Here is a 122,119-nt window from a genome sequence, read left to right on the forward strand (position 1 = left end):
TTTGGATAACCGAAATTCTTCGGCAAGCAAACGACACCGCACCACGCTAGTCCTAGAGGCGCCCTTCCTCGCACTTTCTTCTCCCTTTCGTCTCCCTTTCTTTTGTCTTCTTCTTCAAAATCATTTGTCACAGACAAACACTCCACCAGACTCTCACCCACGCACCTCCATTCCTCCTTTCGCTTTTAAGATCCTCTCATCTGCACAAGCTTGAATGGAGTTTTAGGGATTTGGTTGGTTGTCATTCATGCTCCTAGTAATGCCCTCTTCAATCGATGGAGGTACTGTTTGTTTATGTTTCTGTATATACGCTTATATTTCTCTTTGGATAGATATTTTGAAACCGAATCTGCAATTCCTCTTCTTTCGACTATCATACAATCGGAGCTCACATATGCCAAGTGTAAATTTTTCTTACAATTTCTGAGGGGAGTGGAGAAATTAGTTTTCAGCTGAAATTTTAATTGTATTTGTAGAAGATTTTCTTCTGAAACAAGCATAACTAAGTTATACATATGATGATTTTCGTGGTTGATAATTTTCGTGGATTTGATTAGGTGAGAGAGACTTAGAGAGCGGAGTGATGACTCCTAACTGGATTCAAAACCCTCTGGCGGAGCTCTCACCAACACCATCTCCATCAACTCCAACTGCTCCAGCTCTAGTACTCTCAAATTCAGGCAAGCGAATAGACCAGGCAGGGAAGAAGAGGTACCTGAAGCAGGTCACTGGGCGCCACAATGACACGGAGATGCACTTGGCGGCGCAGAAGGGTGATCTGGCTGCTGTGAGGCAGATTCTCGATAACATCAACTTGCAGATGAAGGAGACTTTCAGTGGGGAGGAATTGGATACAGAGGTTGCGGAGATTCGGGCATCGGTGGTCAATGAGGTGAACGAGTTGGGGGATACTGCTTTGTTCACTGCTGCAGAGAAAGGGCATCTAGATGTGGTCAAGGAGTTGTTGAAATATTCAAGTAAGGAGTGTGTTTCGAAGAAAAATAGGTCGTGTTTTGATCCTTTGCATATAGCTGCAGTGCAAGGGCACCATGGTAAGTGTATTGAGATATTGGTTTTGTGTCTGGATATCATGATTTGGTTTCTAGTGTTCATTTCCTTAAAAAAATCAGTTCCTAAATGGCTAAAACATCAAGCTTTAGTATTTATTTTCTTAAATGGGAAGAAACCATTAACCATATAAGCTGAAGTTATCATTTTTGGAATAAGAATGGAATATGTAAGTCTAAGTAACACCTGACATAACATTCTCAGAAATCAGTACTGCTCTTCCTTCTGGTTCTTATAAAGGAACTTTTGGCTTACTACAGTTTGCTTGTAGTGGGAGATTAAGTGGCAAAATTAAGATGGTTTAAGAAAGTTAAGAAAGGAGATAAGGAGTCTTTCTTACCTTATGTAGTGTCAGCTTGTTTGGGGAAAGCAAAGTTCCAGTCCAGTCCAGTGATTATGTGTATCGAAATCTTGTGGAGAATTGTTTATCAAGTTCATGGAAAGAGTTACAAAAATGGGCTGTAGTGCCTTCGCATGATTCTAATCGAGTTAGGGTATTTTACTCTTGCTTAGAATGATGTGTGGATTATTCTACCTTTTGTTGAATTCGTAAATGAATAATGTTCTATGCGGAAACTTATTTTATTCATAGCCATATCAGTGAACTCGAGATAATTCTTTTTGCAGCCATTGTCCAAGTGCTACTGGATCATGACCCTGGGCTAAGTCAAACCTTTGGCCCATCAAACACAACCCCTCTTATATCTGCAGCTACCAGAGGGCACACAGCAGTAGTCAATGAACTCTTGTCAAAGGATGGTAGCTTGTTGGAGATTTCAAGATCCAATGGGAAGAACGCATTGCATTTAGCTGTCCGACAGGGGCACGTAGACATTGTCAAAGCACTGTTGGACAAAGATCCACAGCTGGCAAGGAGGACCGACAAGAAAGGTCAGACTGCGTTGCATATGGCTGTTAAAGGGCAGAGTTGTGAGGTCGTGAAATTGCTTCTCGAGGCAGATGCTGCTATTGTGATGCTTCCAGACAAGTTTGGCAACACAGCATTACATGTAGCCACTAGGAAAAAAAGAGCAGCGGTATGACCTATTGTTTTCTTTATCCTAGAATTAGAAGTGCCATATTTTAGTTGTGCTGGTCTTTTGCTTTTACATGTTAATTTTCTAAGTGGTTGACGTTTTTTTCCCTCGATAATATGTGTCTTTCAGTGGCCAACAACTACCATGATTTAGTGTCAGCAAGACATTAAATAAATCCATTGCCTGATATATTAACTTTTTTTTTGTTGCCTGAATAATAAATTCGATTAATCTGCCCTAAATCCACTTTTGGCAGGTTTAGTTTGTAATACAGGGGATACATTATTCTTCATGTAGCATACATGGGGGTTAGTTTTATACTAAATGTCATAATCTTATCTCTGATGTATTGACGTGGGCTTTTGCTTCTTAATTTTTTTTCCTCTTTTCATAGGTTACTTCTCAGGTGGTAAGAGGATGTAAATGGAGTATACCATACCTTGGTAGAAAAACTCATTAATTCATTTGTTGTTAGTTGCTGATACTCGGTGTTATACTATTAGTTTCAATCTCTTGGTTAACATACGAAGAAATTTTGAAATATTCTGATGGCATCACACACTGTTTCCTTGCAGATAGTGAACGAGCTGTTATTACTTCCTGACACAAATGTTAATGCACTGACTAGAGACCACAAGACTGCTCTTGACATAGCTGAAGGACTTCCCCTCTCTGAAGAATCCTCAGAAATAAGGGACTGTCTTTCGCGTTATGGTGCTGTGAGGGCCAATGAACTGAACCAACCAAGGGATGAGTTAAGGAAAACCGTGACTCAGATTAAGAACGACGTGCATACCCAACTTGAACAAACCAGAAGAACTAACAAGAATGTTCACAATATCTCTAAAGGGCTCAGGAAACTCCATAGAGAAGGGATCAATAACGCGACCAACTCAGTGACTGTGGTGGCTGTGTTAATTGCAACGGTCGCCTTTGCAGCTATATTCACTGTACCTGGTGGGGATTTTGATAGTGGAATGGCTGTGGTAGTGGGTCATCTGTCCTTCAAAATCTTTTTCATCTTCAATGCTATTGCACTCTTTACATCTTTGGCTGTTGTCGTTGTACAAATTACCCTGGTTAGAGGTGAGACTAAAGCAGAAAAACGGGTGGTGGAGGTCATCAACAAATTGATGTGGCTGGCCTCTGTTTGCACTTCAGTGGCTTTCATCGCCTCCTCTTACATTGTGGTTGGCAGGAAGCATGAATGGGCTGCGATTTTGGTTACAGTGGTTGGGGGAGTGATAATGGGTGGCGTTCTTGGCACCATGACTTACTATGTCGTGAAGTCCAAGCGGGGTCGATCAGGGAGGAAGGAGAAGAGCGCAAGGAGGAGTGGGTCCACCTCATGGCATCAATCCGATTTCTCAGATCCAGAAGTGAATCGGATTTATGCCTTATAATGAAGCTTATGACTCTTTACTTGGTTATGATTATTAATGTTTGTCTTCATAGTTAATCCTTGAGACAGTCTTTGTTTATTCCTTGTAATCTTCTCTGATACAGTTAGTGAATCTGGATCTCTGCTGCCCGTAAACTATTGCTATGGCCTAGATAGAGGTCCCAGACAACTTTCTAACAGGGACAAGGAAATTGTGTGAGACATTTATCACATTTAAATTGAAAGACTCAAAACTCAGAATATTTATGCATAAATTTAATCATGAAAGTTAGTTAGATTGATGCTTACAATGATTGTGACTTGTTGTTTAACTTTTCTGATTATCCTGGAGCCATGGAGTTTTAAACAGAGAATTCCAATTGTAACAGCTCGCCCCTCTTTGGACCTAATGAATACTAGCTCACCGAACACTACCAAGTTAGTTTAACACTGCAGAGATTTGTGATTCCGGCCACTCGAGCTAGTGCTACACCAACAATTATACAACTTAGGTATTACCAGGAAATTTGAAGGCTAGTGTTTGTGGGTGGAGATTACAAAGGAAAGGCCATATCTCTATGTATACAGCAAACCCCCTCTGTTTTTGTCGCCTTGAATTACCAAGTTAAACAAGAGTTAACCCATTTCTGCCTAAACTCCCACACTCAGCCCTCCAGACTTTCTACTCTCTCTCTATGAAGAAACTAGGATGGATGCTCCAATTGCTGGTTTTCCTGGTCTTGCAGATGAATAAAGCTTCTTCTCAGAGTAATTATTAAATCTTTTCATCTTCTGAACTATGATACGTTTATCAGTTCCTATAAGAAAGTTTTCATATATCCTTTAGAAAATTTTTTTTCCTTGTACCTTGTCTATGTCTTCAGATGTTTATGTTTCTAGTCTTTGATCCTTAATCAAGTAAATGGAAGAGAAGATTGTGTTTGTTAATCATTCCTTGTGCCCTTCTTTTGTTTCTTCTGCCAAGTCGCAGATTGTCAACCTAATTTATGAGTTATGATGTAAAAATCAATCCAAACACATTAAAATGATATTTTCCGCTCTAGGCTAAAGTTTTGTATAGATTTATTTTCCTAGACTGTCTCGGAAATATTAAGACCTAGAAAACACGTGATTTGTGTGAGAGTAGTTGAGACATTTGTTTATATACCACTCAGCTTGGTTATGTCAATTCCATATGAAATTACAAGTCCTCATACTATCTTCTGTCTATGGCCGTAAAAATTGACCGACAAAATCTTGTTGAATGGTCGGCTTTTGATAATTTTTTTTACATATTTTTTTAAAAAATAGATCGAAAATCAAAAAAAAATTGACAATAACCGACCAACCGATAAATTAAATTTATGTAAAAAAATCTATGGACATCGACCGTTTTCATGTGACCTGATTATCCTTTTGTTATTTCCAGTCGCATGGTTGAACGTGGACTGTGGCATGGAAACTCCTCGGACTGGGACCAACTTCCTATTCTGGTCCACAGACAAGGATTTCACAAAATCTGGCATCAACATGCGGGTCCCAGGTAATCCATCACTAGAAGAGATGTCAACCCTCCGATTCTTCCCAAACAATCAAGCGGAAAAGAGTTGCTACACACTACCCGCATACAAACAAACCCTCAGGTACATCATCCGGGCTGGGTTCTACTACAATAACTATGATAATTCCTCTAGACCTCCATCGTTCGATCTTCATCTTGACGGTCAAAAATTGTCCACAGTCAACTTTGGTGTATAAACAAAAGTTAAGCACCTCTCGCACACAACAAAAGCGTTTTCTAGGCCTAATAAGTACTATTAAAACAACCTAGAAAAAAGTTAATTCGTTAGGAGCCATGTCCTAAGCGGATAATATTTATTTATGTATTTGAGCTTGTATTTCTAACATGGTTATTGGAGCAAAAACTCGATCAATTTAGACATAACCTCTACTCGTATCCACTTGTTGGGTCTCGAATAACCGAACTCACAAGTGTTGGGAAGTGTCAAGACTTGTAATATCATATCGGATTGACATAACATAATTGAGTGACATATAAGTAAAAGTTAAGCATCTCTCACACAACGAACGCATTTTCTGAGCTTAAATACTAAGGAGAGGGTTCACGAAAACAAATTTGCGCTGGCCCGTGATTCAACAGACAATATTTATTGATGTGTTTGGGTTGAATTTATAATAAGCCTGATTTTGAGATTTGAACTAGTTCACTAAATAAGCATAGCCTAAATTCAATAAAATTTTGATCATGTTATATTCATTATTATCAGATACACAGGGATATTATTCCCAGAGGAAAAGTACAACCGGATATGGACACGTGGATTCACCCCATCAAATTCTGTTCTAGTCACGACCGTACCAGATTCCAGTGGCTCAGTAATAGAAAACGACCCTCCAATTTCAGTGATGCGCACCTCCATCATGTCCAACACCTCTGATCCAATATTCTTGTCCGTCGATCTTCGCGATCGGGCCCAACAATCAGGTTATTTCGTTTTTTATTTCACAGAGACGGGATTCAGACCTAATTCAAGTGTTACAAGGATCGTTGATATTTACATCAACGGTGTGATGAAGTATACTGTGGGGATAGAGTTGAACAAATGCAGAGTAGTCACTGTGTATCCGGTCATCATTGCAGGCCCTACGGTGAACATCACACTAGCCCAATCTAAATTATCGACTTTGCCACCGATTATTAGTGCAATGGAGGTATTTTCAAAGGTCAACACTAATCAAGCCAATGGTTCCCTTAATGGTGTAAATTTCCTTTTAAAGTACTTGTCTTTCTTCATTTTCTATGTTTGGATGCTCTTCTTTTAGGGATTGGGGTTTCGATACGGGTTTTCTGAGACGGGTCAAAAAGCGTTTTATAGTTTGTTTGGTTTGTTTTCTGTTTTTTACTTTTATTTTTCAGAAAACGAAAAACAGATCACGTCTATTTTTTTTTTCAAGTAATTTCATGCAACTATTTTTCCTGTTTTTAAAATGGATAATCAAACGTGTTTTTAAAGTCATTTTTTATTTTCCAAAAAATATGAAAACAAAAAATGTACTAACAACAACCTTACCAAACATGAATTTTTTCCTCTTTTTTATTTTCCTGTAATTGGAGATAGGAATTGTTGTTTTTCTTTCCATTATGCATATTATTCGACATGATCTCTCTTGTCTCTTATGTGTGTCATATATTTTTTTTATATACAATATTGGAATCCTTCCTTAAACGTTCACCAAAAAAAGGTCTTAGGAGCTCATAATGGACAGTGGTCACAATATGGATAATATTGGAATCCTAAAGCGTAATAGCATATCATGGCATAAAAACCAACTATTTGGAATGACCAAAACTCACATGTCAAATTTTTTTTTGTTGGTAATTGAGAACAATATTATACAAGTTTATCCTTTAAAAATCCGATATGGATATAAATTCGGAATGTCAAACCTGCATGCACAGAAGTTTTTCATCCGACAACAGAATTAATTGGGTCAAACCTCAGCGCGTGACCATAAAAATAATGCTCCCAGAGAGAATCACACTTAGGACCTCTCGAGTCCATACAGTTTGACACCAAAGAGATACGCCAACTAGGCTGTATATAACCCAAGTGATTTTCACATATGACACTAACATGTCATAGCAACCGAATATTGAAAATGTCCATCCTCTTTAGAGCACAAAGTGGTATATCTATGGGGTGGAAAATGCACCATACATACATATCATTCTACGTCAGTGAGAATACCTCAACTGCTCATTCAACGTGGTCAAGGAACAGAAATAGTCAAATACTGAAGATATGCATATGTAGATTTTTATGCGTTGGCACAGTTGAGAAATAATGAGATCCATGACCATGCACATGCACCTTGTGATTTACACATCTTCTGTTTTTGACTTCCAAGAAATTTCATTTCTTAGCCACCTTTGTAGGTGTAAAGTAGTTCCCAAGTCGGTGTGCCTATGGTGGCTTATCTACATCAACTACCAAAAATAGCTCCCTTTCTTGTATTTGTTTTTTCAAACTCTCCATTCTACTGCCCTTTTTGAGATGGTAGTAGACCCGTCCAAACTAGACCACCCATTTCTTTTTTCTTCTTAAGTACTATATAGTGTATCAAATACTATATGACTATTCAAATGGGATCTCAATTCTGTATATTTTTCTTTTCCTACAGTTCTTTAAGCTAGAATTGGTTATAATTACCCCTAAAACCATGTTAAATCATAGCTTAAAATGTGTTATTGAGTATTTGTGCTCATAATGTTAGAATATAGTAGATTTTAAAGAAAAAAATTCCTAAAACCTAAGAACGACTCAACAGGCGTACCTAATTAGAACGACTCAACAGACGTGTTTTTTGGACAACCCACTAAATCCAAACTCGGAGAGGACTAGGCAAGCGCAAACTCGCCCCACAAGTTAGTTGGGCTAAGACCCAACCAAATCACTTGAAAATAATGGTGTCACCTTAGAATTGAACTCTCGACCTTAAACGAGATTCTTTTACGCCCTAAGTCTTAAGAGATAATCAGTTAGACTATCTCTAGATGGTTCTTAAACCTTAAAATCTAAAACCTAATCTCTAAATCTTAACTTCTAAGCCTAATAACGGGTTACCGAAAAAAAATCATTATTTAACATGATTTTGAGAGCTAATTATAGCCAATTCTACCTAAAGGAAATGTAGCCCTTCTCAGCGTGTGAAACATGAAGAAGTTTATATATTTATTCGGTGCATATATGATATATGTGGGTCCATAATTCATCCTTTTATTTAAAAAAAAAATAGTCAAAACAAACCAGAAACCCTTGCCCACACTTTATGCATGTGTTGATTTTCACAACCATAACTTTGCAATAATCATGGAAATTGCCAGGTAACATAATCCCAATTTTCAAAAAACTACATTCTAAGCCCCTAATATACATAGTCGTCAGCCACAAGACTATATATATATATACACAACACACACACACTAGCTTCTTACTATTTCAAGACAACCCAGCTAGAAGACTATAGATATATATACACTTCTTACTATTGCAAGACAACCCAGCTAGAAGACTATAGATATATGTACACTTCCTACTATTGCAAGACAACCCACCGATTTCATTATAACTTTCAAATTTATGGTTGATGAGTGCTTGTGCTGGTATTTAATGAATGATGTAACATGCATTATTACATATCACTGTTTGAAGGTACCATTTAGGTTGGACAGGTATGGAAGATTCAATAACACCCTATTATGCATAAACACCAAATTTATAGGGTTCTTGCTTGAATTGACAAAATTTTCCTTGGTCACTAAGTATGAGACTTGCAAGATACCAAACAACTCTACATTTAGTAAACAATATTAAATGCATGATTGCACCAAAATACTAATATATATCATTTTCAAATTAAGTTAGAGATTAAGAAAGGATTACATAGCTAGGTAGAAGAATATCTATGTAGAACCACGTAGCAATTAATACCTCAATTCCTAATATCTTTGGGCTTAGGATGGATGCATATAAGGTCGGGAGTTTGAACCAACTGAAAGTATTTTCCTAGTCTCGTGTGTTTTTGGCCCACTTCCGAGGAGAAGTTAAGAGCTCCATTTTCACCCGCATGGGTTTCAACCTAGCCGTACCTCTTACCATCTTGGTACAAGTTATTCTGACAGTCCGAGATTTACGTCCACTCAGCTGTAGAAGGACATGTTGAACCAAGTGATTCATCGGTTAGCAAGAGAGAGAATATCTATGTAGATCCAATTTAACTGCAAATTAATTGTTTTATTTCCATTTCTTTCACAACTACCTCTTGATCATGCTCCATCCAGACTTGCTCCCACCTTCGTCCTGAAACCGTCAACTGTACGTATATACTTATATTGTCATAGACCGTACAACAAGAAAGCTTCAAACAAATCAAGCATTTGATCAGCATGTTACACAATATTTAACTATGGAAACTAACCACTGCGAACCTTTCTCTTGGGTTTAGACTAACTCTGTAAACTACAGAATTTCCGACTTGCCAAGATACTTGGAAAAAAATACGACAACATGAGGATGGGTTTTTTTTTTTTCAATGATATAGAAACCCGCAATTATTGTACCCTGGATGAACTCATACCCGCACAATAACATGCAAACCATAATATCATGAAAGTACATGAGCCAAAAACCCATGATTCCTCGTCATCAAGTTAATCAAAATAAGTAACGAGAATATCTTAAAATTCAAGCCATGAAACTAGTCAATGCCACCACATTATTATACAGTGATCCAGAAGCTTTGCAGCTAGCCAACTTAATGTGTCTACACATTGCTGCTGTGCTATAGTATGCCCAAATACAAGAAAACAATAATATATATTTTAAAAAAAATGTTTTTAGCCCACATAGAATGCCTGTGGCGTTCGTTTAACTTGATTACCGCCATCGCTTACGCATGCAACAGTAGATCAACGGCCAAACCTACTTTTCCCAGTAAACCCTACAACCAACAAAAAAGACCCATTGTGCCACGTGTCAACACTCCATTGTTTTTCAACCCATGAGTACCTGTATGCGCATGAGTTTAGTACCTGTATGCAGGTCCTCGTCGACAAAAGCAAGACGTATGGAAAACAGATTAGGAGGGTTTAGGTAACCATTCTCACACCATCACCACACTTGAAATGACATTCATACCCTTCCACATATATTTGTTTCACATTCAAACTCAAACTTAAAACTCCGTCTATATATATATATATATATATATATATATATATGGAAACCAAATCCCAAATCCCATACTAAATCATACCTCATTTCCTCTTCCTCTTCTTCTTTTATCTACACTTCTCTTCCATACCTACTGTGCTGATTTAACGGCGTCAAATGCTCACGATTATCTCCGCGATGTCAGCGTAACGGACGCAACCCTTTTGACGCCGTCAACGTTGCTTCTGCTGTTGTCTTTCTTTCTACTCTGAAGTCTATAAGTATTATCGCTTGTGATTATCCCACTCATGTCTCGTGTTATGGCGGAGAATAACGTTTTACCATTTAATGATCCGGCACCGTTTTATACGCGCTCCATGGAGCTTGAAGCTCGTCCGCGGACCACCTCCAACGCAATCGGCGTGTCGCCAACTCTTGGACAGCTTTTGAAGCGGGTGGGAGATGTTCGTAAAGAGGCTACCGGTGATGAGACGCCGGTACACCAGGTTCTCGTCGATGTTGAGGAGCCACGATCGTTGCCGTTCGTTCTTAACTTCAATAATCTCACTTACAGTGTGAAGGTTCGAAGGAAGATGAAGCTGCCAGGATTTTTACGTCATCGGAGTCATCACAACGGTCTCGGAGCCGCCACTGCAGCTGACCCGGTTGCGGGGGAGAGCTTGTTTAGTAGAAGCAAGACTCTGCTCAACGACGTTTCGGGCGAAGCCAGGGATGGAGAGATCCTCGCCGTACTTGGCGCGAGCGGGTCTGGTAAATCGACTCTCATTGACGCGTTGGCGAATCGGATCGCGAAAGGAAGTTTGAAAGGAACAGTGAATCTGAACGGAGAAGTTTTGGAGTCACGGATGCTGAAAGTGATCTCCGCATACGTAATGCAAGACGACCTGTTGTTCCCCATGCTCACCGTCGAGGAAACCTTGATGTTCTCTGCAGAATTTCGTCTTCCTCGCACTCTATCCAAGTCCAAGAAGAAGGCCCGAGTCCAAGCCTTAATCGACCAATTAGGGCTCCGTAACGCCGCCAAGACTATAATAGGCGACGAAGGCCATCGCGGAGTCTCCGGCGGAGAACGAAGACGAGTATCGATCGGAATCGACATCATTCACGATCCGATTCTCTTGTTCCTCGACGAACCGACCTCCGGACTCGACTCCACCAGTGCTTTCATGGTAGTCAAAGTTCTCCAACGCATCGCTCAGAGTGGCAGTATCGTAATAATGAGTGTTCACCAGCCCAGTTATCGGATCCTCGGCTTACTTGATCGCTTGATATTCCTCTCCCGTGGACAGACCGTTTACAGCGGTCCACCGACTGGCCTCCCTTCATTTTTCGCCGAATTCGGGCACCCGATACCAGAAAATGAGAACCGAACCGAATTCGCCCTGGATCTTATCCGCGAACTGGAAGGCTCACCCGGTGGAACCAAAAGCCTCGTAGAGTTCAACAAATCATGGCAGAGCAAAAAACATACAACCCCCGAACCTGACCGGCACGGATTGTCCCTAAAAGAAGCCATAAGCGCGAGCATTTCCAGAGGCAAACTAGTCTCCGGCGCAACCAACGACGCTAGCCCAACCTCCATGGTCCCAACATTTGCGAACCCGTTCTGGATCGAGATGGCAGTTCTCTCAAAAAGATCAGTGAAAAACTCCCACAGACAGCCAGAACTCTTCGGGATTCGATTAGGTGCAGTGATGGTCACTGGATTCATCTTAGCTACAATGTTCTGGCGACTCGATAATTCACCGAAAGGCGTACAAGAGAGGCTCGGATTCTTCGCCTTCGCCATGTCCACTACCTTCTACACTTGCGCGGACGCTCTCCCGGTTTTCCTCCAAGAGCGGTATATCTTCATGAGAGAAACAGCTTACAACGCATACCGTCGATCTTCATACGTGCTGGCCCACTCCCTCGTCGCATTACCACCGTTGATTTTCCTCTCATTGGGCTTCGCGGCCTTAACGTTCTGGGCCGTGGGCCTACACGGTGGGCTATCGGGCTTCTTATTTTACCTCCTTATCATATTCGCCTCCTTTTGGGCCGGAAGCTCGTTTGTCACATTCTTATCAGGCGTGGTCCCGCACGTGATGCTTGGATACACTATCGTAGTAGCAATCTTGGCTTATTTTCTTCTGTTCAGTGGATTCTTCATCACCAGAGACAGAATTCCTCCATACTGGATATGGTTTCACTACATGTCTCTTGTTAAGTACCCGTTCGAAGGGGTTTTACGGAACGAATTCGACGACCCGATCAAGTGTTTCGTTCGGGGTGTTCAGATTTTCGATGGGACTCCCCTCGGGGTCGTGCCTGATTCAATGAAAGTGAAGCTGTTGGGGACATTGAGTGAGACATTGGGGATGAGGATTACGAGCTCGAGTTGTGTGACAACGGGTCCGGACATTTTGGTGCAACAAGGGGTAACGCAATTAACCAAGTGGAATTGCTTGATAATTACTGTGGCTTGGGGGTTCTTGTTTAGGATACTGTTCTACTTGTCTCTCTTGATAGGCAGCAAGAACAAGAGAAGATAAACAAACACAACAAAATCAGTGCAGAGAGGCAAAGACTGTTGCGATGGTTTTCTTTTTCTTTTTTGTTATTGCTTTTTTTTTTTTTGATTTTTTTAATTATGTAAAAGTGTGATACTACAAATATGATGATATGATATAATAATTGTTCAGCAGCTCATGTGAAACAGTGAAAGTATTTTATCATAAATTTTGATTGAATAATGACGCATCCGCCCAAAATGTGATTCTACATATGTGTTGTCTATAACCTGCCAGGTTGACTAACCGAAATTAAGCCACCTCAACAGATTGACTGATCGAAATTACCCAATTCTACCCAGATGGCTTAATTGGAACAAATTAAACTATCGGTGATCAATTTAGAACAATTGAAAATTCGGTGACCAAATTGGAACACGGACTATCTTTCAGTGGCCACAAGTTGTATTAACCCATTTGGGGTATGATGAGAGTCTTATTTTGGGTGGACGTAACATTACTCATTTTGATTTTCGGTTAAAGAAAGCCATGCATTTCCTTAACGACATGCATGTTGTTAATGCTTTTGCATGCATGCATTTTGTGATTTGGTTTGATTATAATAGATATTTTGTTCCATCATCTTCTCCTGAAAGAAAACTGTGGTATTAATTTTCTCACGTGGGATCGGATACTGTATAAGACTGACTGGGTCGTCCCAGAATGAGCTGATAAAGAAAGTATGGAGTTTCCTTAACATGCAAGTATATGCCAGTTTATATACGGTCTTATTGTAGCAATCCGTGATTTAATGCCCGTCCAAAGTCGTCTAATTAATTCGGGTCGGTGACCTAACAGGTCTAAATGCCATTAAGCCTTAAAATATGTATTGTCACACGCCAACAATAAATATGGGAGAATTGTATAGAATTAGAGGTTACCCTTTATTTTGGTTTTTGACTTGTGAATAGCTCATTTTCTACTCTTCCTCCCATTCTAGGATTTCTATACATATGACTACCGACAACTCATAAGGAATGAGACCGATGAGCAATTGAGTCATTGGTGGAGTGGCAATGAATTTGCATGTCCTTGACTTCAGGTCATGGGTTCTAGTCTCACCTCCTACTAAATATTTATAAGGAGGTGTGTGGGTTTAGTCTGTCCCTACATGAGCTTGGTTCGTCTCTCCTACATGCATGAGACTTGTTGACATCTGTACTTTCCTAGGCAAGAGATGTGTGAGCTTAGTCTGTCCTTGCGTGGGTTTGATTTGTGTCTCTTGCGTGGAGCCTGTTAACACCTGTACTTTCCTAAGCTTGATCTGATAGTGTGTCGTATATTATATTTATACTTGTACTCAAAAAAAAATGAATGAGACCCTTGAACTTGTACTCAAAAAAAAAATGAATGAGACCCTTGAACCCATCAGTACGTGATACATGGATGTGGTAACTGAGAATTCGACAAAGTCTAGGATTCCTATCAAATCAGAATTATTGTGTCATACACTTTTCAAACCATTGAATAATAATTTCAAATACCGGAGAATTGCGGAACCACACACCGTACCATATATATGTAAATGGAATAATTCTACTATATGTATTTAAAATGTGAATTGGTCAACTTGAAACATATGAAATCCAAAGTGATGAACCCCATTTATCATTTAACTCATCCACACTCTTAAAAAGTGATTCGCATTTAGAGAATCCCTCTGGCATAATCAATATATAGGTGACCACATATTGGAAGAAAGTTTCCTTTCACAACTAAAGTAGAACATACTGAGGCGGTTTAATTAATTATGAATAGCTAGCTAGGTTTGTTCAAGCGGGCATTTCACGTGTTAAGGCGTGTGAAAGGGAAAGTAAACCAAAACAAAACTTGCATGAGATATAATAGTACATATCCCAACTCTAGATGCTAAAAAGGGTAAATATATATCTCTGAATATCTTATTAATTAGTGTTGCTTAAATAAAGCAACAAATCACAATAAATAAATAATAATAATAATAAAAGAAACATCTGAAGTGATGATGAAACTATAGATTTAATATACATACAACAATTACATGGTACTTATATTTCTAATTCTCAAGACTAATTAAAATGTTCTCTTCAACCAGAAAGAATCAGCCACTGCCCAATATATTATGTTGAGAAAGAAAACCCTAATCAAAACACTAAAATGCTACTTCTATCCCCTTCTGCCATCATCTTGTTAAAACGGTTTCTAAGGGGAAAATGAATTCCTTTTCAATTCCTATTCATTTTATACAATCTCTGATTTGCCTTCTCCAAAGTTACAAGCAAACCCATATTTCCTTTTCAACCTCCAAAGTCTCCAGTAAAAACTCCTCTTTAATCTAGGTAGTGCCCTGAGGGTAGCATACTTTCCACCCTAACATACTAGTGCTTCCAAATATAGTTCAACTACATTCACCTGGCTATAAAGAAGTCCGTGCCAGAAAATCATTAACAGCTAAACTGGCATCTCCATGAGCCACAGCATCATCAGGCTCTGGCATGTAGAGACTAGAAGATGATGTCTGCAAGTAAAATATATATCATGTTGTCACACAAAGTTGCAAATAAAGCAGAGGATAGATGGGTTGAAACATTAGTTGACATCCTACAGCATATGCTGTTCAGTAAAATATAGCAGCACCATAGGTAAAAGCATCCAAATTCCATGGAACCTCAAGAGAAAAACAAAATATGTATAGTGCCATCATCATCTTTTAAATTAGATTTATTTGCTCTCAAGAATTTCAGATTCAACGAGTTTTATTGAGCATGCTATGCAAGACAGAGTAGGATGTTGAAATGCGCGTGCCATACTGAAAGATAGAGAACTTCAATCTACATTAGATAATTTAATTTTCATATCCCCTCTCTTGAAATCAAACTCGAGCTTCAAAATAAGTATTTTCACCAATTGTTTTGCGACAGGTACAGAAAACTGATTTTGAACTAAACTTATTTTGGAGCTATAACTGAGAATACTGAAAATACCTTTGTATCAAGCTGCAACTCTCCAATATTATCAGTAGTAAGGCATGCACCATGTGCCTTCAACCATTCCAAACACTCCTCTAGCCCATCTGAAACCTCTCGACTGACTTCATTTATAGGCAAGACTCTGGTGAAGCCAAGAACATTTGCTATGTATGAAACTGGTACCGTAGGGCGATAGGACCGAGACATGCAACTCACAGCCTTATATCGCATCTTTTCAACGTAAAGATCTGCAGAAAGCAACCAAAAGGAAAGAGGGTGAAAACATCACCCGATCCATTCCTCAAACAGGTAAATTGAAGTCCAAGATTTCGTATATAGAATGATTCAATACAGTAATATACCCACCCATATGGCAAGCATTCAAGTTCGGAGCGCTCTTGTATAGTTTGAAGAACATAACATAATTCCCTGACGTGACAGCTCTACGAACAGCAAGAGCATGTTTGACAGCTTCATCTTGCTTTGCCTTATCTGATAATCTGGAAATTTCGAGAAATGACATTGCATATAAGCTTTAAGATTATTTCAAGGACTCGATGACAGAAAAGAAGTTCTCTCTCAAAGCAATTTGAAGTTTTGAACCCAGAATCTGATGAGAGTACTATGATTCATTCTTATAATGAGAACCGGGCACGAAAACCATGGTGCAAGTTAGTTATAACTGACAGGCATTAAAGGGAAGCATGAATAGAGTAATTCTAATGTTCAAATCGTAACAATACTTAATTTAAACTGGTTGTCAAGTTTGGAGCCGAGCACAAAGGGATACAAGATATTCAATTGATTAGTGTGTAGTAACCAACCAGGGAATACTTTTGATAAAAATTTTAAAAACACAGTTTATTTATATTAATGACAAACAATGCTAGGTCACAAGTTCAATGCCTAGAATCAGTTTCACCACATATTATGTGGGGTAAGGTATGCGTACATCTTGCCTATCCCTGACCACGCGCGGGAACGCTCACTACGGAAGCCTTGTGTATGGGAGTTGTTTACCTTTCTTGTAGTTAATTCATATCAAGTTCTCTTCTGGATTCATGTAGCCAACCCCAAATTGTTTGGGACAAAGGTTTTGAGGATGATAATTATGACCAACACAGAAACCAATGAGCTTCCCAGCCTCTCTTCCACTGGTACACAAAAGATTATTCATTCTTTAAGGAATCCTATATGTGGTTTTAGCTTCTTGGGGCATTAGCAGGTCCGACAAGCTGAAGGACAACCAGGTTAGGAACTCTCAACCCCGTCCTAAGCAGATCAGATGTGGCTTGTGTGATTCTGATCACTAAACTAAAACTACCAAGAGTAGACCTCCAAATTGTGAGAAAAGGTATTATAGCTTCTCGAAGTACAAACTTGTTATTCTTAAGGTCCTAACCTTGACATTGATGATAAGACATCTCTGTTGTTATTAGAGTGCAAAATAACACATAGTAAGTTGTATGCTGCAAACTCCATATGGCATCCCGCAATTCCTTCAGCATAAAGAGTCATCAGCTGTGATTGGCACTGCAGTCAAATAATCAAAAGGAAAAATGTCCATCAATACTTATATTTGCACAAAACCGCAAACAGCTCTAAAATTACATTTAGCATACCAGTATCTGTCATAAAACTTAAGTGATGATTGATAGTAACAAACATCATTTTTTAACATCAATCCATACTTATCAAGAAAGATTTCAGTATACTATGATCAAGCTATAATCGGCGTCACTAAATATGATCACATAAAAAACACCAGCCAAGTATTAGCCTGGTACCAACTTAAACATGCGTATGAAAAAAATGCACCGTCAGTGTTGACCCCATCAGTTGAGCCAAATATAGAAAATAAAACTAGCAGTTCAATAACATTGTAGATGACAAAAGATTGAAAGAACACAACAGCAACATTTTCAAGAAGTGGTCAAAGTTAGATGACCATATAGTTTATTTAGTTGGTATAGTGGTATTGTTATATGTATTTCTTGGCATAATTGACTTAATGTCATCTACATGACATAAAAAAATGTGTATAGAGCACCCAATTGTTGTCCTTAATAATATAGTTTCCACACAGTTTTTGCTGCCTAAAAAACATTTCCTAGTACTAAACAATTTACCAAAAAACATTTCTTAGTGGTGGTGTATAACCATTTGAGGCCCAAACAATAGGCTCAATTTTTCAGTATGAGACGTGATAATACCAAAAGCTCAAGTGGTTTCTGAGAGCCTTGTGGTCCTAAGGAAGATATAAAATAAATCATTTTCAACCACACCAATAAAGCTACCAACCTGATTGTACTCGGGCAAGTCACCAACTTCCAGTGCTAATCGAGCATGAGTCTCATACACCTGTACACACAAGTCAAGCATGACCATTAAAGTACAAAGCGCATAAGAAGGTATGCCCAAGTAAAGAAGATAATATTTTGATGCTTTGGTATTTTAAGAAAAGAAAAGCTTCATGAACTTCTATAAAGGTGACAATGGAACTCTATGATCCTTCCTTTTCTTTTTTCATTCTCTAAAAGTTTTATCCTCAAATTAATTATGAATATATGGGAAGCCCATTTGGCCTGGTGGCCAAGGTAACTCATCACCATGACTTAGGTTAAGGATTCAAGCTCCCTGCCTCGAAAAGCTTACCTATAAAAAACATTAATTTTAGGAAAAAAAATTAAAAGGAAAAGACTGTATAAAGCATACCTTAACGGTTAGTTGATTGTGTATTCTTTGTACAGTTAAATCTTGGCGAATAGACTTCAATTGGTCACATTTGTAAAGATAGTTCTTATGAGAATTTTGAACCATAAGAAGAGCTTTTTGAAGCACTTCTCCAGGTCTTACCTGTGGACGTTAAAGAAATCAGAGTAAATTAATTACGAATCCAAGGATCCATAAATTGTTTTCTAAATTTAGTATCAAGGAAGAATGCCAAAGAACACAATGGAATGAAAATGGGAACTTTACAGTGGTTGGATCAGGTGCAGAAGTAAGGCGCAAATAGCGTTTCTCAATGTCCTGGCAGGTCCCCTTAACAGTCAGCGCATCCCAGTCAATGTCTTCAACAGCCTTGCTAGCACCATCATCGAAGTTTTGGCTAAGCACCAAGGCACTAGCCCTTCTATTGTATAAGTTTTCATTTCCAACTTTTTTTGCTTTGGAGTAATTAATCTCTGCTTGATTTCCCTGTCCCTTCTCAAATCGCTTAAAGCGGTTTTCACGTCTCTTTCTTTCATCTGGTGAATTTGCAAGTGCTATTGCACCTGAATAATATGCTGTTAAAGTCTGTTTCTTATCACTGTCACTTGATGCATCACCATTATCAGCAGCATTACAAGCATCAGCTAAACGCTGCTTCTTCACTCGTCTCTGGGCATTTTTGCTTGAGAATTTCTTGTTGTTTAGAGAAAATTTGGCACTAGTTAAACCATCCTCCTTACTGTTGGAATTGACACTTAATGGCTGCATAAATTTTTTCAGCATTAGACCAATTCACTGAATATCTAAAGCAGAAATGATGTTCTCAACTATCAGAGGATGTTAAAAGGGCAATGGCATGAAAGAGATAAAGTCTCCAAACCCAACATATCGAAATGAACCAAACAAAGTGCCTAATATAGATGGAACTAGGGATGACAAAAAAAACCAATCCGAGCACTATCCGTAGGGTACCCGATCCGTTTAAAACCCAAAAACCAATCCTATAGGTTTTGAAAACGGTTTTGGTTTTGGTTTTCAAACCCGTCACGGTTTAGGGTCGGGTTTGGTTTTTGATGTCGGGTTTAGAGTACCCGAACCGTTTAATAAAAAGATCCATTATAGTAACAATATTATAAATAATCTATAAAGGTGTACTACTAGGATGCTAAATTATAACACGATAAAGCATATTAAAACGTATATATTTATAGAAGCATACTAATAAAACTATAAATTAGACTAATTTAAATGATAATATCATAATTAATATAAATCACACTCAATAATTTATATTAATATAATCATCAAAGAAAAAAATAAAAATATTAAAAGTTAAATGGTAAACAGATACCCGATGGTAAACGGTTACGGAACGGTTCCGGGTTTGGAAATTTAAATGGTTTTGGTATAGAGTATCTTAAATGGAAACGGTTTTCACATTTATTAATTGGAAGGGTACCCGACCCGTTACTATCCCTAGATGGAACTGGCCATTGTTATGCAATACATCAAGTCTGGAAAATTTTAAAAAGATGGGCATGCCTAAAATAAAAAATGAGGTATACCTTTCTGTCCCAACCACCATATTTTACAGTATCATTACTGACAGAAACTGGTTTGTCAATTGATTTCTCCTCAGGTAACGGCTCCCACCTACTTTTTGATCGCCTACTTGGACTCCTTTTAAACTTGGGTAAGGAAGAAACAGGAGCTGCATAATGTAAATTGCTGCAGAGCAAAATAACGAAAGATATTATATGGGAAACTAGATTTTTTTTCCTTTTTTAAAATTTTTTTGGTTGCTAACAACATAAGGTAAGCCCTTCCAAGACTGCACCAACCCATTCATTACATGAGCTGAAGCCCAATGACCAATAAAATTAGAAATCTAGCCACAACGTAAGTTAATAGAGAGAGACTGAGGGAGGGAGTACATACTCTTTATTGGCTATATTTGGGCTTGGTAATGGAAAAAGAGGCTCAGTATCCCAGTCACGAGTATGAAGTGTACCATCAGCAGTCGCCTTTGTTATAATCTGGAATGGAGAAGTAAAGAGAATAGAATGACAAATGACAAGAAAATTCATTAATGTAAGTTGTACCAAAAATATTCAGACTAATAACCACCAAGCAGAAAACAATGAAAAGCATGCTGCATCGGCAACACATCCTAAAAAAGAGCTCAGCAGAAAAGATTTAAAAGACATGACTGTCGGATGCAGATTTCAGATAGAAGTCTCCAAATAATTACCATGGCATCATAATAGATTCCCTTTGAACTTGTATAAAACACAAGGACCTAAGTAACCAACTAAAAAACACAAGCAAATGAGGAATTGACAAAAATACTAACGTCACAGTTAATGGTTGATGATGCTCAACCCTGAAGTCAGTCTTTGGAGACTTTCAAACGGCATCAAAAACCTTGGTAGAATTGCCCAAGTCAAAAAGTAAAAAAACATGCAATGCACGCAAGCACAAAACTTTCCAATCTTAAATGACTGCAGTTTTATTAAATGCATATCTCCACAATCTTAAGGAAGCATATCATATACAAAATTCTGTTAACTTTCCTGTTCTTCACAAGCATATTTACCCAACTTTAAACTATACCAAGGATCAGCAAGTGTGTATCAGATTTCAGGTCATGCCACCTTGTCCACATTACGTTAACTTTCTCTTTTGTTGCCTTGCTAGGGTTCAGTGGAGAAGGTGTGCATATATAGTTCCCTTGATAATTAAACTCTACCAGCCCAAGGTTGAAACTACATAACTCACCTCCTTCATTGCAGCCTGACAAGCAGCAAGTTGTGCATCATCTTTACAGCGAGCTAAAGCTCTTTCAACATAACCACGTAGTGACTTGGGAAACGAATCAGGCTGCAAACAACCAAAACGTCATAAAAAAAACCAAGATATAACTAAAAGTACTTGAATTTAAAGAAAAAATAGCCAAAAAAAATCATTGCAGAGAAAAATCTTCATCCCTAAAAGCCCTAATAAGCTCCATGTACCATAAAGAATGCATTTAGGACAGTACGTGGCAGATCTTTGGTGCCATCTAATAAATTTTTCCATCCCCTCCTCCACACACACACACAGAAGAGAGGGGAAAAGACGGATGGCCTATAATTCATAAGACAAGAAAACCGGGTGAGAATATGCTCATGTTCATAAGTTTGGCAAAGTCCTTAAATTTTTATCTCCTCGCATCCTCAAGTCCTTGAAACTTGAAAGTTATTGAAATTGCAACCCAAACTAGATTCGAGGTCATGCAAAGAATAGAAAATCTAGCATACCAAGGCTTTATAAAAAATAAATAAGCATATAAGGACAAGCCTACATAAATATACTAATATAGTATAGCCAAAGATGCAAAAATATAGGTACATATTGCACACACATTAAAAATACAAGCCAGTGGAAGCAGCATCTGGAAACTGCTAAGCAAACCACATTCTAGTAACAGATTCCAGTTTAGGTATGATGTAATTCCAAAGAAACATGTTTCCTGTCGTAGACTGGAATGGAACTTTTTGGCCCATAAGTCCGGTAAGAATATATTTCAGATAGGCAGAGCAGACATAAGTTACTAGGTCTGGCCATGCATCACCTACAAAATTTACCATCCACCCAAATTCTTTCAACATAATAAGATTCATACCTCCAACCAAGTTAAGCAAGAATCAAAAATTTTAAAAATCAAAAGTATTTTCAGCCTGTAACACTATAAATGCCATCACAAACGGGACTTCAATTTAGTGTCAAATTTCAAGTTAATTAGGGATGAATGAATCCACGCAATTGAAATGTCATACTTATGGAGTAATATGAGACTCATTAAATTCTCCTACAACTAATAATTCAGGAAATATATAGTAAAGAATAAATTGCAATGCATATCAAGGCCACTTGACACAGACTTATGCCAGAATTCTTCAGTATAACTTTAAGAAAACAAAGAAATTTTGAAGCACCAAAAACAAAGAGAAGCTAAGCATGAGAATAAAAGGTTTTCCAGGAGAAAGGAGGAAGAGGATATGTTCTGGCAACAGTTGCTCAAAAGAATGTTCTCCAAACAGAAGAATACATCCCAGAGTGTTCAAAACTTTTAAGATTCAAACACAATCTGAACATTCAATATCACAAGCAACAAGTAATAAGTATTGAAAAAGTAAGCCAAATAACCAAAATGGTAGTCTCACCTTAATGACGCCATTAACAGCATCATTAGACGACACACTGTCATTTGGCTTTGGCAGCGACACACTAATATAAGCAGGTTTCACTGTCGCACTGGCTGTATAGCTATCCTTATCACTTTTTGGTAAACCCAAAGCCAAATTTGAAGCGATTCTAGGATTTGTTGGGATCTGCACTTTGGTTCCCCTTCGCAAATCTAAAGAAGGAACACTTTGTTGAGGCGATTGGCAATTCTGGGGCTGCGGTGACTGATAAGTCTGGGGCACCAGATGAGATGGTTGATAAGTCTGGGGCACCAGATGAGGAGGTTGATAAGTCTGGGGCACCAGATGAGGAGGTTGATAAGTCTGGGGCACCCGATGGGGAGATTGAAAACTTTGGAGCACCTGATGAGGAGCAGGATTTTGTGAATTAGGTACCTGAGGATAGGCACTCTTCTGTTGATCCTGAAAATTATTATAAGAATTTTGTGAATCCAAAGGTTTTTGGAAGTGTGTTTGCACAGGACTAGCATGGTGATTTTGAAAGCTTGGAACCCTCTGTTTCCAGTAACTATCATGTGCACCACTAGCTGCTGCATTGGGCTGAAAAGAAAACCAGAAAAACACAACTGTTTATCAACTATTAATCACTCTTGCCAAATAACTTACTATGACGAAAAGGGCTCACAATGCCAGCAAGAATAATCAGAAAAAAGAATACGCATCAAATAATCCACCTACAAGAATTCTTTCATTTATTTACGGTTTTTTTGTGGCTATAAGGAAATGAATCTCACACAATAATTGATGAACGCTTCCACCAACCCATCCTTACTGAAAAAAAAACAAGTGAAATACATGACATCCCCAAACTCCAAAAGCATAGTATATCAGCAACTGACCTTCCAATAACAGGAAACCTAAATGTTGAGTTAAACAGTTAAAATTTTCCTTCATCCAATATTTAAAACCAAGCAAGAAGGAATGAAATAACATACATCCTCATAGCTATAGGCAATTTGCTCACACTTAAATATGGAAGCATCTTAATCCCCTCATATTTTATGTGAAAGGGTAACTCAAACCTGCAAGGAAGGCAACTCAGATAAACCAGAGTCCGGTCTCCAAGATGGATTAGAAGATGGAGGTGGCTGACTGTTTGAAGTTGGATACACAATACTGGTGCTAGGAGCTGAAAGTCCCTGGTTAGATGTACTAGCAACAGACAAATTTTCAGTACCAGGAGCACAAATAACTTCCGTCTGACTGGAGTAGTCTGCCCATTGCTGGTAATGCTGTTGATATTGTTGAGTAGTAGCAGCTACAGTACCAGAACTATATGTACCCGTTGTGTCCGAAATATAGTTCGAGTACTGATGAGGGGCATAGTTTGCATAATTTCCTTCATTCCACACAGTAGTCTGATTACTATAACCGCCACTTGGGTAAGCTCCAGCTGTCTGATAAGTACCAGGATTGTAGTAAGTGCCTGAATAACTTGCAGGCCCAGCATAAGACCCTGTATTCTTAAATGAGGAAATAGGCTGATGAGGAGCACCTGTGTTTTGATATGCTTCTGCAGGCTGAGCATATGAATGATTGGTTTGTTGATGTTGATGATAACCGCTATAGTAACCTGGGTATCCTGCGTTTCCATAACCGTATGGATCTGAAGAATTCGGGTATGATGCATAGCCATTGTATGCTTGTGAAGCATTTGTTGTCCCTAAACTTGATGAACTGGCAGCGGATGTTGCATTTGACCCATCTTGTATGATTCTCATGGGCTGCTGCTCATATGGATAATCAGAACTTGGAGTTCCATTCTCCACAGAAGGATTATCCGCCCTAGGCAAGGTCCACAATACAGCTTCAGACCTAGTCGTGGAAGGAAAATATGAAGCTGTCTCTCCTTGGCTCGCATCAGTAACATGTCTAGTCTGAAAAGGGAAACATAATGAGATGATGTTAGTTGAGATCAACTTTCCATACAACCATGAATCTCAAAATAATAACCAACGTAACGGCAATCGGCCAAAATGGAGAAAACAATCACTAGCAGCCAACTCTCTGCCACCTAGACAAAACTAAAAATGTAAAATAGGTGTCATCTATACCAAAGAATAAGATAGTTCATACTTTGTAGTCCAACGTCATAACAAAACTAGTTTCCATGCTGCCCGACATCTAACACACACATGAATTTAAGATGTCTAAAACAAGCTCAATAACCCCGTGGATTAGACAATGGGAAAAATGACTACTTGCCTGAGCTTGGACATGGTTATTATTTGGAGGCTTCAAGATGTTACCTCGTAATATCTCCCCTAACTCTCAATGCCTCCCTTACTCCCCCATGTATTTTTGTGTGTATCTGTGTGTGAATCCAGCTACAATCCTAGTCCATTACTAAAGAAGAAATTAAAGCCGGCATTTGGTTCACAAGGTGAATGGAACCCACTTTAATCTAAAATGAGCAAGAACAGGAATGGTTATGCATGTTGGCACAAGTGCTGTAAAAAACGAAAATATTGTTTGGACGACAAAATCGTATCTCTTTTCATAAGGAAAGTCTTTATAGAATTAGGGTTACCAAAGAAGTCTGTAAACCTTATAAATAATTTCATAAGACTCCTAGTAATGCAGCTGCTTTTTATCAATGATATAGAAGTTTCAGTTTTTCAAACCCCATAGACTCATCAAGTCCACTTTCATCGTCCATCTTCAAATCTATACCTTCTAATCCCTATATTTCACTATTTTTCTGCATCAATGACCCTTCAATGTATTAAATTCTTCTTATACCCTTGAAATTAATGAGTTAAAAAATCCACTCATGTATGGCAGACAGAAATTGTCTTATGCTCTGGTGATTCATTTGTTGAAATTGTCACACAAAGTGCACTAGCATGGATTTTGCAGTTCTTAATGTCTCGTCATACAACCAATGTAGATAGGGCAAAAAAGCAAAGTTTAGGATCTTTCAAGTTGAATAAGTGTGAAACTAGTTATCCTTTGAAGCCACTGATTTCATGCAAAGCCTAAGATCATATTCAATACAGACATAGCTTATAAGTTATAATTAATCCAGCCAGATTGGTCACTCCACCCTCAACAACTAGACCAAACTGAACAACACTTGGTGGCCTGGTCCCTTTGACCACACCCAGCCAAACTGGTTCTGGGCTCTATGACCAATCATAATTCCGATAACACAACTTGAGTTTTATAATCCAATAACATCATTAATCCAAGCAACAACAAATATCCTATTCAGTGCTTTGCAAATATAAAGTTCAATTAGCTCCCGCTGCACAAAAGACACTTAAAAACATCAACTGAGCTTGTATTCAACTAGATTAACATGTCAAACACAAATCAAGTTGTTACAACTTACAACTAGTGCCATTTAGTTGCAATACAATTCCATTCAATACAAAACCAAATCAAGGGCTTTTGTCATCAATTAATTTGTTACTACCAGATAATTAATATAGAAAACTGAATAACTGATGCTTAGGATATTACCTCAAGCGAATTTGGACCCGCCGGAGCTACAGTCTGCGTATTGCTTCCTTGATTCATCATATCATCAGCATCCTATTTCACCACATCCAAACATCATTAACAAACATTACACGAACTAAATCCAGCCAATACATCCAAGTTACTCTCAACATAGATAAAGAAAAAAAACAAAAAAAAAATGAAACCCTAATTGACTAAGCAGTAAATTGACAATAACGAACCTCAAAACATAAACTTCGACGTCGGAGCAAAGGGAACTTGTCACTGCTTATGCGGAATAGATCGCGAGCCGAATTGAAAAAATCACAAAGCCAAAAAACGAGAAAAGATAAAAGAAAGAAGAGGAGAAAAAAACAACTATACAAAAGAATATCAATGAATGATTTGTTTGAGCATATGTGAGCAGTAACTGATACAAAGGAGAAGTAACGATTGAACAAATTCCACAGAAATCGACAGAAAGCCAAGGAGACCGACAATTTAGAGGGAGAGCGTCTGCGAGGGGTCTTCGTTGGGCCGTGTTTGGAGGTGTTGAAGACTTGGAACGTTGTCCCGCCGGTAGAGAAAGGAAGGAAGATGGCATTTAATCTGGTACGTAATTTTTTTTTTTAAACCTTATTGTTCAACTTCGAGTTTAGACCCAATATTAATAAGTGTACTATAATCCAAACAAAGCAAAAAATTACTGTTTTTGGATAACTTGATAATGGGCCATGGGCCAAGAGGCCCAAAAATCCGCTTCTGCCTAACCCACTTAACGTTGGCTCAGGCAACATTGCTGTGTGACTGTGTCCTTGGGTTACGCCCAGTAACAATTTCAGGCCCAACTTTCGGATGGGCCCAGCTTTGGGACCTCAGTTTAAACCCAGCCCGATCGTTATTGTTTGGTTTCTAGAAGCTTCCTGACTTTTTTTTTTTTAAATATTGTTGAGAAATATGATTCACATTATAATTGAATCTTAAACATACATATGTCTAACTCAGTCGATTGCCAACCAAATCACTTCTCGTTAGTAATGGATAAAAAATATAATAAATACATTGGTATATCGTCAATACCTTCTTATTGTTTAGGCTTCTTCATGATAAAATATTTAATTGCTAAACCGTACTTTATATCCTCAAATAGTCAAATTACATGGCATTCACATTTATGTGTTTATTTCTAACGTCTTGAGTCTTTTTTTTATACTTTAGTTTCGTTTGGTAAAACTTAATTGCAATCAAAATAAATTAATTTATAAGTTGTGACATAAATTTCGATTTGTTTCATGTAGTGGTAGCCACTTCGTCACTTGTTAGCCAACCTGGCTAACCCAAAACAAGCAAGAGAATCCAATCAATCTCCCCAAAGAACACAATCAATCAGGCGGCCATCTTTACCACTCAACGTGGGAAAGGATACTAAATGGTTGCAACTTACAATGTGAGGTTGGGCAAGTTACTAGCACAAAACCCACCAAGTGAGAAGGCAACCACACAGTTCTTAACCTGTCTATTTTCAAATCCAATCAAGTTAAGCGATCAAAATCAGTTTCACCAATATCTATTCACCAGAAGAAACCCAGCTTAATTTTTACTACAAACATAATCCATGGAATTAGCTTCAAATCCAATCAAGCAAGAGGATCAAAATAAGTTCTTGTAGTGCTCGAAAGGGACTCTCAATAGATGATGCTCCAATTTTATAGACTCCTTTAACTGCGTCGTTTTGGAGGACGGTGGGAGTTGTTGGAGGCGGCAGTGGCTGCTGCGGCGGCGTTGTTGCCTTCCAGAAGTCCATCATGGAGAGAGACGGAAAAGCGAAATTTATTTGGGGATTTCAAGGTGATAGAGAATGAGGACGCCTCGCTCTTCAAGGGGAGGAGAGTGGAGAGGATGGATTCTGCAACTTTCTTTTGTTGGCTCCGATGGAACAGAAAAAAACGATTCCCGATTCCACGAGTTGGCGATTTTACGAAACAAACACGACAGCGTTTCGTCATGACTCATGAACACGGATCAATGATTGGATGGTGTAGCAATACGTGGCACGGTCTTAGTACTTTAATAAATGGATAATTAAGCCTAGCCCGTGGGCCAGGAAGCGATCAAGCCCAGCCCCAAAATGCTGTTGTCTCGTTTGTGAAATTTGCTTATCGACGTGTTTTAGCCTTTGGAGGAGAATGGCCCCATACATAACACCAAGTCACCGATCAAAGTAAGGGTGCAAAGGGTTGGTTTGAGCAATCACAATGGTGATTTTTTTGTTGAGGCATGAGTAATGTATGGGGTTTTATGTTTTGCTGGCTCTATTGAGGGATGTATTTAGTTAATGTGGTTAAGTCAATAAATTATATTGATACAATGATATAAATTTGCTGGCTTTATTTTTGATGTAATAAAAATGAGACTCGGTATTGATTTTTGTGTTATTGTAAGTGTAACATATGTGGGGCCCATATGCTGGAACCAACATAAAGGTCATCCATAGTCCCTTCCCCAATGTTGTTTCCAACAAAATTGGGACAACAAAATTACATTGTTGTATACATATTTCATATTTGTATTCATGCCCCTCAAAACCGGACCATTGCAATTGCTCTTACAGTCAGTATTTTAGCATGAATTTAATCGAATTGATGGTTGATTGTTTTGTTTATTAATACATCCATCAGTTATATTAAAAATATATATTTTTTTTAAATAATCGACCATCAATTCGGTTAACGATTATTCGGTTATGTTCATAACAACCCTAAATGAAAAGTATGAAACGCATGGATTGAATATTTGACCTTTGGATATATCTCTCATATGTATCTAACAATTTACAACATTTTAGATTTTTTATGAATTTATTTTTAAAATGATAATGACAACATAGGAGCTTGTTATTTGGACATTCGATTTAATCTTGAGATGTCAAATATGCACACACGGAAATTTCTCGCCTTACAACATGATAAATTGAGACAAAACTCAGCACATCACTAAAAGTTTTGGTTCAATTTTATTATGCAACTCGCATGGAGAAAGAAAAATAAATTGACATGATTAAAAGCACTCATTGAGATGCATTATGATGTATGATAAAATAGATACACAAGGAATGTCCAAGATGACATCCTTGGGGCAATAGTCTTAATTTATGCTTCCTTTTAACTTTTCTGCCGTTTTTGTTCTCGAATTTTTCTTGTTTACTTGTTCTTCATATGATGGCAATAGCAAGATTTAATTAATTGCTTCAATAAAACTTTATTTTTTGTGTGACAAATATAAGGGCATTTTGGTTATCAAAAATATTATCTAATAATTTAGTGTCTGATTGGTTTGCTCTAGGGCGGTAAGAAATTATCTGAAAAATAAAAAATCAAATGGTTAATTGACCGAACGATCGGTTATTTTCAAAATAATTTAGTGAGAATCAAACTGTTAATCAACTGAATAATCGAAATATCCATCGATAACTGATCAGTAGGTTAAATTTTTGTAAAAACAATCAAAAAAATCCACCGAAAACGCCCATAGCTTGCTTTATGATTTCTTAGTTGATGTGTTTTCTATTTTTCCAGAAGATGTATTTTTTACTTTATGTTTTCAAGCTATTTTTAAGTGATTTCAAATTTTCCAAATTTTTTAAAATAGACAACCAAATATATTTTTCGTACTTATTTTATGTTTTCCAAAAAATAAATACATAAAATACATACAAAACAAAAGCTTCACACAAATAATGTGAAGGTTATAACAAAATAATGATTGAATAGTGTAATTCTTGTTGTAACAAATATACATGTGTCTGCCATGCTCAGGTCATATAATAATCCGTTACAATTATAGAACGGGCTGACAATTCTATGCAATGATGTTGGTATAATCAACTTATATGGATAAAAAAAGAATTCGATTAAAAATAGATAAAAATTTTGAGTGTTTTTATTGTGTTTGTGTACATTTTGAGTACTATAATTATCTCATTCGTTAGGCAATATCAATATGAGATCGAAGTTGACGTAGCAATTTTCAAGTGATTTACATCGACCCAATTAACACGTCCAATAGATTTTCGTGTGCCTAACTCGGTTCGAGTTTGAGCTTACTAGGGCACACCATTTGGTTTTAAAATTGTCAAACCAACGAATTGGACCCACGTCCCTGTTTCAGCACCCGCTCCCCTCTTCCACATCTTCCGCGGCATCAAAATATTTAAATTTTTTCATTTTCAGGACCAGTCCAGAAGAACCAAAAATTTAAAAAGTAGGGAAAAATTAGGAAAAAATGTTCCGCTTGGCTTTTTTCGCTCGTCATTATCGTCCAAATTTATTTTTAAATTCATTAATTAATTATTTCCATTCATATCCCTCCAAAGTCCAAACAGCAAACACGCTCTCCAAAACTTCCACAACGTCACTTCACTTCACGCTCTCCCTTGACGCCGGCTGTTATTAGACCTGGCAGTAATAGGATTAATATCAAGATTTGAATTTATTACCATATGTTCCATTTTTTCTTCCTTAGATTTCGGTTTCGTTTTTTTGAATTTTTGAATCCTCAGAGTGTATCAGGTCACCAATCGCAAGTCCAGTAACTCCTGTTTCTTTTTTGAAAATTCGACATCGTTGTTTCTTCAAAAACAGTTCAAATTCATTGTTGAATTTTGAAGATCTTGGTGATTAATTCGGTGAATATTTTCTTTCTCTTGATTTTCTTTAATCGGATTTCGGTTTCTACAAGCAGGTGGTAGTAGCGATTCTCTGACCGTTCGAAGAGGAGAGGAGTGTGGTAATCGGTAAGCAATGCTCATCTCTTTGTGGTCACTTATTTTCTTTCTTGTCTGTTTGGTTCCTGAGAAAATCGAAGTGATTTTAGCAATGTGATTCTCCGTACTTCTGATTTTCTGTTCTACGTTTTGTCAAAAGAAGTTCAATCTACTCTATTGGATCGAAACTATTTTTCGATTCTCTGCGATAGCTAACGAAACAGAGTGCTCGTATACGTTTGTTTCTGATTTTCTTTAATGTTCATCCTAGATTAACATAAACGTCTTAACTGATGTGATTGTTTTACTTAATTATAATCAAGTGCGGTGTAGTATTGATAGGTTTCCGGTTGATTATTGGGATCAAGGGTATAAGGAACTGAAAATGGTGAGGGTAGTCTCGTCCTCTTATGGTTTGGAATCCCAAGTTCTGACAGATTGATTTATTACTGTTTTCTTTTGCGTTTTATGATTTTCTGCAACCAACTGAAACCTGCACTGCACTGCACTTTCTTCTCACGTGCTGCGGCTTTCTATTAATAATTTTATATTTACAGGGTACATTTTATATGCGATTTTGATTTAATTGTATCCAAGAGTTTCAATGTTACTGTTGAACTGGTATCTGGAGAGGGAAGGAATTTGGGGATTAATAGTTAGGTTATTGTAGTAATCTGCAACCACCCCCTGAACTTTGTGTATTTTCATCTGTATCGTATGATCTTAGTCTGTCATGGCTTTTCTTTATCACATGTTTGGTTTTTTTCTGTGCTACTCAGTAGTGGAAGGGGGTATTAGCTGCAAAAATAAAGTGTAGGGCATTTTTCTAATCCTATGGTTGTTCAATGCTGGTTTAGGATAAAAACAACCTAGCTTTGTTGTTTGAGGATGAAGATCTGAATTCTCATTGTGTATATGCATCAGGCTTTGAGGAGATTGAGGAGGAGAAGTAAAATTAGCGAAAATAAATATATTTTCAACAGTTTTTTGTACTTGGCATAACTTTAGAAGGAAAATCAATACCTTTGTATTGACATGAATAATAATGAACTTGTAATAATCAAAAGTGAAGACAATAATGAACGATAGACAAGGCCTATTTCTTTAGTAAGTGGTGTGCTCTAAGTTGTTTTGATTTGAATGAACAGATTAAATATTCCTGAAATTTGCTGCAAACAAACATGGCCCATTGCAGCTTCTTTTTCCATTTTTCTTTTACTTATTCCCCAATTGAATTCCAAATCTTGCTAAAATGAGCAAGCTATGATGTTTTTGTCCTCTTTTAACAGCGGGATTCTCTCATTTTTGCGGGAATACTGCTGATATTTGCCTATATCTTCTTTTTTTAATAGTCGGTGTTCAATTTTTTAATTCTAGGTTCTGTGAGGTTCCACCCTTCCCTGGCTTACCTATACAAGAGATCAAGATTGAGGACTTGAATTCTACATGAGCTGCAGTTAGCAGTTCTAGTGAAAGATATACCTATGAAGAAGCTATTCTTTTTCAGATCCTCTAACAATGGAAACAACAATGAAGTTCCTCAATCATCATTGGATAAGCAAGTTCATTGGGAGAAGCCATCAGTGAGTGGGACAAACAATGAAGCTGGTGCCAAGGCTGAGCGCAGTTTCCGGAGCCCTAGGGGCCTATTTTCTAAATCCCGAAAGCAAATATATGATTCTCAAAGCACCAGTACCTCATGTTCTGGTCTTAGAAAGAGTCGTTCATTATCATCAGCAGCCTTTCTTGCTGATGGGTTGGAGCAAAATAATTCTTCTTTCACAAGTGATCAAAATATATCTCCTTTTAGTAGTGCTAGTGGTGTTTTCCATCAGCGACGCGGTCATTCATCTCGGTGAGACTTTTGATCAACTAGCATCATATTATGTGAATTTGTTAGTGAAGTCATGATATAACTTTGTGCTCTTGTTTAGTTGTTTATATGTCAATATGAATTGCTCTTTGAGTTGAAGTTAGGGAGTTTTTTGCTTGTGCAGTCGCCGTGCCCTTACTCCTGAGAGGCTTCCCAAGGCAAAACACCCTGATGTTGCAGCCATTCAAAATGCACATGGACTAGAGAGGGCTGGTTCTTCTGGTTCTTCTAGAACTAATCATGACTCGTCTTGCTCTAGCAATGTTTCAAGTAAAATTGTGGACCGCTACATTGATGGGGAGCAGCAGCAGGAAAAGAGCACCAATAGCATTTCTTTACAGAGAAATCACACTGGTAACGGAAATGTTACTGGGAGGCTCCCCCCACGAGTTCAATATACAGCTCCAACTTCACCAACTAATAGTATCAAAGATAAGCCCAAGTCTCATTCATTTAGGGAAGCTAAAGGTCCCCGTCTTCATTTCTCATCTTGGGATTGGGTGGAGAATGGATTTGGTCATGAATCTCCTCGGAGACTAGCAAAGAATGTTATTGAGAGACTCTCCCAGACTCGTGCTTTTCCCAAGTCAAGTTCAAAGGATTTTGACAATGGTATACCAATCACAATCGAAGATATCTATGGTGGATCTGGAAGCAGATGCTTTAATTCAAATTCGGATGGGCTGGCTCAAAAACCTTATTCATTGGACAAACCTTCTGAAACTGCCAATGGTTATGACGTGAATGATTTCTCAGACTTTGAGAAGCAGAACTATTTCGCCAGAGACAATGCTGGCACTTTGGACTCTGTTGAAGATGAGGATGATGTAGATGAGGAATTAAGAAGAAGATCAAAGGAAGCTCAGGAGAGGGTCATGTTTCTTTCTGAAGAAGTTGAGGAGGAAAGGTTTCTTCGAGATAGGTCTGATGCTTCAATGCTTATTCAGACAATAAGAGCTCTTGTGGATGATAGGAGAAGCTTGGCACTTGAAGTTTCGAGCCTTCTACACTCTAGAATTGCTGACAGGGCTTCTGCCAAGGTAGAACTTAGACAGACAAAGAGAGATTTTGAGTCACAAATACAAAGACTAGAGAAGGAAAGGGATGAATTGCAGTTAACATTGGAAAAGGAGTTAGACAGAAGGTCAGCTGATTGGTCCTTAAAGCTTGAGAAATATCAGTCGGAAGAGCACAGGCTTCTTGAGCGGGTCAGAGAACTTGCAGAGCAGAATGTCTCACTCCAGAAGGATGTCTATTCTTTTAATGAGAGGGAAACCGAGAGCAGAAGCTTGATAACATGCTCAGAGCAACAACTTAGGGACCTCACATCGAGAGTGGAGGAGTTAAGCAAGCAGAATATAGATCTTAGCCAAAACCTTACTGGATTACAAGAGAAATATAAAGCTGCTGAAGAAGACCTCAGTTGTGTCAAAAGAAGTTTTGAAGAGAAAGAGAAAGAGTGCAAGGAGTTGCAAAAATCCATTACACGATTACTTAGAACCTCCAGTGAACAGGAAAAGACTATTGATGGAATGAGAGAAGGATTTGGTGGGGAAATTGGGAGGAAGCAACCAGTAGAGAACTCTGATAAGCTTGTGGGAAAATTGCAAATGGAGCAAATGAGATTGACAGGAGTGGAGTTGGCTTTGAGAAGGGAAGTGGAATCTTTTAGGCTTGAAGTTGATGATCTTCGGCAGGAGAATATAAATTTACTAAATCGTTTAAAAGGCAGTGGCCAAGAGATTGATGCTTTAACATTTAAGCTTGATAAAGAAATGTGGAACCGCGTATGCTGCTTGCAGAATGAAGGGCTATCAATGCTAAAAGAAAATAGTAGACTATGCTCCAAATTACTGAAATTTATTAAGGGAAAAGGAAACCAACTTCTAGAAAGTAAACAAGATGCAGAAGGTGTCCACAACGGTTTAGATGGCCAGTTTATTGTCGAATCTGAAATGAAAATTCATGGATTTAAACGAGGAACTGAAGGCCTAACAAGAAGTCTGCAGAATATGTCTTCTTTGCTACAGGAGAAGTCCAGTCTGGTTGCATCTAAGTCTTCCTCTGTAAGCATCAATCCTGATGGATGTGCTAGACTAAATGATCAAATTTCTGAGGTAACTTGACGCTGATTTTTTCTTCCCGAGTAAGAACACTGATGTTGCCCATTAGCGCTTATAAAAATGTTCACTCACACTGATTTTTTTTTTCTTTCTATTTCACCACCATTTTCCTACTGTCTTTTTCATTGGGATGGGATTCAAAGTCAACCGTATTTAGTAATCATTGCTCTGGTGGATGTTCTCACTTCAGGAAACTGTAAGATTTGAGCTAAGAGCAGAAACTCTACTTACAAGTCTATTGAGAGAGAAGCTGTATTCTAAAGAGTTGGAAGTTGAGCAGTTCCATGCTGAACTGGCAACAGCAGTGAGAGGAAATGACATTCTCAGATGTGAAGTCCAAAATGCACTGGACAATCTTTCCTTTGTCACTCACAAGTTGAAAGATCTTGAACTTCAGGTATCTTTTAATGCCATTAGTGCGGTAGTATTCATGTCAAGTTTCATTAATTCTGGGTAATATAGACCCGATAGCTGTCTGCCTGTCTCTATTTTATGCCAATAGACATGTGTATACAAAATTAATCTATTGCTTATGTCAATAATGAATAAATACACATATATATGCATATAGATAATTAATCTAATGCTTATGTGTGTGTGTGTGTGTGTGTGTGTGTATATGTATGTATGTATGTATTTAATGCATTATCTTGGAAGCTTGAATTGATATAGATAAATTTATTGTATGTTCAAGGAGTTTGTATAGCATTGATGTTTGCGCTCTAGCCACTAGTGCTACCAGCCCGATTGAGCTATCTTTATGAAGTGTTGTTTTACTGTGGGTTGCTGACATTGATGTGTTTGAACATTTTCAAGAGTTGGTATACTTGTTAAGAAGATCTAGCACTAGCTTTTTGACCATTTCTTTTCACTTGGAGCTGTTTTTTTGCATAGATGAGCTTCAATACTAACATTTAGCATTCGTAATAGATGCTGAGGAAGGATGAGAACGTAAGTCGGCTTCAAAGCGATCTTGAAGAATCCTCGAAAGAACTTACAGTCGTGAAGGGAATCCTCTCAAAGGTTTCAGGGGAGAGGGATTTGATGTGGCAGGAAGTGAAGCAATACAATGAGAAGAACATGCTTTTGAATTCTGAAGTTCATGCATTGAAGAAGAAGATAGAAGCTCTTGACGAGGACAGACTTCTTAAGGAAGGTCAAATAACAATATTGAAGGATGCTCTTGGCAGACCCTTCGACCTCCTTGGTAGTCCTGATTCTACTCGGAATTTCCTTCTTACATAATTACTGGTTGCTAGGGCACAGTAACCAAATTGCTCATAGGCTCAAGATTGTGTTTTGAGGGTTTGCTTTCTTTTTTTCATTTACCCCTAATGATAGGGATCCTACATGCAGCTGGTATCCCAATTATCACAGCTGTTAAGTTGTATGAACAAGATTTTGTGTGCATCATGTGAATAGTTAGACTACTCGTCCCAACAACATGGATCTCAGCAACTGGGATCCTAGTTGTTGGATCCCAGTTGTTAAGGTGTATGGACCAAATTTAAAGTACATGTGGAGCCCATCACATGCTCACTGGGATCCCAGTTGTTGGATCCCAGTTGTTGAGGTGTATGAGCTAAATTTAAAGTACATGTGAAGCCCATCACATGCTTTTTAAATCTGATTTATACATCTCAACAATTGAAATCACTGGGATTTTAGTAGTTGGGACGAATATCTTTTTCGTCATGTGAAACATGTGGAGTCCACAAATTCACTTGAGTCATATGTGCCCCATTCAACATTTGAGGTAATTGGGATACAACTGATGAGATCTTTATCATTTTCAATTTGTGGACATGTCAAAATACGAATCTACAGATCCCATGGCACATCCATTGTTTTAGGAAAGGGCAGAAGTGCATACCTGATACCACAATAGCCTTGCAATGGAACAAGTATAATTATAGTAAAATTAACCATGTAGCCACGCTCAATCACAATGGTAATGTTACTTATTATGCAATTTAAAGTAAAATCCAAGTTAAAAAGTAAGATATAGGACCCTTCTTTAGATTGTACAACAAGACCAAATGCCGCCATGTACCCCTGGGCAGTTGAGAAAATCATAGAGATGCATGCTTCCAGAAATTGATTGGCTTCCGATGCTGGGAAGAAAATAACACAGATGAGACCATGTGAAAAGCTATAACACATGCAGTTCATAAATATTCTCATTTATGAATGAGATACGAAGAAATGTAATCTCTTAACCCAAAAGGTACACCACATACCACATGCCATTTTCATCACCCAAAACGTATGATTATGGCATTGATGCTTGAATTTACAAGACTTTAGGTTAAGCCAATTATGAACCCAGGACTAGAAATCATCTATTCCCCAGTTAGGCTAGATCTGCAGCTACAAGAAACTTAAATCCATGTCATGCAACCAGAGCCAGCATTGCAGTTGTGGCTGCAAATGAACTGACCCTTAATCAAGTCGTTAGAGCTCTAGGATTGGTCAGGGGGTGAGTTCAAATCTAGCGGAGATTGAATTTGAATACCATGATATTTGGCTGAAGAGCTCGCAAACCAAGTTCCTTTATATATTTGCAGTTTAATATACATAATGTTATAATAGAAAGAAGAAGAAAAAAGTGCTTTTATATTGTAAAAACTGAATGATTAGGTGTTAAATGATAACTTGAATTCAAGCTCGAGATTGAATTCACAAGCATGAGAATATAGATTAGCTTAATTTAACTGAAGTTGAGCTTCGCAAGTACGTATTTGGATTCAGCTCAAGCTCAAAAATAAAGTTTGAATTGAATTGAGCTTGAACCAATTTTAAATCGAGCCAAGTTGAGACATGCAAAAGCTTGTCCATCTCAGCTTGATTATAGCCCAAACATGGTACTACTCATGCAAAGCAACTTTGCATCCAAGTTTACTTTGCACGAGAGAAAGCCTTCCCACGGGTCACCTACTCTTGCCACAATAAGTACTAGCCCATGGCCACTCCAGAATGGATTTCTTCCACTCCAGAGTTCCAAAGTGATTGTCAGTTGACCTAATGGAAATGATTCTTGCGTAAAAGATACAGTTTACCTCGGCAATCGGCATCTTTGTCCTCACAGAATCAAGCAATGAAAAATCAATGTCAGCCACAGCAATTCCTGTAGACAATCTATCTGGAAGAGAAAAGAGCAAAATACCGGAATTAATGTTGCTGAAGATACCAGTATGAATACTAGAGTGTAGAAAAAGACATTAATTACTTAAGCAGCAGTTCAGTTTGCAAAATTTGCCAGCCCCAATTTGGATGTAGGAAAGAAAAACCCCAGATTCTAGGAACAAATAAATATTAGCGCAAGGGAAACCAGTTTTCACCGGGTAATCGGGCTACTATTGCTCCCCAGGGGTCGATGATTAATGAATCACCATAGCTTTCTCTTTTATCATTGTGCTTTCCGGCTTGTGCAGAAGCTATGACCTGATAATGCATTCACCATGTCATTTCCCGACAAAAGAGAGTAGAAGGCAAGAGATCTCGTGGGAGCTGTAGTGAACTTGATTTGCATGACAAGTATTTAATGGAAATCATCTATAAAATTGAAGATGATCATTGCCAAACTACACAGTTTGCACAAAAAGCTTGGTTTGAACTAAAATGAAAGCAAATCATACGTAGCATTGGGTCTCAATAGCACGAGCACGAAGAAGAAGCTCCCAATGCGCCTCACCAGTCACTTTTGTGAAAGCTGATGGTACTAATAGCACCTAAAAATTGTTATAAATATGCAATTATTAGTGGTAGAAAGGTTTATGTACTACTACATAAGTTAAGGATGTCACTGTTACCTGTGCTTCATGTTGGAACCTGAGCTGCTGGTAAAGCTCCGGGAACCTCAAATCATAGCAGACTGTCAAACCCAAACGCCCAACAGGACTGTCGACTGCAACAACATTCTTACCTGGAAACATGACCAATTTGGACCACTTATGAGAGTTCAATACCGCGAGTCCTTTTTGATATTAAGCAAATGCAAAAATAGAACTGAAAACGAAAGAGCTCACACCAGAGGATCTACCCTCTTGGTCAGACCCCAAAAAAATAGAGTGAAAAAAGGGCGCAAATGCCTGATTTTTCTAAATGAACAGTCCATTACTAAGACTGCCGATATGAATGTATATGTCCCATGGAATGTGAAATAGCAAAGGAGATGAACATGGATCAAAAAACAAGCAAATCATTTATGATATAAGCACAACAGTTTTACTCTTTTTTCTTTTTTTATGGCATAGACACAACAGTTTTACTTGACTTACCTTGTCTTCTCTAGATTGCTCACAAAGTAGTTATTTATGTAAGCCCAATAATGGTACAAATAATTTGGCGGAGTTATTATACAAGAAATCAAATAAATATAAGCAAAAGGCCAACAACATGCAACCACCAAAGATAACGAGCATCCAGTGGTCTGTTAGAAACATAGCAAAGAGTTTACCAGCAGTCGTGAAGTTGCTCTCCTTGTATACCATATTCCCAGGAACATCCACATCAAATCTTCAGGAACAAAGAAATATTTTATTATAGTAAGATTAAATTAGATCACAAAATCAGAAACTAAAGGAGATTTTGGAGATAAATGTTATAAAAAATGCAAGCAAATTAAATTTGAATGAACTGAATGTGCAAGGGCATTCTACTTACCTACTTGGACTGACTAAAGTATTTGTCTGAAATTTTGCTTTGCATATCATCAATAGTGTTTACATTGTTGAATATGGCGGAAAAAAATCCTCCAATAATTTTGCATCTAAAGTCTGCTATCTTAAGCTAAAAATGCAAATATTCACATAACTTCAGATTGGAAAGAACCACCAAAATCAATCCAATGGTAAAAGAGAATTGGGACAAAATTTGCTTCCTAAGACTTACAACAGTCATTCAATTTATAAGTGCCTTGATTATAATGCTCCACTGAAAACAAAGTAATGATGCCCTAAAGTAAACCATCTTACAAGTGTATTTTCCGGTAAGTGCTCTTAATTTCCCCATTATCGTCAATGATGACGTGTGTGTTGCACAAGTGTTCATCATCAGGTCCTTTCTCTTGGAAGCCTCCAAGTGACAACCAAATGCAGGATTCTCTGTGATTCAAAAAGGAAAATAAGTCACACCATAGTACCGAAGAAGTCACAAAAGGTGAATTTCACATTGAGCAGCATGTGTGAAATAAACCAGCAAAGAAAACTTAAGACAATGAACATTATGATAAATGTATTATTAAAACTGCATACACAAAAGGGTTATACTGATCATGGCATAGGATTAGCACCTCGCTAAAGAGCAGTATTGCTTCATAACTGGTCCTTCTAATGGTTCTGCAATCTTAAGACTATCTCCGTCCTTGGCAGCCACATAAGAGAAAGCTTCAGGAAAGAAGACCATTTTTGCTCCAGCAGAAGCTGCATCCTTCATTCATACAAACTCTTTTACATTGCTAAAATATTCAACAAAAAAGACGGAAAAAAAACTATCCTCCATATAACAATTAAATCCTAAAGAAGAAAGCAACTCAAATTCCAAAATACTCCATGAATTTTACAATTTCTCATTTGAGTAACAACTTTAAACAGAACATATGAACTAACAAATTTAAAAATAACATATGAAATGAAAATTCGAAAATACTTTACTTAATAACAAGTTGATTTGAACTTGAAACGTTTCACAGATGTAACTTGTGTGCGATCAGAACAATGAGACAAGGCAACGCATCGCGATTATCGATCAAACACTAGTACATCCAAGAGATGAAATATACAGCTTAAAATCTAACGCAAAACTAAAATAAATAGAAAAAAATGAACTAACAGAGAATCAAATAGGATTCATTACTTTGACGAGGCGAGAGCAGGTGTCGAGATTGGCAGCGATGTCATTGACAGAGGTCATCTGAGCGACGGCGACTCTGGCTGTGCCCGTGGCCATGGCTGACAAGCCGGCGACGGTGGCAGCTGACCTTACGGACAGTGACGTTACGTTTGGTCTTATTGGGCGCAAAAGAGGACTTTTGATTAGAAGGAATCTGAGGCCAAAATGCATCTTTTGGTTTGCTAAGACAACCCACGGTATTTGAATGTTTGCGTTAACAGTAACACCCTTCAAATTTTCTTAATTATTTTGTAACACCTTTTTATTTATACATAGGCCCCAATATTGATGAATTTCAAAGTCAGGTCCCAATATTTTATAAATCGACTGAATTTATATTATTGTAATACTTTCGAAACTCACTGTTATAATTTGAAAGAAATTAAGGAAAAATAGAAGAATGATGCGAGAGAAAGGTTTTGGCCGAAATAACTTAAGGTATCGTCCACACTTTGAGTTCAAGGCTCATGCGACTTTGCCATTCTAATAGGCGTCTTAGTGGTTATTATGTTGAGTCATGTTATAAATCACATTGTTTGGCATTCACCAAATGATGTGAAGCTTTAACACTACTCTATACTTGTAAGCTCAGTTATGCAAGGCACAATAAATAGACTATATAGGTTAAGGCAGAGGTGGAGGTATGCCCCTTAGTTTTTGGGAATATACCCTTAAAATTAGGGATAATAAGAGTAAGAAGGTGAAAGAAAAGTTTTGGCAGAAACCACATTGTTCACACTATGGACTAAAGACCATGTGGCTCATGTGATACTTTAACAAACTACCTAATGTCTTTAAAACACAATTAAAAAAATAAATTAATTATTTGCTTGTTGAATTGAATCCTCATTACAATAAAGAATGTGGAGATTTGTTGTAATTATTTTTGTCACCAGTACATAAGGAAACATTGTTCAATTACATCAATTAAAACAATTTTAACATTTTAAAAGTTATAGTAGAAACATCTAGACACAAAAAATAAGGTAATATTTTTTCTTTATAGATATAAACAAAAAATAGAAAAAAAATACCAAATCAATACAAGCTGGTGTGTCTAAATAGAAACATACACGATTACAATAGGGCTCAGGGTTACGGCTCTGCAAAAATATTTGTAGTAAATTAATCAGGATTGGAAAATATGTCCAAAAAAAACTATAGGAACTGACCCGGGAGTCGACTCGGAAATGAGGAGGGTAGTATGATTGGCGAAATTCGAAGTTCAGTTGAGGGATCACATAACATTCGAATTTTATTTCGTCCACGAAACTGTAACAAGGTATCCCATTGCATTGCTAAATTTGCTTTGAGTTGTTCAACTCCATGAGTTTGGAGTGTCTCGAATGTGTCGTTTTGATCTCTGGAAGTTGTATTGAGAGACTTGCTGCCTAATGTTACTCAATAATATACATACTTTCATTTTAAAAAAAAAAGAACTAGTAAAATTTTATATTGGTATGTTCAGCCGAGTGATTTATAAACAAAATTCATCCGTATCCGTAGACGCGTCTTATAAATCCAAATATTATTGGTGAGACAACAGGTCATGAAAAATAAATTCGTACGAAAAATATAAAAAGAGATAAAAACTCGTTTAAATTATATGTCATACACACACGCAATTAACACTCACAAATGACAAATTGGCAAACGTTTGTGAAATGGACAAAATGTAAACTCTATGGGGTCCAAACCTGGCTTTTTAATTTGAGCTTGACAGTTTGGTGTTCTTCAAGCTAAACCCACTCTCATTCAAATCCATTTCAAGCTTCTCTCTTTTTCATTCCAAGTTTGATTTCATCAACAAGACTACTTGACAAAAAGTTACGGTTATGGCCAAGAAAATCAATTCATAAGCAAGTTTTTTTTTACTATATAAGGAAGAAAACGAGCAAAAGTAGCCTAAAATGGTGGTTTGTTGCAGGTAAAAGTCAAAAACCCACACGCAGGCAATAAATTATAAAACCAAAAAACAAATGAAAACCCCAAAGCAGAACACCCACAAAGCCAAAACTAGAAAAGCCTACGGATTTCAGCACAAGCGATTTGTTGTATAATTTTCTCTTCTTCTCCTCCTCCTCCTCCTCTCTATAGAAGAAAATATATCTTATACCCACAAATCACGGCTTTGCAATCTCTCTCTAGATCTAAGTTTTCTCCAGCCTTGTCATTACAATCTTTTTTTTTTTTATTCCTTTTGTTTTGTTGTAGAAACTTCTAAATCCCCCCTCATTGATTCTGTAACTAGGCTAAATCCGACAAATATCGGACTTCTCTTTGTGCCTCGGCTATAAATGAACGGATCATCCAGTTTTGTTGTTTGGGATTGACAAGGTGTGGTCAGATATTCCCAACGAGGATTCTTGTACTTCTGTTTTGATTGTTTTTTTCGCTTTGAAAAACTTTTCTTCAGCAATTTCATCGCATACCCATTAATAAAATTTGGATGTTTTATGGATGATTTTGTTGCATTTTGATTTTGTTTTTTTATGTTGGCCGATGCTTCATGTCCTGTAGTTTTCTGGGTATGTTATGAGTTTTTATTTTTTGTTCTTGGGAAAGTGCAGTTTAATGTTGCCTACGTTTTGATTGACGGGAAAACAATCTTCCAAGTATACTAATTCATGAGGATTTACGGTTTAAATTGGTGCTATATGTGCATTTTGATTTATGCAGATGAATGCTTGTGCTTCTTGTTTTTGTTATATTCCTAATTTGCATTTCTGGCTTTAAACCTAGATAGATTGAATGCTAGCATTTATTGTTTTAGGGCAAACCCATGTCATTTCTACGATGCCCAGGGATTAGCTTGAAGGTTTTTGTATTATTATGGTATCGAAAATTTTCAATCACAGTCTTACCTGTTAATTTGTCTAACACCTCCCTGTCTACAGATTAATGGTGTCTACTTTCATCAATGCATGCTTGATTTCTGAAGTTCCTATTGGGTGCTTAAGGATTGAAGAGTGGCTAGAACATAGTTTAGGGCCTTAGGCCTTGAAATAGTTGTCAACGCTGGTTTTATGACTAGTTTGGTTGCGGGATAATTTGGTTGAGAACATATGAGTGATGGTATCAACGACATTGATGAAGTTTGTAAAGCCCTGTTGGTCTTTTGCTGAGGGTGAAACTTCTATTAGAGGTGGGGATACCTGTGGCCGGGTTGATGGCTTGTTGTGGTACAAGGATTCAGGAACCCACGTTAATGGGGAATTCTCGATGGCCGTCATTCAAGCTAACAATTTGTTGGAAGACCATAGCCAACTTGAGTCTGGGCCGATGAGCTCGGTTGAATCAGGTCCGCAGGGAACGTTTGTGGGAATATATGATGGCCATGGAGGTCCAGAAACTGCCCGATTTATAAATGATCGCCTATTCGAAAATATCAAGAGTATGTCTTTCTTCTGTTTAGTAGTTAGTATTGTTTTCATTCTTACTACATGTAATTGTTTTTGGATTAGCACATCTACGTTTGATGAGCTCATCTCTTCCCTTATCTCATTTGCCTCCAAAATGTTCAATTCTGAGCATGCCATTGCTCGAAATAATTTAGAATTGATTAATATCTTCTTGAGATTTGCTATGGTAAAGTCTCTGTTGATCATGATTTTTTGTGTGGATATTTGTGTTTTGAAAGATAAAGAAGTATAAGGTAATTTTTCTCTGGGACATTTGGGTGGCGCTAACCTCAATGCTCCCTGCCCACCCTCTCTGTCTCAATTACATATATTCCATTTGCTTCCTTTTTCAGAATGCTAATGCATATGTTACTGACTTGACAGCCATTCATGATGCAGAATTCACACTGGAGAATCATGGAATGTCTGCCAATGTTATCCACAAAGCATTTTTGGCAACGGAAGAGGAGTTTCTTTCTCTAGTGAAGAAGCAGTGGCTAAGTAAGCCCCAAATTGCTTCGGTTGGCTCATGTTGTTTGGTAGGTGTAGTTTGTAGTGGACTGCTATACATTGCAAATGCAGGAGATTCTCGAGCAGTGTTAGGAAGACTGGAAAAATCTGTTAAGGAGGTAAAAGCTATTCAGTTGTCAACTGAACACAACGCTAGTATAGAATCAGTGCGTGAGGAGTTGCATTTATTGCATCCCAATGATCCACAGATTGTGGTGTTGAAGCATAAAGTTTGGCGTGTGAAGGGTCTGATACAGGTGAACTTCTAAGCTTTCTTGCTTATATTTAAAATTTCTCTGATTGGATTATGTACTTCTTTGCCTTCTTATTCATCTTATCATTATTGATATTAATATATTGTAATCATCTCAGTCACGGTGACACTACTGTGTGACAGGGGGATGTAGAAAGTGGACAAAACAGTTAGGATCCAACTTGTATATTACCACTTGTCACTTGATCTTGTATAGGGTTACACTGTCTCTCAACCGGTTCCTTCACATTCATATTACTTGTTACAAAATCCATAAAACTTTTGCTCACTCTCCCGTTTCACTTCTTAAAGTCTAATACTTGAATTTTCTCAATTTGGAATCTCGGGCTTGGGGCATTTGTATTCTTAGCTTGTACATGTCCAAACCCATTTAGATTTTTTTTTCTTATCTTATCCTCAATTGGAATACCTGTGCCATAGATCCAACATTTTGACTGCATGTTATATGGTTTCTTATGTTATCACATGTTAGCCTCGATGTTCTCAGTTTGCCACATCCTTTTTATTAATATCTCACTTGTAAAATGATGCATAGAGCAGATTTTTAATGATCAACCAGTCGCAGAATGAGTCCAAATACCGTTTTCAATTTCATTAAAACAATTTGCAATTTTAGGATATATATTTTCCTCAATTTACCATCTTTCTGATTTATTTAGACAAAATATATGAAAAGCTCCCTTTTAGAGGTATCTCTTATAGCTCCAAGTGAACCAAAATTTCCTTTTTATTGAGTATGTGCACTGATTTTCACTGCATATGTTATGCCGTAAGTATGACTAAAGATTTCTCTTATATGCTCTAATTATGTATATGCTTAATCAAATTGACATGACAGGTCCTTCTGCCTTCTCTTAGGTGCAGCACATTACTTCTTTAGGAACCTTATGATTCTTTCTTTAATCATTCCTATGAGTATCTATGGAAGTAGAATCTACATGGTACTATTTTGGCATAATAATCAAATTGATTGTTCGAAACTTCAACTTAAAATCGATTGTAGCCTTTGTTCAATAAGTAAACTTTCGAATATTTATTTGAAAGCATTTTCCCAAAATTTCTTCCAGTTCTGTAATTTCGACAGTTATATATCTTTAAATCACTTGTTGCATTTCCAACTCAATTTGATTACCATCAAGCCATCAAATTTTATGAATCCACTATTTTTTAGTATTGTCTTTAAACTCACTTCAGTGCATTCATTTCCTTCTTTCTTCATTTAATAGTTTATAACTTTATATATTTATGGGAGATGTAGGGTCTTACTACTAAATAAGTGTGGCTTGATAAATTTTCTTGTTTCAACTTTTACGAATGTTCCCGTGGAGTTAGTTGAGGAAATGCTTGTACTTGAATTGTAGAAAGATCTTTCTATTGTGGTCTACTTAGGATGCAATTACTTTTGATGAATGTAGTATGATACTCTGATTTAAGGATAGGCCAATAACTTTTTGAGTTGATGATAAAAATTAATAATAATCAGATGGTCAAATGGCATTCGCAGCCATGCAAAATAATATTCCGCACTGATTGCCATGTTCTTAGATGTAGTTTATACATCAGAAATAAAACTGGTTGATCATAGAGAAACTTAGTGCGGCCTCTGAAGTAAAGTTGTGTGATTTGCACAAAGTGTTTCGTCCTTATTCCTTAAATAGCTTTCATTACTCTTGCAGATATCAAGATCCATTGGTGATGCCTATCTGAAGAAGGCAGAATTTAACAGGGAACCTCTTTTATCGAAGTTTAGACTGCCTGAACCCTTCCGTGATCCAATTCTTAAAGCTGAGCCGACAATTTTAGTGCAAAAAGTTTACCCTGAAGACCAGTTTCTTATATTTGCATCAGATGGTCTATGGGAGCACCTAAGCAATCAGGAAGCAGTCGACATTGTCAACAATAGTCCACGTAATGTAGGATTTCTGTTTACTGTTTCGAGTTTGGCTCTTATTTTTGTTGCCAATAGTTATTATCTATATGTTATGTTCAAACTTCAAACTTGGAGAAGGATGGCTTTTTAAGTTGTCAGCAATAATAAGTAGTTTTCTTTGAATATGCCTCTGAATATAATCTCATACATTTCTTTTTGTGCAGGGTATTGCACGGAAACTTGTGAAAGCTGCACTCTGTGAGGCAGCAAAGAAAAGAGAAATGAGATATTCGGACTTGAAAAGGATTGATCGTGGTGTGAGGAGACATTTTCACGACGATGTCACAGTTATAGTATTGTTCCTTGATTCACATTTGGTCAGTCGGAGCTCTTGGCGCGGACCTATTCTTTCAATCAAAGCGGGTAGTGGTATCTCTGGAAATGCCAACAATTAGTGCAAGAGGTTCCAAACACTTCCCACTTAATCACTATTTTATCATCTGCATTAAGTAACGGTATCTTTTTCCCCGTTGAGGAGACATTAAAGAATTATTCTGGGCAACTTGTTTCCAGAACATGATAAAAGATCTCATTAGATTGTAGAGTTGATGCCAAAGACAGATGATTGCAAAAATCACAGTCACAGTTGTCAGTTGACGGCATATGATACTTCACAAATACCACCCCCGCTGGCTTTGGCTGTACGTTGTTGCCTAAACACTATGAAGGATATTTTTTCCGCAGGCGAGATTCAAACTCATGGAATTTGACTTGTTTATAGTTTACTGCCCACATAAGTTACTTTGCAGTGTGTTTAAATTATGTAGTGTATGGTTATCGGATTATTCCACGCCTTTGTCATTTTTTAAGCTCTTTTATCCTCTCAGTCTACACTAGTTTCTGGCGTTGACCATGTTCGCGAGTTGTTCATTGATGGATAGCACTTTGAACAATGGCCTCAACGGAAGCCAACTGTACATCTTGCATGTTCTTAACTAGAAACGTCGAAGGGATTTGCGTTTTGGTCTCTACTTAATTAGGTTCACAAGTTCAGTCAGATTACGTAGTTTCCCCCCTTCCCCGCTTCTCCTGAACGCTAATCGACTTGGTGTTTTTATTCTTTTATTGGTATGGGGTTCAAAGATGATGTATATGTGCTTGTTTTAGATGATCTTTACAAGGAATGCCAAAGAAAGTATTGTATGTTGTATGCATTTTCTTTTTCTTTTGATCAACTTGAAACAGCTTCTGCCAAAATTGTCATCTATTCTTGTACCTAATTTGCATAGAGAAAGCGAGTAACCCTCAAATCAATTTTTTTTTTTTTTAGACAAGGGAAGGGGATTCAAACCTTAATTATTAAGGTGATACAAATCATACTTACCATGTCAACTAGGGGCTCGTATGTGAGAAACCCTCGTATCAGGGTGAACTAATTGCATGATTTATGACGTGTTGATAAATTTATTTGGAGTATTGCCCACGTCAAGACAAGAAGTGAGTTAATAAACTCGTCCACAGCAAACCTCTCAAAGTAGAGTGTATGAGTTAATAAACTTGTCATTTATAATAATTCTTTAATGGGAGCTTAACAAACTTCATCGGGTTATAAATGATCGGTTTCGATTAGTTTTTTTGGCTTTTTGACAAGAATTTTATCGACGATTATTTCAGTTATTCAGTCGGTTAATTGTTTGGTTCTCATTAAATATTTTTTAAAAATTTTCAAAATAACTGATCATTCAGTCTAGTAACCATTCGGTTCAGTTTTTTCGGATAATTTCTTAAAGCCCTAGCATTAACAAGGAGTGGTATCTTTTCTGGCTTAAGAAAAAAAAACTTGTTAACATGTTTCTGTTGTGAACCATTATATCTTATCTAACGACAGTTAAAGTGCCAGGGTCACATTTGCCCAAGCCACATGCACCTGGTCACAACCATACATGATGGAATTAGGGTAAATCTTCCTGCCGTAATAAACCTTCGGCAAAATTTCGAATTTTAGTCACATACATTTCGAATATGAGTGGTTGGGACTTGGGGGGCACCATTCTAGACTAGTAGCGTTTAGAAAACAATTTTTAAAATTTTGTTTTAAAAAATCATAAATATGTATTATTTCGCCTGATCAATCTAACAATATCAAAACAAAAATTAAATTTATTACGATTCAAATATCAAATATTTTGAGTTTATATTCAATGATAGATAATTGTTATGCTTTTTATATGTTAAATTTTATTTTGTTTCGAACAAAAATATATATATTCAGATTTGTTGGACCAAATACTGCATATTTATGATTTTTTTAGGCTCGAAGGATTTGCTCAATAAAAAACTATGCGAAACCCCGAACATTTGTTATCTTATTAAATTCGCCAGATTAGATAAGAAAGTAAATTCATTATTTCGATAAAAAAGTATATACTTAGATTCGTTAGACCAAATACTTGATGTTTATGATTTTTTTGGATTCGAAGGATTTGCTCAATCAAAAAGTACGACAAACCTCGGACGGGACAGGTGTTATCTTCTTAAATTCACCAAATAAGGTAAGAAATTAAATTCCTTGTTATCTCCGCCCCTTCTAATTCACTGCTTAATATTACAGTCTTGTCAATTAGGGTTTTTTCATTTTTTTTCACAGACCGCCAAAATCCAAAGAAAGCAAAAAATTCTCCCGCCATCCTTCAAGGTTTCAAATAGAAAAATCCAAATTCACCGACCCTTTTCATTTACTCACCTTCCCATATTGCTTCGGTTTGTTGCCATACTCGCATCTCTTGCCAGATAGGTTTCGGGTCTGGCGGATATAGACGTTGTAATGGGTACACCAAGTGTTGTGAATGGTGACGTAGAGGACAAAGAAGGATCGGGTGAGTTCATTGCCACTTGTGTCTTTTGAATTTGTTTTTCCTTTTTTGGATTTTTCGTAGTAATCCGTAAAATCTCAGATGGGGTGAACTAGTGTGTGTGTATGTATATATATATGGGGAGAGCCCTAGCGAGGGTCTAGCGAAGTGAAATAGTTGTGTGTTCATTGAGAGAGTGATTGATTTCTAGAGAAACGAAAGAGAAAGTGATTGATTTCGAGAGAAACGTAAGAGAGATTGAGGTTCTGCTAGAGGAAGAGAGGGTTGAAGGTATAATTTATTTTACTTTTTTTAATTTATAAATGAAAGAGAGTGACTGTCGTTTAGGGTTACTTTTTTGGTATTGATTTCAGGTTCTGTTTCTTGTGTAAATTTTGAGAACATAATTTTGACAGTCATCTGTTTTCTTTTCACAATGTTTTAATAATTTTGTGTTGCAATAGAGATCAAAAGCGCTTCTTGAAAAGATTATGGAGACAAAGTAGATTTTCTGAAGTAGGGTTAATATCTGCGATTATTTTTACGTATTTATGTATTGACTTTGCATGCTAATGAATTGTTTTTCATCCTCATCGTTTATTTTACATATTCTCCGTACTTACATTATGGATTGTTTGCTTGATATTTTTATGCAATATCAGTTGTCTTTATGATTCTGCATGTTTGTTAGGGGTGTCTGTTCTATAGATATCCACCAGGGTAAGGAGATATTGATACATGCAACGTCGAGATCTCAGATTAAAAAAAAAATTAGAAGAGACAATATATGGGCATTCATTGCTTCCAATTTCCTCTTTGCTCTATTGCTTTAGTATTCTTTTCTACCCTTGTTATTTGTGCTTAACGTGCTCTTACTTAGATAACTCATCTAAAAGGAAGGATTGAGTTTAATGGTTTTATTGCTTGTGTTGTTCATCCTCAAGTGCATGCTATCTACGTTTAGTTTATATACTACTGCTGATTTTTTTTGTGTTTTTATTCTGTTTATTATCATTTACTCTACCTCACTCTTTTTTTTTTTGCTTTTGTACTCGAGTACTCATGGTGTCTTACGTTAGCAAGTAATTAAGGAGACTTATGCTCTCATAAATAAATAATAAATAAGGATACTTGTGCATAAAGTATTGCAACTCATTTTTTTCTTATGCATAAATTATGATACACTGGTTATGTGCATAAGTTAAATTTCTTTCGGTTTTAGCATGTTGATTCCCTTAAAAGCATTCCAAGTTTGTAGCAATCAATTTTCTCTCAAAAATAGTTTGTAGATTTCTGTTTTCTTTTTTGGTGCTTTTGAGTGGGTAATAATCTGGCGTTATACATATGAATCGTGTATCTTTTTCCAGTGGCATTTCTTTTTTTGAGACTAGTGGGATTGGGAAGCATGAGTGCTTGTCTGCTTTTTGCTGCTCAGCAATGAACATTTGACAGACAGCAAAAGTTGGGTCTAGCAAATAGTGGAAAATATATATGCATGAGAAGCACATTACTTTCTGTTTTAACTATTTTTTTCAGCCCATCTTCATATATCAGATTAATAATTGGGTTTTGTTAAAGATCAAACAAGTTACTTGCTTAATAATGTGGTAACTAAAGTTTGTTTAAGAGGTTGGCGACATTCCTCTTCTTGTTAGATAGATCCATTGCATTGAAGGCTTAATTTGAGTCACATATGCTCATTTATATGTCACAATATTTGTTTTCTCCTTTTATCTCCTATTTTGTAATATAATGAATATAAATTTCCTTTCCTTTCTTAGTCTTATGCTACTACTTTTAGTCTGTTTTATCTCATTTATCATTTGTTATGTATCATGGAGACCACTTATTCTTGGCTGTTCCGAAAAGTTGTAATTTTAATGTAGGCATTCCAATAAATTTTTGTCATCTTCTTTCCTTTCCAGGCTTGTTGTGATTTTTTTCCTATAATATTGTACTTATTTCTTGTTACTGTCGAATATTTTTCTGAACTGTTTGCATATTCCCCTTTAGTTGATTTAGCTAAATTTTATTATGTCAGGGATGACGAGAAAAACTAGATGTAAATCAAGCTCTGCTGCTTCTGATGTTAATGAAGCAAATATTAACACTGGAATAGCTACCAAATCACAGAAGAGGGAAAGGGCAGGGGATGGTGAAAAGGTGTGTGCTGCTAGGAAAATGCCAAAGCGAGCAGCTGCTTGTTCTGATTTTAGGGAGAAACCTCTTCGTCTGTCAGACAAGTCTTCAGTTGTTGAGACTAAAAGGGGAATCATTGTGGAAGATGAGATTGCTGCTTTACATATGACATCTGTGCAGGATGGTCCTCGACCAAACAGGAGACTTACAAATTTTATCTTTCATGATTCTGATGGAAAGCCACAGCCTGTTGAGATGTTAGAAGTTGATGACCTGTTCATTTCGGGTCTTATCTTGCCTCTGGAAGAAAGTTCTGACAAAGATAAGGAAAGGGGTATTAGATGCGAAGGTTTTGGGAGAATCGAATCATGGGCAATATCAGGATATGAAGAAGGCTCACCTGTCATTTGGGTATCCACAGATGCTGCAGATTATGATTGTATTAAACCTGCAAATAACTACAAAAAGCCCTTTAGTCTTTTCTTTGAAAAGGCGCGTGCCTGTATAGAAGTTTACAAAAAATTGTCAAGGGCATCTGGAGGAAATCCTGTTCAGAGTATTGATGAACTACTTGCTGGTGTTGCCCGTTCCATGAGTGGTAATAAGAATTTTCCTCATCAGATGTCTATCAAGGATTTCATAACATCGCAGGGCGAGTTTATATATAATCAGCTAATTGGTTTGGATGAGACATCCATGAAAAATGGTGAAATCTTTAGAGATTTGCCGGTGCTTGTTGCCCTGAGGGATGAGGTAAAGAAGTATGAAGGTCTTGAGCGAGCAGAAGGCAATACATCAGGCAATGTGATGGATAAGAGTTTGAGAATTGGCGATGGAGAAAAAGTCAATCACTCCAGTTCTTCTCCTTGTCTGCCCGAGGAAGACGAAGACATGAAATTGGCTAGGGTGCTGCAGGAGGAGGAGAACTGGCAATCAAAACTGAAGAAAAATAGGGGTCCAATTGCTTCATCGAATAAGTTCTACATCAAGATCAATGAAGATGAAATTGCAAATGACTATCCTTTACCAGCATACTACACAAGCTCTCATGAAGAAACTGATGAATTTCTTATTTTTGATATCTACACAGATGATCCCGATCATCTTCCTAAAAGCATGCTTCATAATTGGACACTCTACAATTCTGACTCCCGATTAATTTCCTTGGAGCTTCTTCCGATGAAGCCTTGTGCTGATATTGACGTAACAATCTTTGGGTCAGGGCTTATGATGGAAGATGATGGGAGTGGATTTAATATTGATGACACCAACCAGTCTGCTTCAGGTTCTGCTGGAGTACAGAGTGCAGGTGGAATGCCAATATATCTGAGCGCCATAAAAGAATGGACAATAGAATATGGACATGGAATGATTTTCATATTCATTCGAACCGATTTGGCCTGGTATTTTTCATTGAGACTCATGCTGGGTTGAACTTTATCATTACCATTTATGTTGAAGTTACCTTTCTTTTCTATCTCTATTTATGCCTTATTGCCTGCTCAGTTTTTACTTGTACTGTGGTCCTCTTAAACTTTAACCAAGTCAACTTTCATGTTTCCTATGTGAATCTGACATGCAAATCTTATCCCAACTATGACTTGATAATTATGATTTGTGAAATTTTTCAAATTCTTAGTAAAGAGAGTACCTTAATCAAGTGCTTATTTTGTCTTTGTTTGTTTAGGTACAGACTTGGGAAGCCCTCGAAGCAGTATGCTCCATGGTATAAACCAGTCTTAATGGCTGCAAGACTTACTGTCAGCCTTATAACCTTGTTGGATGAGCAGATTCGCTTGTCAAGAATTTCTTTTGCTAATATAATTAGAAAACTCTCGGAATTTGACAAGGATCACCCTGCATTTATTTCTTCAAACCTGGCAGCCGTTGAAAGGTATCTAGTTGTTCATGGACCAGTTATTTTGCAACAGCTCTCTGAGTATCCTGGACCTATCAAGAATTGTGCTTTTGTGACTGCTCTTCGCAACAAAATGGAGGAAAGACATCATACTAAATGGTTGGTGAAGAAAAAGGCACAATTGAAGACAGAGGTGAATATGAACCCAAGAGGAGCAATGGCACCAACTGTATCAAAAAGGAAGGCAATGCCAGCAACAACAACAAGACTTATAAATAGTATTTGGGGAGAGTTTTATTCAAACTACTCTCCTGAAGATACAAAAGAGGCAGATTCTCCTGATGTGAAAGAGAATGATGAAGTTGAAGACGAACAAGAAGAAGGCGAGGATAATTTTGAAGAGGTTGAAGAGGAGATAATACAAGTTGATGAGGAAATGGACAAACCACAATGCTCTTTAAAACCGAAAAAGCTGCAAGGTACTGGTCAAGATCTAAGATGGAATGGCGAGTCAGTTGGAAAAACATCTGCTGGTGGGGCTTTGTATATGCATGCCATTGTCCGCGGAGATAGGGTTGCTGTAGGTGATACTGTACTGGTAGAAACAGTGGATTCAGGCGAATCTCCTATCTATTTCGTGGAGTATATGTTCGAAAACTCGGATGCGAGAAAGATGATTCATGGTAGGCTTATGCTGAGAGGATCTCATACTGTTCTGGGTAAGGCTGGTAATGAGAGGGAGTTATTTTTGACAAATGATTGTCTGGAGTTTGAACTTGATGACATTAAACAAACTGTAGTCATGGAAACACAAGTGATACCTTGGGGATATCAACACCGGAAGGCCAATGCCCTCAAGGATAAGATGGACAGGGAAAGACATGAGGAAAGGAAAAGAAAAGGACTGCCTACGGAATTCTTTTGTAAAAGCTTCTACTGTCCTGAAAGAGGTGCCTTCCTTTCTCTTCCAAATGGTACCATGGGCCTAGGTACTGGACTTTGCCATTCTTGTAAAATGAAGGAAAGCCAAAGGGAGAAAGAGATGTTTAAGTTGAATTTGCCTGGTTTTTCATTCAATGGAATTGAGTATCATATTCAAGATTTTGTCTATCTAGGTCCTTGTCATTTAGAGGAGGATGGTAGAGAACATGAAACATTTAAGAGTGGAAGGAATGTGGGGCTAAGTGCCTATGTTGTTGGGCAGTTGATGGATATTGAAGTGCCTAAGGGCTCGAGACTAGCTTCTCCTGAATCAACCAAAGTAAAAGTCCGTAGATTTTTTAGACCGGAAGATGTTTCACCAGAGAAGGCATACTGCTCTGACATTCGGGAGGTAAGGCATATTTTAAGGACTACTAGAGAAGAAAATAAAGAAATTAACTCTTGGATTTTAAAAACTGTTTATGTGGCACTATTTTAACATAGGTGACATTAAGTTGGCATTCATTTTAAGAACTGCACTCTAGAATCATTGGTTACTTTTTCTCCAATAAAGAATGCACTGTTTTCATAGATTTGAGAAATTAAATATTGGACATTTTCATATGGTCAAGTCTTGATTAGTCCTCTGATATATATCTGTTATTGGAAATTGTTTCTTTTGTTTGGTTATTGTCATTGTGATCCTCACTTGTGAGCATTTCATAATTGTATTTTCAGGTATATTACAGTGACCAAGTATTGATGGTTCCTGTTGTGGCTATAGAAGGTAAATGTGATGTTAGAAAGAAGCATGAACTTCCATTGGTGGATGGACCAACTATTGTTGAGCATGTGTTCTGCTGTGAACATCTCTATGATCCTGACACTGGGGCTGTTAGGCAGGTAAATTTTTTTTCCCTGTCCTACAATGCAGTTATAATTACCCAGTCTTCTGATCAACAATTCAGTATTTCATATTCTCTTTTCCTAGTTTTTCTGCCTTAATAGTAATAAAGACAGCAATTACTTGACAAAAAATGTGTTATTGGATTTGCGATCTCATTTTGTAATGGCTAACCTTATTGTTTCTTGTAGCTGCCTGCTAACATCAAGCTTAATCCCTCAAAAGAAAAGGCGGTTCATGATGCTGTTTCTAGGAAGAAGAAGGGGAAATGCATAGAAGGTGAAAATGATATTGATAATGAAGAAAATGCGAGAAATACATTCTGCATGGATCGCCTGGCAACACTAGATATTTTTGCTGGCTGTGGTGGTTTATCTGAAGGGTTACAGAAAGCAGGTAGCAAATTATACTTTTGTTGTTCCAATGAGCCATTGAAATATTTCAAGGTTATCAGAGAACATCTGATTGATGCTTGTACTGAATATTTGTAGGTGCGTCGGTCACAAAGTGGGCAATTGAATATGAAGAACCTGCAGGAGAAGCCTTCAAACTTAATCATCCAGAGGCTTTTATGTTTATTCACAACTGCAATGTCATTCTAAGGTGGATGCTTCTTTCCATAAGTGTATTTAATATAATTACCACCCGCTTTCCCTAAATAAGTGTTGTACTTCTTTTTCTCATTTCTCTGATTTTTGCTCTGTGAAATTGGATTTATATTTATATTTACCCTCACTATTTTTTTTAAATATTTGTCATCATTTTTGTGAATTGGCATGGATTCTATGACAACTGTTTGCCTCATTTATGTGAATTGACTTTTTTCTCCTTTGTAATTCTCATCTTCTTTGCATTTGATGTTTTGAAATGCAGAGCGATCATGGAATCATCTGGGGATGCAGATGACTGTATATCAACATCTGAAGCTGCTGAATTAGCTGCAAAACTTGATGACTCCATGATTAAGAATCTGCCTCGTCCTGGAGAAGTAGATTTTATCAATGGAGGGCCTCCTTGTCAAGTATGCAAGTTTTTCTTTTTCATCTTCTACTCAAAACGTAAATTCAAAAGCAAGTTTAATATGACGTATATCAGGAGGCCTAACATAATCACTAATCTTTAATTTTCTTGTCTTCTAATTTTAGGGATTTTCTGGAATGAATCGGTTTAATCAAAGCTCATGGAGCAAGGTCCAATGCGAAATGATATTGGCATTCTTATCCTTTGCTGATTACTTCCGTCCAAAGTTTTTCCTTCTGGAGAATGTGAGGAACTTTGTATCCTTTAACAAGGGGCAGACGTTTCGATTAACTCTCGCCTCACTCCTTGCAATTGGTTATCAGGTAGATGCAGCTTGTGACTTCTTTAGTATATTTTACAGCCATCATCATCATCATTATCCTCTGCGACATCCTTTCCAATTTTCCATTCAGACTTGTTTATGAAAGTATTTTTGATAAACTCACAGTTTCATCCAATTGCCCATGGCAAGGGAAACTTGTCTCTGCTTAATCAAATTGGGTGTATGCTGTTATTTGTTGGTACTTCAGCATGCACTGATATTTTCCTGTGCAGCCATATGTAATGTTATATGTGATTCTAATGTTTAAACATTGAGAAAAGATAATCGCCCCATTGGGTTTATTCGTCTCTTTCATTTGTTTCAGGTTAGGTTCGGAATACTGGAAGCTGGAGCCTATGGTGTGGCACAGTCTCGAAAACGAGCATTTATATGGGCAGCAGCTCCAGGTGAAAAACTTCCTGAATGGCCGGAACCAATGCATGTATTTGCCAGTCCGGAGCTCAAGGTTGCATTATCTGGGAATACTCATTATGCTGCCGTAAGGAGTACTGTAAATGGTGCTCCCTTCCGTTCAGTAACAGTGAGAGACACTATTGGAGATCTGCCAGTAGTTGATAATGGTGCCTCCAAGACAACCATGGAAGTAGGAATCTATCACCATCTCTCATGATCGTCCTAGTCATTGCTTTGATCAGTTTGAACTTATATCCTAGAATTTTTTTTTTGCAGTATGGGACCGAACCTGAATCCTGGTTTCAGAAAGTTATTCGGGGAGATTCAATGGCTTTAACGGATCACATCTCTAAAGAGATGAATGAACTTAACCTCATTCGCTGCAAACATATACCAAGACGTCCTGGTGCTGATTGGCGCGTCCTCCCCGACGAGAAGGTTTTTTTTCTCCCTTATTTTTACAACCAATGGATTTCTTTCTCATGTAGTAAAATGTTAGGTCACCCTCTTGCCCCTGTCCCTTAGCCTGTTGCATTGACGTATTAGTATAGCATGGTTGAAATTCCTACATATTCCTACGATGATTCTATTCACTTATGGTTACTTTTCTAACCTTTTTTTAATTTCATTTCTGCAGGTTAAGTTGTCCACGGGCCAAGTGGTGGATTTAATCCCCTGGTGCCTTCCAAACACGGCGAAAAGGCATAATCAGTGGAAAGGGCTATATGGGAGGTTGGACTGGAAAGGAAACTTTCCAACCTCCGTGACTGATCCCCAGCCCATGGGCAAAGTTGGAATGTGCTTTCATCCAGAACAGGACAGGATCGTTACAGTTCGAGAATGTGCTCGATCCCAGGTAAAACTTGAAATTCTGGATATTTCATTTCAAGCGCCAATGAGGAACTTATCTGGAACTGCAGTACCTTAATTTCTTCAAATGATTTTCAAGTGCCATTGAAACAAGTCATTTTATGTGTGTATTTACAGCACCAACTGCAAGTGTCTCGACTTTTATAATTACTCTTTGTCCTTGCAGGGCTTCCGAGATACATACAAATTTGCAGGGAATATTCAACACAGGCACAGACAGATTGGAAATGCTGTGCCTCCCCCTCTTGCGTATGCTTTGGGGAGAAAGCTGAAAGAAGCAGTAGAAAGCAAAGGTGCGAAGTAGACCCTTTCCAAGTGTTCAGAGCATTCAGATTCCATCTATGATTGATCTTAAACCAGCATTCTTTCTGTGTAAAATTTTAGTGCTTGGGGAAAGTTTAGGGATTGACTCAAAGAAGAGCTGCAGAAGTGCAATGTAACATTTTCGACATTTTCTTTGCATTTTAGTGTGATTCATTACCAGTCAAGTCCTTCCTTGTCTTCCATTCTTTCTTCAACTGTGATTTATCATAATCTCTTCCTGCTTGTGCTTCAAATTCCTTGACTACCACTGTCAACCCATCTCTGTTGAAATGAGTCCCAGGTCGAAGGCCAGCTCGAACAGCTTTAATACAAGATATCACAGAAGACATCAACTATATCCTCATTCCAAGTTTGTTTTTGACTTATTTTCAGCACTACCCATCTCGTTGTCTGAAATTATAGTGTACAGTATGGTGTTCTTCTTTCCTGTCTAATGATTGTTGATATTGGTAAAACAGGAAACTACATGATGCAAGCAACCAAATAAACTCATCAAGAACAAAGAAAAACCAATGACACATAAGTTTATTCACTAGTTATAGTTTTAAATAATCACATACAACTAGTCTCTTTATCATATGGACGTCTGTGATGGTCATTATAGTGACTTCTATTACATGACCCTTAAGACCTTAATTATGAAACCAATGACACATAAGTTTATTAATTAGTTATATATAGTTTTAATCACATATGTCTAGTCTGTTTATCATGTGAACGTCTCTGATTGTCACTGCAGTGACTTCTACTGCATGGGCCCTTAACTATGAAATCAATGATACGTAAGTTTATTTACTAGTTAAGTGGATATGCAGTAAAAGTCATTATATATAGTTTTAATGACCTACGTCTAGTTTGTTCATCATGTGACGTCTGTGATGACCAATATAGTGACTTGTACTGTAGATCCTCATCTGGTTTATTTGCTGCCTTGGTTAAAAAAAGGCAGTTAATGACCGTTGGGGACCTTATGTTCTTCAACCGCCTTTGGGACCGAAATGTCATTAAGTGATATTAAAAGGGTAACTTTGAGAATATCAGGAAACTTTCATCGACATTTGTAAAGCAAACGATGTCGCGGCACTTTTTGGTTCACTCAAAAACTCAAATCATGTCTGGGTCCGGTCATTCCGGTGACGAATGAGGACCTGAAATCTAACGAACCGAATCCATCCAGAGATGGTTGTTCTGCAAGCAGGCTATTACGGTGCTTCGATTTCATTCTCGTTTCCCGAACTAGCGATTATATCCCCAAGACCCAAACTTCCTCCTCCTGAAGCAGTAATTGGTTGTCAGTCGCTCGCTCTCTCTTCTGTGCAGTTGCGTCGACTCAGAGTCGCACCAATATCGTCTACAATGGCCTCCAGGTAAGTAATTTAATGCTGCTTAACGAAAAACAGCTTCAGAACCCTAGTAATCTATTTTTACCTTTCGTTTTCCTGGAAAACGAGAAGAATTTTGTTATTAATTAAGTATATTTATCTAGGTTTTTTCTTTTGAATTGGTTGGCGGTGGTTCTATTCTCTACCATGACCGACAAGTTGGTAGAAGCTTATAGTCTTAAGTTTGTTGTAAAGATGGGGAAGAAGTTTTAAATCCCAAACAATTTCGATATTAGTGTGTTTGTTTCTCTCTGCAGGAGTACTACGCAAGAAGTTCTTCCACCAGCTCTGGATTCTACTTCAGACCCGCCTCCAATCTTTGATGGAACGACAAGGTTTTTTCACATTTGCTTTACTTTTTCTTCGATAAGCAGAATCATGTTTTTTTTAGGTTTATCATTATGCATATGAAGTCGAATGTACGATGTCTTATAGGTTGTATATATCATACACCTGCCCGTATGCACAGCGCGTGTGGATTACCCGAAACTGCAAGGTTGTTTACCCCTTTTCTGTTACTTCGAAATTTTCACAATAAAAAAGATGTTTGCATATCACAGGAAGATAAAACCTGAGTAAGAATCCTACTTTAGTGGATTTTTCTGATAATAAATTTTGTCTTGAATGTATGTTGTCAAATCTTAGAAAGGAAACTCCTTAGCTTGAGCAAAGTTTATTCTGTCTTAGTCACTCTCCATTTCTAATTTGAACTTTTTCTTGGTACTTGGATGTAGCAGGGATTGCAAGACAAGATAAAATTGATTCCTATTGATCTACAAAACAGGCCTGCTTGGTACAAGGAGAAAGTCTACCCAGCCAACAAGGTGATGACGCATTTATGCTTCCAGTATATATTTATATACCGTTCCGTAAAAATTCCACACACATAGTTGCTTTGTGTAAAAGACTTAAAATGTTCTGTAAACACGCAATGAATTGCTGTTATCCATACTTTGTTCACGCTTTGCTTCTGACAGCCGTCCCTATTATATGTATGTAAATTTATTGAAAATGTGATCAATGAACTTGATTGAGAGGGAGCTCTGGATTGTTAGAGAGAGTGAGAAAAACTGATGCCTAAGATACTAATAGCATATTTTTTTGAATTGCTAATTCCTGCACTTTTCTAACGTACATTGTTTCATGAGAACTTCTTATGCAGGTTCCAGCATTGGAACATAACAATGAAGTAAAGGGAGAGAGTCTTGATCTGATTAAATATATTGACAGTCACTTTGAAGGGCCTTCTCTCTTCATTGATGTAAGATTAGAGACTGCTTATCTTTGTTGATCTTTTATGCAGGAAATTAACAATACGTAGCTCTCATTCTCTGAACTGTAGGATCCTGTGAAGCAAGATTTTGCAGAAGAGTTGCTATCTTACACTGACTCATTCAGAAAAGATGTGTATTCTTCGATCAAGGGAAATGTATATGAAGCTGGTGAGCAACACTTGGTACTTTGGATTTTTCCGATCCATATCTGAACATTTATGACTGCACTTGTGAACTGCATCAGGTGCTGCATTTGATTACATTGAAAAAGCTCTATCCAAATTTGACGATGGACCTTTTTTGCTCGGCCAATTCAGTCTTGTAAGTGACATCTTATATCTGTCATATTGCAGTTTGCTGCCAATTAGTTGTTTGAGTCTCGTTTTTTATAAAGTCTTCTGCAGAATATAATGCTTGTTTGGGTATAACCTGGTTTGCAACATTGCAATCGACCTAGTTTTTCTCCTCCTACTCTCAACGTTTTATCTAATAACACCAAAAGTTCCGCTTACTAAATTTATTCTACAGGTTGATATAGCTTATATTCCCTTCATTGAGAGATTTCAGCCATTCTTACTGGATGTAAAGAACTATGACATTACTCTTGGTAGGCCCAAAATGGCTGCTTGGATTGAGGTATAGCACTGTTCAATGTTTCCGACGACCATGTTTTATTTACATGTGTGGATTTTATATTGTCACAATGCATTAGACAAACGTCTACTTTGTCTTGTAAATTAGTTCGAGCATCATAAATTAGGAAAAGACATGAGCATTTGCTTTATCTGAAGTTGATTTTTTCCTGCGAAACAATGCTAACTCGGTTTATTTCTCTTAGATTTCAAGGGAAAATGATCTATATGTTCTGTGTGAATGAACAAAGAATCATTTTTTTTATTGCCCCATTTAGTGAGTATGCATGTTTGGTTATTGGCATTATCATATTGTGGATTCAAATTTGTAGGAGATGAACAAAATTGAGGGTTACAAGCAAACAAGACATGATCCACGCGAACTAGTTGAAAGTTTGAAGAAACGCCTTATGGTGATTCATGTTCACTTCATGATTTTGACTCTTCTTCTATTTCAAAACATTTTTGTGACACTCTTAGACTGTAAGATCATCTAAATTCAGTTAAAATTTTCATTTCTTGTGTGCAGGCTCAGCTCTGAAGTATGGTTTCTCATTCATCTGTGGCCTGGAGACCAACAGATAATTGAAAGAGAAACCAGAAGAAACTATCTAAGAAGCAGCTATGGAAAAAGATGTAGGAAATGGGCCAGATGGAGGAGGGGCTGAGGAGGCGGAGCTCAGCCGCACCTCCTCCCCACCACGTTGAAAAAGATGTCTTGGTCTTTTAGGTTTGAGAGAGAACCGAAAAAGAACAAGGAGGGCAGTCTACTTATAATTTCAACATTACTTGATCTCTGACATCTTTACACTTTATAACTTCAGAAAGAATATTGTTTGTATATGAAGAAAACATCCTTTAAAATTATTATATGGGAAGAGTACATCTCAAAGTCATTGGCTTCAATGATCGGTATGCTCAAAACCTGTTGCTAAAACAACCACAGGGTTTGAGCAAATTAAGCACTGAAACAGGGATGAATGGTCTGCTTCAATGTCTTTATCCTAAAATTTTCAGTAAATCAATTCTACCTGAGAACAACTCAGCTGATAGTAAACAAATGATGCCGGACCTTAGAATAGCTTCCCTTCTTGATAAGTTTATCTGGAGAATCCTGCTTTCAAGCATGAACAGAACCATTTGAAAGGCCCTGTAAGGGGTGCCATTACCAGAGGTTACACAATCCTTCCGTGAGAAGTGTGCGCCGATATATGCAAATCAGATGGCCTAGCAAGCTACTTCAGCAATACTTTCCATATCTTCCTCATATACACAAATAACGACCACACTGAAAGCCCTGCTGAGATATAAAGCAGAATAACACCAGAGGCTACAAGTCCAGGCTCGCTGAGACTGCACAATTAGGGGGAAGAATTATTTACTTCTCTATGCAGAATAAAAATCTGTGCATATCTACCTCGTGGAAGGGATAAAACAAAACCTGCTATCCCGGGTAGCCAGGAGGATGGTTAGAGCAATCATTTGGATCGCAGTTTTCCACTTCCCCAAGTTATTTACAGCAACAGCCTGAACAAGAAATTGAAACAAACAAGTACAAAGATAAGTGTTCACTTGCGTAGGGCATGAAAAGGAAGGTGAATGATAAAGGAATATTCAGGATGTCCAAAATAAGGCAATTGATCAAATATTGGGGAGAAATAACAAACCTCCAAAAGCTTACTATTCTGAGAAGCAGCCCATTCTCTCACTGCCGACATTGTTATCTACAAAAGACATATAATCGAAGAACTAGGTTAAACTGAAAAGCAGTAAAATTGACACTTTCAAAATACACGGTTCATTTGAATCAATCAATAATTGGATTCAACATTCAAATCTATGTTCTTTCTCACTTGTAGAATAGAGTATGAGACACCAACATGATTGCTCAGCAAAACATTCTCCATTCATAATCTAATGGGGGCAGCATACCACCATTTGCAGGCAAGTTATGGTTTACTTACATTCTAAGCACAAAAAAATTCAACAAGCATAAGCTCTTTAACTGAATGACAAGCAAATATGTTTCGACTCTTTGGACTAAACGACATATGAATATGGTCAAATAATGCAACCACAGAATCTTCTCCAGCAATCTCCGGCATGTCATGATAAATGCTTCAAACATTATGTCATGCCCTTCAAAGTCCAAAAGCAATCCCTAGAAGATGATAGCCAGATTATGCATTCACCTTGTTCAGCACAAAATTCCTCAATTAAAGAATTTAGTTAGATCTATAAGCATAGTAATCTATTCATTAGACCTTCTGCCAATTACTACAAACAAAAAGTATACTTATGACTAACAGAAGCTTGTTACATATAAAGGCTGAAAACACAAATAACAAAAAAAAATGCGCCACCCAATGCTAAAAACCTGCCTATTTGTGTAGGTAATTAAAAAATACATGCAACTCAAACATTTAGATGGGCAAACATTGATGATTATGGATATGCAAAAAAAGAGCAGTTCAGTATATTACCTCCCTACCAATAATGGCAATAGCAGGTACAGTTAGAAGCCAATGAACTTGTCCAAATATAGCACTTTCAAAAGGTTTGCTACACAACAAGACCAACGTCGCAGCAACCATAAGCTGAATTTAAACCGCATCCTCATAAGTTCAGAAGACCATCATCTCAATGGCAGAGAATAATAACTTAAATTTATTTAAGGATGAAAGACGGAGGTAACACCTTGTCAGCCACTGGATCCAAAAAAGCACCAAAAGAAGACCCTAACATCATCTGTAATGCATCAGAAGATTTAGCCAACTGAATATTTTCTTGAAATAATACCCAAAAATTTGTCCTGCTTTAGAATTCAGAATATATATACCTTCCTAGCGATGTACCCATCAAGCCAATCTGTAATTGCCGCAGCTATGAATATACTTGTTGTGGCAGTCCTTCCCCACCAACTATCCACATAAAATGCTAAAATATCAAAACATAATAAGTCAGTCTCATCAAATTCTGGGTGTCTATGATAATGCCAGTTCATTTTTCTTCATCTCATGCATAATACCAAACAAACCAAATGCTAAATTGTTAGAACCTAGCATTCAGACCCTCATTGAATGAAGATTATTCATTGCAGACAAACGAAAATCAGCAATGTAATCCAAAATAATGCTCAACTCAAAGTCTCAAACATTGAACATCAATTTCAAGCTTTTTTAATAATGCATGGCAAAATTAAAGCAATCTCCGCATCATAAAATTCAACTCAAAAATTCATCACGAGCCACAAAACATGGAATAAAAAAAACTACGATTTGCATCAAAATTCCGGAAAGAATGAACATACTGCAAACAAGAAGAGGCACAGCAGCGACGCGACAAAGGGTTAAGATCGTGGGCAAAGTGAGCAACTTCGAAGACTGATTATTCTGATTTTGCATCGAAGGCGACGGCAAGGGCTGCTGCTGATTTCGGCGGTCGAGTTTGTTCTTCTGGTCGTTGTTGTTATACGAATAACAACAATCGTCGACAATGCCGGGCTTGCTCTCCGATCCCATACCTGACCCCAACCCAGACGAATGGGACCCGGAGTCTCTGTCTGTGGAGAAGCAAGAATTTCGAGACAGAGAATTATGGGTGGTGCGAAACGCAAGCCCTAGATTCGCTTTACTGCTTTTATAAGGAAGTTGTGCGTAACGTGTTATCCTCCGCCTCTCTCTATAAATAAGCGATATTCTCTCTCCTACCTTACCATTAAAGTTGTTTACGTTGTGTTTACGTTTTGTGGTGGTTGTGGCGGTGGTGGTGGTAAAGGAGCGCAGCAATTTGTAGGGAGAGACCGCCAGTTTGAGGCCCACCATGGTGTCGGAGACGGTGGTTGTCGGGTGGCCGGGCGCCGATTTAGGGTTTAAAGTGGATTCAGTTTACTATTCTGGACCGTGTCACTGCCCGGCGGCTCCGGCCCTTCTAATGGGGGGTTGCTTGTGGGCTGTAGCTACTAAAATTGTTCTGAGCTGGCCCATACTCAGGTTGGAAGCTTTCCTGGGCTGGCCGGCCCCGTCCGTAACAGTTTGTGGGTCAGGCTAGCCACCGAATTAAAAATTGTAGGGCTCGATCCGCTTAGACCCTAAACTACACTACAACATTTCTGACCTATATTTCACTATTTAATTCTTTTAAGAACATTGACTTCTTTTATACGGTCAAGCGGGCCGTGATGCCTAACCGGCCAGAACCCCCGGCCCAGCCCACGAAGGGTTATGAGCTGGGACAAGGACAACGGGCCGCCGGTCCGTTTGACACCTCTAGAGGAGGAGTTCACATTCGGAGCGAGTTGAAAACAACTTAGTTCAGGATTTAACCCTTAACCTTTTACATGTAAGATAAACAATGAAATGAAAAAGGGTAGGTGAAGGAAAAGTCAAATTGGTCATGACCCACGACGAAAAGGTGCAACTTTTTCTTTGGGATTGATATGGTTGCCATTTACAGTAGGCCTACTTGTTTGGGGCCCCACCTGCACCATACTTCCCAATTATTGTCTTTATGGCAATAAACAGGCTAGCAATGTTATACAAAATAAGTTTATCCGCGTCTTATCTTAGTCGTTGAATACTTGAATCTAACGAAGGTTGAAATGTTATATATAAACTCGAAATATTTCATGATTTGATAGCGATCAATTTATTTTTATTTTGAAAAATATTGGATTAGCTGTGTTAAATATTATTATTTATTATTTTTTTTTAAAAGTTGAAACAATACATTATTCAACAATTTATCTATTAACGTCATGGATTCACAACCTACAATACTCTTGCCCTGCATCTTTGGCTCCGCTAAAAAGCAAATTCTGGGACTCCGTGTTAAGAAATCGGGTCCCACGTGTACTAACGTGACGCTAATCTCGCTTACTGCATTTGCATGTGCCAATCCCACTGCCCATAACCCTCCGGCACACACTACTAAACCCACGCGCGCTGCGCTCCATTCAGTTGCAGAAAATCAAGGAAGAAATAGAGAGAGGGAGAAGCAGCCGCGCGCCAGATCTCTATCCTGCTTATCTCTCGCCAATTGAACCCCACGGTTTCAGCGTCACAGACCAATCAAATCCTTCCATGGCAATGAAAGATCCGGCTGTGCTCAATCCCGTCAACGCTCTCGTCACCTTAGAGAACAAGAGGTACGGTTCTTCTATGCCTCTTATCCTCTCCGGTATCGCCACGCGTTCCCTAAGGTTTTTCTTTCCATTTCTGTGGATAATTACTAGAATGTCGTCCGAATTTTGATGTTCAACTGCCTTGATCACATCGATCGTTACTTTGTAGTTGGCGAGTCAGCTTGTTGGATCCTGATGATCGGATTGTTTTAACTTCCGGTGCTTCGATTTCCTGTTTGTTTGTGTTTTCTTGAGAATCTTGATCGGAAGTTGGAATTGATCGCGTCGGTGTAATGAGTTTAGTTTAGGATTCTAGTTCTAGTGCGGCATGAAATTTTTGCTAGGATCAGTGTGATGAATTTAGTTTAGGATTCTAGTTCATGAAAATTTTGGTCAGTGGAGATTTTTTTTAAGACAATGCTGAGCGATATGGATGGTAGAATTGGGCTCTTGAGTGGAATATGTTGTTGTCAAGTTTGAGTCAACGCCTTTTAGAAGCAGAGAGCAGGTAATTTCGAGTTGAATTTTGGACTTGCTTGAAACATTTACTTGTGGTGCCTGGGATTCCCCTATTCCCCTGGTAGAGAGTTACACGTGAACAAGGTAGAGTTACAGGGGTGTAATTTAGAGGTCACAAGTTAGTAAGGTCTGCGTATCAGTGTATATACTGTCTGTCTCGACCCTGTCTATTGTGGGAGCCATGTACGGGAGTTGTTTATATTTTTACCTTTTACCGAATTCCCCTAGTGTAGCTTAGCTTAGGCTTAGATTTTTTTTTGTCAAGGTAAAAAATGCATTTGAAATTTTAATATCTATTAATCGTATAATAGAGTATTTTGTTTGCTCTCAAGAGCTTATCTTTGCTTTGGACAGGGATACATATGGTTTTGCAGTGAGACCTCAACACGTGCAAAGGTACCGAGAATATGCCAACATCTATAAGGTATTTTTGTGCTTGCTTGTAGTATTTACCTTTTTAGAAGATTTTCTTTGTGCCTTTTGTTTTGACTTCTCTGAAAATCCATTAGATTAGACACTTGTATGTAGAGATAGTGAATAATTTTGGTTTGAAATGAATGACTAATGTTCTAAATTCTAATTATAACGAGTCAATCAATTCTGTTAGTCTTGTTTGAGTATAATTTCTAGTTTTCTTGGGTCCTAGATTCATATTATATTAGTATTAGGATATTCCTTTTATTTATTTTCCTATTTTTAAGTGGCCAGAAAGTGTAGTTTAGAAATTTTTTGATGAGGAAAATGATTTCCTTGTTTATTCCAATGGATTTAGGAGGAAGAGGAAGAAAGATCAGATAGGTGGAATACTTTCTTGGAATGTCAAGCAGAGTCTGCCCAATTGCCTGTGAATGGATTATCTTCACATATAGAAAACAAGCCATTGCATGCTGAATCTGTGGAGGTAGAGGCAGTTGATAACTTGGTAAAAGATGTTGAGGGATATAATTTAAATAGTAAAGAGTGTGATACTGATTTATACCCTAAAAATGGTTCAGAGGTGGTGCTACAGTCCAATGCAGAGAAAAAAACTCACAGGGTCCAGTTATGGACCGAGATTAGACCGTCGCTTCGAGCCATTGAAGATATGATGAGCATCCGTGTGAAGAAGAAGGGAAATTTATCTAAAGGAAAGCAAGGTAATCATGGAATGAAACCACTATCTACTTTTGAAGATGCTAGATCTGCAAGAGGAGCATCTGAGGAGGACTCGGAGGATGAATTTTACGATGTGGAGAGGTCAGATCCAATTCAGGATGCTGCTTCAAATGACAATTTAAGTATTTCTGCTTCAGCTGTTACTGCTGCTGATGCAGTCCCCTTGGGATCTTTGTTTCCTTGGAAAGAAGAGTTGGATGTTCTTGTTCGTGGAGGAGTGCCCATGGCTCTTAGGGGGGAGGTAGATTATGCTCTTCTAATCTCTCTCTGCGCTCCCTTACTCAATGTGTTTTCTCCTTTTGATGAAATTTTCTTCTACATGGATAAGTTTAACGAGCGCTGTATGCTTCTGATTTCAGCTTTGGCAGGCCTTTGTCGGTGTGAAGGCACGTCGAGATGAGAAGTATTACCATGATCTTCTTACTCCGGAAACTGATTCCTTTACTAAAGTTGAGCAACCTACCTTGCAGTCAGAAGGTGATAATAAGGGCTCAGCTACAGACTCTGCATGTGTGCCTGAGAAATGGAAAGTGCAGATTGAGAAGGTCATTACATGCATGTATTCAGTTTTGGGCTATCGGGTTTCAATTTCTTTCAGTATCTGTATGCTTCTTTCATGTGTAGTACTATCAATACTAGTTTCTTCAGTTTTTGTGGTCTAAAAATGCAGGACTTGCCTCGGACCTTCCCAGGTCATCCCTGTTTGGATGATGATGGTAGGAATGCCTTGAGGCGGTTGCTTACTGCCTATGCTAGACACAATCCCTCAGTTGGGTACTGTCAGGTATTTGTCTTTTCTAAATTGTCACTCACAAAATGATTCATGCTTTTTTCCTTTGGTAATTTTGTAACTAAAGTGCTAAGGACATATTTGACAAGATCTGTTTCAAAATTATGGCACATTTTACTATAAGCAACATCGTGCATGGACTCGGCTTCGGCTTACCTTACAATAGGAGATCAGAAATACACCCTACAATTGCTGAACCTGTACTGTTCATTTATTGGACACTTCAACAGTGCAGCAGTGCCACATCATCATAAATTTAAACCTAAAAGACTCAAAACCTTCCTTCTTTCCTTCCCTGCTTGACAAATAGATGACAAAAGAAGGCCGATCTCAACCTTTGGTAATCTCTTATTCTCTTGGAAGGTTATAGATTTTGGTGCAAGAAATATGGCAAACTGAATCACCTTACAAGATTTTGGCATGCAAGCATAATATCTTCTATCATATGCTGTATCTCACCCATCTCCTTTTCTGAAACTGTTGCCTTCTTGCATCAAGATTTCTACCTTGCTACACCATGGCTCCAATGCCAATTTGATGAACTTGTGGGAATTGAAGAAGGACCTTAAATAGATACTATGAGTCTCTAGGATTAAATTAACCACTGAAATTTGATATTATTGATAAAGAAACTGCTTTATAAGGAATCTTATGAGACTATTTATATTAGGTTGACAGACTCTTGGAGAATCCTAATTTTGTCAAACTTTCCTTCTAAGACGCTACTTTGACCCCTAAAAAACATAAATCAATATATGGCACTGGCTAGAACTAGACATAATTAATCCTTATTAAAAGGCATAGTTGCTAATATTGATAATTTATTTCTGGTTAGTCTGTTAAGAAAAGCCCAAACCTCCTTACTCAAACTCTCTTTGTCCCCTCACCATCTCCGTCTGCCCTTCCTAATGTGTCTTAATTCGATCTTGTATATCACTGAGCCAGGATTTTAAAAGTAAATTTGACTAATCTATTTGGTACTTCAATGTAAGAAGAGGCTATTTTTATGCCGTCACTGATGGTTAGAATGTTAGATAACATGTTGTACTCAATGAAGTTAATCATCCTCACATAGCAACTGGTTCTAATTCCTTTTTGGTTTTAATCTATATGCAGGCTATGAATTTCTTTGCTGGCTTATTACTACTGCTGATGCCTGAAGAAAACGCCTTTTGGTGGGTTTAGAAACTGCATTGACTTTGTTAATTTAATAGCCTCTTGTTTCCAAATCTCTGGATGGTTAGTTATACAAAATCATTGTGAACCTTGTTTTTTTTCTTCTGTACACTCACATTTTTTAAACTTTCATTGGTTTTCTGGCATGATGCATGATGCGATGTTCTATTTCCACAGCATTCTTCTCATTTTCCTCGTTATTCTTTACGTGGCATTTAAATAGTTTTAAAATTCTCAGGGCATTGATGGGCATTATTGATGAATACTTTGATGGCTACTACTCAGAAAAGATGATAGAACATCAGGTAAAGTTTTCTTTCGTTTTGTTTCTTTTTAATTACCTGCTTTCTCTATGTGTTGTTTCTCCTTGTATGGTACCTGATAATGAGGTTTTAGTTTATCAGTTAACAGCCGCAGATGGGTATCCCGATAATGTTTTCCATTTTCTCAGGTTGACCAACTTGTTTTTGAGGATTTGGTGCGCGAGAGATTTCCTAAACTTGGTTTGCTTTTTTGCTTCTATTTTTCATTTGTTTTCGCGTTCTGGAAGTGTTTCATTTATGAATTATGATGTTTGTTAGTGGTTTCTCATGTCACTTTTATGCTGCTTCAGTCAATCATCTTGATTACCTGGGAGTACAAGTGGGATGGGTTACTGGACCGTGGTTCCTTTCCATATTTACAAACAAACTTCCATGGGAAAGTGGTCAGGTTTTATACTGTATCTTCGAAGAATGAATGTTGTTTGGTTTTATTGAGGAATGCATGTGTCAGAAATCCCTTTCTGAAGTGGCTCTGATATGATTTGCATGGGTTGTTTTATAGCTTCACACAGATTTCTCATCTGAGAGTTTTCTCATGACTGCAGTTCTTCGAGTCTGGGATGTGCTTCTGTTTGAAGGAAACCGTGTCATGCTATTTAGAACAGCTCTTGCATTAATGGAGTTATATGGTACCGAGAGAAATGTTGTGTTTTTTATATTATTTTTTCTTCTTTGTTTTCTTTTATGATGATTTATAGGTACTACTTCAATTTGAGGCAAATTTGTATCATTGTTGGCTTATATAATTTTTAAAAACTTTTAATTTTGCTCAGTACTTTGCAGGTCCTGCATTGGTTACAACTAAGGATGCTGGAGATGCAGTTACTTTGTTACAGTCATTAGCCGGCTCAACCTTTGACAGCAGTCAGCTAGTGTTGACTGCTTGTATGGGTTACCAAAATGTAACTGAGACCAGATTATCCGAGTTAAGAGAGAAACATCGGCCAGCAGTTATAGCTGCAATGGAGGAGAGATCAAAGGGGCTTCAAGCAGGGAGGGATTCTCAAGGTCTGTGTATCTTAACTGTATAATTTTAAGCATGATCCTAAATCAGTGCTGATTGAAACAAATAAAGCTGATGGATTATTGATGCAGAGACGAGTGGTGATTTATCTCGGTCAGAGTCAGGATCTACTAACACAGATGTTGTTCTTATGAGCCTGACAGGGGATGGGGAGATGGACTCTGTCCCAGATCTTCAAGACCAGGTAGCTTACTTTTTTGCTTATTTGGATGACCATTAACTTCTATTGTTTACAATTGACGAGGGTAAATATTTCTGCCTTAACGCTCAAGATGTTTATCCATGTAGTTAATTGTCTTCTGGGGATGTTGTAGGATTTGGGAATTCGAGATTTGAAGAAACAAACCTAACAATCACACCTAAGGTTCCTCGGCTTAACAGATGATTGCACCATAAACCATGAGAAGTTGTAATCAGTCGTCATATTTGAATAAAACGTCACATCCTTATATGGGCTTATATGACTTAACCCTAATAAGCTTGTATGAATGCACTTTTAGTACTAATGGCCAAGTTAAATCCCAACAGCATATTAAACCAAAATAAGACCCAAATGCAAAAGATAAGATGTATAGAATAAGAGGGCCACATCCAAAACAAATTATGCAAGCTCCTAAATCATTCCCCCATCATCTAATGTAGGCAAAATCAAAGCTGGGGTGTTCCAAGTATCCTGTCCACACCTTTTGGAGACTGTAATTGAGTACTGCCACTTATCTGGCTGAAGGACAAAAAATTTGTTGCACGTGCACTCAATTACAGTTTTGAGCGTGCTGAAGCTTTAATCCCATAATCCACATAGTGGGAACTGGGAAGCATTGGTTTTCTCTATCTGTCACAAGGGCGTAGACGTGGTGTTTGCTGATTGCCTGATTCCACATCTGTGTGTGTTATGTGGTTAATGGTTATTGGAATGGGTGACTAATTCTCCTTTCAAACTGGTCTATTGGGTTGAAACACTACATCTAACATCTGGTATGGAGCCAACCTGGCAATACTGTGGATCGGGGGCATTGCATGTGGTCCCACCAGCTCCCCCACGCAACCTGCCACGTCTACTTGCCGGACCCTTGTCATGGGTGCCAGCCTGCCAGGGATTGAATAGGGAAAATTGTCATAGAGGTGTACATACTGATCCCGTCAAGTAACAGTTGTAAAAGATAAAAACAACAAAAGCTCATCTAGCATGCCATGGGGACACTAATATATATATAAATGATGCCTTTAATAAAAGAAACCTAATATAATAAAATAGTTTGGTTGTGGGTGCCATAAGGAGGTAAACTTTTTTTATCTGACAGAAAAATTTAATGTATTTGTGGTTATTTGCATCCTGAAAGATATTATGCTGGAGAAGAACTTGTAGAAATAAGCTGGCATTGCCGCATTGGAGCCTGTTTGCTTTAATTTAATACGTTGTGTCTTCAGTTGGACAATGTCTAAATATGGCATGTCAAGCTTCCCTCTGAAATTGTTGAAGGGAACTGTGTTATCTCCTTTCAATGTTATTTCCAATTTTCTTTGCTACCCTTTTAAACATGATATGTCAAGCTTTCCCCTGAAATTGTTAGGGGAAACTGTGTCCCCACTATGAATACTCGTTTGAATTTTATTTCCAGTGAGCTCTTGCTGCTCTTTTCTATGAGGTTTGTGTTGATAAGCTCTGCATGCTTTTATCAATTCGTGGATTATGTTTAATCTTCTTTATTGATAATAGTTTACCTTCAGCCAATTTAGTAGTTTGAAAATTGTTAAAATGGTATATTTAAGAAATTTCTTCATGATGGGTGGCTCTTAATTTATGATATATATTCAGGTGGTGTGGTTAAAGGTTGAGTTGTGCAAATTGCTGGAGGAGAAGAGATCAGCTGAACTAAGGTTAGTGCTCCCGTTGTGGTGTGTGGCTTCATACTTTATGGATTCTCTGCTATTGAGAGGTGTTTTCTTTTTCCATGTTCTGAACTTATTGGGAATAGCTCCGCTGCCGCATAATAGTATTAATCTTGTATGAAAAAAAGTGATTTTTATGAATCCTTTCTGATGCAAACCTTATGTCTTTTAGAAACCTTGTTGTTATGTGCCATCAAAAAATCTTCACTTCATACCTGTGACTGTGAGGACATTTTTATCTGGTGGCCAGGAAAATCTTGGCTGAAATGTCATCCCAAGTTGTCTTTTGGATGCTTTGTTCCTTGAAATGGGAGGGAACTAGAATGGGCGTGGGTGTAAAATCTGTGATGAGCCTTTGTATTTATCTTCTGGAAATTAGATGGGTGGAGCATTTTCGTTGGTTTAACCATGTGTTCTGGTTCTTGAAGAGTCATGGTTAATTGGTGCTGTTTTTTTGGTGGAGGGAGCTTTAATGCTTTCATATAGTCCAATCGATGGCTGCAAGTGTTGAACATATATAGAGGAAGAAATATGACAGTACATTTTCTGGAACCGCAAAAATAAATCTAGTAATTAAACTTGCCTAAGATTCAACTTACCATTTTGAATATCATATTATAATTCGATCTGGTAGAACATTTAATTAACACGTACTTTCCTTTAAAAATTCATTCCTTCCACGTTAGATAATAGCTTAGAATTTTCAAATTCTCATTCTATGCTTCATTGGTATTGAACTAAATTTTAAGGAAAAGAGGCTTAAATGGAACACTCTGTTTCAGCTACCAAAGGTGACATTATACTATTTCCTAGGCTTCTGATTATTTCTGTTGGAGTAGTTTGTTTTAAACTCTCAGAATTTCATTTTCTGTAGTTTGACTAACAATTTCGTCTTTGCTAGACCTTGGCGTACAATCATCTCTTAGTAAGGCATTGTAAAATAATTGAGTATTGTCTAGGAATATACATGCTTAGAACAACAGATGGAGGTTCTTGTGTATAGGAGGCAAAGACTTCAGGAAAGTTTAGAAGTATTTTTGCAATGCTTCTTTAGGGCGTCATCTGGCAGTTGTCATATACTCCAGTTGTACATTTTTTTTCCTTTATTATTATGTACAGATAGTATGGAGTTGCCTTCCTTTTTATATCATTTCCAAAAAATTTCAGAGCTGAGGAGCTGGAGATGGCTTTGATGGAGATGGTGAAGCAGGATAATCGACGGCAACTGAGTGCTCGGGTATATCCTTTATAACTTCGCTCATGATAGTTTTTCTTCTTCATTTTCTTTGTTTTTTATGCAGGATATGTTTGATTTTGGTGCTGTCGTTGAGGAACTAAAATGTTAAAGGTGATTGGTTAAAGGCAACAGATATCATGATTGATTTCATTCAAAAATGGAAAAAAAAAGGTGTAACTGTAAAAAAAACAGGGAAAATGTTATACTGACAGATGCTTGAAGTATTAGTTTTAAAAGTGAACATGTCAGTAAAACAATCCTCCATTGCAACCCTTAAGCAGCAGTGAAGTTGCTTCACTGCAACCTAGGTGTCTTATGTTCAAACCATGGGAAGAGTTGCTTTAAATATGGAATAGAGCTGCACATATTTGTTCTCCCATTCTCTTCAGGGTTGCTGGAGCTTTGTGCATTGCATCTCAATTTCCTTAGCAAAGCTGTTGAAACGATCCTATTACAAATAATAACTTCATCACATATGGACGGATAATTAGTGAGAAATGAGTGCTAGGGAAAGAAATAAGACTTAGTTCTTGTAATGAAAATTTTGGGTAGATTATGGTTCTTTCAACCCCTGTGAAATAGCCGTATCCATTTCGGATGCTGTAAACTCACTCAGTGCTTTTAATTGCTGACTTTAGTGTCCCACTTATGTGAGGCATGAAAATTGTTTAGTATCCTGGTACTAGTAGTGTGTTGGGTAAGTCGTGTAGTGGTTCTCTTGCATTATCTTGGTCTGAAATTCAGAAGTTATAGAAAAATTTGATTTCTTGTTGTTTAAATATGAATCTGTTTCTTTGATAATTTGATTATATAACTAATGAAAATGACATTCTGTGGTATTTACTATTTTATGTTGTGTTTTCTGACTCTCAATTTCTTCACATATTGAATATCCATTATGATCTTTAGGTTGAGCAGTTAGAGGAGGAAGTTATTGAACTTCGAAGGGCCCTTGCTGATAAGCAAGAGCAAGAAAATGCCATGCTTCAGGTTCAGTTTTGGCGGATGTTCAATTATCTCATCATCTTGTGGAGGTGATTATTTTATATTACTATACCCTTTTTGGTGTAATTGTGAAACTTATTTTCATAGGTCTTAATGCGAGTAGAGCATGAGCAGAAGGTTACAGAAGATGCTCGCAGATTTGCTGAGGACGACGCAGCGGCTCAACGATGTGTTGTTCAAGTGCTCGAGGTCTCTCTCTCTCTCTCTCTCTCTCATTCTTTTCCGCGTTCCGCTTAAACTTGTTGATAAGGTTTCACTTTTGTACGCCCTTTCTTAATTAGTTTTCCTAAAATTTTCTTACGAATAAATGTTCTTGCAGTTTTATTTTGTACACATGATACAGTCTGTTGATCTTGATTAAGGTCCTGCAAAGCATTTATCTTTTATTGTTGGAAATTCTATTATTTCATTGTGAATCATACTCTTTTAGTTGTTCACTGCTCCCATTTGAGATCTGGAGAAAGACCATTTTTAATCATGCGTGGAATCATTTTTTAAGAAGTTGCTGTGCATATCACCTAAACCCCTTTGCCCAACACTTTTGAAGAGCCTCAAAGCACTTGCTCTACATTTTTTCCAGTGTAAATTCAATATTACCATGAAATTTCTTTGGTCTTTGTTAGCATCCGTTATCCTCCGCTTGGCTTCTTTCCTTGCTATTGCTGGAGTAATTCATGTAGCTCTTGTTTATACGTTCTGCTCATTTTTATTATGCTATGTTTTTCTGAGTGTACGCTAGCGAGTTATTTTCCTTTTTTATATTTACGGTCTGGGCCCTGGGGTTGAGCATGGGCTTTGTTTACTCAACTTGCTGGAAGTTTTGGTGTAACTACCCTTGTCGAGGGAAAATAAAAAAGAAACCATAAATCTCCGACCCTAGTTTATCTTTGAACACCAGATTAAAAATCCTAAAGCAGGCCTTGAACTTGAAAGTTAGATTGATACTGGTGTGCTACTTCAGCATGCATCATGCACAAGACTTTAAATGCTTTCACCTGTCTTGTGTTTCTAATGTCAAGAGGCTCTCTTGGAATTAATTTTTTTTTATGTTTAAATGGTTCCACAGGTGAGCATGTGGCTCAGTGGTAGAGTTGCACGGGAGTTTTTTACCTTTTTTTTTTTTTTTATCTTTAAACGGTGTTGTACTGGGAATTTAGGAGTAAATCAAATGAACAGTTACCTTCATTTTTTGATGCATAAACTAATGCTAAAAGGCATTGTTTTCTTCTCTTTGCTTTTTTCAATTTTGATTGTGTGAGCCAATTTTGTGATTTTGGGAATATAATGGAGCATTCATTTACTATAATTATATATGTTCATTCCTTGTGCTTTGTGTGCCAGTCTGCACTTTAACGGTACCAGTGTTTATAACGTTGTCAGAATAAATATGAAGAGGCCCTTGCTTCACTTGCTGAAATGGAGAAAAGAGCAGTTATGGCAGAATCGATGTTGGAAGCTACATTGCAGTATCAATCTGGCCAACTTAAAGCACAACCATCTCCCCGGTTCGTGGTGATTTTTGCTTGTGCCAATTTTTTATACCTGGATGATGTTTCATTTCCTTTGCTCCATGTATCTCATTTTTTAATGTTGTTGTTTTTACTTTCTAGCTTGTTATATGCTTTGTATTTAGACCCCTTGGTGCACTTTGTTAATGAATTGATTTATCATCTTTGAAAGAAATAGATCTGTTGTTGCCTTACCTATTTCCAGTGCAAAATATTAACAGCATGCCTCCCTTGTTTTCTTGAGAGAATAATAAGAATGCTCACATGCATCATTCCATAGATGTTAAAGTACTTCTTCATGGTGCTGGCTAAAAAACAAAAAAGAAAGCAAAAAAAGTACTTCTTCATGGTTAGATATCTAACTTATTGCATTTGTTGGCACTATCAGTTGAAGCTTACTTTTTTTTTTTGTTCTGGTCTTGTTTGGTTTGTAGATCTTTGCATTCCAATTCTTCCTCAATAGACAGCAATCAAGATGTCACGCAAGACCCGCCTACAAGAAAAATTAGCTTGCTAGCTCGACCATTTGGACTTGGCTGGCGTGACAGAAACAAGGTTAGTTATGTACCATTCTGCTGTTGATGATGCTTTTTGTCTGGCTGACAAATAGGACAATAGACAAAGCATCAAACATAGATTTAAGCTCCATATGGCCAGAACATGGTAGAAAATCTTTTTAGACTGTGAAGTAGAACTCTACTCAGGATCTTTAATCAAAAGCTCTTAGAAATCTATGGACTTGTTGAATTCCCAGTAAACATCTGGCAACCTTTTCAATTGACGCAGTCGTAGAGATAACCCATCATTGAAGAAAAATATAGATATACTGCATTGTGATTGCACTTCCTTTGTTTTAACTCTTGTTCTATTGTAGAAGTATGATGTGTTGAATTGCCTGCCTTTTGTCAAAGTATTGGTTATTTGTTATGAGGTAACCAAGGAATTGTCAAAGTATTGGTTACTTGTCATGAGGTAACCAGGGAGCTTACGTCTGATTAGCACATACTTATTCTCTAATCTTTAACAAGACAGCTGTTCAGGTTGTGGGCATGATGGGTGTGATAATTGATTATTGTAGAAAGTAAATCTTTATTAGCAGATTTCAATTTTTTTGGTCATTGTCTGAAAGTGCATGGGGATGATTTTATGTTGTCGTGTGAGATTATCATCATTTAAAACCTTAACTTCTTGTCATTAATAATTTTTCCGGATTATTAATTGTTTTTGCTGGACAAGTTACTGACCATCCAAATTGTCGGAACAAGTTTTTATTATTATTTTTGTTATTGTTTTGGAGAAAGGGTTGCAATTCCTATTGAGATGACTGGCGGTTTCTGTATGGAAATCAGTCGTTTGATCATTGATGACATCCATGCGAATGGTATAAAAGTAGTCTTTTTATGAATTTTTTGAAATATTGGAATATAGCCAACAGGGGTTTACAATGCTGCAATAAAACAAACAGTATACTAGTCTGATGCTTTTTAAGTCCCTGTTAGATTGATTATTATCCATTTCGTTTTTGTTGATATGGTGTGTGAACGGTACAAGTAGCTTTACTATGTATTTTCTGTCTCAACATATCTTTAGCATGATTGTTGCTTTGCGCTTTCAACTCATAGTGTGCTGATTGAGTGCAGCAGGGCAGCCCCGCCAAGGTAGACGAGCCAAGCAACAACAGTTGTTCTAACGAGCAACAGAGTCATACAGTTGAGCAAAAAGATGCTAATGGCATTCAAGTAGAAGACAAGGAGTAGAGAATTTCAAGGCTGTCTTCCCCTTGCATTTCCTTTCTTCACCTTCAACCTTTGAATGTTGTTGGGTTGGAGGATGTTTTTTCTGTACCTATGTGAGTTCATTGATTAGTTATTTGTATGTAAATTTTGGACATAGTGAAGAAGGTAGAGCTAATATCCATTTATTGTTTGTTCATTATGTTGTAATAATGAATGATAGAATAGAAGAAAAGTAGAATGTAAGAAACATGAGATCAAGGGTAAAACAATTGTATAATCTTTGCATCCGCTGGATACATAAGCCACTCGGCCTCTGGGAATCCTTGGTTTTCTTAGTTATTATTTTCCACTAGAGTTTTTCTTGTTACTTGATGTATTATAAAAGGCCTTGTATAATTTGGGGTTGGCTTTCTAGTTCCCTATCCTTGTGTGCTGATGCTTAATTGTATAAACATTCTGAATGACTTTTGATGTTAATTTGTTCAATTCAGATTAGTCCTTGAAAAGGTTGTGTTTGGTTCATTTCCTTTAGCAATTGCGGAATCTAAGATTTGAACCTAAGATTTCCTGCTAAGAGCCTAAGATACCATGTTAAAATTAGTTACTTTGTCATTCCTGTTGGGTTGTGTCATTCTTGTTGGGACTCGTAGATGAGAGATTTCATGAATACAAGGTGAGGCTTGGAAGCATTGCTTAACTGCTCTAATCTGAAATGTCGCATAAATTGCAGCTGTCGTTTTACATTGCTCAAGAAAGAAAAAACATTTCTGGCTTTTGCATATTTATTTGTAGTTGAGAACAGGAGAAGGCACTTCAGTCACAGACAGCTTCACTAAGAAACGACCCTAGAAAGAGTTTTAAGTCTTTTGCATATGTAGTTACAAGATGAGAGAAACTAAAATCAGAAAGAGACTATTATAACTAAATGAACTACTCCTATGTTACAATAGTACACAAAAAGATTTTCTGCAACCACAAATGAACTGTGACCTTTGATAATCGTCTGTGTCAGGTAGGAACTTGACTGTAAGATCGATCATAAGAGAGGAGGGTTCATCAGTGCATTGCTTTACTTATACATCAAGTAATAAAGCAGTGAATATGACCTTTCTCACATCATCCTGCACTATTATTAATGAAGGCAAAAAATTTTTTACAAACAGCACCACTTCAAGAAAGACCAGCTTCTTTTGAATACAAGGCCTCAGGCTCTAATGTAAAATGGGTGGAGCAAGGGAAAGTGAAATGAAAAATAAACGCCCCAAAAAGAAATATAGGAAAAAAGATCCCTTAGAAAAAGTTTTCTGCTTGCTACCTGGAGAGATGCAAAATTTGATAAACAGGCACCTCCGTAGTCGTTGCCAACAGTTGTGTAATACTGAGCATCCATCCAGTTACCTATGAATCACACAAATCCCATTCGGAGTAGACACCCTGAAAATGGTACTCCACCTAGCTACTAGCACATGCACCATTTCTCCCATGGGCTTCAAAGGGATTGTACCTGTCTTTGTCTAATTTTAAGGCTTTGAACCCCAAATTCTTCATTGTTCTCTTCGGGATCTAGGAGTGGAAGAGCCTGAGCGAGAGTTCTGGACCGGCTGGGTTTCTGGATTATACTTTTGGGAAGCAAGGTAAGAAAGAGCAGTTACGACATCAGCTATAAGAGGTCTCATGGTAGGCTCTTCCTGAACACACATTGCAGCAACAGCAAGAACTTGGTACAGGCCCCTCACAGGATATTGGCCTTGGAGAAGAGGGTCAGCCATCAGTGAGAATTTCCTCCGATCTGTAAACAAAGGTCGTGCCTGCAACATAGCAAGAATATTACTAAGAGTTACACAATTTGCCACTGTTTTACAAGAAATATACCTGGATTTATCAAGACAAAGGTTAGGCCGCCCTAACTTCAATAAAGCCGCAGGCAAGAAAAAGATTATCGAAACAAACAGATAACGGATAGCATTTCTTACCCACGCAACCAGATTGTGCTCTCCAGCCCCTCTTGAATTCTCAATAGCTCTTCTGCCGGTGATAATCTCAAGGAGGACAACCCCAAAGCTATAAACATCTGATCTCAGTGTAAGCTGACCAGTCATTGCATATTCAGGAGCACAATATCCATAGGTTCCCATCACTCTAGTGGATACATGGGTGTTATCCCCTACAGGACCCAATTTGGCCAGGCCAAAATCAGACAGTTTAGGATGGTAGTCTTTACCAAGTAAAATATTGGAGCATTTCAAATCACGATATATAACTGGAGGGTTAGCTTTGTCATGCAAATACTCCAATCCCTTTGCAGCACCTGCGGCTATCTTCATTCGTGTATTCCAATCAAGTCCTTTTCTATCAGGTGGGAGGTCTGGAATTTACGAGGATGTAAGAACAAAGTTACTGAAGCAACTCTGAGTATGTCACATAAAAGGATAGACAAAGCATTCTCAATGATTACATTAGCAAAAAAAGAAGTTAGCCATCAACCTCACAACACAAACTCGGGTTCTTAAGCATGAAAAGCAAGCTATGAATGACCAGAAAGACATGGCTTTGGATCATTCATCTTTAGAAACCCTCTCTTAATATGTGTTTTTTTTGGTGGAAACAAAAAAAAAGGTATAATCCGTTCAACTTCAGTGTCAAACTGTCAATATTATAGAACTTCATAATAGGATAATATTAAGTTCCCAAATTTCATTTCTGGTGTTGAATAACTCGTCTCAAAAATTTTGTTGGCAAGCCAGAAACTGAGCAGAAAGGCTACTTCTAGACTCTATTTTCAGATACAGGGTTTAGTGACATTTTATGCTATACCTACCATGCAGATGGTCTTCCAATGAACCAAGTCGCATGTACTCATAGACCAATAATCTCTGTTCCCCATCAGCACAATAACCAATTAAGTTTACCAGATTAGGATGATGAAGGAGGCTCAACATTAAGACTTCAACAAGGAATTCTCTGTTCCCTTGGAGCCCATTGCGGTCAAGTTGCTTGATGGCTACAACCTAAGTCAATTTGCAAACAAAATTCACGTTAAACCACAAGCCAATTAAATATAGTCCAAACTTGACGTTCAGATAATATTACGGTGATAGACTGATAGTACCAATACTGATTCCACAATTGCACCTTATGAGTGAAACCTCTCCAGCAACAGCTTTTAAGCTACAATGTTCATAATTAAATGAATGCATTTTTGGCATGTATTTGAGGTAAAGTTTCAAATGATCAGAGTTGTTGGCAAGAATTTGGTTAATGAGCATGTGTTGAATATTCAACAATGGTTTATGCACAATCTTGTTTCTCGATAATTCATTAAGGAGTTAAAAATAGCAATCAGGCTTGCTTCCCAGTCATTCAAAGATAAAAAGGAAGCAGCTGTTTCTCTATCTTGTAATGATAGAACATTCAAATTCAGTGTACCACGATGAGTAAGAGTTGAGGTAGAAAGTGCTAAACAATTCAACAATCCAACTTAGATGTCATTACGAAATAATCCAGGTATAGTTAACCACCAATTATTTTATATTTCTTTAGTTGGCTGGTCACTAGGGAAGCTGTTATCACAGATGATAGGCTGAGAAAAAGGGCCTGATTCATGTTTGCTAGTGTTATGTGTGTAACAAGAGTAGAGAAGACGTTCATCATTTATTAGTTCACTGCTTAAGCCACGGCTTGTAAGAACGTGTATCTATTGGGAAGGAAAGCGGGTTTCCCAAGCAAAAGAAAGAGGAAAACTGATGGCAGCGATTCACGCCTTTGAACTGTTTGAAGGTCAGAAACAAAAATATGCTTCGAAAAAAATAAAATAAAATAGGAATGCCCCATTATTTAAATATGTCTGTAGTACGAATTTAAGTGTTTTAGCATAGTTAGATCCACCGAAGTCAACCAACCTGATTAGTACTCTCCAGCCGCCCTTTATATACTCGCCCAAATCCTCCTTCTCCCAAAAGACAATCTGCCCGGAAATTTTTTGTTGCAGCAGCCAATTCACGAAAAGTGAATGTATGTGCTGCAATGTGATCAGAACCTCCATCTTTGGAGCCCTCCTTTAAAGATGCCTCCTTCTTTACGTCTGCAGCTAAGTTTAACTTCACTTTGTCTAAATCAACAAAAAAAAATGGAATTAAAATATGAAAAATAATGAAATTGAAAATAACAAAGTATATAGCATAAGCAAGGTGGCAGTTTACCAAACTACAGGACATAACATAAGCAAAAGCCAAAAGTAGGTTTCATTGGAATAACAGGAAAATTAAAGAAGCAAACTTGTCATTATATCTTAGAAAGAAAAACAGGAACCATAAAAGACAAAGGAGAAAAACCTACCTAATTATTTATGCTAGAATGTTATTGATCACTCAACCATCGGTATGGAACAGTTATGAACCATGGATAGTTGGATGCATTCCATATAGACAGAATTCTTGTCTAATCTTTCACGGGAACAAGACCACAAACAATTTGAAAGAATGCGTTTAGATTAAAAAGTAAAGCAATGGAACCTTCGTCCAACCATGCAATAAACACAATTAACCTTTTGTTTCAATTAAAATTAGCACATGTAGGAAATACATAAACATCAAAACCAGGTGCCGATTCCAAGGAAGTTAATGTGATTGATTGAGTTCAACCAACAAATAGTGGACCATAATTCTTAATAACGGGAAAAATTAGAACCGAACCAAGTCTCTGAGCTATTATGTAAGCAAATGGACATACGTTCAAATGATTAAATTTACCCCTTTCCATCAACTTCCACTTATGGTATGCCGGCTTTTTTCCGGGTATCTAAACTCAAATCATGGTACGTTCAATCCACCTTGCTTTCAATGAAATATTCCACATATGCCATCCCATAGTTATCAAGGGAAAATCCAGCTAGCTAGTGAAGGAAGTGTGGAAAATTTTCAAATGATTAAATGCCCCTCTTTACTTCGCTTGAGCTGGAGTGGTAATTCTGAGCAATTGGGATAGTTGGTGATTCAACTTCCAACATAGTAAGCGCCATTAAAAAATTAATCACAAAAAGGAAATCCCACGAATCCCAAATTCCCATAAAATTGAATTCCTTTAACCACAATTGAATTCACCCACATTAATTCAAAGCAAGAATAAAATATTCATCAACAAAGACATTATTCTCAATCAGAATCCAGTCAATAGAGGGCAGATCCCAGCGAAATCGCAGGAACATAAACGACCAATTCAAAGAGTTATTCAAACATGATGTGCCATTCAATTGAAGAATTGTATACTCTACATGCGCATTAAACCTCGCAGAAAATTATAAATTTCGACTCTATAAATAATAGTTGAAGCATTCTTAAGGATTTGCGAAAATTGATGATTGAAATACCTGAAGTTGTTGATGCGATCCGATCCTTGGGTATGTCGTTGTGCTTCTTGTTGAGATTTTTGCTCGATTTTCCAGAACAAGGAAAGCAACCCATTCCCCCTATTGTTGTTGTTTCCCAATTGGCTCCAAATGCCACTCCAGAATGTGAGAGAGAGAGAAGACACAGAGAGAGGATAGAGAGAGAGGAGGACAAACACCTAGAGAGAGTTAATTTTGGACAGAGATCTGCACAAATTTATATCTTTTCATTTTGGTCCCTTTATTTGCATTTTTGGCCCTATGTTTTACCAAAATTGTAGGACAAGCTTCAATGTTTTCCACTTTGTTATTTGGGTTTCCACTACATAGAAATATTTTGCCTGTATTGATCTCCTGATTTCATTTAATAAAAAGATATGGATTTGTTGATGAATGATGAGTTACCTAAACCAAACCTTATGTACTTAAAAAAGTAATTTATATAATATTTGTGTACGCACTTTCCCACCTCCACGAGATAATGGATTCAAATAGAGATCGAAGTGAGATCATTTATTGAATTAAAATACACACTACTTTACGTTGAACATATATTTGGATTATCATTTGTATTCCGCCTCAACAATAAATAAAGTTGTAAACACAACACACTTGACAAACAAAAACAAGAGAAGTACTTCATAAGGTCATGAGTTCAAAAGGGGAAACGAGATCATGTCCTCAATTAAAATGTATAATATCTTACGTTGATCATCATTCATATTCCGTCTCAATAAATAAGTAAGTTGTAAACACGGCACACGTGGCAAACAAGGACAAGGGAGGTCAAATACGCTTAGCTTAAAGAAAAAGGAGGCAATAAACATAAATATTCCAAATAACAATCCTATCATTGCAAATGTTTGGTTTGTCCGTTGACAACTTCATAATTAAAAACAAAAGCAATAATAGCAACTTGGACTCCTCCATTATTTGACTAGGTGGGGCATTCCCGTCTTTGAAAAGACTATATTACCCTCGCAAACAAAATCATTGTCCATTTCACATCGCGTACTCATGCGTCTTTTCACAAGCATTTGAACAAAAGAGGCCGGCCAAGACGCCAAGCCTTCTCTGATTTTTTATTTTTAAAAAAAAAATTAAAAAACATGGTTGTAATCGGAGTTTTGAAAAACTTGAAAGAGCCATTTTTGTCAAACCGCGTTTTAAGGAGTTTAAATTAATTTTTTTTTAGATTATTAGTAATTTAATTAATAATTATCTTACAAAATATTTGTTCCACGTAAAACCCGCAACTTATTGTCTAGATAACTTAATTTTTTTTTTCTAGGACCAAACAAATACGAAAGTTTGTTAATATGAAAACAAAAAAAAAATTATATCAACGTAAACTCGGGTTGTTAAATCCGTGCGCACATGACTGACCTTTGAGTAAAGTAACAAAAGCAAGGGCTTTGGGCACTAGGCCGGTCTAGAGTACTAAATTTGTTTATTACCCAACTCATTAGCACAACCCAAAATCTACTTACTCCACTATAAAGTTCAACCAAAAACAAAACCCTAACTCCCTTTCTCATTTTCCTTTTCCTCTTCCTCACTCGAGATCGCAAGTAAGTATCATCTCACCTTGTATTTTTTTTAATAGGGTGTCATTTTATGGTGCTGCTTTGGACACTAAAGTGACTAGGACCAACCTTGTGCGCACACAAAATGTTCCTATTTCAAGAGACCTAACACCATGTAATGTATGTTTATTCTGCAAAAAACTTCATCACAAACCATGTACCATCTCCCCTTGTATTTTTTTTATAAGGTACCAATTTATCATGTCACTTTGGACAGCAAAGTGACTAGGACCAGCCCTGCGTGCACGCAAAATTTTCCTACCTCAGGAGACCTAACAGCATGTAATGTCTATCTATTATGCAACAAACTTCATCACAAACCATTATTTTGTATCATTATGTACCATTATCAACAACGCCATGTGTATCAATTATCAAAGATTCAAAGTACCAAGAGCATCATTGGCAAACACACATGATTGGCATTCAACTTCAAGTTTACCAGAAAACGACAAGAGTCTTCATTATTAATAAAATAATTTAGGGTTCATGTTCGTATATTTTTATATTCTTCTCAATAATTTTCTCTCATTTTTTGATTGGAATTATATGATACTTTGTAATCCTTGTGTTTAAGGGGGGGAAAAATGAAATAGTGGATGACTAAAGGGCCTTGTTCAGTGTTCTAGTGGGCCGAGTGGAACCAAAATTTCTCGTTTAAGCCTCAATTTGTAGGCCCAAGAAGGTTTATTTAGCTTCGGCCCGTACCAATATGATCACATGCAGCGCACGTGATCATCTTCATCTTCTTTCCTTGTTCGCAAAAAAACCTAGACATCTAGGTTGTCATGATTCTCCGAATCTGCTCGACGAAGCTTTAGGGCTGGATCAGAGTACCAGTTCATGGACCCTGAGGTGGCAGAGTCGTGCTGGGAGATGGTGCAGCCAAAAGACTAATCAAACAAACACCTAGGGCTATATGAAGACCCAAATACATTCAACAGTAACAAAAAGAGAGTCCCATTGGATCTGTGAATGAATCAGAAAATGATGGTTAGTCATTAAGAGAGATCAAATCTATCAGACACCCACAGCATTCACAATAATTTATGACAATTAAGGATAAATGAAAATAAACTTGCTTGCATTTCCAATCTGAATGTCTCCAAGTTAAAACACCCTCCTGTGATACAAGTTCATAAGCAAAACATAAAACAAAAACCAAATGGTAAAAGTTCATTATCCTCATCATATGAATGTCAAAACTGGCCAAACTGCGAAAGCACCAAGTAACATTACCGAAAACATTAGACCTTGCTCCCCAACCAATGCCAAACCCTTTAAAACCCCCGAACGGTGAGAGAAAAGCTTATTCGTACGTAGCTTAGGTGTGTGCTTATTGCACATTTATGTCTTTCTTTTCAATGTAATATAATATGCACGCACATCTCGCGTGCTCAAAAGAATGACCTACCACATGAATGTTCTATGATATATTAAGACCTCATGCTGCTGCAGACTGTTTGTCCTCATGGTCATCAAGATTCAGAGCCTGAAGTAGCTTCGGCCATGATTCTGGAATTCCTCCAGGAATCTCAAACTCTAGCAACTTTCCACGAATGCTGTAAAACTCCTCCACTGGTTGACTCTACAGGAAAAGGACTAGTTGGTAATGTGCAACCAATTGAACCAAAAACAAATGCCATGTTGCTATTCAATATTAACCAGAACTCCCGACACATAACCATGTTATAAGCACCACTAAGCAAGAGCTCCCATCTATCTATATCAACCCATGGTTATGGAGTATAATGTTCTATTCTAGAAAGCTTTGCACATTGCATGGAATCACTCTGCAAACGAAAAATATCTTTTCTTTTTTTAACCCAATTCCACCTTGAAGGTAAATAACAAGTGAAATGCAATGATATACAAATCATACAAAGAGAGACCAAAAAAAGAGGACGATAATTTTGTTCTTTTTTTTATTTCTTTGCTGAGTGGTGCGGTGGAAAAGGGGAGAATGTGCAAGCGCAGAATCTAGAAAGATATGCACTAATGGAAATGGTGCAGTAAAATTTCTCGGACTCAGTTGCAAACAACATAATTTCATGGTTCTAATTTACTTCGTCACAATTCAAAATGCCTCAACTTTTGTTGCCAGGCTTGAGTCGCATAGAAACTATGCAAAACACATATTTTTTTATACAATGAAAAAAAAAATTCAACCTAATTATACCAACCAATCATCCAAAAAACAAAGAAGAAATTGGACAAGACTAGCATTACAGGCTTTGAACTTTAAAATTCAAATAATATATGAGTTAGGTCACTAGAAATAATCTGTAGTCATGGACATTAAATGCATTTGAACAGTACCACACTACCACTGTAAATGACAAAACCACCTCTGATTTTTATATGTACAGACAACCATATTGGAATGTACCAGCAAATTTGACTTTCCATCAGTATTAACAAATAAAACAGCTCACCCATCCTACATAAAAGCATAAAGTCACCTGAGACCCATTATATATCTTCAGTCATGAACTCCAAATTATTGCCATTGGCCAAGAATCGGTCCTGATGATATCCGGTCACAACAATTTCTGTCTTTGTTTTACATCACCCTTCCCCAATATTTTAACTAAAGCATACAAAACTGAAGCAAAATGATGCAATGTTCGTTTTTATATTTTTTTTGCCTTCTAAGTTTTAACACCTCGTTTATGTAAAAATGAGCCTTTAATATCTCAAGCAAATGAATAAATTGGCAATCCATGTGAGCAAAGAATCCAAAACATCAAATCCCAATTCACAACAGACAAATAACTGAATAAGCATCTGAGATTAAAAAAAAAAAGGCAGCTATAGAATTAAGTACGAACAAAAGCTTATAGACTTAATGAAAGGACAGACAAACAGATAGATAAGAAACATTCAGAGATGAAAGAGAAGTACCATCTCATTGTATATACGGAGTCGCTCCTTGACAACTTCTTCTGTATCATCAGATCGAGTGATAAGCTTTGATGCACAATGTGGAGGGGGGAGAAGTGGCGCCATATATATACCAGGGCTCCCATTCCCACCCTTGATGTCAATACACGCAACATTATAGTTTCCTCCGCACTCACTACAAATCCGTCTTCCAAGGCATTTTGCAAGCAACGCTTCTTCCCGAATCTTTAAATTAATCACTAAGTCAATATTTGTAACCCCCTCTAATATTTCCTGGAAGAAAAAGAAGAGCAGAAAAATTAAGTGCAAGGCTAGAACCAGAGCAATGTGCATTACGCCATTACCAGTGAGACAATTCAATCATTCACCATTTCACCATCCAATGTTTATATTATTCACCGACAACAACACTATCTTTTCCAATAGGTGCATAAGCTTCAGTGGCAAACCACAGAACAGATTACAGAGCCAACCCAAGAAAGTCCAGCTTCAACTTAGACTGGATCTATAATCCATCCATAATTCAGTTTTATTCCAGTTCAAAACATAGGGAAATAAGTTAGGTTAGATTGTTTCCTTGTCCATTCCAGAAAAGAAAAAATTGAATCATGTTGCACCTCTTATACCGGTGATCGTTACTCTCATTTTCATTTCATTTATAAAAGCTTAGAATAGAAAAAAAAAAATACTTATAATATATAGCATGTAACACTTAAATTAGACAAATTTATGTTTCAACATTCTAGCAACGGATCACAGAGAGGTGCTTACAGCTTGTCTTATGGTCCGAGGAAAACCATCGAGGATAAATCCTGATTCACCCTTTGCTTCACCAGCTTCAAGACGCTTTGACAGTAAATTTATTATAATTTCATCAGATACCAATTTCCCTTGGTTAACAATCTCTGCAAGCTGCCGAAAATGTAGATATGTAAATACTAAAAAATATAACTAAAGTTAGAATAACCCCTAAGTTTCAGATTCATGTGTTCAAACTTGGAAGACATAATTTCATTCACCAGCATGGTTTTTCCCTTAGCAGGCATTTTGCATGCAACCTATACTTCAACCATAAACATACAAGCACTCAAGGTATCACCTGTTATATAATATTGAGGTTTAAACCCGAGTTTCAATCTACAAAAATAAATCTGGCACCAAAACAGGACAAGTGGATTTAAAAGTTGTCATAGGCTAATTACCAGAAAATTTCAATGCATCAAAGGCACCTTTTCAGCAAGTAAACAGGAGCAAATTGTGGGGGTGGGAAAACTGAAAAGACATACCAATCCAAACTGCCCAATCACCTTAAGAAGCTATCAGCCAGATTTCATTTGACATTGGTATGTGCTGGTGACATGATATACATGCTAAAACCTTCCTTAAGTAGGAGAAAGGTTGTTGATAGAAGCTGGACAAAATTTTTATAAAGTCGACATTCTATTGCCACGTCCCAACTCCTAACCTATACCAAATGGAGTGGGTAACTGGTTTAAAGAAGGCACATAACTGATTTGGGAGTCACAATAACCTCAGCACGGCTATAGAGAAGAGCTTACCAACCCATCTTGGCCTGGACAACAGGATAGAATCCAGTCCCTTTATAACTGCCCCCACACAGACTCTAAAGCACAAGAAAAAGAAAATCCAACCCCAAACAGCCCTGTAGCCATCCCTTATCATGGCATATTCCAATCCAATGAAAGTACCAAGATACATTTTAGATGACCAGCTATACCATCACATGGAAAATTTACTCCTGATGATTCCTTCAAAATGCTTAATAATCTTATAAAACGACGATATGCCCTAGTTAAAATGTCATTCTCGAGAAACCACCACCCAATTCTCTTACCGGAGAGCAATTGCACTTGCACTACTTGTGTAGCTTTATTGGCATACACGCTAGGTATTCTGATTGCTCAAAGTGCAAACCAAATAAAATGCAAAAAGAAAACAGTCCTTATCTGTCATTCAACGTCAAAGGAAATAAATCGCTAACACGATTATGCAAAACAAATTCTCCAGAATTTAAACTCAAAAAAATCAACAAGTGAAGTAACTCAGGGAGAACATAGAGGGAAATGAAACCTGAGAGGCGAGGGGCCCTGAGGAAGAAAGCTCCTCGCGGACGAGATCTCCAGTAGCAATATGAGGAACGTCTAGAAGATTGGAGAGCCGAGAGGCGTAGGTTCCTTTGCCAACGCCGGGACAGCCAAGGAAAATCCACTGAAGACTCCCGCCCCTAGGTTCTTGCCGTAGCGGCAGAGGCTTATTCAGCCCGAGCAGCGAAGCCGCCTTGATGTCAGTTTCCGAACTTACGGCAGAAGCGAAAGTTCGAGAAATGTAGTGATAACTAGAAACTGAGCTCGGCCTGGACCTCAAAATGCGGCTGACGAGCGCCATGGGAGGAGGTCACAAAGGAGGGGAGGTTTGAGGGCAAGGAAGGGGTAGCAAGGGACGAAAAGGATGGCGTATTGTTGAATTACGCAGTTTCTAGGAAAGTCGAAGAGTTTTCAGGCACGTGATGTTAAAAGCTGACGTCGAAATTAAGACACGGCGTATTACAAATCAAATGGACTTTCTTCTGACCGGAAAGCCCAGCCCAACCGTCACCTCGCCAAAGTCCATTATGTAAGTAAGACTGGACCGAGACTCAAAATAAAACTATTTACCCTCTCCCAGTCCCAGGAAGCTGTCCTTCAGCCCATGAAACCCAAGAAACCCCAATAAATTACAACCCACCAATTCAAACTCCTCACCTTGAGGGAAACCTCTAAACTAAAGAGATAATCATGAGGCTAATGTCAAGTTGACTAGATCTTTAGGTGACTTACCTAGGAAAAACTTTACGACCAATGTGTGCGAACACCACCTGTATTGTCTTTCCACACTAGTCTCGACCAAAATCTCAATTGATCCATGAAAATTATAGTTCCACGTGACCCAGATTTACCAATCCATTGTCAGGTGAAAACAGCACAGCCGGCTGAGTTCCACGTTATAAGAAAACAAAAATAACTCGTTCAGCTGACGAAATTTCCCTTATGGGCAATTACCTACTTAATTTGATCTTTCACTCTCGAATAAAAAACAATTCAATTGTCTACATCCACTCAAATACTAGCAAATAAAACTTTCATGATAGGCATTAGGGGGGAAAAGTTACATAAAACATAGCTGCCCTCATCCAACAAACATTGACAGATTGAACATACACACTCTAAACTACATTCTGTCAGTACAGAGATTGTCATTTAGCTAGATATGACGATGATCATCCCTGCCATCATCCTCGTCATCTCCATCCCCGGCACGCCTGCACCACATCCAGTAGATTAGCTCAAACATCTAGATAAGCAAATGACAAAAAATCCCATGACATTAAATCATCATTCAAAGAAGTTGGAAGATATGCCTAGTTCCCCTAATTCACCTAAACAGGACACCACCACTTTGACCACAAAAACCTGGGCTTTGCCAGAAAATTCATACAGCAAAAGGTAGGAGTTTTGCAAGTTGGACGGAAAAAGGGAAGTCAACATCAAGAGGAGGGAATAGTTCAGACAGTTCACAATCACAAGTCACAACTGCTAGGAAATACATGTTTTAGTATATGATATTATGTAGATAAATTAAAATGGCATCCAAAAAGCTGCATCTAATTCTGTAACTTCTACAACCAGATCAATAAGTAAACTCAATCTTACTCAAATGTGGAGGCCGACACAAGACAATGGAGAGAGACTCAAAAATTTTCTCACTATCAAGGAAGCATGCACATAAAAGATGCAATGAGGTAAATTATTTGGACTGTATTCTAGAAAACAGCTTCCGGCAAAATCAAAGCAAGTATGAGTCTCCAAAAGAGTCGTGGAAATCACGCACAAAGTTATCTTCTTCAACTCTTAACATAAAGCAAATGATTCTGAATCATGTTGAATATCCCTTGTCCCCCAGTAAATAACAGATCCTAAAATATTAATAATAATTTCTAGTGTAGCGAAACAAACCGCCATGATGAAGTTAGATTCCGAGCTTTCCTGTCCAGCTGTAGGTTTTCCAGGGCAGCTGAAGCTCGAATCACATCCTCCGGGAGCTCATCACTATCATATCTCCAATTGTACTCATCTTTCCTGTAACCAGACATGGAGGATCCTGCTCTTCGATCTATAGGGTAGAAAGAATCAGATAAAAAGTGCAGCAAGCATGCAGATAACTGTGAAATTAAGATATAGCAATATCACTCACCAGATGCCTGGGAAGAAGAAACCGGCCTGGAATACAAAAGAAAAAAGAACAAGCATATCCCTCAATTCAATCATAATTACAAAAAAGGTAGAATAGAGACTTCAACCATGGGCTTGGGGAGGAAGAGAGAGAGAGAGAGAGAGAGAGCGAATATGTGTGAGTGTGTGAATTGTCCAGCACCTTCCTAATGGAGGTAATCCACCAGCAACAGCTGATGACAATGGTCTTCGACTATTCCGCGACTCTAAATTAGAAACAGACTCAGACCTTCCTGTACCCCTTGTCTGAGTTAAATTCTGTCAAAAACAAGTTTGAAATGATAATCAATAATTTTAACATGAACAACATTTATGCAAAGAAAGGCAAATAATCAAAAAGTAGGAATGACAGCTAAATGAATTGAATGAATCTTACCACCAAAATCACTGATAATCTTTAAATTTCAAGCTTCAGGACAATTAGAATTTAGAATGCCTCATCTCAAAACCATGCATCGTATGAAAATTCAAAGCACCAAGCATCAACACGAGCAAAAAAAAAAAGAATGTCACTCAACAAAACCTTTTTGTCCAATTATAGTGAAGAAAATAAGATTGACAGACTCTCTTCCATTTTATGAAGAATGCTAGTGAGTTGATGGCGTCTCTTCTGAAGGATAGTCATGGTACATTATAAAAAATACAAGCCCAGGTTATCTGCTTTTCATTCTTAAACACACAAGCTAAGGTATAGAACATTATAAAACGACAATAATAAAATCATACCAAGTTTCCTATTTGGGGCCTCTAAAATGACAGACTTCTGAAATCTGACCTCTAGACAACAACTATTCAACTTGAAAACATTTAAACAGAACAGAGGTCCAAGATTAAACCTCAAATTTCAAAAACCCTTCCAAAACATCCAAAAGAAGCGGACCACTGTCTCCATTTCTGTTAAGATCGTATCCATTCTTGCTGCTGAATTCCTTCAACTCAGCTTTCCAAAAATCTTTTGGCTGCAATATAAAATAATTTTCAATAACCAATAATTCACGGAGAAATAACTATGAGGCAAAAAAAAATGTTACATTCTTTTCTGGAAGAAAACTAAAATAAATTGAAGAATTACTTGATTACCAAGTTACACTCGGGCTGATAGACTTTTAATGTATGATTTAGCTGAGCCCAGTCCATGTATTCACATATTAACGCAGTAAGCAGCCTCCCTGCATTTTATAAATGTCAATATGCAAAATTTATCGATCAGGAAAGGCGAGAATAATAGAAAAGGTGAACCAATTGCAATCCTAAGAGGCAAACGTACATGGAATTTCACGTATAAGAAACAATAACACATTTGTTGAGTATAATTTTGGTCTTAAGAGGCCATTACCAAGACATCCATGATCCAACAATAGAAAACGATAATTATACCTTAGCAGCCAATGCCTTGCGGAGGGCCAGAAATCAAGACATGGATCCGTAACAATGAAAGTTTTCATCTCAAAATAGACAACTGATCAAAGAAATCAGTATCATCAAACCGATCCACAAGGCATTTAGAGCAGTCTACTACAAAAGGTGCTTTTGGCCAGCAATAAAGTTTCAAAGTTTCAATATTGCGGAAAAGCAATTATGGTGCATAAAATTTGTTTCCTCAGGAAAATGATTGGAAATAATGCCTGGAAGCCATTTGTCCACTTGCATCATTCAAAGAACACTCGTAACTTACAATAATTCATGCAAAATTGACACTCCTGTTCTAGAAAATCCAAAGCAACGTTTTCCACATCGTCAAACTTGCAAGAGAAAGAAGAAAAAGGCTAGGAATTGTGGAGTGACCTGAGGGAGAAGCATGTAGTTGTTTTGCACGATCATTGCAGCTACCCAACAAGGCAGGAGGTAACGCTTCCTCCTTTTCAACAACACGGTCTTCCTCTTCAATTGCCTCGAAAACACTTGCCCTAAGTTCAGCCTAGAGAGGACCAGAAGAATGAACAAAAGAGGAAAATAAATGGATGAAATTAACTCTCTTTCAAGGGAACCAAATTGCATATCTATAATATTTTTAAGCTGGATTTAATACATAAAATCCAACAGAATATGCTAAGAGACTTCATTACAGCATTGAAGACAATATATGCATCTCAACAAAACCGAGATCAAGTGAAGATTCTCTCTTGCCTGCTACAGTCAAGACAATGTTTCTGATATGCTAAAAAAAATAAAATAAACCAGCAATGAGTTCATCGACTTGCTGATCCATTCAACCACTTCTCCTAACCTAATTCCATTCCAATTTTCACTCTGGCATTCCTATCGGAAGAATTAAGATCTGTCCATCGAAATAAGAGAGAACAAATCCAAGCACACGAAAACCACGCACTGAAACTTTTATAAAATAACTCTAATTTTTCCTTCACACGCGATCCGAAAGATAGGGGGAAAAAAGAGACAGAGAAGCTCTGCCACTTTCGCCCAAAGCATGTGAATTTGCTTCATATATTTCCATTTGACGATAAATTTTCCAGGCAACCAAACAGGGGGCGGAGAGATGGACAACAAATAAAGGGAAATAACAAAAAATGGAGGTTCGGTTTAGGGTTTTACCCGGATCTTAGCGAGCACGCCTTTCTTCTCTAGAGTTCGAGTGACGAGAGTCTTGAGGTCCATCATCTCCCTCGTGTAATCGTCCATTTTGGAATTGATTTTCACACCGTCTCTCTCCGCTCAGCGCTCTCTCTGTCTCTGGCTGATGCTGCTGATAAAGAGTTCGGTTTTGGAACCGCGAGTCGAGAGGCTTTCAGTCAGGCAGGGGGAGGAATATAGTAGTGGTAATTACTAATTTTGGTGAAAAATGTGGGGTCCAGTGGAGAGTGAATGCAATCACAGCCGTCCAATTGATAATCTAATGGGTGTAAAGAAAGTGGGTCCCGTCTGTCTGTTCAAAGGTTGACATAGATCTTTCAACGGTAATAAACTGGGTGAACTCGACAACTCTGGATTACGTTGTTGCAGGCATAGTTTTTAGACCGGACTGACCCACCGGTTCTACAGCAAAACGCATGAACCGGCAGTTTATACGGGCTGATTCATGTATTTGGACCGTTTATTCACTGGGTGTGATCACTCACTTGGCCTGCAAGTGACCAAGGCTGTATGCAATTCCTCAAGCTTTGTCTTAATAGTAGTAGACGGCGTTTTCTTTGCCTTTGGTATTCCATAGTCCATACATGCTTCAACTATAAGCTGTTTAATTCATGATGTTTCCTTGACCAAGAACAACGTTAATACTTTTCTGAGTGTTAAATTGTTTGTTATAACCTATACTACCATGACGGCTATGTAGGCAGCAGACGAGGAAGAAAAGATACGACGGAGGGTTTTTACAATCTGAATGAGATGGTTCCCCAACGGAGTTCACCCATGCTTGTTGACAGGGGTTGGTGAGGAGTCAGTGTCCCATCCAAACGAACGGACCATGGAAGCCGCTGGAGATCCTCCGAAAGCGGACCGGCCAGACGGCGGAAATCCGCCAACAGCACCGTAGCTGCACCCCACAAACCAACTTAACTTGAATCTGTCAAACCAGTAGACCTCAAGGTAATACTTTGACCATGCGCTACGGATAACAAGGAGCAGGTCTTATGTTCTGCAAATTTGTACTGGCAATCCATTTCTTGACCAATAGAGCGGAAGGCAATTGCATAGCTTTTCCTGTATTCTCTCATTTACAGCCTTGAAAATGATATTGGGACTATAACTTCGTCCAATAAAACCAAAATCATCAAATATAAACACACGTAACTAAGAAATAACAGCAAAAGGATGCACAGAATAATAGCACCAGGACAAGTCTAATCAAACATGTAAATAAATAGCCAAGTCTTGTCCACAATTCTATCACAAAACTAGTCCAGCACAAACCATCCAAATTCAGTGTGAAAACAAAGACAATATTGTTCGGGAACAAGACAATAAGAGTAAATAACATCAAAATTTCATAGCCAAAAGTTTTATAACTGCAAGATACCAAATTATCCTTTGTAATAAAAAGCTGCATTACACCTTAATAGCATACTTCCTCATGGGAAAATACATCTCTTTCTTCTTCTCCCTTTCTGTCTTTAAGGATGCCTGTACAAAGAAACAGAGAATCAAATTGTTGCAAGCCATGTAAGCAATACTAACAGGCTACATACATCAAGATAATTGACAGATCAACAAGAAAACACGCTAAAACAAAAGGCTCCAGGTCTATGAAGTTGAAAAATTAGAACTGCACATACATCTAATCAGAAGAAACTACATTACACTCCTTCCTCAAAACAAGAATTAGATGAACATTACATCCCATAGAAGGTGATGCATAGCCAAACCCTTCAAATGAACTAACGCAGATACGACCACCAACGTTGAGCAAGTAGCGTCTAAGGAGTGTGTTTATTTTACATCAACTCAAAAACAATGTATCCCAGACTCCCAATTCATAAGAGCAGGAAGAAAAAAAGCCATGTGCAACAAATTATTAAAACTCTTTCCACCTAATATCAACAAAATCAATGAGTTGCAAATTGACTAACATTGATTGAAAGTATACTGCTAGGTTCAAAACAGAATAATAAGCCAAAATGAAGCTTATACAAGATTATTACAGATCATTGCAGGAGTGTACCCAATAATTCATATATAGTAGGAACAAAATACATTGAAATGAGATGAACTTCCAATCCCAAGGACTGAAATTTTTTTCAACAGACTAAACAACTGGATGTGTATATGCCAATTGAAATCAGTAATAATAAGACTTAAGAAAGAAACATAGATAACAAACCACACCAAAGTGCAAAAAAATAAAAGGCAAGTCACCTGATGCTTTGTTAGCCTTCTCCGAATGGCTCTGGTCTTCTTCGGACGCAAATCAAGGAGCATGAACTTCTTATTCTTGTAAGCCTCTCTCAGTGCAGCCTTTTGGGTCTGGGAAATCACAGTCAACACCTGGGCAATCGACAATCTCACCACCTTGCTGCATTGAAAGTTATCCCCTCACATTAATCAGTGCAAAAAAATGATCCAACAAACCCATAATGAAGCACAACGCAAGTCACGTAGAAACCAAGTAATGGCAAGACAATATTAATCAACCACAAGCAAAATTTACAAGAACTCGATATCAGATAAAACCATATTCAGACTCAGATAAAACTTGGCAGATCCATTGGACAATTGAAATTACACACATGAACACTAAATGGTACAAATACATTGGATGACTTAAATCCTCAAAAGCAAGATTTCTTCAAAATTAACATATGAACAAAATCTAAGGATTGTTAAACTGACAGTTTGGAGGTACATGATAGCTTTCACTATAAGTTTTCTACGATTTTCTATCAACATAAGCACCTTAACAAATTTCAGTCAATCCTAACCTGCTTTGTGGATAACTCAAAACAAAAATCGAACCCACTAGAACAGCTTCAAACAATAACAAAATAATAAAAATCCAAATACAACTCAGTATATGCATACATACATGTGGAATAATTATATGGAGAAAATACATAGAGAAAAAGAGGCTATTCGCATACATTTTAGAGAGCTTGTTAGGTGCGCCACCGGTGACCTTAGCGACACGGAGGAGAGCAAGCTCAGCCTTGAGATCCTTGAGCTGGTTCAAGAGATCCGCCTTCGATTTCTGTCTCAGCTCGTGAACCTTAATCCTCGCTGCTCATCGTTTTCATTACACCGTAGAAAGAAAGCACAAACACAATCATCAGAAACAGGATAAGCACAAGCAAAAACATCAAAAACAGAATAATCTCAAACGAAAAAAAGCTGTTCAGTTCCATTTCTTGTTACCCATTGATGCTGCTTGGGAACGGCGGCTCTGCTCCTGCTACAGTGCTACGAGGACGAGACTGAAAACGCTAAAACGAGAGAGAACCTCTGATTGTGTACGTGTTATATAGCCCGGGCTTTCAAATAGGCTTCGGATTGCTGGGCCTAGAAAATTTTTGACAAGTACATGGGCTTTATTGGAGCCCAAATAAGATTGCACGAAAGCCCAAATGAAATACCAACTTCCAACTGGACACGTCTAAGACAACACACACAAACAGAAAAATCGGGTCCAAATAAAATTTCTGGACTTAGCCCACTTTAATTAAGGAAAAAAATTTACACTCCCCAGGCCCAACCTGGAAGGCCCAAACCTAGGCCCATTGCTTCCCTCACTCTCCAACCATGCAGATTTAGATTTAGATCGCCCTTTGTGTCGGGATATTAGATAGTCGGATAGGTTCTGCAATTCATTTAAAATTATAGAATCTATAATTTGAATCTAATGATTTAAGAAATGTGCGATATCACACCATATTTTTTTTAAAAAATTTTACATTTGTCTGACTTTTTCTCCACCATTAGATGTGAATTGTACACTCTAAGGAAACCCCCACATCCGATTTTATTAAGAGAACAATTATGATAGGGATCACATCCCAATTGTACACACAAGATTTCATCAGATATGTGGAGCCTACAAATTCACTTGAATGTCCAACTCTGTATACCAACGGCTCGATCTTTATCATTTTTCGTGGGAAAATTGGCAACTTTACCTAATGTGTTAATTTTATCCACTGGTATTAAATATATGTTTGTGTGTATATATAAAGAATAATGCTTCATCCACCCAAAATATGATCTTGTTTAACCCCCAATTATTGTGGGGTATTGAATGTTAAACGGCCCTACATGCGTATTTATAATTAATCACTATTTCACGTGACAAATTCATTTCAGAATAAAATAGTCTTATTTTCCATGGATGTAACATTATGAGGTGTATACGTGAAACAGCAACACTACTTGTATCAAATCTTTCCCTTCCTTTCTTTCCTCGTTTTTTTTTAACTAAACATATTCATCCAAACACAATCTGTGCAAGTTTTCATCGTTGCCTCGTCGATCAAAGTTAACTCCAGAATTTCTGGGATCTCTTTTTCATGGTTTGTTTTCCTCCCCTGTTTCTCACTGTTTTCCTCTATTTATGCTCTGTCTCTGATTGACTCTCTATGTTCTTTTTTCTGGGTTTTGTGTTTTCAGGCTCGAGAGATTGAAAATGTAAGATATGACGATGCAAGTAATTGTATCTTTATATATGTATGTATGTATGTATGTATGTTTGCCTATTGATTTGTGAGTGTGCATTGATTGAATTGGCAGGAGCACATATTGAATCCGAGAGGATTGAAGCTATTTACATGCAAATGGATTCCAATGAATCAAGAACCAAAGGCTTTAATCTTTATCTGTCACGGTTACGCCATGGAGTGCAGTGTCACAATGCACAGTAATTATTCTCCAAAACCTAAAAAATTCAACTTTCATTCTCTTCATATCTCTAATGGATGATGATGATATGGTTGATTCAGGTACTGCAATGAGACTAGCAAAGGCGGGTTTCGCCGTCCATGGAATAGACTATGAAGGACATGGAAAATCAGCTGGATTGCAGGGGTTTGTCAATAGAATGGAAGATGTTGTTACTGATTGTGTAGATTATTTCTCGAGTGTTAGTGTTAAAATTTAATAAACTTTTGTTAATTATTTTACATAATTAATGTTCCAGTTAATTAATAGAAAAATTCAAGAATGAAACTGGTGTTTATATATGCTTTGTTGGGTTGGTTTCAAAGAGTGAAGAAAACAGAGGAAAGATGAGGTGTTTGTTGAGAGTCACTGGGTGGAGCAATTGCTCTAAACATAACCAGAATGAAGCCTCACTACTGGGATGGTGCAGTCTTGATTGCACCCATGTGTAAGGTAATTTATTGGTATATTGTTATGTACGGGGTGTGTGTATGTATATATTCAATATATAAGTTTTTGTACACGCGTCAATGAAAACGCATCAACAATGTGAGATGAGCTGAGTTTTGTTTAAAAACCACTCGACTAAGTTATCTCAAGACCGATGTGAGATTTTTAGTATTGACGTTATTTTGCAAATTGAAGTAGGTGATAAATGTCAGTATTACACAAATATGTTATATGTGTATATATCAGATGATCTGACCCATGTTCAGATTGCAGCAGATGTGAAGCCAGGTCCAGTAATGCAGAACATTCTGATCAAGCTTTGCCGGATAATCCCTACATGGGAGATTATTGCAACAAAGGACGTCGTCAACCTCGCATTTAAAGTACATAGCATTAGAGAGGAGGTACTTGATTCAATTTTTTCCTTCTGATATTAAGCAAAAAATGGGAGAATTATTAATGTTTTGATTCTATATACGATGATTTGATTACAGATTAGGGCCAATCCGTACTGCTATAAATGGCGTCCGCGCTTGAAAACTGGTTATGAACTCCTAAAAATTAGCATAGAACTTGAAAGAAATCTTGACAAGGTTAGTTTTTCTTCCTTTTTTGATCTGTTACATGTTCAATGCATTGCCTTGACAATGAACAACTGCTGCTGAAGGATGTTTAAATGGCGATTTTCAGATTTCGGCTCCATTCATTGTTCTGCACGGTGAAGACGATAGACTGACTGATAAAGCTGTGAGCAAACAACTCTTCGATGTGTCTGCGAGCACCGACAAAAGCTTCAAGCTTTATCCAGAAATGTGGCACGGTCTGCTCTACGGAGAGCCATTGGAGAACATTTGAGATTGTGTTCCGAGACATTATTGATTGGTTAAATGAAAGAACTTCCATGGGAAATTCAAGATTGGAGAGGGAGCAGAAGCTTAGAAATGAAGACTTGTCCAAAGGCTAAACAAGATCAAGAGATTACAAAACTGTCTTTAATCATATCCCTATGGTGTCTTATTTTTTTTAACTGAGAACAACTCGATAAGTGTGCCCTTTAGACAACCCACTAAATCCAAACCCAATTCAAGCTGGGCACGCGCGCACCCGCCTGACAGATTAATTGGGTTGAAACCCAGCGCAAACGTGATGCATGTTTTTCTGCGGAGTAGCAAACATAAAAATGTACCATGAAAATTTAAGGTACAAGTAAAGGACTACATTCAGATGCCTCAGTTTCGTACAAATCAACAAAACAAAGAAGAAAAATATTCAGGTGAGAGCACCTAAGAACAAGCAACACCAAACACGTTTTCTAGGGCGTTTTCTATTTTCCAGGAAAATGAAAACAGAAAATGCTTGAAAAACAGCTAAATCAAACACACCTTGAATGTCAGATGCAATTTTTCAAAGAAAAAATGGTACACACTAACCAGCTAATTTCAAACCTCAATCCATCAAAACTTTTTTTTCCTAGTTACACCTCTCTTAAGTGATGCAGAACAATAGACTTACATGCACTAATGATACTATTTCTCTATACCCTGTGGTTCTGACAATGATAAATAAAATAATTTTTTTTTAAAAATCACCAATTTTCCATGGTAATAAACTCTGCTGCCAGTTCATCAATCAAAGAATTCTCTATTTCTATACCGATGACCTCAACTTCATCTCCCAAATCCAACCACCCGTCGTCGTTTCCCAGCACCTTCTCAGATAATTTGTTGAACACTTGCTTTCCTTGGCTGACCAGCAACCTCCACAGCTCCTCCGTAATTGTCTCAGGGCTATGCCTAAAACTGAATCTTCTTCCTACAGGTTTTGTCAGCGAACGCACACTCGTGCATGAATGCAACATCTCCATTAGTCCAGAATTTATACGGTCAAATAACAGCCTCCTTTCTGATCTCTTCCACGATTTCTGCTCAGCATATTTCTTCTCTACTTTCTCAAGGACAGAAGGGTCTATCAGGCATTCTGGAGAATGCCATTTATCAGAGCCAACATATGGATTCCTGCTCTGAAAACCCGCCTCACTAAAGACATCAACCATATAGGAGAATTCTCTATTCTCTTTAACTGAATCTTCATTTTCCTCAGAGTAGCCAATAGATACAACTTCCGCGGTGTCTTCATCACTAGACACAATCATCCCAGATCCTTCCGAGTATGCATCTGAGTCTGACACCTCAGATTTCAGAATTTCGAGTTGCAGGTGTAAACCTGGTAAACAGTAAAGACAAGGAGATAGAAGGTGTTTATAAAAGGAATAAGGAAGAAAGGCAACTTACAAATGAAAGCAAATACTCTCTAGTCCACTGACCTTGTAAATCAGCACCACCATTCTGAAAGTTTTCTGAACAAGATGAAATATTGTTCTTGAAAATTGGCTCCAGAACTGAAACTGGGCTAGGATGGTAAGCATCCTCCAAGCTCATAAGAGACTCAAATTCTGTGCTGGAACATGAAGAAACAGAACCTTCTTCAGAGGCTCCACTTGGCATATCCTGCAACACATGGAAGAATTTGGAAAGATAAAAATTATCAGAATTCTGAGCCAAAAATTGTCACAAAGACAAACAAAGTTTCAAAAAAGACGAAGTTCACTCAAGTTTCTTTCAGCAGCTGAGGCATAAGATGCGGAGTCTATTTGATAAGAATGGGGTTGTCCTTGTAGATTAATGTCTTACTATCACATTGTAAAAGAATTCTACAAATATCACTTTGATACAGCTTCAATATTATCTCTAACGAAACATCTAGTGGCTGTTTCATCTAACTTAGACAAAATATAGGATTTTTTTTTCAAAAAGTTACATCCTTGTAATTATAGGGATACCCAAATATCATACGATGTTCCGGACAGGATGCATGTTAATGTAATATATCAACGAAGCTCTGAATTTGCAATGCCAAACAGTGCACTGTGTCATAGTAGCATTTATGGTTACAGAAGAAAACAGTCCCAAGAGAGAGATTTAAGATGCAATAATGTTATTTCATAAGTGAAGACATTGTAGGTCAATATATCTATGGGGCAGAAGCCAAATCCAGCAAAGACTTTTCTGAAGAAAGTATACCAGCAATCAAACTGCTGGAAATAGAGGAGCTTTAAAAGAAGAAAATCAAACCTGTTGAATTGATTTTTCGGGGGCATAAGAAGAAGAACTATCAACTTTCTCCAAGATGTGCTCAGTAGATCCATAATGCTTCTCAACATTTACAAAAGACTGGCCAATAGCTTCAGTTTCTGAATCAAGCAATATATCAGGAACCACACTAATGGATACATCATGTAATGATGACCTTGAAACCACACAATTCTGTTCAGACTGATCATTATCCTCGAGTGTGACCTCTAGCTCCTCCTCAGTCACCGAGTTTGCTTGTAATGCGTGATCAACTTCTGAATAAGAGCAAAGATTATTCGAACCTGAGGACCTAGGCACTCCTGAATTTGGTACAAACAGACCTGCCTCCTCAAGTTGGTACTTCAAATGGTGAATCCGACCATTTCCAGTTAATCCTGACGGCAAACATGAAGAATTAGGTGGAGATCCTAAAGACCTGGGTCCTGTGTGTTGCAGTACCATACCACGTTTCTCCTTGAGTTCTTGCTTCATTGACATTCGTCTTACCCTATTAAGAGACTCAAGCGGCATAACATACCTGTCATTCTGAAGTGAGAAACTGGATTTAGAGCTCCCATTTCCAGAGGAATTATCTGAGGGAGTTGTGGATCTAACAATCCTATCCTCACTGGCACCAGAGCTGCTAATGCAGAAAGGAAAACCCAAATTTACATATTCTTTTTCATGACAATTTTGATTGCTGAAGCCAAGCTGACTAGGCTTCCCATCCAAAATTGGCCTCAACTTGTTATCAGGCATTCTAAGCATTTTGCCCCTACTAGGTGCCCAGACTCGTTTAAAATTTTTAGCGGTCGTCCCTCTTCCAAAGATTTTCTCATTAGCTTCCACAGCCACATACGAAATTCCTGAATATGATGGTGGATAATGGTTCCTCCAATCAGAAAAGAAAAGGGCAGAAGATATGTTCAGCCCAGAGGCCCCAGACTCTAGCTCAGTGATGTGAGATTTAATACCCGCTAAAAGTATAGCGATTATAAACCCAAATTATACTCGCAAGTGCACGAATCAATTGTAGTATAGAAGTGGCAAATACGAGTGTCGTACCCACAGGGACTGAATATTAAATATCTGCAATTCCAACTCTTGTAATTATCAATGGAAACAAAATAAATAAGGATTAACACAAATAAACAAACACTAGGGATCCGATTTCACCAACTCTATTGTATTTAAATTATTTAGCCGACAATTATCATTTCATTCATGCATGTCAAAGATCAAGTCCCCTAATTTATGTAATAGTCATGGGCATCTGACTTACCACGTCTATTCTCAATTGCAACCATCCATGGGCATTTGGATTGGCTAGGACAATCAAGAATGCATTAGGATTTATGGTAACTTATGTAGCGATCACAAAGATCCTAGCATATGGCATTTATGTCTAGGTAACTCCGGTATTAATTGCAAGAAGCTTATCTCAAATTGGACATGGGCATTTGTCTCAATTTGCATCATGGTAATCGAACCTAGATGGTAGCTAAGCATCAAGATTTAATTATGAATAAAGAATAGCTAATTAACACTTGACATAGCATAAATAAACTAATAATCAAACCAAATTTATTTACATACAATAGAGTGGATCCATCATCACCCTAGTAAGAGGATTAGTTCCTCATACTAGGTTTACACCACCAACAATTGATCTCACAAAATTCTAGAAAGAATATGTGAGCAAATTGCTGTAAAAGAGAAAATAAAACTCAAGAACTCACTCCTTGATTTCTTTCTCCTCTTCCTCCTTGATTTCTTCTCTGGTTTTGTGATGTCTTTCTTCAATGTTTTCCGTCTCTATTTATAGAAGAAAAAAAAGACGAAGAAATAATATAATTACTATTCATCATGCGACTTTACATATATTACTGTTCATGAATAGTAAATATTACTATACATTCTGCGACTTTTATGTATTACTATTCATGAATAGTAATGTTACTATGCACTTTACGACTTATATATATAACAGAATACAAAGTCAAACAAAACTAAGATTGTTTATGGAATAAAGCCTGACCTGAAATATGAGTTATATGTTTTTGGGCCTAAAAATATAGAAATAAATATAAAGTGATTAAAAAAAATGACATTTGTACTTTTAATTGTGTAATAATCACTTTACGCCCAAATTATATGACAAATGTTCATGATAATTTATCATTTAAAGTGTATATTTGAACATTTATCACAACCCCCAACCAGCTTATTGCTAGTCCCTAGTAATTGAAGCGCTCAAACAATTCATGTCATATATGTAAATAATCCAATTATCTCATAAGTATGAATATATGCAAGAATCTACCAACCACCATCACTAGAAGCAATCATTCTGACTAAATCTCATACCACCCATTCTATCTTAGCGTGATGTGTAGTGCGTAGCGAATTTAACATAAATACGTGGCTTTAATTTAATCTTAACACAAATATTGCAATATCACAAGAATCATCAGACTCAATGAATAATTAATATCAAGGGATTTTATTTATTGACTTTTCATTTTTTTTTTTATATATATATAATATTATGTGACTTGTGCAATGCTCAGTCTCATTAAGCTTTCTAAATGACCCTTGTAACAAGCGTTCAACCAATGACTCCCAATCCAGTTGGCTCAGGGCATTAGGTGTAAAGACACCCCAACGGGTTTAATAACTCGAGTCAAAAAGGCTACAAAACTTCGCTTGTCACATGGGTTGATGTCTTGATTTTTCTACCTTTTTACGCGAACACTCACTGCTTACTGAGGCAAGAGGCCCGGTTACTCAGCAGAAAAACTTACAAACACTCCCATTTATTCATAATGTACTCTCTTTTTTTTTTTTTCTTTTTAATATAAATATGAATATATACATGTATCCCAAGATATTAATATTCAAAGAATTCTAATTCAACTCAAGAAAATCACAGTATTCATAATTAATCTTAAATATCGTACCTCACAAATATGTAATTCTGTGCAATTGATCCAATTATTAAATAGAATAGGTGAGACAAAACTAAAGTCAGAAAAAAAAAATCCACAAGTGATTATGGGTATTCAACTCAAATTGTTATCCACACTTCAGAGATATTCAGACCAATTTAGAAATATGATAAGAACATGACTTCCAAATCACAATTATTTATTTATTTTTTTTAGCAATCATTAAACAGAATAGATATTTAACAAACAAACGGTTCTAAGACTCAATATTCCCAAAGCACCGTAAATAAACGGAATTTGTCTCAACACCAGGATCCTTGAGACTGGATGCTAGGTTACTATCAACCTAACTAAAGAGATGTACCCCGTAGCAAGGGCAAAAGGCTAACAAGGCCTTACAATAGGTTGTCATTCTCTAAGAGTTTCTGGTCGGCTCAATAGAACCCAAGCCAAGGTCAACAATCCTTTGTATCTCCACTTTGGGGCTTTACAATTATGGACATTTCGTCCAGTCCATGCTTAGGACTCCCAAATACCTTATCGGTGGTTGTTTCCTGGACAAACTACTAATTACTTAGCTGGTTGAGTTGGCATCCCTCTAAGAGATCAACTACAAGTGTTTCAAGCTTGCACCTAAAGTAGCACAGCACTTGCCTCCTCTAGCTACCATTTTTTTTTTTTTTTAAATATCAAACCAATTCCTCCCCCTCTTAAAATCTGGCATTGTCCTCAATGGGAAAAGAAAAATAAAATAAAAAATAAAAAAATAAAAAAAATAAAAAAAATAAAAAAAATAAAAAAAAAGGAAAATTTGAAAAGTACATATGCAAAGCTATGGTTCAGAAAAATACAACCTGACACAAAAACAATTCTGACCGTTGGATGGCTATGTTTTCACTTTCGTATCATATCCATGAGTGCGGCCATCATGTGCTCCAGTCTGTGTTGTCCATCCTCTAGTGTTTGTAGCCCCATCTCTAGCCGGGCTATTGCTGCACTTATGTGATCTGATTGTGGAGACACTGCAACTCCTGATGAGGAATCTCCAGGTGGTGATGTTGAGGGAGCTTCTTGGGTCTGCTTCTGTCTAGCAGAAGTTGTTTTCAAATGGCTGATGCTCTGACGCCATGTCCATTTTTCCAGCATGGTGACCTGATAACCCAAAGATGCTTGAGGCCGAGGAGGTCGAATGCTTTTGAACAAAAGCAACCTTGTGATAAGCCGTGGGAAAAATAACTTCCCCACCTTTTTTGGCTTATTCTCAACAACATATTTGGCTTTGCAGATCATGGCCAGATAGATCTTTCCAATATCAAACCAACACCCTTTATACATATAGTATAAAACTGAGAGGAATTTTCCCCGTCGTTCTTGCTCATGGCCTATAGGACAAAGATTTTTCCTAATAGCATCATCCAACAACCACATCTTTGATGGCAAGTAGGCGCGGCGTGCAGCGTTATTGTGTTTATTCATCTTTCCACCGCACATATCATCAATCATTTCTTGCTTTGATGCATAGATTGGTTGTCGAGATCCAGTGGGCTCATCATCTGTTGGTGGATACCCTAAGCAGCAACACAGATCTGCTGTTGTGAATTGAACTTTCACACCAGCAATGATAACCTGATAAACCAGTTGATCCCTAGTCCGCTCGCTTCGTGGTAACTCGATGAGAGTGTGATAGAAAGAGCGAATGATCTGAGGATACACCAGTAAGTTATTTTCTGGATCTGGATCTACGAGAAACAACAAAGAATGCTCCCTCAAGTAGTTCATCGCCCATCTGTTGATGGCTTCTCGTTGTATCGTTTTGTCAATTTGACACTCCGGAATTATTTCAGCTTTATTGAACAACGCAAGCCTGGATTGCAATTGTGATACGATGGTGCGTGGTTGCCTCGGCATGGCTTCTGATCTCTGTTAAAGAGAAAACACACTCTTGCCAGAAAATGAGTGAGATGAAAATGAAAACTGATCGAGACAATAAAGAAAGAAATTCGTGGTGCTTGTCACATCAGTACTTACTTTACTGTCACGCTTTGCGGCTCATTATCACACTCGAGGATGACTTTTTTTTTTTTTTTCTCTTTTGTTTTTTTTTTTTTTTAAATCAGATAATATATAAAAAATAAAATAAAATAAAATAAAATAAAGAAAGAAAAAAAATAGATGAAAAAGAAATATGGGTTGCCTCCCATAAGCGCTGTATTTATCGTCTGGGCAAGACGGAGTGTTCCCAACACTCAATTACCTGGATCTTGGAGAGTAATGTCTGGGCAAGACAAAGTGTTCTCACCAGCTGCATTGTAATGAAAATTCAACTTTTTTATTACCCAGAATGCTTTATGCTCGAGCTCCATAAGAAGATGGCTACCCTTGCTAAAAATCAAACGATATGGAGACATGCCAATTGGAGTTTTGTATGCAGTGCGATATGCCCAAAGAGCATCATTCAATTTTATACTCCAGTCAGTTCTTTTGATATTCACAGTCTTCTCCAAAATTCGTTTAATTTCACCATGAGGAATATCAACTGGGCAGATTGTCGAGTCAACCATTAGAGAATGATGGTGGAAAGGCCAAAATGAAATTTTTTTTTTTTTTTTTAATTTTAAAATTTTTTTTTTTTAATTTTTTTTTAATTTTTACTTTTTATGCAAGGTGAACTTGTAGTTTTTTTTTTTTTCAACAAAATTAAAAGAGTTAATATACACAAAATAAAAAAATTAATATAAAAGACAGTAAAATGGGGCATAAAGGCCAACCATAAGTATTAACAGAAATAAAAAGTTATAGTAGGCGGCTTAGCCGACCATATAAGTATATATGTACAGGTGGGGCAGTGTAAAGCCAACCACAAATATAAATAATACTGTATAAATAAATAAATGAATAAATGTTAGTAAGTTAGTAAATGTTTGTGACAGTTATTATAAACAGATATAGGCGGTAGCAGTAGAACCAGCCAATAATATATAGTTAGATGGGGCGGTAAAGCCATCCACAAAAAAATAAAAATAAATAAATAAATAAAATGAAATGAAAAATGAAAAACCTTCCATTAAGGAGGTGTAGTATACTAATATTAATATATACATATATACATATATACAAGAGTTAGATAACAATATATTAAATCAGTCCCCGGCAACGGCGCCAAAAACTTGATGTGAGATTTAATACCCGCTAAAAGTATAGCGATTATAAACCCAAATTATACTCGCAAGTGCACGAATCAATTGTAGTATAGAAGTGGCAAATACGAGTGTCGTACCCACAGGGACTGAATATTAAATATCTGCAATTCCAACTCTTGTAATTATCAATGGAAACAAAATAAATAAGGATTAACACAAATAAACAAACACTAGGGATCCGATTTCACCAACTCTATTGTATTTAAATTATTTAGCCGACAATTATCATTTCATTCATGCATGTCAAAGATCAAGTCCCCTAATTTATGTAATAGTCATGGGCATCTGACTTACCACGTCTATTCTCAATTGCAACCATCCATGGGCATTTGGATTGGCTAGGACAATCAAGAATGCATTAGGATTTATGGTAACTTATGTAGCGATCACAAAGATCCTAGCATATGGCATTTATGTCTAGGTAACTCCGGTATTAATTGCAAGAAGCTTATCTCAAATTGGACATGGGCATTTGTCTCAATTTGCATCATGGTAATCGAACCTAGATGGTAGCTAAGCATCAAGATTTAATTATGAATAAAGAATAGCTAATTAACACTTGACATAGCATAAATAAACTAATAATCAAACCAAATTTATTTACATACAATAGAGTGGATCCATCATCACCCTAGTAAGAGGATTAGTTCCTCATACTAGGTTTACACCACCAACAATTGATCTCACAAAATTCTAGAAAGAATATGTGAGCAAATTGCTGTAAAAGAGAAAATAAAACTCAAGAACTCACTCCTTGATTTCTTTCTCCTCTTCCTCCTTGATTTCTTCTCTGGTTTTGTGATGTCTTTCTTCAATGTTTTCCGTCTCTATTTATAGAAGAAAAAAAAGACGAAGAAATAATATAATTACTATTCATCATGCGACTTTACATATATTACTGTTCATGAATAGTAAATATTACTATACATTCTGCGACTTTTATGTATTACTATTCATGAATAGTAATGTTACTATGCACTTTACGACTTATATATATAACAGAATACAAAGTCAAACAAAACTAAGATTGTTTATGGAATAAAGCCTGACCTGAAATATGAGTTATATGTTTTTGGGCCTAAAAATATAGAAATAAATATAAAGTGATTAAAAAAAATGACATTTGTACTTTTAATTGTGTAATAATCACTTTACGCCCAAATTATATGACAAATGTTCATGATAATTTATCATTTAAAGTGTATATTTGAACATTTATCACTCAGTAGTGGCCCCACCTCCAGTTTCTACCTCCGTTACCCTTGCAGACATGATGCTTAAACCATGTTCGATTTGTCGATTACTTTCCTCTGACAAGCTAGACCTTAGTCTACGAAATTTCCTATTGTTAGCTATGTTTTTTCCTCCTTCTGCTTCAATAAATAAATTTTCACTTTCAGGATTAAGAATACCTCCATGCTTCCTGTCACCTAACTGAAAGCCATGAGTTGCAGTTGATGAAGAAAATTGATTCACAGAATTCTGCGGACTTTCAGGGAATGGTTTTAAAACAACAATCCTTTTAGCAGGGATACGTCTTCCATTGGGAAACTCAAATGGAGATCTGTGGAACTTTCTGACATTACTGATACCATGTTCTCCATTGGAACCTGTAGAAAGGCCATTCTTGATTTTCTCATTGGATTTAACATATCCTCCTCTGCCCGTCCTCCAAAATCTCTGGTGTACATCGGTCCCTCTAAAATCAGAAAAAGATGATGAATTTGGAAAAGGAATGTGACCTGACTGAGAAGGGGAAGGGACACATTGCCAATCATTGAGAGGCTCCGAATCAATTACTTCAGATGCATCAAAATCTTCGATTGAAACATGAAGCTTCTTGTCAGCCATGACACACTTTGCATTTCTCGGCTTCTGCCTCATAAAGGTCCTATTTACCTCTGAAGAACCTGATTTTACTTTTCTCTTTAAAACTGGCGGAAGATGCAGCTTTTCATTTTTTAATGCCATCGATACTCCAAATGCATCCTTACATTCTTTCTGATCTTCACTACCAAGCCTAAATGAATTTCGTGCATGAAATGAATGCTTCTCCCACACACCGATAGAAGCAACTCTTCGTAGATAACTCTCAGACAACACTCTCTGTCTTTTCTGCACAGGCTGCTGCGGATTTAGCTCCTCAAGACCCATCAATCTTGCAATGACACTTGGCACAGACTGTTTAGATACCATTATTTCTGACATTGCTTCTGCTAGTTTCAATGAGAAAACCAAATTCAAGCACTGCAGAGAAAATAAAAGAATGCACCTGCACCAAATCAAACAAAATATATGTAAGGAAAAAGATGGAGCATGATTCAAATATCCAATAGTTGTCATTTGTTAAATACATTCCTTTTTGGGCTATTTGCTTGTTCTGAGCAAGAAAAGCCAACACTATCCAACTCAGAGATGTGAAATCCTCAGGAGGAAAATAGAAATAAATTACTTACCCTATTCTACAATATTAGCAATTAAGCTCAGTTGGCAAATTTAGAGAATTTTTTTCAAGTGTCCAAACATCTTTGCTTTGTTGAAATCATTGTGTAGCCAAAACACACTAGTTTCTAATGAAAATAATAAAGGAAAAGGAAAAGAGAAACAAACATCTACAAATCAAATAAATGAATGAACAAAGTAAGAAATGGACAAGTGAGTCCAATGAAGGCTCATGTCATATGAGCATCCTATGACCACAAAGCCAAAAAAGTTGTTCTAGAAATCCTATCAATAGAAGAACTAAAGTTTCAATCAATCATTGTCAAGCAACAAAATCATTACAACAGCTTCTTTACATGAAAATAAGTGTAAAGCCATCATCATGAAATAAGACCAGACCTCACTTCACCTGAAAACATCCCAACAAACAGCCATAATATCACCTAACAACAACAAGAACACTAGTCTTGAAGAAAGCTAAAGACCAAAACAGACAATAAGACATGATTTAGATGTAACCACGACACACCATCCTACCATCACCGTTAAATCCCACTAGAAACAAAACCCAGTTTGACAGATGTGTGCGGAATAACCATAACTCAACCAAATCAATCAAAACAAATCCTACATGTGCAGAAACTAAAAAAAGGATGGCACCCAGAAATCGATTTGGAAGGAGAAAAGAATCTGACCTTAAATTAGAGTCATATATCCTTCCATCATACAAGTGCCCCCGTATCGATTTCGCCACAACATGCAAGAATTTCCGTCAAAATCTTTCACTTCCACAAACGACCAACCAACCAAGAACAAAAGTACTCCTAAAATCCAAAAAAATTATTGCCAATCCAGCATATGAAAAGACAAGCCGATATGGGGTCAAACACTCGAACATAATTGAAGAAACGAGCAAAGACAAAAGCCTCGAATCTGGGTCAATGTGGACGCGCCAAGCAACGAAAAAGATCGGTTTTTCTTTTTACTCTCGGCGATTTATACTTACCCAGAAATTGAAATCCCGAGAAACAGAGTCGCAGATGACACCGTATCAAATGAAACAAAAAGGGTGGGAGAGAGAGAGAGATTGGATACGGAAATGATGACAAAGGCAGCGTTTTGATCGATAAAAGGGTATCTGTCAGTGCAGGATGCGGTTTCGTTAGTTTTATTCTCTCTTTTTTTATTCTCTTTGTCGTTTCGCGTAAACGAGCGCGAAATAGTAACTGACTCGCGCCATTGAAGATGGTGATAGGGTTAGTTTTTGACATAAATTTCTTTGATCAATTAATCGGTTATTTTGATTATGGATCGATTTTGCAGTCGGTTCTTAAAGAGATATATATATAAAAATTTTAAAATAATTGATTGAATTGGTATCCATCGGTTCAATTATATCGATAATTTTTGAATAGCCATGTTGAAATTGTTTCAATAAGACATTTTTACTGGACTAACAAAAATTCAGTCTTTATTACACAAAAAATCAAGCCAAATATGTATCTCAATACAATCATATTAGCAAAACACATGTGTCAATACAACCACATCAGTAAAACATAAATTCCTATACATTATAATTTTCCACCCAACATGGACGTCAACAACATTCTATGTTTCCATGTTGTCCCCAATAAAAATACACCAAAACATAAAATCTCAATACAGTTACATCAACAAAACACGTCTCTCAATACAACCACATCAGTAAAACACGTCTTTCAATTTAGACATATCAACAAAACACAAAATCCAATATATATTTGTTGGCTCAACAAAATTTTATCATTGTGATTACTCTTATATGGATTATATTTTGTTGGATGTAGTAGGATTTTTGTTAATAATGATATTTGATTTTTTTTATGTTTATAATGACCTTTGATATGAATCATTTTGATTGCAACATTTTTTGACCAGAGTTAGGCTCGGGTCCAAACCTAACGTCCGCCGACTTTTCTCTCTCTAAATATTATATAATAAACAATCAACGACAGCAACATCCACTAGATTTATTAATTAATTTGTTTATATTTTCTACAATAATTTTAAATTTCAAATTATTCACACATGTAAAGTCGGCTGGAAAAGATAATTTAAATAAACAATTGTGGTGCTTTGCCATCAAACATAATTATTCCACTCTAAAAAAAATAAATTGGTGCATGAAATTGTACGTGTGAGTTTAAAATTTATAATTCAGTAGCCCTCAAACTCAAATACCATTAATAATAAATTTACAATTCAAATTTTAAAATGATATTTTTTATTTACAACCATACATTAATTGACATAATTCTATTTTAATTTCACACAAGAAAAAGATTATGTCGATACTATTTCTCTCTAATATTATATATATATATATTTCTTCTTAATGGTTTTGAATAAGTGTTGTAAGACCCGAGCCGGACCCGACAACAAACCCGGTGTGGGGTTATTCGAAAAACAATTGTTATTAGATTAATTAATGCACAATTATTCAAAATAAAATCAAATTAGATGTCATTTGTGTTAAGATATATGAAGAATAATGCTTGAGACCCCCAAAAAGTTACCCCCAAAAACCCCCATTTAATGTGAAATGTTGGATGTGAAGTGGGCCCTACATGTGTGTTTTTAATCAATGGCTATTTTGATGACACATAGATTTGGGGGACTTTTGGGGGTGATATTTTGGGGGTCTCTAGCATTGTCCATATATGAATGTAAATTTGAACTTATTGTCATTAATATACAATTATTAAGAATCATAATATTATTGATGTTTGATAAATAAATAAAATTTAATTAATGCCGTTTAAATAAAATTATTAAAAATTGTATCATTAATATGAAATTAATGAGTAATTAAAGCCATAAAACACCGTCTAGCCTGGCACTTAGATTGCCGGTCCGACCGATGACCCGAGAACTACCTACTTTCTGAGTCGGGTTTAACAACACGGGCTTGAGAAAAAGGATAAATGCTTCCAAAGTGAGTTCGAGGTCCATTGGGCCTTAGAAATTACTTCAGCAAGCCCCTGTTTGTGTTTGGATCCTATGGCCCAAACTTGTGAAATGGGCTTCGCGGCCTCTAACTTTTGAAGTAGGAACTATGAACACATATTATATTGGCATGAAATAAACAATACATAACACGTGGCATGAAATTGTCAACTATTTTCTCCCTGTCTCTCTCAATCTCCTTCTTTCTCCACCTTCTTTAACTCTTCACCATCTGATTCTCTAAAATTCAATATGGTATCGGAGCAATGTCTCGATTTAGTTGGACATAACTCTACTTGTCCACTTGTTGAGTCTGATATAACCCATTTTACATGTGCGAGCGAGTGTTTAGACTAAAAATCTAATATCGGTATAACATAACCAAACGAGTGGTTTATAAACAAAACTCAATTTCTCTCACATTGTAGATGCATTTATATATTGTAGATGCATTTATATATACCTGAGCATCAACCGCGACTATACATGAATAACAAATTCATATTGTAACCCAAAAAGAATAGTATATTCAATAATATTATCATCAGGAGAAAGTTGGTGTTGATTGAGAGGACCTCATATCATATATTGTTCCCCAACTTTAGTTAAAAGCTAAAGTGGAAGACGCACCAATTCCTCATGGGATTGGAGGAACATGTATGGACTATGGACCATGGAATATAAAGTCTAAATGTGCCCCATCACTAGATTTCTTAGCAAAATCTTCAGGTGATATTTTGACATTTGGATTTTATCATATGGTGTATATTAATATTAAAGTGGTAACGACTTATATAATAATTTATGAGTTTAATAATGGCCACGCGTACCGCACTTACGAAAGATAGGGATCAAGTGAACGGTAATTTTAGAGGAGTAAAATCGTCCGTATATTATAAGAGAATCGTATTTCTTAACGGTATTTCAAAAAAAATATAAAAAAAAATCCACCCACGTATCACAAGAGGAACTTATATAATCTTTCAAATCAAAGAGGATCTCCAAGATCTTGAGAAGGACCCTATATAAACTTAAAGAAAAGAGAAGGTAAGAGATGTTTTTTTACTACTTACTCATAACACTTGGGAGAGGAAATTGAATTGAACGTTGAAGTGTCTTTGGTAATCATCAAAATGGCCGTTGGATATACTGACATTGTCTTATTTCAAGTGTCTAAAGGTCTATTAGAAGTCTAACGATCCACAGATCCAATTAACTCAAATCAATCCAAGAAGATAAAACATATATACAACATAGTATCGATCAACAAATCAACTCTAAAACTAACTAGTTAGTTAGGATGTATCGACTAACCCCGAGCCTAACTAGTTAGATACGAGGGAGTCTTATCTCTTTAGTGTCATGGATTCGATTTTTACCAAATCCATATATAAAATTATCATGTATTTGCCTAAAACGTGTAATTTCTCTACCACACATTAAAAAAAATTCATTGTCACCTACAGTAATACATTATACATAAATGTAAAACACATTTCACGCCAAACACGTCCTTCTCTATCACAAATTATTGTATGGCTCGAAGGCAAATTTTTTGCAGAGCCACAGAGCGCACTCTTTTGAGTCTTTTCGCCATCAGAAGAAGACACTAGAGAAGTAGAGGTTCGCAAAGCCATTATGAAGTACCGTAAATACCCTTATATATTTCCACAATATACCATTTTGTCCCAACACAGTTGATCCGGCCCGGCTCGTTTCTGTCCGGCCCAGTACTTGATTCTCACTGTCACCGATCCATCGCAAAATCTATATGAACAAAAAAAAATCCGTTCTTTAGCTTTCACTTCTTCCACAACCTTCCACATTTTTACTACAATTATACAGAACAACACTTTTCTCTCGTCGACCCTTCTACGATATGGCTAAGGAGATCTGTGTCAAGGCTGCTGTTGGTGCTCCCGATGTTCTTGGAGACTGTACGTTTCGCATTCTCACACTACCCGTTTATCTAATGTTTTGATAGAATTTTGGTTGATTTTCGTTGTGATCTGTGTTTTCAGGTCCATTCAGTCAAAGAGCTCTCCTAACTCTAGAAGAGAAGAAAATCTCTTACAAGATGCACCTTGTTAATATCAGTGACAAGCCCCAATGGTATATTTTAATTTTGTGATACTGTAAATATATCGATGCATGTGATTTTGAGATCTTCTGTGCGGATTGGTTCTTTTGAGTGACTGAGGAAATGGGTTTTCTATATTTTTTTGTTTGTTTTCTGGGGATAGGTTCTTGGAAATAAACCCGGAAGGGAAAGTGCCGGTACTGAAGGTTGATGAGAAATGGGTGGCTGACTCTGATGTAATTGTTGAGATTCTTGAGGAGAAGTATCCTGAGCCTCCACTCAAAACTCCTCCTGAATTTGCATCAGTGTAATGACCCTGTTCTTCTTCTTCTTCTCTCTCTCTCTGTTACTGTTTCTTATTGTGATCGGGGCTTAATTATGTTTTTCGCTCATTGGTTATATTGTGAAAATTCACTGATATTTTTTCACTTAGAAAGTTTGGAACTTTGATGAATTTTTTTTCCCTGGTTGCTTCCCTGTAGCCGACATGGGATCGAAAGTCCTCATTTGGGAAAAAGTCCACTTGAACTTTGTCTGTTGACTATCTTAACATTGTTTACTATATATCTTGAAATCTGGTTCTCTAAACATGTGTAATTTGTTTTTTTTTTTTTCGTTGAGTGTCTGTGGCTGTTATTTTTCACGCCTTCTTTGTTTATTCTTCTTTCTGAGCTCCTATTACTTTAACTGAAGTTCTGGTATAAGGTTTGAGAGAACTTCTTTGAATACTTTTTTTCAGGTAGGATATTTGGATCTATTGGGCTAGGTTGCGAATGCTTGCTTGATTTCATTGGGAAGGGGTTTTTTTTTTTTTTTTTAATTCTTTTTTCGATCTGATTGTACAGGGGATCAAAGATATTTGGAGCGTTTGTGAAGTTCTTAAAGAGCAAGGATCCAAGTGATGGGTCAGAGCAGGCTTTAGTGGACGAACTGAAAGCATTGGATGAGCATCTGAAGGCACATGTATGATTATATGAGAAAATGAAAACACCTTGGACAACCATCTAATTAATTTGCTCTATATTCTGCCCTGAAAGTTCATAATAATCTGTTGGAATATGATTCAGGGTCCATTTATTGCTGGGGAAAAAATCAGTGCTGCCGATTTGAGCTTGGGACCAAAGCTGTACCACCTTGAGATTGCTCTTGGGCATTTCAAGAAGTGGAGTGTTCCTGAAAGCTTGACCCATGTCAACAACTACATGGAGGTAATGAGTTGCTTACTTTTCCATTGCATACTTGTTTAATGTTTTCCTTGTCATGTTTTGGTGCACGATAGGCCCGGTAGAACCAGCATTTGATACACAACTTTTGACTTGTATGTTTTAGTAAGGAGAAAGTTAATGATCTTTTAAGGAGAGAGTTAAATATCTTTTATCCTCCAGGTCACATGTAAGACTTGTTATTTTAGATGACAGGAAATTTGGGTATTATAGTGGTCATAACCATAGGAGATGTCGAATTTGGGTGTGATACCATACCAATCATTTTCGCAGATATTGAGTCAGAGTGTGAATTCAGTACTTTGGTTTTGAATGTCATCCCTCGTTCTTTATGAGTTCATCTAATATGATTTGCATGTGTATGGAATGCATAATGTGTTGGTATGCTCTTTAAGACATGAACTGATTTTTCTCTTCATTGCTCTAATTAATGAGTAATGGTTTGTCTTCGACTTTTCGGAACTGATAAACTTGTGTCATTGTGTGCCCTTCCATTTGCGTAGAAAAATGGTTGTACTTGAATTATATACATAACTCACAATTCAACTTCCATTTCAAATTTCACTGTGGTTAACAATGAATGACATCCATCTTGCATAGTTAACATGAGTTGGCTCGTTTTACACCAATGTTGGTATAATAATAAGATCTATAGAGGCTGGAAGCCTGGAACTGCTTTCTATCATTGTCTTGATGGGTTCTATGATTTCCGGATACCCAGGAGTCTGAGGTACTCAGTTGCTTGGGATTGAAATGTGGGTTATTATTTCTGTATTCTTTGTTTTTGTTAAGTATCGAAATGTTGCTTTATATGCTAATTAGAATACCAATGGGTCTCTCTTCTACTCATTAATCTTTGCATTTTCTCCTAATAAGAGGAGACAATCGATGATCCGATGGTAACTTGATTCTTGGCTCCATATGTTCTGTAACCTTATTTTGCAGCTGATCTTCTCTCGCGAATCATTCGTGAAAACCAAGGCTACAAAGGAGCATGTCATTGCAGGTTGGGCCCCAAAGGTCAATGCATGAATCAGCTCTAAGTTGTGAGTTTTCAGAACCCGTAGTTATGAAATATGAGTGACATGCTTGTGAGACATATAGACCTTAGCATCGGAGGCCGGTTGTTCTGCAGTGTAATAAGTTAACTCTGTCAGTAAATTGCAGTGGCTAATGCCATTATCTGGTAATGGTTTATGTATTTCTTTTACTGTGGTGTTTCTCATTCCTTTGCTCTTGTTAATCATGGTCCCGTTTATGCTGTTTATGATGGCAATGAAACAAGCTAGTGGTTTGCAAGATTGAGTTTCTCTAGAGGCGTAAAGTGGACCGGGCCGGCCCATTCCAGCCCACAGTTGGCCCGTCGCCTTCGTTGGTCAAGTCGCCCGTCCATCAACATTTAATGGGTCTGGCTCACTCTGGCCGGCCTTGTTTAATTATTCAAAATTTTAAAATTTGCTTGGCTCGGCCTGCATCTGGCTGAAAACCCCAACTCAACCCAACCCATTAAGAGGTGCCTGGTCTAGCACGGCACGTTGACCTTGGTCAATGGGTCTGGCACCGTTTTACACCTCCACGTTTCTCCATATGTACATGACGACCTAGTTTGCCGATTGCTCCCCTCACCTTTGCAGTTTCCTGCATCACCGTTAGATCTGTATTGCAGTGGAGATTGCATGCAATTTCCTATCTCACCGTCCAATTTGTTTTTAAAATTTTAAAAAAAACGTGGATCTCACACTGTTGAACAGATTTGACGGTGTTGCAGGAAACTACATGGAGAATTCCACTGTAGAGACCCCGAACTCCTCTCCCCACCTCTTGTCATGTGGAGCGTTGAGGGTGTTGATGAGCCAATTTGTTTCTTCTCGTGTAAGATGAATTCCTCCTGTCACTACACTCGAAAAAGACGATAAACATACTGGTGAGAATTGATGAGGTGAATATGACGAGTAAATCAAACAAGACCTTTACCATCGCCCTCAATTGTAGAAAAAATAGGAGTTAACGATTGAGACCTGGAACAGGAGGACGGTTCATTAGACCCCACTCCCTTTTGTAATAACATGACACTTCCTGTTGCTGAGCACATAACATCTAGTCCTACATTGTCCTATGATCAAACACATTTTGATTTTGACATTCCAACATTAATTTCATCTTGGTTGAGAAAAGACGTACAAAAGATACAGCTTATCAACCCCCATAGGAACTCACTCTCACATGTGCAACAAACAAGATTTAACCCACAAAGTCCTAGAGGTGTAAAGAGGGCTAGCTGGTTCGTCTGGTACGACCCACAGTCAGACTCGGAAGTTTCTTGAGTCGGGTTGGTCCGCAAATCTCAAATCTCTTCCATTCCCTTCAAATCCCTCAATTCAAATACACTTTTAGGGTTCACGGACCAGGCTGACGAGCCTAACCTTGTTTAAGGGAAAATTTGAATTTTTGTGATCATGCAAGCTCAAAAAAGTGTAAAACACATGTGCTTAATCATTACAGCACAACATATTTTGTGATATCTATTCCTTTTTTACTATTAAAATATCTTTATAATCGAGATGGGTCAGGCCGGAAACATCCCCAGACCCCAGCCTAGCTCGTGAAGATCGAGGTGCTGGGCCGTGCCGGCCTGGCTCCAAACGTGCCGAGCCTCCGACCCATTTGGCAACTTTACCATGAACACATTCTCATCATTGGAGCTACAAATCAGTCGAAATTATTTCCACCAGCTGGCCAGCGGCTTACCAACCTGAAGCTCCAGCGGCCGGTTCAGTACAAAGCAAACAACAAAGAAAAATGACAAGAACTAGAGAGATCCATTATAACCTACTTGCAAAGGAATTTTTATTGTAAACAGCATGGTGTTCACACTTCACACTACAACCATGGATGGTTTTTACAGTAGGGGACAGCTACCCACCACGTCTAA

At 37.4% G+C, this 122,119-nt stretch overlaps 16 protein-coding genes and 1 pseudogene across 21 annotated transcripts in view; 9 read left to right on the forward strand and 8 right to left on the reverse strand.

Moving 5' to 3' along the window:
* Positions 1-3,761, forward strand: part of LOC119981071 (ankyrin repeat-containing protein ITN1-like) — a 5,783-nt gene extending 2,022 nt beyond the window's left edge. Inside the window, exons 1-4 of one of the 2 annotated variants that reach the window (XM_038824054.1) lie at positions 84-281; positions 558-1,052; positions 1,696-2,105; positions 2,681-3,761. In XM_038824054.1, coding sequence (XP_038679982.1) covers positions 248-281; positions 558-1,052; positions 1,696-2,105; positions 2,681-3,508 — 1,767 coding nt within the window. In that variant the 5' untranslated portion in view covers positions 84-247 and the 3' untranslated portion in view covers positions 3,509-3,761. Of the gene's footprint in view, positions 1-83; positions 282-557; positions 1,053-1,695; positions 2,106-2,680 lie in introns of those variants that run through there. The other variant, XM_038824055.1, reaches the window with a different exon arrangement.
* Positions 3,762-10,333: 6,572 nt separating this feature from the next.
* Positions 10,334-12,976, forward strand: LOC119980637 (ABC transporter G family member 6-like). Its single transcript, XM_038823424.1, has one exon. It carries the CDS (start codon positions 10,529-10,531, stop codon positions 12,773-12,775), a length of 2,247 nt encoding a protein of 748 aa, XP_038679352.1. The 5' UTR covers positions 10,334-10,528; the 3' UTR covers positions 12,776-12,976.
* A 1,690-nt stretch (positions 12,977-14,666) lies between these two features.
* Positions 14,667-26,765, reverse strand: LOC119981028 (SAC3 family protein A-like). 2 transcript variants are annotated; one of them, XM_038823979.1, is made up of 14 exons: positions 26,387-26,765; positions 26,166-26,237; positions 23,723-24,577; positions 22,659-23,240; positions 21,232-21,333; positions 20,392-20,489; positions 20,019-20,181; positions 18,721-19,215; positions 18,457-18,597; positions 18,043-18,102; positions 17,144-17,274; positions 16,108-16,241; positions 15,757-15,989; positions 14,667-15,290 (listed from the first exon to the last, which is right to left on the reverse strand). In XM_038823979.1, exons 2-14 carry the CDS (start codon positions 26,223-26,225, stop codon positions 15,189-15,191), a joined length of 3,156 nt encoding a protein of 1,051 aa, XP_038679907.1. In that variant the 5' UTR covers positions 26,226-26,237; positions 26,387-26,765; the 3' UTR covers positions 14,667-15,188. The 2 variants fall into 2 exon arrangements, with proteins under 2 accessions (XP_038679907.1, XP_038679908.1); XM_038823980.1 differs by lacking the exons at positions 26,166-26,237; positions 26,387-26,765 and having other exon boundaries at positions 23,723-24,097; positions 24,196-24,331.
* Positions 26,766-30,532: 3,767 nt separating this feature from the next.
* LOC119980224 (interaptin-like) lies at positions 30,533-36,312 on the forward strand. Its single transcript, XM_038822839.1, has 5 exons — positions 30,533-30,936; positions 32,284-32,761; positions 32,904-34,896; positions 35,093-35,299; positions 35,833-36,312. Exons 2-5 carry the CDS (start codon positions 32,391-32,393, stop codon positions 36,145-36,147), a joined length of 2,886 nt encoding a protein of 961 aa, XP_038678767.1. The 5' UTR covers positions 30,533-30,936; positions 32,284-32,390; the 3' UTR covers positions 36,148-36,312.
* Positions 36,313-36,787: 475 nt separating this feature from the next.
* LOC119980463 (deaminated glutathione amidase, chloroplastic/cytosolic) lies at positions 36,788-40,979 on the reverse strand. The gene is made up of 9 exons (XM_038823162.1): positions 40,759-40,979; positions 40,196-40,332; positions 39,879-40,007; positions 39,362-39,420; positions 38,715-38,827; positions 38,541-38,633; positions 38,244-38,346; positions 37,962-38,044; positions 36,788-37,016 (listed from the first exon to the last, which is right to left on the reverse strand). Exons 1-9 carry the CDS (start codon positions 40,963-40,965, stop codon positions 36,975-36,977), a joined length of 966 nt encoding a protein of 321 aa, XP_038679090.1. The 5' UTR covers positions 40,966-40,979; the 3' UTR covers positions 36,788-36,974.
* Positions 40,980-42,555: 1,576 nt separating this feature from the next.
* LOC119981194 (probable protein phosphatase 2C 38) lies at positions 42,556-48,059 on the forward strand. 3 transcript variants are annotated; one of them, XM_038824250.1, is made up of 5 exons: positions 42,556-42,721; positions 43,692-44,188; positions 44,580-44,962; positions 46,656-46,892; positions 47,074-48,059. In XM_038824250.1, the coding sequence occupies exons 2-5, from the start codon at positions 43,867-43,869 to the stop codon at positions 47,302-47,304; spliced, it is 1,173 nt and encodes a 390-aa protein (XP_038680178.1). In that variant the 5' UTR covers positions 42,556-42,721; positions 43,692-43,866; the 3' UTR covers positions 47,305-48,059. The 3 variants fall into 3 exon arrangements, with proteins under 3 accessions (XP_038680178.1, XP_038680179.1, XP_038680177.1); XM_038824251.1 differs by lacking the exon at positions 42,556-42,721 and adding an exon at positions 42,756-43,131 and having other exon boundaries at positions 44,595-44,962; XM_038824249.1 differs by lacking the exon at positions 42,556-42,721 and adding an exon at positions 42,759-43,131.
* A 1,410-nt stretch (positions 48,060-49,469) lies between these two features.
* LOC119980296 (DNA (cytosine-5)-methyltransferase 1B-like) lies at positions 49,470-58,637 on the forward strand. The gene is made up of 12 exons (XM_038822933.1): positions 49,470-49,725; positions 51,743-53,243; positions 53,528-55,031; positions 55,358-55,522; positions 55,715-55,919; positions 56,015-56,126; positions 56,397-56,544; positions 56,669-56,866; positions 57,191-57,469; positions 57,556-57,717; positions 57,917-58,135; positions 58,316-58,637. The coding sequence occupies exons 1-12, from the start codon at positions 49,674-49,676 to the stop codon at positions 58,451-58,453; spliced, it is 4,683 nt and encodes a 1,560-aa protein (XP_038678861.1). The 5' UTR covers positions 49,470-49,673; the 3' UTR covers positions 58,454-58,637.
* Positions 58,638-59,541: 904 nt separating this feature from the next.
* LOC119981489 (protein IN2-1 homolog B-like) lies at positions 59,542-62,653 on the forward strand. Its single transcript, XM_038824628.1, has 10 exons — positions 59,542-59,840; positions 60,113-60,190; positions 60,291-60,351; positions 60,593-60,679; positions 61,018-61,116; positions 61,198-61,297; positions 61,374-61,450; positions 61,658-61,765; positions 62,094-62,174; positions 62,291-62,653. The coding sequence occupies exons 1-10, from the start codon at positions 59,653-59,655 to the stop codon at positions 62,300-62,302; spliced, it is 891 nt and encodes a 296-aa protein (XP_038680556.1). The 5' UTR covers positions 59,542-59,652; the 3' UTR covers positions 62,303-62,653.
* LOC119981488 (CDP-diacylglycerol--glycerol-3-phosphate 3-phosphatidyltransferase 2-like) lies at positions 62,605-65,689 on the reverse strand. Its single transcript, XM_038824627.1, has 7 exons — positions 65,072-65,689; positions 64,601-64,698; positions 64,459-64,509; positions 64,245-64,358; positions 63,429-63,485; positions 63,203-63,288; positions 62,605-63,114 (listed from the first exon to the last, which is right to left on the reverse strand). The coding sequence occupies exons 1-7, from the start codon at positions 65,583-65,585 to the stop codon at positions 62,997-62,999; spliced, it is 1,038 nt and encodes a 345-aa protein (XP_038680555.1). The 5' UTR covers positions 65,586-65,689; the 3' UTR covers positions 62,605-62,996.
* Positions 65,690-66,616: 927 nt separating this feature from the next.
* LOC119980529 (TBC1 domain family member 2B-like) lies at positions 66,617-79,694 on the forward strand. 2 transcript variants are annotated; one of them, XM_038823258.1, is made up of 19 exons: positions 66,617-66,907; positions 67,757-67,826; positions 68,175-68,798; positions 68,917-69,102; positions 69,228-69,341; positions 70,464-70,522; positions 70,762-70,828; positions 70,975-71,026; positions 71,137-71,229; positions 71,392-71,475; positions 71,630-71,854; positions 71,942-72,054; positions 73,687-73,748; positions 74,928-74,997; positions 75,907-75,987; positions 76,090-76,191; positions 77,383-77,507; positions 77,945-78,065; positions 79,151-79,694. In XM_038823258.1, exons 1-19 carry the CDS (start codon positions 66,843-66,845, stop codon positions 79,265-79,267), a joined length of 2,430 nt encoding a protein of 809 aa, XP_038679186.1. In that variant the 5' UTR covers positions 66,617-66,842; the 3' UTR covers positions 79,268-79,694. The 2 variants fall into 2 exon arrangements, with proteins under 2 accessions (XP_038679186.1, XP_038679187.1); XM_038823259.1 differs by lacking the exons at positions 66,617-66,907; positions 67,757-67,826 and having other exon boundaries at positions 68,175-68,303; positions 68,398-68,798.
* A 640-nt stretch (positions 79,695-80,334) lies between these two features.
* On the reverse strand, positions 80,335-84,821 carry LOC119980530 (probable serine/threonine-protein kinase PBL7). The gene is made up of 5 exons (XM_038823260.1): positions 84,612-84,821; positions 83,146-83,354; positions 82,065-82,254; positions 81,220-81,611; positions 80,335-81,054 (listed from the first exon to the last, which is right to left on the reverse strand). Exons 1-5 carry the CDS (start codon positions 84,703-84,705, stop codon positions 80,791-80,793), a joined length of 1,149 nt encoding a protein of 382 aa, XP_038679188.1. The 5' UTR covers positions 84,706-84,821; the 3' UTR covers positions 80,335-80,790.
* A 2,457-nt stretch (positions 84,822-87,278) lies between these two features.
* Positions 87,279-91,612, reverse strand: LOC119980241 (probable adenylate kinase 6, chloroplastic). The gene is made up of 4 exons (XM_038822860.1): positions 91,211-91,612; positions 89,891-90,031; positions 89,120-89,392; positions 87,279-87,803 (listed from the first exon to the last, which is right to left on the reverse strand). Exons 1-4 carry the CDS (start codon positions 91,523-91,525, stop codon positions 87,660-87,662), a joined length of 873 nt encoding a protein of 290 aa, XP_038678788.1. The 5' UTR covers positions 91,526-91,612; the 3' UTR covers positions 87,279-87,659.
* Positions 91,613-92,150: 538 nt separating this feature from the next.
* LOC119980439 (protein TONNEAU 1a-like) lies at positions 92,151-96,167 on the reverse strand. Its single transcript, XM_038823138.1, has 8 exons — positions 95,962-96,167; positions 95,194-95,326; positions 94,489-94,577; positions 94,245-94,367; positions 93,551-93,666; positions 93,371-93,396; positions 93,133-93,289; positions 92,151-92,438 (listed from the first exon to the last, which is right to left on the reverse strand). The coding sequence occupies exons 1-8, from the start codon at positions 96,046-96,048 to the stop codon at positions 92,381-92,383; spliced, it is 789 nt and encodes a 262-aa protein (XP_038679066.1). The 5' UTR covers positions 96,049-96,167; the 3' UTR covers positions 92,151-92,380.
* Positions 96,168-97,192: 1,025 nt separating this feature from the next.
* LOC119980484 (60S ribosomal protein L35) lies at positions 97,193-99,338 on the reverse strand. The gene is made up of 4 exons (XM_038823190.1): positions 99,214-99,338; positions 98,943-99,078; positions 98,221-98,377; positions 97,193-97,488 (listed from the first exon to the last, which is right to left on the reverse strand). The coding sequence occupies exons 1-4, from the start codon at positions 99,215-99,217 to the stop codon at positions 97,414-97,416; spliced, it is 372 nt and encodes a 123-aa protein (XP_038679118.1). The 5' UTR covers positions 99,218-99,338; the 3' UTR covers positions 97,193-97,413.
* A 1,327-nt stretch (positions 99,339-100,665) lies between these two features.
* On the forward strand, positions 100,666-102,134 carry LOC119980257 (annotated as a pseudogene).
* Positions 102,135-102,470: 336 nt separating this feature from the next.
* LOC119981256 lies at positions 102,471-114,040 on the reverse strand. Its single transcript, XM_038824311.1, has 5 exons — positions 113,592-114,040; positions 111,682-112,726; positions 104,307-105,263; positions 103,499-103,682; positions 102,471-103,398 (listed from the first exon to the last, which is right to left on the reverse strand). The coding sequence occupies exons 2-5, from the start codon at positions 112,660-112,662 to the stop codon at positions 102,761-102,763; spliced, it is 2,760 nt and encodes a 919-aa protein (XP_038680239.1). The 5' UTR covers positions 112,663-112,726; positions 113,592-114,040; the 3' UTR covers positions 102,471-102,760.
* A 3,629-nt stretch (positions 114,041-117,669) lies between these two features.
* LOC119980794 (glutathione S-transferase DHAR2-like) lies at positions 117,670-120,454 on the forward strand. The gene is made up of 6 exons (XM_038823586.1): positions 117,670-117,821; positions 117,906-117,996; positions 118,128-118,271; positions 118,810-118,927; positions 119,032-119,172; positions 120,133-120,454. The coding sequence occupies exons 1-6, from the start codon at positions 117,764-117,766 to the stop codon at positions 120,217-120,219; spliced, it is 639 nt and encodes a 212-aa protein (XP_038679514.1). The 5' UTR covers positions 117,670-117,763; the 3' UTR covers positions 120,220-120,454.
* The last annotated feature ends 1,665 nt before the right edge of the window (positions 120,455-122,119 follow it).

The sequence above is a fragment of the Tripterygium wilfordii genome, chromosome 16, assembly GCF_013401445.1.
Source record: "Tripterygium wilfordii isolate XIE 37 chromosome 16, ASM1340144v1, whole genome shotgun sequence".
Taxonomy (NCBI): Eukaryota; Viridiplantae; Streptophyta; class Magnoliopsida; order Celastrales; family Celastraceae; genus Tripterygium; species Tripterygium wilfordii.

Excerpts from the sequence above, each read along its gene's own strand:
- LOC119980637 (XM_038823424.1), top strand. The coding sequence starts at position 10,529 with ATGTCTCGTGTTATGGCGGAGAATAACGTTTTACCATTTAATGATCCG.
- LOC119981028 (XM_038823979.1), bottom strand. The coding sequence starts at position 26,225 with ATGATGAATCAAGGAAGCAATACGCAGACTGTAGCTCCGGCGGGTCCA. Across the intron at positions 17,275-18,042 it reads ACTTGCCCGAGTACAATCAG|TGCCAATCACAGCTGATGAC; the intron begins GTTGGTAGCTTT and ends ATTTGACTGCAG. Across the intron at positions 15,291-15,756 it reads AGTTGCAGCTTGATACAAAG|ACATCATCTTCTAGTCTCTA; the intron begins GTATTTTCAGTA and ends TTTTACTTGCAG.
- LOC119980224 (XM_038822839.1), top strand. The coding sequence starts at position 32,391 with ATGAAGAAGCTATTCTTTTTCAGATCCTCTAACAATGGAAACAACAAT. Across the intron at positions 32,762-32,903 it reads CGACGCGGTCATTCATCTCG|TCGCCGTGCCCTTACTCCTG; the intron begins GTGAGACTTTTG and ends TTGCTTGTGCAG. Across the intron at positions 34,897-35,092 it reads TAAATGATCAAATTTCTGAG|GAAACTGTAAGATTTGAGCT; the intron begins GTAACTTGACGC and ends TTCTCACTTCAG.
- LOC119980463 (XM_038823162.1), bottom strand. The coding sequence starts at position 40,965 with ATGCATTTTGGCCTCAGATTCCTTCTAATCAAAAGTCCTCTTTTGCGC. Across the intron at positions 38,634-38,714 it reads GGTTCCAACATGAAGCACAG|GTGCTATTAGTACCATCAGC; the intron begins GTAACAGTGACA and ends AACAATTTTTAG. Across the intron at positions 38,347-38,540 it reads CTATTGAGACCCAATGCTAC|GTCATAGCTTCTGCACAAGC; the intron begins GTATGATTTGCT and ends ATGCATTATCAG.
- LOC119981194 (XM_038824250.1), top strand. The coding sequence starts at position 43,867 with ATGGTATCAACGACATTGATGAAGTTTGTAAAGCCCTGTTGGTCTTTT. Across the intron at positions 44,189-44,579 it reads CCTATTCGAAAATATCAAGA|CCATTCATGATGCAGAATTC; the intron begins GTATGTCTTTCT and ends CTGACTTGACAG. Across the intron at positions 46,893-47,073 it reads TCAACAATAGTCCACGTAAT|GGTATTGCACGGAAACTTGT; the intron begins GTAGGATTTCTG and ends CTTTTTGTGCAG.
- LOC119980296 (XM_038822933.1), top strand. The coding sequence starts at position 49,674 with ATGGGTACACCAAGTGTTGTGAATGGTGACGTAGAGGACAAAGAAGGA. Across the intron at positions 55,523-55,714 it reads ACACTGGGGCTGTTAGGCAG|CTGCCTGCTAACATCAAGCT; the intron begins GTAAATTTTTTT and ends TGTTTCTTGTAG. Across the intron at positions 56,545-56,668 it reads ATGGAGGGCCTCCTTGTCAA|GGATTTTCTGGAATGAATCG; the intron begins GTATGCAAGTTT and ends TTCTAATTTTAG.
- LOC119981489 (XM_038824628.1), top strand. The coding sequence starts at position 59,653 with ATGGTTGTTCTGCAAGCAGGCTATTACGGTGCTTCGATTTCATTCTCG. Across the intron at positions 60,352-60,592 it reads GGATTACCCGAAACTGCAAG|GGATTGCAAGACAAGATAAA; the intron begins GTTGTTTACCCC and ends TGGATGTAGCAG. Across the intron at positions 61,766-62,093 it reads AAATGGCTGCTTGGATTGAG|GAGATGAACAAAATTGAGGG; the intron begins GTATAGCACTGT and ends TCAAATTTGTAG.
- LOC119981488 (XM_038824627.1), bottom strand. The coding sequence starts at position 65,585 with ATGGTGGGCCTCAAACTGGCGGTCTCTCCCTACAAATTGCTGCGCTCC. Across the intron at positions 64,510-64,600 it reads ATGGGTACATCGCTAGGAAG|ATGATGTTAGGGTCTTCTTT; the intron begins GTATATATATTC and ends GATGCATTACAG. Across the intron at positions 63,289-63,428 it reads AGAATAGTAAGCTTTTGGAG|GCTGTTGCTGTAAATAACTT; the intron begins GTTTGTTATTTC and ends TTTCTTGTTCAG.
- LOC119980529 (XM_038823258.1), top strand. The coding sequence starts at position 66,843 with ATGGCAATGAAAGATCCGGCTGTGCTCAATCCCGTCAACGCTCTCGTC. Across the intron at positions 71,476-71,629 it reads TGCATTAATGGAGTTATATG|GTCCTGCATTGGTTACAACT; the intron begins GTACCGAGAGAA and ends AGTACTTTGCAG. Across the intron at positions 76,192-77,382 it reads GTGTTGTTCAAGTGCTCGAG|AATAAATATGAAGAGGCCCT; the intron begins GTCTCTCTCTCT and ends TAACGTTGTCAG.
- LOC119980530 (XM_038823260.1), bottom strand. The coding sequence starts at position 84,705 with ATGGGTTGCTTTCCTTGTTCTGGAAAATCGAGCAAAAATCTCAACAAG. Across the intron at positions 83,355-84,611 it reads GATCGCATCAACAACTTCAG|ACAAAGTGAAGTTAAACTTA; the intron begins GTATTTCAATCA and ends TTGTTGATTTAG. Across the intron at positions 82,255-83,145 it reads GGCTGGAGAGTACTAATCAG|GTTGTAGCCATCAAGCAACT; the intron begins GTTGGTTGACTT and ends AAATTGACTTAG.
- LOC119980241 (XM_038822860.1), bottom strand. The coding sequence starts at position 91,525 with ATGGCGCTCGTCAGCCGCATTTTGAGGTCCAGGCCGAGCTCAGTTTCT. Across the intron at positions 90,032-91,210 it reads CAGGGCCCCTCGCCTCTCAG|CTTGCAGAGATTGTTAACCA; the intron begins GTTTCATTTCCC and ends CATTTTCGGCAG. Across the intron at positions 87,804-89,119 it reads TCCGTATATACAATGAGATG|AGTCAACCAGTGGAGGAGTT; the intron begins GTACTTCTCTTT and ends CTTTTCCTGTAG.
- LOC119980439 (XM_038823138.1), bottom strand. The coding sequence starts at position 96,048 with ATGGACGATTACACGAGGGAGATGATGGACCTCAAGACTCTCGTCACT. Across the intron at positions 94,368-94,488 it reads ATCAGCCCGAGTGTAACTTG|CCAAAAGATTTTTGGAAAGC; the intron begins GTAATCAAGTAA and ends TTTATATTGCAG. Across the intron at positions 93,667-94,244 it reads AAGGGTTTTTGAAATTTGAG|AATTTAACTCAGACAAGGGG; the intron begins GTTTAATCTTGG and ends TGTTTTTGACAG.
- LOC119980484 (XM_038823190.1), bottom strand. Across the intron at positions 98,378-98,942 it reads CCTAACAAGCTCTCTAAAAT|CAAGGTGGTGAGATTGTCGA; the intron begins GTATGCGAATAG and ends CTTTCAATGCAG. Across the intron at positions 97,489-98,220 it reads GAAGGCTAACAAAGCATCAG|GCATCCTTAAAGACAGAAAG; the intron begins GTGACTTGCCTT and ends TTCTTTGTACAG.
- LOC119981256 (XM_038824311.1), bottom strand. The coding sequence starts at position 112,662 with ATGTCAGAAATAATGGTATCTAAACAGTCTGTGCCAAGTGTCATTGCA. Across the intron at positions 103,683-104,306 it reads CCGAAAAATCAATTCAACAG|GATATGCCAAGTGGAGCCTC; the intron begins GTTTGATTTTCT and ends CATGTGTTGCAG. Across the intron at positions 103,399-103,498 it reads TGGTGGTGCTGATTTACAAG|GTTTACACCTGCAACTCGAA; the intron begins GTCAGTGGACTA and ends ACTGTTTACCAG.
- LOC119980794 (XM_038823586.1), top strand. The coding sequence starts at position 117,764 with ATGGCTAAGGAGATCTGTGTCAAGGCTGCTGTTGGTGCTCCCGATGTT. Across the intron at positions 118,928-119,031 it reads ATGAGCATCTGAAGGCACAT|GGTCCATTTATTGCTGGGGA; the intron begins GTATGATTATAT and ends AATATGATTCAG. Across the intron at positions 119,173-120,132 it reads ATGTCAACAACTACATGGAG|CTGATCTTCTCTCGCGAATC; the intron begins GTAATGAGTTGC and ends CTTATTTTGCAG.